Source organism: Haemaphysalis longicornis, unplaced genomic scaffold, assembly GCF_048455015.1.
Source record: "Haemaphysalis longicornis isolate Haplotype H1 unplaced genomic scaffold, Haemaphysalis longicornis Haplotype H1 scaffold_9, whole genome shotgun sequence".
NCBI lineage: Eukaryota > Metazoa > Arthropoda > Arachnida > Ixodida > Ixodidae > Haemaphysalis > Haemaphysalis longicornis.
This window is the reverse complement of record NW_027526460.1, coordinates 74,518,479-74,662,657: the sequence shown is the minus strand read 5'-3', so window position 1 is coordinate 74,662,657 and position 144,179 is coordinate 74,518,479. Positions and strand designations below refer to the sequence as shown.

At 46.4% G+C, this 144,179-nt stretch overlaps 2 protein-coding genes across 7 annotated transcripts in view; one reads left to right on the top strand and one right to left on the bottom strand.

Annotated features, from left to right (window-relative positions):
- The window catches only part of LOC144151479 (uncharacterized), a 248,397-nt gene extending 202,884 nt beyond the window's left edge, over window positions 1-45,513 (top strand). For 4 of the 6 annotated variants that reach the window (XM_077682537.1, XM_077682538.1, XM_077682533.1 and 1 more), the window contains 10 exons: window positions 1,197-1,229; window positions 5,075-5,152; window positions 26,752-26,820; window positions 26,907-26,993; window positions 30,031-30,161; window positions 31,965-31,997; window positions 38,828-38,875; window positions 40,136-40,156; window positions 41,308-41,346; window positions 44,225-45,513. In XM_077682537.1, the coding sequence (XP_077538663.1) occupies window positions 1,197-1,229; window positions 5,075-5,152; window positions 26,752-26,820; window positions 26,907-26,993; window positions 30,031-30,161; window positions 31,965-31,997; window positions 38,828-38,875; window positions 40,136-40,156; window positions 41,308-41,346; window positions 44,225-44,429 (744 nt within the window). In that variant the 3' untranslated portion in view covers window positions 44,430-45,513. The remainder of the gene's footprint in view (window positions 1-1,196; window positions 1,230-5,074; window positions 5,153-26,751; window positions 26,821-26,906; window positions 26,994-30,030; window positions 30,162-31,964; window positions 31,998-38,827; window positions 38,876-40,135; window positions 40,157-41,307; window positions 41,347-44,224) is intronic. The other 2 variants (XM_077682534.1, XM_077682535.1) reach the window with 2 other exon arrangements.
- Window positions 45,514-65,520: 20,007 nt separating this feature from the next.
- LOC144151524 (uncharacterized) lies at window positions 65,521-130,791 on the bottom strand. The gene is made up of 6 exons (XM_077682607.1): window positions 130,539-130,791; window positions 81,488-81,680; window positions 79,094-79,230; window positions 77,176-77,292; window positions 74,032-74,089; window positions 65,521-73,369 (listed from the first exon to the last, which is right to left on the bottom strand). Exons 1-5 carry the CDS (start codon window positions 130,654-130,656, stop codon window positions 74,073-74,075), a joined length of 582 nt encoding a protein of 193 aa, XP_077538733.1. The 5' UTR covers window positions 130,657-130,791; the 3' UTR covers window positions 65,521-73,369; window positions 74,032-74,072.
- Between the last annotated feature and the right edge of the window lie 13,388 nt (window positions 130,792-144,179).

Genomic DNA, 144,179 nt, shown 5'->3' with positions numbered 1-144,179 from the left:
AGACGTGGGATGGCAACCTTGCGAAGGCAGTGCAAACCCTGCAAATCGTGCCCCATAGTTTTCGTGAAGCAACGCTGCCCGACGTACAATAGTAGAGTTATATAGCTCCCCTATGGGATCAGAGTTGCGCGTCTAGCCGCCATCTTGAGTACCAAGTCGTGCGAGAAAGCCACCCCTCCCGTATGTAGGAGTGGCAGCGCCGGTTGTAACGGCGGGGCGAAAACGGCGCGTGCGTGGGCTGCCAGCTGCGCGGTACAGCCGCACAAGTGAAAAAAAGAGTTCGTTGCGCAGCACTGAAAGCGGGCTTTCCTCTGGAAATCGGACGCGCAGCTCCGGCGAAGCTTATACAGAAAACCTGGCAAGTACTCAGGCCGCCGGCAGAACGGGGGAAGGTTAGCGAGCAGGAAGGGCAGGAGAGAGCAACAGGAAAGTTGTTGTTCCGCCATTGTCAGCTGACACGACAGGCAAGCGGCATCAACCCAACGTGATGAATGGGACCAAATGGGACCTCGCCGGTGGAGCATTCACAATCCATGTCCCGTAGGGAACCATGATGCGTGGCACCACTTAGGGGCGCGTTTGAACATACATATACGTCTCATGTCGAATTGCGGTACGTATAAAAAGACCAACAGGACGCTAACAGTACTGGGACGAGGCGCAGTTCCAGTCCTGTTAGCGTCCTATTTGTCTTTGTATACGTAGCGCAATTCAATATGAAACATCGCAAAATAGCCCCATTGTACATCCTTTTGAACATTTATACGTCTCGTTGGGTGCAGTGGTCGGCGGTCATTGGTTTTATGAACGAAACGTGGTTTCCTGCTGGAAAAATGAACATCGCATTTCTAGCAGCAACTATCTACTCAACTTTATTTTGTGTGCGCTGTTGCTTCGTGACAGAATTTTTATCTGCGGTAAAGATATTTCCACGTGTGAAGTGCTCACCGATGGTAGTATTAAGAACATTTATTATTTTTTTATTTTATATACTATACTGCAGCTCATCAGTTTTCTTTTCCTTCAACTCATGGTCGCTATGGACTGAAATATTTATTAAAGCGACGCTAACAAGATACTGTCCCACAGACCTGTCGGTGTTGACCATGTAGTCCTCCGCATTTAAAATAAACCACTGTTCTGTCTTCCATTTTCTAAGTAAATGTTATTCTGACGTTTTTTGTTATTCCTTTCAGGACGACAACAAAGCAGAGTATAAAAAATTAACGGTTAGTGTCCCATTTCACTTTTTTCCGGAGATGCACACCCTTTGTCAAAATTCTGTGAGCCAATTAAGCCTTCTCGACCACACAGAATTGAAATAATCGGCTTTACCTTAAATGTGGCAAAATTATTTTAAGGCAGTAAGAAAGAAAGGTGTTTTTTATAGCTTTCCTGCATAAAAAGCTTCAGCCTCACACAGGAAGAAAGCTTGTACGTTGAATTTTTTGCAGCCTTCGCGTTTCCGGCTTGGCCCACAAAATTTTGACGAAGTCTGTACCTAAAGATTTACCAGTGTTTTCAAAAAGAGAAGGCCTTTTGCCAGCGGTGACATTGACTCGTGAAACGGCTTCAACGCTGGGTGCACTGGCCGTCGTAGGAGGGGAAGGTTGTATTTATTTTGTATTCCTGGTCCTTCAAAGATCCCAAGGAGGTGAAACGAACCCGCAGTCATCCACTACCCGCCACAATATGGCCCAGCTAGAAATTCGACTCAAAAAACCCAAAATGTGGTTTCTTTACGGCGAAGCTAACACATACCTGCACCTGAGCTTTGTGCGTATGGTACACCCCACCACATGAAGCGTGTTTTTTTTTCGAAATGAGCCACATCCACCTAACGCGAATTTGAGAAACAATCGGAAGTTCGTTAGCGTATCTAAATGCAACCCCGTCAAAGCTATTATGATATATGTTACATATTAGCTAAGGGATGTTTATGGCCACAAGAAACTAAAAATTGTGCCGAGAATTTTAGAATTTTGTGCCGACAATTTAGATAATATTGGCGTGATAAGTTAGTATTTGGCTGATATTATATTGAAAAACTCAAGTTGATGCGGCATTCTTGTGAATACTTTATTTCAATTGACATTCAAGCACGGTGCGGTTGAGTTTTGTGGAAAAGCCATTAAAATTATGCAACCCGGCTTCAACAAAACTAGAACTATACATGTAAAGAAGGTGAGTCCTCTTGGCACCATTAGCAGGTTTTTTTCGAATTCTTCCCCGAGATAATTTTTTTCGGCTCGCCTGAAGGCACTCACGAAGTAAAGCGAGCTCTTCATTACTTTGCCATGAATTTCCAAAACGCTTCACACGGGGGCTGCTGATATCTTCTTCACCTTAACGAAGTGGTTCGTACTCTCAGAAGGGGAGGGGGGATTTGCCAGGGCTTGTAAGCGGTCGTTATTTAGTCAAGTACTAAAAAGGTAAGTATGCGAGTAAAAAATTAAATACAAGCAGAGTTATTTCGAAGGGACGGGTGAGACGAAATAAAACCATTGTTTCACATCTCTATTTCATTTCGTTCACTTTGTCGTTCACATTTGGGGTCATATCTTTCGCCAATCTCCTAATTGCCGCCGGAATTCATAATAAGCCGGCTCCGAAAAGAAAAAAAAATGACTTCCTAAAACACCCACGAAACAGTCGGAACAGTCAAGCCAGAAGCAAACTCCCCTTGGTCAAATGGATTTGGCTCAATTTGATCTGTGAAACAGCAGAATCAGGGTCATTTTCGATACAAACGACGATCTGCGTACGCGTTTTCAGGGCGTATCTCAACTATTTTATAGCCGCTTCTTTTTTACGGGAAAGTTACCGAGTTTTTCTCGTCAATGCAGTTTTATCTTTTTAGTTCCGGTTTCTGGATATGGCTCATTTTGATAAATAACGCCTCATATATCCAATAACATTCCCGCACTGCAACGAACGTCCAACACTGTACCACACCAGCTGGGATTGCCAGAACACCAGCAGCCCCCATTATTCGCACGCCAACCGCAATGCAAGCGGAGGCCTCGCTGTGCAGCTCGGACCTTGACGACCAGCGACAGTTGGTGGACCGGGCACGCAGGACAGCAACTGCAGCGGTACCCCTGGAATGAGGGCTTCTACCGCTTCGGAACGCGAATTTCCTCTCATTTGAAATAAATGGAGTTTCAGCGCCACCAGGGCTAGGGTTCGGGGAATTTTTATGTTCGCGAGAAACGTAGCGGAAAAGCCCACTTTATTGCGAATGTCCTGAAAAGAGCGACTGTAACTGTTGCTTTATCAAACTTTCCCACAAGCAATTATATGCACGATCCGCCGTTAAGACGCTATAGCTAGTCCGAGGTTTATTTCTTTGCCACAATCAATTACTTAACGACTTGTAAATGTTACAGAATTCCCGTCTTCTGTCAATACGCAGGCGTTTATGGGAGAAGTATGGTTGCATGGTTACGAAAAACGGCTGTCACCCTTGTTTTGTCACACCTTTACCAACAAACGTTATACTCCAATTGGCTGCTACGGCGACTTTGTCACTACGCCTAGTTTTTTTTTTATTTGTTCCAATTAGTTCGCAATAACTGAGTTGAAACTTTCTTCGGAAATTTGTCACCCCAGCTCCGCTTGTCATCCGCCTTCACAAAGTGGAATGGCTCATCTCTTTTTTTTTTTTTTTTCAGGACCAATCCAATCTTTGGTGCTTACTTTTTCCCTGTCAGCAGGGGAATCGGCTGTTTAATTACTTCCCGTCTCTGTATTTTGCACCATTTTTCTCACCATATTGTACGCCTTATTCCGATCTGCTCAGACCCCATAAATCCGACAAGACGGTGTGAATTTTAAGACAGATGGTTCTAAAAGGATTATGGCTCGCCATTTCAAGGTAACAGAAAGGAAGTAAAAAGGCACTATTACGAACCATGTTTTTTTTTTACATTTGTTACCGTTGTTATGTTACCGTACTTCCTGAAAACCTCTCGGCAGAATGTCGCAAGGTTCACAGTTAGCCCAAAGTCAACCTTTTTTTTATTTGCGCCATTTTGCCACAGGGCATAGGTAACATGAACACAATGGACATTTAGTTTATGAATTTCATATTTTCCATTCCCAAGTTCCCCTCCTTCTGTTCCGAAGGGCGCTCTTCGTAATCCTACATTATGTCTATTTCAAACAGAATTCATCTGTCGTGGGTAGTAGTAAGAAATTATTTTGATCGCCTGTTTCCCTCCTGCTCATTTGCACTCTTTTTCGTTTGTATCGGTCGGCTGTGAGATTTGAGGATTTCCCCATCTTGTGATAACTGGATCGGCATGCTTGCAGAAATGTCTTAAATGGGGGTGTAAAGCAACGAATGTGCAACGGAGCTATGCAGCGAACCGCAGAGGAGGGCTACTGAATAACGTCGGGCACTTCGGGATCTCTAACGTGCGCGAGGCGTGGACACACGGTAGTTTTAGTTTTTGGCCTCCATGATAAAAAAAAAAAAATTCACGTATCTCCACGAAGTGAATCATGACGAGTGGGCGAGGCACTGGGGATCGTTCTTACCGTTAATCACCTGTGGCATTGCCCACACGCGCACTTAAATGAGTGACAACGTGTGTGTACAGTATATACAATTCCAATTCAATCCAATCCAATCCAATCCAATGCTCCTCGCGCATGCGCAACACTGCATACACGGACGCCAAGGGACAAGCCACGCACAAAGCGAGGTGCTAAGGTGCTTCGCCCCTAAAACGGCTGCTATGACTGAGAGCGAACCCGCGTCCTTGGGCACAGCAGCAGAACGCTTCAGCCACTGAGCCCCCGCGGCGCGTCTTTGCAGAAAATTTCTAAAGCTTTGTAATCATGTACAGATCGTATGGAACGAGCTTACGCCTTGTACGCTTCACTTGATCCCAATTAAACTTTATTTCTTACTAAACGTTTCGGTTTGAATTCTCGTATCCGACCATCTCCCGATACTGCAAGTTACTGTGCAGGCGCGTATATGGAGATATTATCGTTCGGTTCGCGAGAGCTGTTTAAGTTTCACGAATGTGCAAGTAACCATGTTTCTTTCTGCTCGCTGTCCCAGGAAACCGTCGCCGAGGACATCAAATTTGGAGAGAAGTTCTCGAACGATACCGTAATGTTTAAATCAATTGCGATAACGGTAAGAACTCATTTTTTTCTATAGAAGACCCGGGGGAAAACACTATATATCTGATCTTTGAAACCAGCTGCGCCCCTCTGGCGCTCCTCGACGTTATGATTGCGTTTACACACTTTTCGCTTTTAATGACGATTGTCTTTCTTGAGCTACTTAAACGAAAAAATTTTGGTTTGTCTGTCTGTCTGTCTGTCTGCCTGTGACTCAATTCAGCCACCTGGCTGAAGTGAAAGAGAAGCTGCCCAGTAGTTTTATATACCCACAGCCAAATCTGAACGTTAAAGTCCGGTGTCATGTAATACTTGTCAACATTGTTGAACAAGAACACGACATTACACAAATATAAAGCAGAAAATCAATAAATAAGTGATATTTGCAGTATTCCTCAATTAAAAAGTTTATGGGTGCTTGGTTTTGGCGATAGCAAATTAAGTACTACATCAACTACAGAAAACCGTCGCCTGCATGCTGTTGCCCGCGCCACTATAGCTTCTGGCGGCATTTAAGAAATCAAACGGCAACGCCAACGAAAGGTGCCAAGTTCCACTCGAAACGCTTGTGGAGTAGGGCAACCTGGTTCTATCAAAGTTGTAGTAGGGTGCCTAGATTCCCGCCCATCCCCGCCGTACAGCAGCGCTGGCATCGAGGCACCCGACTTGGAGCAGGGAAACGTGGTAAATTTAAATTTACTTCAGCATACCTCTAGCGTGTTATTTTGGGAGGAACGGGACGGGAGAGGAACAGCATGAGAGGTGAGCGGAAAGAGAAGGGAGGCTATTACTTGGCAGGAGCGCCAGTCGACTATCGGCTTTCGTCGACATTTATAACGAAAGAAGCACATACGCGGTCATTTTTAGGGCAAACTTCCTATATACCTCATCTCATCAAACGCGAAAAGTGACCGTCGTCGGCGTCAACGCGAGTGGTATAAAATGGCCACCATGGTACCGAAAAACTAAATACATAAAAAACTGTTTGAGCCCAGGTTTCCAGAGCCGAAGCTTAGTGCTTTGCCGCTGCGCTAACTCGGCACCCTGCGAAAAGGGGAACGAGATGGAGCCTGGTGCGTGTCGAGTGTCGTGGGAACGTGACGGCGCGTGAGTAAAACAGGGGCACCCCAACTACGGAGATCTGTGGTTTCGGAGAAGATGTCGAGTGAAGTGCGGCCAGCCTGCCTGTGGAGGGTATTATTCGTCACGAAAGACCTGGGAACGATAGCGAAGAAAGAGACGCAAACCCATTAGCAGCGAAGAAGTCTGATAACCGTGAGAAAAGGACATATAGCTGCCGTGCACGTTCAATTTCAGCAGACAGCGCGCCACAATGGCGTGGCCTGTTCACTTACCCTGCCAAGGCTTGGACTGGTTTGAGGCCAAAGCCAGGCTCTCGTCTGCACCTCCGGGGCCAGAGCCTACGCAGTCAATTGGCAATACTAGTGGCATTTTTTAACTTGCACTGCCTGCACTGTTGCGAGCAGTCCAGCATATGCTCATTGTTTTGTTACAATAATATAGTTCCAGTAGAACTCTGCACTGGTTTGCACTACACTGCACTCATCTGCACCAGCTGAGGTAAAAAAAAAATTCACGCATCTCCACGAAGTGAATCATGACGAGTGGGCGAAGCACAAGGGAGCGTTCTTACCGTAAATCACTCAGGAGAGTGCTTACTGCTGCTAAAACGTTTTCCAACCCAATCCAATACAATTCATTTCAATCCAATTCAATCCAATCCAATCCAAATCCAATTCAATCCAATTCAATCCAATGGTGCTCGCGCATGCGCAGCACGGCTCTCCCGGAGCATCTCTCTCTCTTTCTCTCTCTCTCTATCTCTCTCTCTCTCTCTCTCTCTCTCTCTCTCTCTCTCTCTCTCTCTCTCTCTAACCTTTTTTGAACCTCTTATTTTGTTCTTTTTAACCTTTTGTGAACCTTTTGTTCACAGATGTTTCAATTTATACGGGGCTGTGCCGTGAGCACGGACACCGGACGCCGGACAAGTCTCGGCATTAAAGGGACACTGAAGTGATTTGTAAACGTTGCGGGATTTGTAAACGTTGCGGCCATGTTTCGACCACTCTGAGCGCGTTTACGCGAATTTATTCACTAGAAAAATCAATTCGAAAATGCTGGCCTCCTCTCTGCACCCTCGCCCATTTTCTGTGGCGTTTTCGTGTGACGTCAGGAGGAGATGAGCTGGCAATTGGCTGCGCTGCTGCACGGCTCGCCGACCTTCCGACAGAGTCGGTCTGCCCAGCGTTTAGTCCGCCGGCCGCCGACGGGCGGCCGCCACAACACGTTTGTGAATGGAAGAATGGGCCTTTATTTACTTTGTTGGTTTGTACACTGTATCAAGCTCCGAGTCCGGCTCCACACAAGCGCTGCACAAGTGCGCATGCGACGCTTCGCTGACTGGTACGCTAGTAGGAAAACCTAAGGCCACTTAAAGGCGGGAAAAGAGTCAGCGAAGTCAACATAGGTACTAAGGAAATAAAATTAACTGAAACTTTTACTGTACAGCGCAAAACGATTAAACAGAAACACTTTTTTGCGCTGGGTGAACAAGCACAGCGGTCAGCAGCACGACCACACATCTGCGAACTCTTTCCCGTCTAAGAAATGCAATTGCTAGACGCGAGATATAGTGGACGTTTGGGGGACGCTTACTGCACGAGCGCTATACAACAGTCAGCTAACGAACTTGAAATGCTAAAACTAAATAAATGTGTAAACTGGTTGTACAGTCATGGACAATTCAAATACGAACCGCGGAGCGCACGGCCGAAGATACCGGTGCCGTCACCTGGCAGCGGCCGCGGAAAACACACGAACATGCGCATCGCCTCCGAGATTCCCCCGCGCGTTGCGTGCGGGGGAATCGCGGAGGCCATGACATGCGCATTTAAGATGTCGAGAGCGAGGCCCGGTGTCCCACTGCGATATGTTACGCTCTGCTCGCTCCCATGCTTACCTTGTCCCCATGCCGCAAGAGCGCTGCAAACAATTGTTATCGGTGCGGCGCGAGACAGTATGTGCGGCCACTGTGTGCTCGGCTCGCTCGAGCGCCTGCTGCCCGTGTGTGCCGGCGCCGCCTTGCCGACATAGCTTTGCATGTAAGGTACAGTAACTTGAGCAAAAAACGGAAACTTGGGTCACGCCAAAACCATGCTCAGTGCTGCCCGCTCCACGGATTTCTAGACGCACTGACGTGCCTGGTGAAAAAAATAAAATAAAACCAAAAAATCGGGCCGCCAACATTGTTGTGTAAGGGCAATTGACCTATATAATGTTTGGACCTGCCTATCTTCCTAATTTTTGTTAATATTAGAACTCTGCCAGTAATGTTCCCAGCCCACACAATGCTTGCAGTTAATGTATATTATTGAAGACGAATTCTCGTGGTATATCTATTGTTTGCTACAAGCACCGAACCCGCGAAATGACTCAGCCATGACTCCGGTAAACGAGGGCGCATTCTTGGCGACCAGCTCATTGTTGAATTCCCAAGCCACGGCACCACGAACGCAAAACAATGCAGGACCATCCCAAGTTAGGCGGAATGCATTTATTTTTGTCTCCATTTCTGTCTTCAAGAAAGCGTCATGAGCACAACAATATGCCTTCCCACGCAAGCACTGGCCGCCGCTACAAACAATTACGCGCCGTATTGCTCTCAACGCGACCAACACCTTCAGCTGCAGCGGCAGTAGTACTTTCAGTGCTTGCAGTGCTCTTGCGGCATGGCGACAAGGCAAGCATGCGAGCGAGGAGAGGGCGACATATTGCAGCGGGGCCGCACACCCTGACACCCGACAACACAACTGCGCATGTCCGTGTGTTTTCCACTGCCGCTGCCAGGTGACGGCACCGGTATCTTCGGCCGTGCGCTCTGTGGTTCGTATTCGAATTGTCCATGACTGTACATCATACACCTTATATATCCATGTTCGACAGCGCTGGCTCGTGGCCGAGTGGTCTGAAGCGCTGGGATTATTGCTTTGCAAGTCGCAAGTTCGAATCCCCGAGGGTGCCTGCATTTTTTTGTAAGTTGATTTTTTTCGTTTTTGCGCGATGTTTTCAAAACTGAGTTCACCATTTTTGGGGCGTAACGTTCACTGCTCCACGAGCGAGTTCTCGTTGGCGTGCTGTTGCCACAAGCACCGACTACTTGCGAGAAGTGGGCACAGGCCAGAATCAGCAGACCCTTGGCATGGTGCGAACACGCTTTTTACGATACAGGCATGATGAGTGAGGCAAGCTCCGAATATGCGGGAAAATCGAATGGCATTTGCGCGTCTGCGGTGACGCGGAGGGCGTTCATCCACTGCGTAGGCCTCGGCTAGTGATAGCTACGATTCCAAGCCGTCCTGGAAGGCTTATCTTATGCATTTTACAGCCGACAACGTGGCAGAAGCGCGGTGCGACGATTACTGAGATATCGAGAGTGCCCATCCAACGATGCCGTCGGATGTCAAGCATGTTGTTTTACAGAGCCGAAACCGAAACTTTTTTTAATGCTAACCTTGGACATCGTACAACCACGGCGCGTCTCCTCCCATCGTCACAGCTTTTAGTTGGTGCGGCCGCCACAGACCGCGCATGGTAGTTTTTCTTCTTTCCCGCTTTATAAAATAATTGCCGACTTATCAACCGGATAAACGATGAAAAGTGCGGTAATTTGAGCCAGTATACGCAGTGCAAGCCAACCGGAAGCTCGACAAATTCACTTCATTGTCCCTTTAAAGGGGTCCTGAAATACCTTCCGCCGATGCATGGATGTACATGTAACCAAATAAGACAATGTATTAGCAATCTCCTCCCGCAAGAATTTTGTTAAAGCGATGAGTATTAGCTGAGAAATCGTAAATCAAAAACCGCGCATTATAGTCGCGCCGCGTTTCCTCCTCTTTTCAACTGTTGACGGCGCGCAAGCACTCCCTCCCATGATGCTGCGCTAGTCGGCTGTGACGTACTTCCGCATTACGCTCCTCCGACTGCCGTCTGCTACGGGCAAGTTTTGTTGACACCATGAATTCCGCACTCCGCTCAAGGATGGATAAGCGAACGAAAAATCTGGCCGCATTTGTGCGGCGGCCTGGCCTTGCCCTTTCGCGGTGTGCGTTGCTGCAGTGCAGCACGTGACTTTTAATCGGCGGCGAACTCGCAGCCGCTGGGGAGGATCTTGCGCTCGGTCCCTTTCATGCACCGCGCACTGTTTATCCAAAAAGCGCAGTATCAGATGTGTCCCCGCTGGTGCCGGGTCTTATTTTGCGGTGGTGGTAATTCCTGCCGGCGCCATGTGAAAAATACATTTTAAACCGATACAGAACCCGTGCACAAAACGCTTCAATCATGTGACCAGTTCAGCTTGGGGCGACGCGTGGTGGAGAGCGGCAACGTTGGCAAAACATGCTCCGGCACGGCTCTGAGCTTCTAGCGCTGGAGCGAGCACCTTTATCTCAAACATCGGTTGCATTGGCAACAAGGCACAAACCGCCCCAGAGGTCAGTTACGGTTGCGTGATCCCGGTTCAGCTCGGGGCCCCACCTCGCGACATGTGGGCACTGCAGGCGTACCACTCACTCTCATTAGGAAGTGTGAGATGCGTTTGGCATTACAGGAGGCGATGGTGTGTGTGTTGTGGACGCCTTTGTTTCGCGATGAAATGCGACGTTGTGCTTCTGCGGGTGGATAGTGCTTCCCATGGTCTGGATTATCTTTCTCGAGCGACGTACGACTCAACCTCGCATGGGGTATGTGCAGTGTGCGTGGCTAAAAGCCATCTCGGCTTGCGCGCCAGAGTTAAGTGACATGCTGTTCGTCCCCGCAAACCGCGCGCGAGGTGAGTGCCGAACTTACGACGGGCAGGAGGAGGCAACCCATCGTCTGTCAATCGCGGTTGAGACTTGCAACGCATGTTGTGACGTTGTGTTCGTTCGAAACGTATCTCTGGATTGTTTTGAAGTGGAATAAAATGTATCCGTCAAACCCGGGCATTCGGCTCAGGGCGTTCTCTGCGATTGCACGAAAGAAGTGCCACGGGGCTTCAACGCTTTCTTTATGGAACGTACTCCGGTAAGAGAATATCCATGTCGTGTTATGGCCGTGTTGCATTCAATACGAACGGTTAAGCGTTTGTTTACACTTGTTTCGTTTGTCGTAAAATGTCCAAGCACTCCGGCACTATGCTGGCAGATCATCCGGCGAGTCGACGCTGAGCAGACGACTCATCTCTTTGCCGGAAGTGCGTGAAAAAGCCGCCCAATAGCAGGATGTCTAGCTCATGACGAACACCGGGGAATCGATGATGTAGACATGTGAAGATGGCGGCGTCCAAAAACACGAAGGAAAGGGTGAGAAAAAAGCGACAAACTTTGCAACAAAAGTGTGAGCTTTCCGCTGCGCGTAAAAGAGTAATACTTGGCCCAGATGACCTTGATGACCCAATCTAACGATTGCGCTAGCTACTTCATTTAGTGTACTCAAAATGCCTTTCAGGGCTCCTTTAAGGTACTTCGCCCCTAGTACGGCGCAGATTCAGTAGTGGTGCAAGGCTGGAGAAACAGTAGAGCTGACGGCCCCTCTCCCTTCGTCGGAGACTCAGCTGTTGTACCTCATATGGATTTCTGGTCTTGCCACTGAAAGGTCTCCATCACTGGCAGGCCCGGATCGTTTTGTCCGCAGCCTTTCACATCTATCCCAAAGTGGACCGCGTTAGCACTCGCTAGCAATCGCCGCAACCAGCTTCGCGAACTCGGCGTATGGGCTCCCCACACGCGGCGAGAACGCACGCGAACTGGCGAGGAGAACAGCACGCGAGAAATCACTCCACGAACGCTGCTTGGCAGAGTGTTCTCGAAGGTAGCGCTGGCCGACGCCGGGCACTCCTCACGAGGGGCTCCTCACGAGGCCCACACTCGTGTGAGCTTGGTATTTTTCTTTGTATTTATGCGAGCTCCTCACGTTGCGAAAGCCCACGTGCAAGCCTGGTGAACACCGGGCGCTCCTCACGAGGGGCTCCTCACGAGGTCCACACTCGTGTGAGCTTGGTATTTTTCTTTGTATTTTTGCGAGCTCCTCACGTTGCGAAAGCCCACGTGCAAGCCTGGTGAACACCGGGCGCTCCTCACGAGGGGCTCCTCACGAAGCCCACACTCGTGTGAGCTTGGTATTTTTTCTTGGTATTTTTGTGAGCCCCTTACGTGGCGAAAGCCCGCGTTCAATCCTGGTGAGCGCCGGGCGCTCCTCACGAGGCGCACTCTCACCTGCGCTCGATCTTTTGTCTTGGTATTTTTTTTCTGGTACCGGTAGATGGCTGACGTAAAAGCTTGAACAGCTGTGCTGTTACAGAGTACCTCTACTAACCGACACTCGGTGTAGGATTACTATGGCTGTTAAGGCCCATAAACGGTACCTCCGGCGGGGTCGTTCCGTCCCGTCCAAAATCATTCCGGCGGCCGGAACGCGGTGCATTCCGGCCGAAAATCGCTCTCCGCCAGAAGTTGGTCAACTTCAACTTTTCGCCGGACCGCGATGATGACGCGTTTCGCCAGCCATCATCCAACGCCCTGATTGGTTCCTATCGACCTCCTACTGGCCAATCAGGGCTATCAGAAGGTTTCAGGCTAAACAACATGGCGGCGTTGCTCAAGCGAAGCGATGCGGAGGAAAATAGTCGCACCGGCTTATAGCACGTCGCGACTATTTTGTGACTGCTTGAATCGAGGTATAAATCCACGAAGCATTTGTTTGTGCCGGCGGAAGCATACCTGCACTGCGCTTAGTTTGAGATCCGCAGTGCCGCGATATTATGGCAGCAAGCATACCCCGATGTGTATGTTGGTGACGGCTGGCCTGTCCTTGTTTTTGGGTGTGCGTGAGTGTGCTTGAAGAAGTTGACAGCGTCATTTGTACTCGCCATCGTCCAAAATGGACCAAGGAGTGACAAACCAGCAAGCTGTCAGTTCTGTGTGCGTCCGTGGGAGTTCGCGGTGCGGCAACGACTACGGCCAGGGTCTCGCGCCGATGCTCTGTGTACGGGCGACTGTTGTGTGCCACTGCTTTCTAAAAGTTCCGACCGTGGCCCGTGGGTGTTCGCGGTGCGGCAACGACTACGGCCAGGGTCTCGCGCCGATGCTCTGTGTACGGGCGACTGTTGTGTGCCACTGCTTTCTAAAAGTTCCGACCGTGGCCCGTGGGAGTTCGCGGTGCGGCAACGACTACGGCCAGGGTCTCGCGCCGATGCGCTGTGTACGGGTGACTGTTGTGTGCCACTGGTTGTATGTGATGTGCTGCCGTGATGCTGTTCACCGCAATGACCGCGACAATTCGTGTAAGCGCGCGCACGATTTTAAATTTTATTGCAGTAAGCTAGACATCCACGAAGATTGTTGCAGACAGCAGCCGGCAGCATTTATTTACGCCGACAGCGTCATGTATACACTGCGCAACAGTGCTCAACAGCACGCTCGCGCCGAAGTTTGTTTTGCGTGCGGGCGCTGGTGGTGTAATCCTACGGGCAGTGCTTTTCATAGGCGGGGATATGCTTTGTAGCAACACCATGCAGCTGTATAAGTTCACGCAAAACCTCTCTTAACAGCTGACAATAGGAGTTTCAAGAGCTGTGTATTGAAACATTAGTGAGTGACCCAGTCTACTCATTTGTCTGGGTTGGGTGTGTGCTAGGCTGATTGAGTGTGCTCTTGTTTGTGTCAGGAGTGTTCAAGCAGTCAGAGTGCACGCTCGTTGGGGTAAAGCAGATATACTGTTCTGTGTTGCTTCTGGGGTACACCCACTGTATACAATAGGCTCGTCACCTGCTGAGTATACTGGTGTTTGTGTGAAACTGACTCATTCTTTGAAATCAATCGATAACCATTCCACATGGCCGAATGTGTACTGTCGGGAGCTAAAGTCTGGATTCCACGCAAGCACCAACCAAAACACACTGCAGTGCCACCTTGGGGAAGGGCGACTGCTGCCGAGATAAAGGCTGTGTCGCTTATTTTAACTGCACGCATCATAGTTTGCACCTATGCGTTGATGCAGTGTTGGGGTCTATTCGTTTCACCTGCACCGCGTGAACCAGTTCAGGCGGTGCCGCACTTCGCCGTTCGTTTCAGCGGTGCAGCTCGCCGCACCTGAACCGCGCCGTTCGATTCACCGGTGGTGCCGACGGGTGCAGGACGGGTTCACGGCTTTGCCTGCACTCCCTGCCGAGGAGGTGCAGAAGCAGATGAAAAAAGTGCAGGGCTGGTTCCGCCGATGGCGGAACCCACTTTGCACCGCTGTGAACTGGTTCAAGAGGTGCAGGCTGAATCGAATAGACCCTTGAAACAGAGTGACTGAACAGTGTTGCTTCAGCTGCACATGTTGTGCCTCTTTTCAAAGGTGGCCCCAGTGAGTGGCTGAATTTGCAGTTGCTATATGTGTGCGCATTAATTGTCATCTGTGTTTCTGTTCTTTATTGTTACTCCGTCTTCTTCAGTCATCGTTGCACTTCCTATACAATCTGGGACTCAAGAGTAAAATAATGCATACTCTGGCCTTGTTTGAGTGAAGCATGTTGTGTGCTTGAGTTCGTGATAAGGAGTAACAAGATCGGCCCACTGGTTCAGCATATCATTCTACGCTAATTACATCGTTCATCATTGCTCAGCGAGAACACTTAGGGAAGGTGTGACACATGGGCAACCGAAGCGAAACAGCTCAGTCCTTTTTCGTAATAAAAGCGTATCAACTCAGGCGAGCCAACGAAGGTGCATGCAGTTAAAATGGGACGCACAACCAGTGTGTCGACAGCAGAAGCTCTTTCGCATGATGGCCCTGCAATACATTTTGGCCGCCACTTGTGTGGACTCCATACTTTTGCTCCCGACATTAATGAAATGGAAAAAGTTGGCTTGTTGCCATTTAGGAATCGTCATAGCACAGCTGCAACCTCGTGTAGTCTTCAGTGTTCCAGCTTTGTGTCTGCCTTGGAATTGCTGTGCTTAATTGAAGGAGTGGGCACTTTGGCTTCTTTCTGTGACTTCAAATTAAGGGAACGGCTGTTGTATACACAAAGGAGCCATGAAGACCGAATACAAGTTTGTTTTATTTGAAAGATTTCGCGTTTTATAGTGCCCCCAGTGCTTGTCCGGCATCAAATGATGCCGTATTCACTGAAAAATTGATCACTTTAGATTAAATTTTGAATCTCCATCAAAATCGTAGGTTTTCGTAATTTCAGCAATGATGTCATGAGCGCGTGTATTCAAGCGAAATTCCACTGCGTCATTCGGGTTTGCGGCCTTGCTGTCCATCAGCCCTCCCAGGTGGTACTACTATAGTCATCCACGAACTGTTGTCCGCCGTTGCTTTGTTTTTGAGCGTATTTGCACCTGGCTTGTTTTCGTTACTGTAATAAGTGATCGTCTCGTGAAACCTGGGGTATCCTTGACAAACAGGGTCACGTAAGACAACGCCGCTTACGCCAATCGGCCAGTGTCCTGTAAGACAACTTCAAAGCGGTGGAGTGCTGTGCACCTAAAACAAGCATAGTGCGCCCAGTATCAACAGCTGCGCATCGGTACTTCTATGCTTACGTCTGTTTTCGTAACTTCCATTGTTTACTGCACCATTCTTACTGCTGTAAAATGAATATGCATTACACTTAAGCGCAAATAGTTCGTTCGGAAAGCCTATAAGCCGTGCCTAATTTGCGTTTGCTTTTTCCGTCCTCGGCCAATCGCGCAGCTGGGCTGATATGACATCATAGGTTGTGTTGCGGGAAATGAGCTAGTGAGTCGCATGGCCATTCCGTTTTTTCCTAATTATGTAGCTTATTTAAGCGAAGTGTGCGTTAACAGTGGTGGCATTATGATTCTAACGAGGCAATCTTTCGAATGAATCGAATTTGTGTTTTGTCCTCATGACTCCTTTAACTAGGATCATGATTGCTTGGCTGCCTTCTGGCCGTCATGTCTTAACACACTCCTACTGAGAAACATTTTTCGGCAAAAGTGGTTTCCTCCTCGGTTGCCACCTGGACATTAATGAGCGTTACAAGTGTGTAAGCAGTGCCTACAACCTGATAAAAGCAGACTTGAATTTCGAGTTGTCAACTTTCCATGTGATGTGAGTGGTGGTGGCACAATGCACTTCTGACAGATGTAACAGCAGTAGCTATGCTGATGTAACAGCAATAGCTATACTGTCGCTCATGAATATAAAGCTCTGGTTTGGTTTGCGAATCAAACACTGCTGATTGCACTTGGCAGTTGCATGGTCAATTGCAATAATGCAGCTTTATGCCGTATTTATTGTTTAAACTCGGTGAGTGATATGTTGAGGATGGCCCTCACACCCACTGTTGTACCCAGCTGTTCAAGGTGAAACAATTATCGTTTTCAGCATAACTGTTAAGAGTGGAATGCTGTCTCGGCTAGTGCTTGGTGCGAAGCTGGATCATTCTTGCTTGCCCAAGACCACTTGTCAAAGCTTGCTCCAGCCACCACGATGTCATTACAGTGAAAAACTCATTTATTTACAAAGGGGTGGCGAGCCAAGATGGCGGACTGGGCTACCAGCCAGCTTCATCGTCTTCCTCCTCAGTATTGTAACGTGACATCTTTCTCGCTGGTGTCAAAATTTAAGGCGGCCAATATCGCAAGGCCCTGGAGGCCATAACATTTCCCCCATCAAAGATGCAGCCATCTCTGCAAGTCAGTGAGTGTCACGGGGTTCAAAGCGTTTCAAGCAAGGTACGCGAGCCACTTCAGTTCTGCTACTGCGCCGTCTTCAAGCAGTAAGCTGAACATGACATAGTTCAGACAACTAAGTCAGTCAAGGTCCACAAATGGGCTGTCTTAATGTGACAGCAGTTTCTTGCACAGTCCATGCTGTCGCTGAGGTGTCCAGAGCAAAACCAGGTCCCCCCACGAGTACGAATTTCCTGATGTCAGCTGTTGTAGCGGAGTTTCGAGCGGTCTTGTGACGGCAGTATGTGAAGACTAGTGAGTTTCTGAGCTTCATCAGCAACGCAGAGGGTGTTTGATAGGCTGGCCTCGTCTTGAAAGAAGGGGAAGATGGTGTTGAGGTAGTTGGCGGAACACGTGCGTCAACTGTGTAGAATTGTCTCATTGTCTCATGCTTGGCAGTGTGGTAAGCATGGGTAATAAACGGCAAGATGTCGTCCCAGTTGTGGTCAGAAGCAACAGGCATGGCATTCATGTTAGTGAGTGTCCGGATGGTCCGCTCAGTGAGACCGTTTGTTTGTTTATGATATGGCACTGAATGGCAGAATTGGGAATCGGACAGATGAAGTAGCTCCTTAACGACGTCAGCAGTGAACTGGCGCCCACGGTCACTGATGAGGACACGAGGTGGGCCATGTTGAAGTATACGGCGACTGAGAATGAAGTTCGTCACTTTGGCAGCTGTTGCAGATGACAATGCAGCTGTATCACTATGGCGTGAAAGGTAGTCGATGCACACGATCATCCAATGGTTCCCATTCTTTGACCGAGGTTAAGGGACCATCAAATCTATGCCCACTTTTTAAACTGGTAAAGGGGGGGGAGGGGGATTCGCAGGGTGGAGTCTTCCCGGCTGAGCAGGCGTGGCGCATTTGTTGCGTTGACACTGGGGGCAACTCGCCACGTACAGCTCGGTCGACTGTCACATTTTCAGGCAAAAATTAATGCTGTTGTGTGCGGTGAAGAGTGCATGCACAGTACCGATGCCCAGCTGTGGCGTAGTCGTGCATAGCATGAATTACAGAAGAACAATTTTTCTCCCATTACTAGGAGGTGCCAGGATCCCGTCGGCGAGTAGCTCTTCTTGTGTTGCAGACCATTGTGAACACAGGAGGATTGGGTCTGACCGTACAGCAGTAAACAGTGCTTTCACTGAACCCGAACTGGAACTAAACCAAAAAAAGAGAATAGCATTTACTGGCTCACGACAAAGGAGTTAGAATATTTGTTGTTGGTAATCCGCAGTCAATGTCATTTGGTGCCGTCAATCTGGTAATCACCAATGCACTTTTCCCCCGCAGACCAATCACAACACTACAAGCCCGCTATCTATGGTTGCTAATTGTCACATTTGTGGTCTTAATTCTTGTGTGTCACTTAAACATGAAGCCGAATGAAGTCTTGAATAGCCATACATACATACATTTGCTTCTCCTAAACAAGTGCAGTATATTTTTTCCCCATTGCTTAAATTTTTGTTGTTGATCTGTGGTAAAGAATGTTGTAACAGGTTATCTGCTGTTCCTTTTATTCATTTTGTTCCTTTTGCTGTTATCTGCTGTTACTTTTTTAGCTTGCCTAGATCAGTCCTGAGAATTGGTTACATCTGTGAGAAAAATAAGGCATGTAAAGAAGGTGGCACTAGCAGGAAAATATCCCCGGTTTGCCTGCAGTGTGTACTGCACGTCCCATTCCGACTTTCCTGTTGGCAAAACATCATGTAGAAAGCTTCTACTGTTGACATCACTGTGCGACAGATATAAACACGAAGTTGCCTCCCCATACTGAATTCAGATGTCATTTAAATAGCTTCAACTTCCACAACTGAACTAATTATCAAGTGTTTTCATCATAAGAGATTCTGTCAGAGAAGTACCTATTTGAAAAGAGCTACAGTTATGTCCAGTAATAAGCTAAAACAGCTTCTGCATTGAAATTATTTGCCACAAAAGTGATGAAACATAGGCCATCAGTTTGAATGGTTTGATTGTCAGCTGTACACCACAACATATAGGTCTGTGATTTTCCCCAAAAATAGTACCCCGGGGTAAATTTGTATGTGCACATAGCACTGTTACTAGTAGTGATGCCACAGGTTACCTACACTTTGCCCTGTAAGTGTATGTGAGTGAACAAAAATTTTGTTTCGCTTAAATGTGTTAAAGTGTGCACACCTATATATTGTGTAAGTGACAGGAGAAGAAGTTCGAGGACACCGAAGCATTTCTTATGGGTTTGGAATGCAAAACCATTAGTGTCCCATTGCACGCATAGTTTTCTTCACAAGCAGCTGTTGGAATTTCTTGCCGAGACTGGCCTATACACTATTCTGTAGGTCATGAAGCCGCTTGCATCCCCTCACTTTCCTTTTTTTACCCCTCTGTTACTTTGATGCCCTGTGTCAAAATTGTGCAATAAATAAATAAAAAGAATGCAACAGAGTGTTCCTTCAAGTGGGTATGTTCACATCACAGCCTATAGGAACTGGTGAATTCACCATGAATTTTGAAAGCACCTTTCATTATCAGTCGCCAGTCCCACTCTGTCGGTATGTGAGAATTTAGTTTGTTATGAGAGTAAGGGAATTGGCCATGAGCTTCTAACAGCGGTCATTGTCATTGTCACCTTTTGAGAGAGTAAATGTTTATTGAAAGGGAGAAGAGGCCGGCCTAAGAAACTACTTGGGCCTGCTATTTCTCATTGGGGGAATGGAACTGGGGACAAAAAGAGAACGGAATGAATATGGAAGGTATGAGGAATGACAGTGAAATCGGCAAATGAACTATGTACAAGCAGTACAACCAATAAACGCCCCATGTACAATGGGTCACTGAATCAGATTATTACAGGGCGAGTGTCCAAGTGTAGTATTAATGCTGCCTCAAGGATCTTTCGCTCACTAAAGTACTTTGGACACAAGCGCTAAGCAAATGTTCGATAGTTTCAGGACAACCACACAGAAGGCAGTCCGGGCAGTCCTCGCGTCCGATTGTGTGGAGACTTTTAGGTCAATGCTACTCCAAGACGCAGCCAGTGTAGCAATGTCTCTTCACTTCTGCGAAGCCGAGGAGCGTGAGCGAGCTAGAACTTTTGCTCTGCATCGAGCCGGTGAAGCCGTTCATGTCGTCCGTTCATGTCGATTCTGCGGGCCAAACGAATGCAAGGCTGTAGCTTGTTTACGTGCTCGGTAGAGTATCGTGTTGGCATCTTGCCGTGTGATGGGTATAGCCAAGAGAGTTCCATTGTGTTGTGTCTGCTGGGCTTCTGCATCTGCCAATGGGTTTGTGAGAATTATGGGTGGGTATGTGAAGTTGTAGCCAAATGCGATTTGGTGGAACAGCCAATTGGTTCTGATGGCAGCTGTAGTCGTTGCTGGCTAATCCACCTGAGTTGGTATGTCGTCATGCCAATATTCATTTTACCCTGTCATTACTACCGTAATGTCGACCCTCTTTACGTGCCAAGCAATGTCGAAATCACTGTACATTGAGCTGAATGTACCAGTTGCCCGTGTTTTCTAAGTAGAAAGCCACAACGCATTCACAAGAACCACTTTCACTTGGAACAATAAAACACTGGCGACGGGGATGCGTACTGGGATCACATTTTAGACGTGTATTATTCCCATCCAATCCCGAATTTTAATAAAAAAAATCTGAGAGCTGACACTATAGCTGATTAGCGATCGCAGTGACATATAATTTGCCTTGGGTGATAGATAGAAGTCAATCTGGCATAAAGCATGTACAGACCTACAGATGTGCATTTAATGTTGAGTTTAAGTGCAAGGAAAATCAACCTTTGTCAGCCTGCAACCTTCAGTTGTTAAAAGTTTGGGAAATATGAAAGCCTAAAATTGTTAAGTTGAATGAAAAGCAGTAGAACTTACACTGATTGTTGTCTTGAAAAGTGTTTTTGCTCCTCCTGCTAGTTTCTACCTTTAATTTTATGTGTGGTGAACAAAACTTCATGTAAAGTTCATTTCAATAGCCAACACGCCCCTCCACCATGTGTGTAATCATTTCCTTAGCCGGTGCAGTATTGCATTCTGGGTCAATTTTCCTGCTTGGAACTTCTGATTATGCTAGGTGGCAAGTTGAAGGTGAACTTGAGTGAGTTTGTGTTGTGGGTGCCCAAGAGTTTTTGTGAGGGTGTAAAGGTGGGCAGGTGAAGGGCCGTTTTGTAGGCTTTCCATGGAAACACTGGTTCCAGAAACTTTTTTTTTTCCAACCAATTCTGATGAAACTTCATGGGCTTGTTCAGTTTTTTTAGCTGATTTCAAATATCTAATTAGTTTTGATGTGAGGCAACCTTTTTTCTGTGTTAATTAAAAGAATTCCTTGATTGTTTTTGAGAACAGTATAAAAAAAACTATTCAACAAAAGATTGCCAGCAAGACATGAATTGATACCAGAAGTGGTGGAGAATGAAACGTGAAGCAGTTTTTTTGTTTTGCAATCACATACAAGTTTACACCAACTCTAACTTCTAGGTTTGAACTACTACTGCTAACCAATTAAAAATATTGCTAATTAAACAACTGCTGAAACACGAAATGCAAAATCTGCTTCCCATATCGCATGGCTTACACATTCAGCTTCACAGTGCGAAAGAAACGATCATTTCTAGCTGCACTACATGCTGGGATGTACTATTGGCGTCAAATGAAACGCGAACATTAAAATATGAACCAGAACGTGCAAAATTGAAAAGTACTGTTCGTAGAGTTCATATAATGGCTTGCTATTGTTATGTTTGGAAATCCCCTGTTTCGAACTTTGTTTTTGTAACTAAGCGACGCGTCATTTAACTTGCATGGAAAGAAATAGTGCTATTTGTGTGTTCAGGTTCATATTTTCGTGTTAGCGTTTCATTTGATGCTGATAGTACCTCTCGAGAGTTTTGTATCACTGCGATACCACTCGAGGCGAAAAAGTGTGGAATTATGGGAAAATAATTATTTGTTTATTAAAATTTGGCTTCTATGGCTTTTATAAGTCGGTGGCACTGTTCCACATATGGAATTCTTGGAGGAAAAACTGCAAATCAAGAGAAAAGTGATACCTGAAAAAATGCTTTTTTGGGCAATTTTTTGGTCCCAAAGACCCGTGTTCGACTGGAGTGTAAGTCATCCTGTAGGTGATGCGACTAAGCAGCAGGGCCTGTTTGAGCTTGCTTGCAAGATTCATCCTCTCTGAGTACTGCGTGTTGGTGTCTTAGACGTTGAGTGAGGCATGTAAGTTGCGAACATGCTTTAGTGAGTTGGAGGCTGAGAACAGCACTCGGGCCATCACGATGCAAAGGAACGCCAAGATTACACAGAGCAGAAACTTGGGGGATAGGAGTGTTTTTAATCGCCAGAGTAGAATTTAATGGGGTTTCGGCAGGTCTTTCTCGCGTGCGTAAGCGAAGCATCAGTAGTGCAGACTTCTCGGCTTGGCAGCGTAGCCCTTTTGGTATGAGATACGTGTTGATTGTATCTAGTATAGCTTGCTGTAGGGTGTCGTGTCGGCTCCAACTGACCTTGAATTGTCCACAGTATGATGTTGTCGACATAGAGAGTGTAATGAAGGTCTGAGATTTGGTGAAGGTCTGAGATTTGGTGAAGTCTTATGGGTGAGTGGAGTAATTAGCATTGAAAAAGAGAGGTGATGTAACGGAGCCTCCAGAATTTTTTCTTCGCCTTTTTTGGCTGTAACAGCGCGTGTTGAGCCAACAGTCCGGTACAAAAGCCAAACATGGCATAAGGATACTGTCCGCTTGTTCAAGGTGCGTGGTGATTTTTGTATGTACCAAGTGTTCAAATGTTTTGCCAACAGAAGAGGTACAGGCGTAGTTGGAGGTTTGTGGATCTTCGGTATGAGGGTGATATCTGCTCGTCCACTGTGCAGGCAATTCAAACAGTGCTTGTGCGGGCTGTTGAGTTAGATAACAAAGCTGTTTTTCTTTGTAATGAATTCCTTGCTCTGGCTTGTATTTTTTTTTGTGTGCACTTTCATCCTTTCATGCTCTTTTATTACCTTTTTTGGCCCCAATCCTCCCCGAAATGAAATCCTGGATACGTAACTGGTGGGTGGATGATGTTGCACCAAGAGATGTTTTTTTGCACCCCAACGCTCACGTGTCTTTCCCTTTGTGCTCCCATGCCACTATTAACTTGTAGTCCCTGTTTCGCAAACAATGCTGCGTGCATTTGCAGAATTCCAACCTTCAAAGGTCGTCATCAGTGGTACAACTGACAGCAGGGCATTTGGGCACATGTGGCAATTAAATTTGGGTTTTGTTGAATTTATTTTGAGTGTTTTCTCAAAATAAAGTTTTCTGAAGTTTTCTGAAATATGCCCAATTAGCAATTAGCTCGTGATATTTTGCAGCACTAAATTCACTTCAAGTAAATCCTATGGCTAGTTTAGAAAATGTTGAACTCCGATCGATCCGGAGGAGGAGGAAATAACTTTATGCGGTCGAAAGGGGAGGCCTATTTAGGCCTGTGGCATTCTAGACGACAGCCAAGATGCCTTAACACCTGGCGATGTCTTCCTTTGGATGGCCCACTGTTGGATTTCAGGCTTTTCGCTGTGCGGCACTGTTTCCCATTGCTCCTTACTAGTGATAATAAATGTTCCTTTTGAATTTTCGAACCCATGTCTCTGTATACTGGGGCGTTCCCATAGCATGCGAGCCAAGGTCGCAAGCTTTGGGCAGTGTTTACATCCAGCGTTGTCTATTTCCAAATGGAAGGGCCAGTACAGCCTTGGGTTTGGATAAGTGATCATCTTGAGACGTCTACACGCCACTTCTTGTTTCTTGGTGAGCGAGGGGCCAGCAGCCGGGTAGCTTCGTCTTTCCCCTTTGTAGTGAACAAGCACGTCTCGGCGAGAACAGACGCGATCTTTGGAGTTGTCTGTGGAATGTGTGCTGGGGCTCTTGGTGGGTGAGATCTCGGGCAGCCTCGTTGGCCCGTTCGTTGCCTTGTAGTGCCACATGTGCGGGGGTCTGGTGTTTTGGTTCGTCTCATGGCGGGTAAAGATCCTGCGCCTTCCGCTGGAAATTCTTCCTTTAGCAGATCGCTTGATGGGAATCGCTAATCGTTTTCCGCACTTGGGTAGCTGCTATATAGGGCTAGGGCAAAGGCCAGTTCTTCGTCCTCCTTTAGTTGTTTGGGTGGAGCAGGGTTCAAGAACTTTTCTCGAGCAGTCGGTAGCGGCTGAAACCATAGCTCCGCGTGGCTGTGTCAATACAAACAACGTGCAGATTTCCTCAAGTTCCTGGACTCACAGCTCTCTCCGCAGGGGTGGAGATGTTGTCGCCGACGGTATTCTCGTATAAAATGCGCAGGCTGTCTAATAGGTGTCTGCTCGCGGCTGTCTTGGTGAGGTGCTCTAGGTGCGCATTGTGTTGCACGGCTTGCGCCTTGATTTGTTCTTCGAAAGTGTTGCGCACACCCAACGCGTCATATTTTTCGTTTAGAGCGTACATGGGTATTCCTAGGGCTTAGTCATGCTCATTTCTTGATGAGGCTGCTTAGTTTGCAGTCATTTTAAAATATTTACGGAATTGTGGAGTTGTTAGGGGTTTGTGTGAGGGAGAGGCTGGAAGATGGGTACTTGTTGTTAAGGGGGGGATATGGCGATCCACCCGCCCCAGTTGACTGAACAGTTCGCAAACTGGGGTAACTTAAAATCTAAGCTGAATAAACTTGCGCAAGCGCTGTTGGGTAATGAAATTGTAGGTTTAAAACTATATTATGACCCTTAATCTAAATTCCCGCGGAGGCTAAATAAGTGATGGGAAGCGGCAGCGTCTCGCGGTGTCCTACGGCTACGGGTCGAATATGACAAGCGGGAGGTCGGCGGGGGAGCGGGGGCGATGCTACGATATGAACTAGACACTTCTAGCTTCACTGTACTATCAGATCCGTTCGCCCCTAACGAGATCCGCGGTTTGTTTGGTTTTAATAATCAGTATCCTGGAGTAGCTGCCTAGCGATGATAAATAAGGGTATCTAAACAAATGGCGTAAACATGCACAGCAAACCGCGGTATGTACGTGCGTTGCTTAAAATCAGCTGCCGACAGTTTTTACCTACGATTGCCTTTGTGCAGTCGCGCGGGCGCCGGCTGGCAGCTTGTTATGTAGCTTTGTGCTTTACACAAATATTGACGCCCAGGTGCAACACACGACGCGGGGCGCTGCGAGTTTCTCGCGCAAGCACGACCATTACCCAGGTCAGGTTAGTTTTTCCAGACTGCTCTCACACTACTGAAGTTCGCGTAAATCCATATCGCGGCCTCTCAACGCCGAAAGTACACAACAAACGTCTTCGAATCGAGAACGCATTAATAAAAAAAAGTAAAAGCATTGCACGCACGTCATTGGACTCGCCGGCCAATAAGATGGCTCTAGCGGCGCCGGAGTGCGCGGTGTGACGGAGAGACCGTTTCAACCCCTTCCGCCATCCGCCGGGCGTTCCGGCCGCCGGAATGATTTTGGCCGGAACGGAACGACCTCGCCGGAGGTACCGTTTATAGGCCTTCAACCCCTTCCGCCATCCGCCGGGCGTTCCGGCCGCCGGAATGATTTTGGCCGGAACGGAACGACCTCGCCGGAGGTACCGTTTATAGGCCTTTACCAACAGCGAGTAATCCGGCGCCACCTAAGTGATTTCCCACAAAACATGACCATTTAGAACCTGGTACAACCGTATCGAAAAACTTGAACTTGCTATGCAGCAGGTTTCACTTTGAATACAAACACCGTAAAAAAAAAAGCTTCTCAGACACTGAACCATTTTTATTTTGTATTATCTAGTGAAATTTACAGCCGATAGATGTTACGGCCGATGGCTCGCAAAACCCCTGCAACGAGGCAGCACTGCACCGCAAACTTCGAATTCCGCACAAAGCTGCCTGCCGTCGGAAAATAATTAAGAATTATCGTGCGAAGGTTTTTTGCAATTATTCGGATAAGAACTGTGATGAGTAAAAAAAGCCGCACTCCTTTGAAATAAAAGAAAATCATTTTGAGTCATCGGCAGTTTCTGAAAATTTCCGATTCGTCCGTTTGACGCAAAGCACATTATTTGGCCCATATCTGTGTCCAAATGCAAAGATAATGCAGAATATGTCTCTGCATTTCATTTATAAAAGGCATTTCTGTGCATTTTTTGGATTTGTCTCCTCCCAGCAGTGTTAAAGGGGCCTTGAAGACAAACTGCAACATAATTCATAGTTTTTCACAATTCAGTCGGTTCAATTTTCGCCGCGAAAGACATTTTCTAACAAAAAAGCGCAAAAAATATTTTTAAAAACTTTTATATTTCGCGCCAAAAGTGAGGAAGTATCGGCAGGAGTGACGTGTAATTGCCCAGCACTAAATACGTAGTTAGAAGTGTTAACTACGCCTTAGAATTGAAGTGATATGATGAAGCGCCATTAGACGCCCCGCTACAACCCTCCAGTCATGTTACTTCGAAATAACTGATCCCGGCGGCCGCAAATCGCACAAATACATTCTGTGACGTCATATAGTAATCTTCGGAAAGTTACAACGGGGTCGTCCCTGTTCCACATGTTTGCTTTATTATCTTAATGATTCGTTTGAAGTTTGCGATAAAATTGGTATCATTGTTATCGGCACAAGGTAGTCATTTTGCTGAACGAAACTTGTTTTTGTCTTCGTGGTTCCTTTTACGAATACAGCTTAACCCCTTGTTGTGTACTTAAAACGCATACAAGCAACTGTTTTAGCATTTCGTGAAGATATTTCTGGAAATTTTTTTTCTTTTTTTTTTTTTGCAAAACACTTTAGCTCTTCTGGCCCATTTCTTTGTCGTGCTAGAACATCTTTGCAACCCCATTTCCAGGCCTGTCAGGATTACTCCTTGGAGAAATGCGACGAGGCTAAAACTGACATTCTTTCCTTCTTAGACCAAGTAAGCACTCTCTACGTTCCGCGTTCTAATCGCAGTGCGTCAGCACGCAATTTCTGACCAACTTATGATGAACATCGGTTTTCCAGTTCGAGAGCATCGGAGCATGCAAGAAGATCCAGGGCGTATTTCATGAGTCTTTCCGCATCCTCTGCGACGGAATGCTGGACTACGTGGTACGTACGCTTAACCGAACTTGACTTAATAGCGCTGAATCAGCACATTTTTCTCTCAGTGAGCTTTTGACTCTGAATGGCGGTAGTGGGCACATTTCTTTAGGGAACAATTTCATTGAACACAACGGTAGCAACAACTGCATACAGGGTGCTGCATCAAACACAAATGTCATTCGGCATTGTAACACTAACCCACTTTTTCTTTCTTCGTTCCGAAAACCACCAACGAGCGTCTGCAACGGCTGGTATGGTCGATGTCCCTTCTTTTAGAGCCGCCTTTGACATTCTTTTGTTCATCATGATCGCATTTAAGTCCCCAATGCCGTTTTCCATTAGACACGCATTTTGGTTTCTCGCTACTGTTTTTTACCGCTAATTGGGTATTTTGCACTCAAAACTTTTTGTGCCAGGCTACTCCCTTCTACGCCCTCTTAACTGTGAATGTATTGAAATAAATAAATAAATAAATAAATAAATAAATAAATAAATAAATAAATAAATAAATAAATACATAAATAAATAAAAAAATAAATAAAAAATAAATAAAAAAATAAATAAAAAAATAACCTGGAATCTTGAAATAAATTTCTCGAAGAACCCACGAGTTCACCGGGACTGGAATGTTACACAAAGGGCACAATTTTACGGTATCTGTGCTAGGAAATAGCGCAGGAGTGGCAACGGCGCCATTTTTAATTAGATTTGGCCGTTTAATTAAAATCCTGCTTCGACCTACCAAAGTCACATTTGCCGCCGGAATAAGTTTTTCCTGCGCGGAGATGTGACTAAATTCCTCCAGTGTCTATAGACACTGACAGCAAGCTTTTATGCGATTGCATGAAGGCCAGGGCATTCCTGCGGCATGTATTATCACAGACAAAACACGTCTTCAAATTCGACCTTCATACAAAGTTTGAACACAATTTGAACACAAATAGGTTTTTGATTTCTACGCGCTCATTTGTTATTGCAACAGTCAGTACTTAGACTCGATTAGATTTTTAATGTTTATTTTAGAACTACTATTAGCTTTGGCTTTCTCACACTGGCTGCCCAGATTCCATGACAGAAACAACGCAACAACCCTTGACTTGGAAAACCTGCCACTGTGCACTTATCGTCAATAATTTACTCGATCCCGTGGCCCATTTACTATAGGAGGTATTCATTGGCGTGGAATGCATGCACGCAGCCATGTGAGTGCGTCGCCATATCCGTGGCCAAGTAGCTGTTGCTAAGTCGATGTTGTGCGCACGGCCCACTGATCAGGCACCCCTCTTCTCCTCCATGCCTTCATGGCGATTCGATAGTCAGTTGTACCGCGATAGCGTTGATTCCGCTCACGAGTGTGACAACCTTATCTGCAATTCAACCCCAGCCTCTGCGCACACTTACGAGCGAGTGGGATTTGGTCGTGGCACAAAGGTTGCAACGTGAGCGCAGTGGTCCGTTTGACAGCAGAAACTGCATCATTTCCAAACTGTGGCTTACTGAACGCTAAGTAATACCAGAGTCCTTCAATGCCTTTCTGGTCATGACACCTCGCCGTCACGCTGTGGGAGAGCTTCGTACGCTGCCCCGGGAGGCCGCGCCGCGGCGCTGGTGTTGATCGGAGGGCAGCCGGGGGCGTGGTCAGAGCGCGTTTGGCAGGGAACGGACCACGGAGTAAGATAAAACAGACGCTCGGCGCCTTATCAGCAGTGCGCTTTCGCTTTACGTGTCGTGGGCCGCTAAAATAGACTTATCATTTTGTGAGTGGCGAAAAAATTTGGTGCGAACGGGCATGCTGCTACTGCGTTCCTGAATGCCGGTCTGGCTACAGAGCAGCGGCGGCCGCCTGATGCCCACCGATCTGCGGTGGCGCCCCTCGCGGTCGCCTTTGTCCCCGTACGAAACTTGGCCGGGAGTTTCATGACCAGAGAAGCATTGAAGGACTCTAGTAATACCTCGACGCCAAGTACTGTTGAGTCCAGATCAAAGTAAGAGCGGCGGTTGTCATGTAGCTGTGAATCCTCCCTGCAACGTAACCACCGGAAGTTTAATTCGATTTTCAGCATTGACAGGTGCGTCCTACATTCCTGATTGATTGATTGTAGGGTTTAACGCGCCGACGCAACGCAGGTGATGAGGCGTGCCGTAGTGGAGGGCTCCGGATTAATTTTGACCACCTGGGGATCTTGTAGCGTGCGCTGAAATCTCGAACACTCGGGCGTTTTTGCTTTTCGCCTCCATCAGAAAAGCGGCCGCCGCGGCCGGGAATCGAACCCGCGACCTCGTGCTCAGCAGCGCAACGCCATAGCCACTGAGCCACCGCTGCGGGTACGTCCTACATACCTGATCTAAAAGCTTCGACACTCGCACACACTCGCGAAAACTTGAATACGGGTTAATTAATAACCAGATAATAGTTATTTAATTAGTTAAAACTTCTTGATTTATTGTAAGTTTGCGAGAGATAATTGTAATTGTTTTGATAAAGCTATAATTCGGCTATCCGTCTTATCTAGCCTTGGCCGATCCCTCTGTGCGTGAGGTGTGCTACGTAAGCCTCATTGCCTCACGTCGACTCTTCTGCAAATGTCGACTGAGAAACACATCATGAATGCATATTTCTGGTGCTTACAGTTGACAATGAACGATCACTTCTCTTCATGACGCTCCTAGAGTGGAGCTCACTTTGTGCTTTAGAGCAAAAGCTCCACTACGCCGTGTCTCGAAAGTTAATTCATCTCGTCGCAATGACCTTGAGGCGCCGGCTCGCAAGAAGTGTCGTGGGTGTGTCGTCATGCCACGTGATTCAGTGCAGGCAGGCGTCGCAGCTGCGTTCACTGTGCACTACCACTTGACTAGGCGAAGGTTTAAGAGCTGCTTCGCCGGTGCTTGGTCGCTCAGTCTCCCCACGGATAGCGCTCCGGCCAGGCCTTTTGTGCGGGTGCTTCACTAAGGGTTACTTCTGACCCATTTTTTTAGAATACTGACCGCTTTCCAGCGGTAACGCGACGCAGTTGCTCATTCGTTTCCACGCATCTGTTTGCAGAACGGCTTTTGGTTTGCCATGCTCTTGTTGGTGATCGTGTTTGACTACGCCATCTACATCTCCCTGGTGGGCTCGAAGTACCTCTACACCATGACCACCTACACGTACGAAGGAGAGCCCGTGCCCGAAGGGTGGGTCTTAAAAGCCTCTTTTTTGTGCATTAACAGACAGCTGCGATGACATGAGTGGGCGCTCCAGCCTCCGCAAACCCAGGCAGTCGCGATCGTCAACTGAGCCAACGCAGACACCTGGGACACGCTGTATATGTAACCGTAGACAAAAGGTCAAGTTAAAAAATCATTATTTTTACCTCGTGCCAGGATGAGTGAACGCTTTGCATCAAGAGCCGTGGTTATTAGGTTAAGCCGCACGGAGGAAGCATGCTCGTCATGTATACGGGCTAACGCGTGGGCTAATGAAAGAAGCGTGAGTGCGGGAAACGAAATATCCCATGATGGTGAAACAAAAATCACGATTAATACGACAGCCTCAGATTCGTTACCTGGATGTATTATGCGGAGCACTTTTATTTACTTTAAACTTGGTTCTGCGGCCTCGCAACAAATATCTCTTTGTTGCCAGACAGGATGCGCGTTTTTACTAGGATCGCTGAAGTTTTTAATGAACGCCCGTAGGGCAGAAAAAGAAAGAGACAGAGGGAGGAGAGGGAAGAGGAGAGATAAAGCCTCAAACAGGCAAGGCTCACGTCACTACTGCTATTGTTGCGTCGTCACGCCATTCGACTGTTTCAGTTACTACGGTCGCTTCCCCCGTTTGGTAGATTTATTTTACTATCTTACGCATCCCCATTCGCTTGGACCAAGGGTAGCTCGACGTGACTTACAGCTCATAAAAATGAACTCATAGTATTTATATCATACAGACTTCGTTTATAGAACGACAGGAATGATTAATATTGCCAAGTGTATTTATTTACGCACATAGAATTTCACAGTATTATAATGGAGCTAAATCTGTCGCCGCAATCGGGTGCCGTCGCGGGCGCCGCCGTATCAGCCTGGAAACGCTTCTTTCATATTTGATCTGGCCTGAAAGTTGCCTAACGACAAAGGCAGCAACATGGACGTCATTTCTGTTCTTGTTCCGTGTACAAGAAATTTTTATAACGGTTCCAAAAAACGAGGTTTTTTTGTTAGCTATACTTCTATTACATTAAGGTTGTTGTTAAGGTGACTCGATTAGGTATTTTGAATACAATAATTACGCTTTATGCGGTTAGGCAACTTACGGTTATAATTATGGTTAGACAACTTTTGAACCTGTTTGCCAGCCATGCCAGGCGGCGATGGAGCGCTTCTCCGCGGTACCATGCATGTCACGATCGTTGAAGCGTGGCTCCCGTACGCAGTACAAACAGACTTCCCTCTAGTGTAGGCTATACTTGGGTACTAGTTACGGACGGCAATAGTTCATGTAGTGCATCATTCAGCCGAAGCGACGGACCCGGGTGGCAGAACGCGCGCGCGTTTTGAAACGTGATTTCGCCTAATGCGTGACATCGACTGCTCTTCCTCGCGTACTTTGTTTGTCGTCGTTGGAGTGATTGATAAGCCGATTAAGTACAAAAAATCACGAGAACGACTTGCATCACGTTACAAAAAAGTCGCAGTAACGCACTTTTGGGTCGCGCGGAAGAACATCCGGCTACGGTTATGACGAGCAGGGGAAACTTCCGTTGTCGTTACGTTGTACCAGGGTATACTACGGAACTCTATTTTTACTCTATAAATTTAATTATGGGCTTCGCATTCCTTGAGGAATACTCGGAGAGGCTAATTTTTTTTCCTTCGACATTTCTTCAATTTAGAACCAACTTCGAAGACTTGTAAGTAAATCTGTTGAGTTATTACACATCTCAAACGTCGCGCAAGTGCGTGCTGTCAAAAGGTAACTGCTTATTTTTCGTTCGCCAGGCAAACTCACCGCAAGCAAAAGGCGAGGAGAAGGCAAGTGGACGCCCATTGGATCTTTTTTCCACCCGAGTCCCTTTGCATTTTCCGTGAATATGCCTAACCATTCGGTCCGTAAATATTACAGGAGGCTAGGCGATCAGTAAGTATTGCATAACTTTGAGTCTGAAATATCCAACGGATAACACGTTTGAGTGTTAATAAAGGTGCTATTTTAAAGTTGGAATAATACACGCCAGAGCGATACCAGGTTTTTATCCCAAGAGCTCACAGAGTGACATTCTAGCAGAAAATGAGAAACCTCATTTGCGGAATGTTGCAATGACGGTCCGCGGTTTATGCAATAGTCTGTCCTAAGATATATGACTGATGCCTATAACGCACTACATTTTTTTTGGGGGGGGAGGGGGAGAAGAAACGTTTTCCCAATCTAAAAAATTCCGCATCTAATGCGGTAATAAGAACGGTGCCAGTCTTATTTGGGACGAGCGCTGGTCTATGGTCAATGTTGAGGTCTCCGAATAAATTAGAACAACCTTTGTAGAGGTTTCTTCTAAAAGGCCGTTTAAAATTAATTTATGAACTGCTATCAATAAAGTTGTTTTTATAACGGTTCTACGTAATATATAGCGTGTTGTCCTGGCACTAAGCTATCAGAAAAATGCCTAAAGACCCCTAGGCGCTTGTTATGGTTGATGATTTGGACGCCTTGCTTCCGCCCCGCATTTTCGATAGGCTTGTAATCCTTCCGCTTTGCGACGCTTTGCTTTTCGACTCGCAAGAACGCTTTCGAATTGTTTCGATATGCCTCCTACGAGTAGCGCCGCTGCTCGTTGTTGCTGCCTTGTAATGAGAGAGTGTGCGACGTTGGTGAACTGTGTCCTTCCGCTCCCTTCATCCGTGGTGCACTGGCGTTTACAGACACCTCCCGCTACTGCCTAGTTTAAGCTTACGCTAAGCAACGCTTCGCGCTTTGGAACTCGTCGGCCTATGAAACTCTTTCTTTTTTAGTAGCGGTTTTGTTGTGCCAGACACCGATGGGTTACCAGACGGTTTACCTTTTTAACGCATTCGCATTAAAAGATGCTCTGCGATGTCCTGATGACAGTCAACGAGTGAAGGCATCCGACAAGCTAGACACCCAGCACTTAGTATGAACGGTGGATTAGCAAATATTCAATCCCTGGTTTCTATATTTAAACCTTAAGTATAGCTCCGAGAACCTACTCATGCGCAATGGGGTACGTGCCTTTCATTGCAGGTTGAAAACGCCCCCTGGTCATAAAAATAATCCCCACTATTTCCCTAGACTAGAACATACCTCGGCAAAGTTGGCGCGGCTCACTCAAACGTACTCACAAAAATGTTTTCGAATCACCACTCACTCAAACTCAGTCTCAAAGCTGAACAGCACATCTGCGCTCACTCAAACTCAAACTCACCTTAAGCGCAAAACTCAGAACTCACTCGGACTCAAAAGTCAAAATGTACTCAGAACTCAAAGTGTCCTCAAACTCAAAATGTACTCAGAACTCAGTGTCCTCAAACTCAAAATGTACTGAGTACTCAAAATGTACTCAAAACTCAAAATGTACTCAAACTAAAAATGTATTTAAAACTCACAATGGACTCAAACTCAAAATGTACTCAGTACTCAAAATGTACTCAAACTCAAAATGTACTCAAAACTCAAAATGTACTCAGAACTAACTCGGTCTCAGGCGTACTCAAACTCAGACGGGCCCAAACTCACTCAAGCTCAAACTCACCATGCTACACTAGCCTCACGCTCACTCAAACGCGTGAGTTTGAGTCCAAATGAGTCTGAGTGAGTGGACTCATGAGTGAGTCCGCCGACCTCTGCACTAGAATGACCGGATTACACCAAGCCAATATTTGCAGTGGGTATTTCTGTCTTTTAATTAGTAACAAAAACAAACAAGAGTAGTGAGAGCTGAGGATTAGCTTCATTCCCCGGGATTGTGTTCAGCCTGCGACAAAGTGTCTGATAGGAAGTAGTCGTAGCGCATGAATAGGATATCAGGGGATTATTTTTACGGGAAACTTTTCAACCTGCACCAGTCTCTTACAGGAAGTCGGTTTTAGGCACGCAGTGCATTAAAAAGCGTGACTGAACACCTTCCAGTGAATTCGAGCCTCAATTAATGTGGTTTACTTGTTTAAAACCTGGCTGAAATGTCAGTACAACGTGACAACGCCTGCCTGCTCCTTGTAAAGCTCATCAAAGCAGATTTTTGCCGAAACAGACTTAATGATAGTGACGAGTGGAGTTGCTTCTATACTGCAAGGAACACGTTCCAATGAAACTCCGTGATTTTGCTTACTTTCCGAGGTTTCTTTTTTTTTCTTTGAGCGGAGCTTGCAGTGCACATTAGACGCTGGTAGCATTCACGCGCTGCCCGCACAACTTCTGTTCAACGTTGGAAAAATTAACGGTGCATAAATTTACATTTGTGAATTAAAAACGCCTTGTTTTTGCCGTTTTCAAGCGATAAATGACAGATCTGGCATACCAAATAGGAGCAGTTTGCAGGAGAAACACAAATGTTTGCTGTGTTTTGTCTTTAACAGGGGAAGCTCGTAATCGCCGAAGAAGCGCCTCGGTTATTACATACTACTTTCTGTAACGGGTGCCAGTAGATAGTACCAACGGGCGTTGCTTTCATTGTCATGGCGCCACAGAATGTTTTGTGCAGGCATCCTGCAAACATGCGCCACCAAAATAAAATAGATACAATCCGCACGAAACATAGAATATCTCCAGAAATAGAGGCTGGAAAATACACACCACAAGAGTAGAGCAGTGCACGTTACCTCAGATAGGCCGTCATTGTTTAGCTCTGCCGATTGCATTAGCCCAGGCGCCGCTCCCCTTTTCTTATCTCGGCCATTCATCATCCTACGAGACGGATGCTGGGCTAACCTCATTATTCGCGCTGTAGCGCTCGAGTGGGAGAAACGCCACTTGGCTATGCACGCTGGCAGAAGACCGCTTCGATCACACCCGCTTCGATCCACACGCCGACCATCCTGTGTGTTGCCTACGACCTACCCTAGCCTCCTGTATAACCCCTTAGGCAATGCACATGCCATCATATATACACGGCTTTTTTTTTTCGATAGCTATGCCTGAACGTAAATAAATGCCGCACAAACTACGGGACTCAAATTATCCGGTACTTATTACCTACAATGTAATGCTATTGTTTCCATCAAAAGAAAAGTCCCCGTTTAAACGTTTTTATTCAGATAGTTGCGTGGTATCATTTGCACGCCCAATGCACCGTAATAAGATTGGTTTTCAGGCCGTAGCTGACATTTCCAATTGCTTTGATTTGTATTGAAAACTGCACTACACCTGTTATTCAATCCCTCTCGTCACGCTTCACTTGCTGCTCCACGTGTACAATGGCCAGGGCCCTTTAAGGTGTTCCAACAGCTTTTTAAGTGCAGAACACTTTATGGGCTCACCTTTTCGTCGTAGCCCGCTAACGGTCGATGTCAAGCGACTGCCGGAATCAGGCGGCGCAGCGAGATAACAGACTCAAGTAGAGCCTGGTGTACCATAGAGAGAGAGAGAGATAAACTTTATTTTGAGGCCTGTGTCCAAAGGACTGCTCGGCTTCTTGGTTAGGTTACAGAGACTATAGTCCTGGCTATCTATAGTCCTGGCGTGTTTTTAACGTGGTGCACCAGCGTGGTCCAATAGAGCTCTTCAAGCTCCTTAGGGGTGTGACCCATGCCTCCCAGCAAGTAGGGCGCTTTGTGGCAGGAATTGGTTGCAGGGAAGATCTCAGGGTGCTATATATGTTTGGGCATGTCCAGAGGGTGTGTTCATTGTTGGGGTATTGGTCGCAGTGTGAGCATTTTGGTGGTCCTGGAAGCCCGTCTATGTAGTGTTGTATGTGTTGTGTTGGTAGCGTGCCCGTTTGTGCACGCCGAATGAGAACAGCGTAAGGGCGAGCGAATTTTCTGGGGTAGGGGAGGGTGGTTCTCTGATCTCTGATGTCCCGTAAGTACTTTCTACGAGTCTGATGCATGTCTAGGCGGTGCTCTTTTGGGTCATAGAAGCGAGGCCAGGGTATTGGGGTGCCCGAATCAAAGAGTCACGCTGATGCATCGAAAACCACGCGGTTTAAAAAGTCATAACCGTTCGAACCTCGTATACCACTGGCGCTTGTCATACATCTTCCTGTTGTTTAGCGCAATATAAACTGCAGGTACATTTAAGGCACAATCTGTGTATATAACCGGCAGCCCCCGCGTTCATTCGGTTAGGAACGCTCATTGGGTTGGTTTTTACGATAGTAAGCGAGAAAAGCGACCGCGAAAAAAAAATGGCGTGTTCGAAATGACGCAGAAAGGCTCCAGCCGCGCAAGAAAAAAAATTACGCAATTGAAATGACGCAAAACAGCTCCAGCATACGAAATTAAAGCAAGCACAAAAATAACAGAACTCCCGCTAGCGCAGTTTCAGGCAGGGGTACGCGAGCACTGTGAAGGCGAGAAATTTGAATTGCATATTGTCACGTAGACAAAGAGGACTCAGCTGTCTTAAAGGAAAAACAAGTTTATTGGAGCGAACTTGTGCTCCCCTAACAACTCAAAGAATACACAGGCGGCGAAGCAGCAGTCAACAAAGTGACGTGGGTAGGCGAATCTCGGCGAATCGAATAACGCGGTGTCGGCTCTGCGGGAATTTATCTTTAGGCGCGAGTGTTTCTGGAACCGTCGAATTACGTCCAAAACAAAGAAGATTATGCTAGGCTGTTCACGTTTGTTCGAAACGCTCTCCCTATCAGAAGAGACAACACATGCGGCATAGAAAGAAAGAATGGAACATGCCCTTCCCTTGGCACACAGATAACACAGATAACACAGACCGGCTCAGACGGGCGGTAACAACAAAACATAAATAAACAAACCCAATGCATGGATCGCGGCATTACCCCCCCCCCTCTAAGAGTGCATCGACCTGATGCTAACATAAGCGACAGTACGAACAAATAAAAAAAATAAAGTCCGTCATCGTGCGTAGAAAGGTTTTAAGCGAACCACGTCGACGACTTCGGGCCGCGTGCGTCGTCGTGATGTTCCGGAATCACCATCGGGGATACCCTCGTAGGTAAGTTGGCCAACGCGTTGTAGAATCCGGTAGGGTCTGAAATACATGTCGTAACAGCTTTTCACTGATTCCACGTCGTCGGATGGGAGTCCGAACCCACACGATCCCCTGGGTGGTACTCGGCGTCTCGGCGTTGGAGGTTGTCGCGTCTTGCATCCACCAGCTGCTGGTCCGTTATGCGAACTCGAGCGAGCTGGCGGGCCTCCTCCGCACTTTGAAGGTATCCTTGGACGTCGGCGTTGAGAGCGTCGTCTTCCACGTGGGGAAGCATGGCGTCAAGCATCGTAGTGGGCCGTCTTCCGTAGACAAGCTCGAACGGCGTCATTTGCGTAGTTTCCTGGATAGCCATGTTGCACGCAAACGTGACATACGGTAGCACTTCATCCCAGGTCTTATGTTCAACGTCGACGTACATAGAGAGCATATCCGCGATCATCTTGTTCAGATGTTCTGTTAGTCCGTTCGTTTGGGCATAGAAAGGAAGAATAGAACACGCGCTTCCTTTGGCACTCAGATAACGCAGATAACACAGACCGCCGCAGACGGGCGGTAAAAGCAAAACATAAATAAACAAACCCAATGCATGGTTCGCGGCAACATTCATCAAGAGAAGAGTGAGACAGGGCGGCGAAGAGCGTGAAGGGTGGTAGCAGTGAGCGGATAACAGCGCCACCACGTACTATTTCAAATCACTGCTCTGCACTTCCTACAGCTTTCACAATGAGTGGAACGGCTTTAATTTTTTCTTCGTCTTCGCGCAAAATGGTTGTGAATGAGATTGAATTCAAACAGGAAAGACACGTATAGGGCTTCTACTTAATTTAAGCTTTTCTACCTCATTCGAAATGCCCCAAGACGCCTGCAATTGCCTCACACTAGAAAATGCCAGTTGTTTTGGTTGTTATAGTATCATAACCTTTACCTGCCATTTCTATTTGGGTTCGGTTTGCCTAATATCCTGACATTTAATAAGCGCCTGAGCTCGGGCTGTTTTTAGCCATCAAAGGCGCACCTCTTAATGCGCTCAATGGCCTCGGTCGTTTCTACAGTAACTACGTTGTGAATGAGATTGAATTGAAACAGGAAAGACATGTATAGGGCTTCTACCTAATTTAAGCTTCCCTACATCATTCAAAATCCACCAAGACGCCTGCAATTGCCTCGCACTAAAAAAATGCCAGTTGTTTTGGTTGTTATAGTCTCATAACCTTTACCTGCCATTTCCATTTGGGTTCGGTTTGCTGAATATCCTGACATTTAATAAGCGTCTGAGCTCGGGCTGTTTTTAGCCATCAAAGGCGCACCTCTTAATGCGCTCAATGGCCTCGGTCGTTTCTACAGTAACTACGTCCCGCTGTTTTCGGGGCCTGCAATGGTCTCGACCATAATTTTTAACGATGGCTTTTCCGTACACCCCCTCATTTACTTGAAGGAGTACTCAAAATGTCCCCGAAAAATAATTTTTTGCACTTAGCAGTTTCATAAAGCTCATTACACTTGGTTTAGCAACAAGTTGTATTGCCCATCGTATTTTAATCCCTCCGGGCGCTAAGACTTGAGCCGCATAATTTGAAGAAAGCTATATTTACACGATTATTAGCTGCTTGTACCCCCATTACTAGGAGGAGATATGGAACTATCTCGGAAAGGTAGAAGTTTTTGTACCAGACTGAACTTTGATGTTTGTTTGTTTGTTTGTTTGTTTGTTTGTTTTTTCCAGGGTGGTTGCAGCTACGGAGGACGAAAGGATGAGACAAGAGCAGGCCGAGTGAGTGAAGCCGCCTTATCTACAACAGACAGCGTCGTTGTATGCTCCAATGAAAAAGACCAGCCCTATTCAGGTGCAACAAACAAAACGATCGGTTTGGAACTTCTGCTTGAAGAGCGGGTGGGCTGACGAGTCCACAGAACCACACATGCACGCCAGGCCACGAATTTAAAAAAAAAGAGACTTTCTTGGCTACTCAAACGCAAAAATCTTAGTCTGTCTGTCTGTCTGTCTGTCTGTCTGTCTGTCTGTCTGTCTTCCTGTCTGTCTGTCTGTCTGTCTGTCTGTCTGTCTGTCTGTCTGTCTGTCTGTCTGTCTGTCTGTCTGTCTGTCTGGTGTCTGCCTGTCTGTCTGTCTGTCGATTCAGCCGCCCGTGGCCAAAATTCAAAGAATTTTTGAGCAAGACATTTACATAGACAAAACATTTTCACTGCTACTTAAAAATCTACGAATACTCCCATATTTGTCTACGTTGTTCAGCAAAAAGATATTAGGCTTATTTGATGAACGTCAATAGTACATAACTGATGTTTCCAGTGTTTTTGTAATTAAAATTGGGTGTGTGCTCGATCTTCGCGGGAGAAAAAAAAACGAGTCAAAAACAGTGTTTTAATCACGAAATATGAACAGGGCTAGCGCCCGACGCTCACCCTCGTGGTTAGAGCGCTAAGTACCAACAGTCCCAACAGATGGCGCAGCAGCAGTGCGAACGCGGCAAAATTGAACACCGGAAAACTCCAACGGGTGTACCGAGACAGGAGGGGAACAGCGAGAGAAATGAGCGAATGAGGCAGGAGACGCAGTTACGGGGCAGCGGCGTCAGAAGACCATCGTCGTTTGATGAGATTCGCAGCGACCCGAGCAGATGCGCGGCCAACCTCTTATCCTACTGTCTCCGGTTTTGCTGTTATCCTACAAAAATATGTTCGCGTAGACAGCAGTAGCTGGCATGAAACGACATTTGAGATACGCCAAAACATTTGTTCGCAACATTTTATGCGCACTTTATAACATTAACAAGAACACATTTTCTTGCCCATGCCATGAAGGCCGTCGTCGAAAAAACTGTATATTGAATATACTTACTTTGTTTACATTGATGGAGTAGTCAGCGAGAACTGTACACTGCGTTCAAATAATCCTAATATTAAAATTGACAACTTCTCCGATCCCTGCAACGTTGCCTTAGCTTGCTCGCTTTGGAAGTGGCACGACGCACCTGTTACAATCTTTCTTAGAATACTGTGGTTTGTTTTACAGGAAATACCGGATCATGCGATTGTAAGTATTGTTTTATCATTCCGATAATTCTACCGGGTTTAATTTTTAAACAACACTTTCGCGGGTATCCATGCGCAGCTGGCCCAATCTATTTTACACGAGCGCCGATATTTGTGTACAATAAGTCTACAACGGAGGGGCATGGCTGAACGTCCGATGCGCAGCGCACGCGCACAAGGCGTCCTTCCAGAAGCATCGCCTGTGCTCATTTCCGATGCAGCCCCACTTACGCCATATTACGCATAACTCTGACACAAGTTGCTAAAAATAATCACAGTGAAAAGACAGCAGCTGAGTGTTGCATCAGTAATGAATGTGGCACGTCGGTGAAAATTCGCGCCTTCGATCAGCGGACACGGAGTGACAGAAGGACAGAGAATGATAGAACGCGCACAGAAAGAGTGACACCCTGGAGTTTCATGCTAATATATGCTAAAGGGGAATGCGTCGCTGCAATCTCGCGCCTTCGTGGGCGCCATAGTAGCGAGCGACGTTCATGAGCTACTTGGCTTGGCTAGCCATATGGCTTCTGTTTGATCTTGAAGCCAAAATTAAAAAAAATGGTAATATTTTTTGTTATTCACCTCTCGTGAAGCTTCTAAATAAAACCCTCACGAATTAATATTTTTGGAACTCCACTTTCATAATGATTAAGCAACTTTAATTATTCTTTAACCATAGTATTCTCACTTCTTTGAAGACAAAGACAGCTTTTTCAGCCTGTTATTGAGCCATGTAAATTAACAATATAACGCTTCTCCGCTGTACGTGACGGCACGCTCGCCAAAGCGCAGCTCGCCAAGACACTATTCGTACGTATCAGTATAAGCAATATGGGTGATGTCAACCTATCATTTATTGGCTGTGATGGGCGCTGTGGTTGGAGTTTGAATTTAGGAATTATGAGGTTTAACGCGCTGAAGCTGCACCCGGGGTATGGGGCACGCTGTAGTGAAGGGCTCCGGATTAATTTTGACCACCTGAGGATCTTTAACTTGCACTGAGACCTCGACACACGGAGGTTTTTGCTTTTCTCCTCCGTATGAAAAGCGGTCACAGCGCCCTCGTTCGAACCCCGCCAGAAACCTTTGCTCTGTTCAATTCGGCAAAAAATAAATGCCGACCTTATTATGTGGTTCTCTCTGTTACAGGCGCAGGATGGCCAGGGATCCTGACGGTGTCATTAAAGAGTGAGTGGGACCGACACGCCGCCAAATATTCAGCCCAATTAATTTCATGCAATTACGATCTCCCTGTCGGATTAAGAACAAGCTGGTAGGGTATGAAGCTGTTTAGCTTTCGTTCAAAGCGAACGGCGAGCGTGGACTTACCGGATTCGGTTTTACTGAAGACGATAGAAATGTGGAATGTTAGTTTTTGTGTTTTTTTTTTTGCAATTGGTGCGTCTAAATTTCTTTTACGGATTCCTGCCGTTCGCTTTAACGTGTCTAACTCTATTTTAGAATCAACACACATTAGGAACACGTGACATCGAACAATTTCTATATATAGTGTGACATATATAGTGTCTTGCTAGATATGTGAAAGTGACTTGCTATATACAGTGTCTATATATAGACGAGACATAGTGATACGTCAAACCTCGCCATTGCTTTCTATGAATAAGTGACACTGGGCAGATCTCGCATATTCGCTGCTCATTCAAAGAAAATGTGGAATTTGATCATTCCAAAAAAAAAAAAAAAAACGTTCGGTCGCGCACTAGCCCTATTGTTGCTGTACCCAGTAATAGAACAGCATTCTTATGACGAACTTTTGGAACCCAGTGCATTCTGATGGCTCAGGCAAGGCGATAATTGTTATCGCTGCAACGTCGTCGTAAGTGCTCATGCTCAGTATAGTGACTGCGACTGACTTCATGTACGGAATATGCAAACGTCGCTATAGTCATGGTGGCAACATCACCAGAAGCCGCAGAAGCTTGTTGACATTCACTGCATGACGAACGCATAGCACAGACTTTCTTTTGCAAAGACTGCCTTATATGTTTCCGTACACTATCTCCTGCAATATAACTCACTCCTTGCCCCAGTGTTCAGTTATCCCGCCACAGAGCTGTTCTCGGTCTGTCCTAACATCGCACCCGGTTACGGCCTTTTCATTTTGCGGTCTTAAGAAGATAATATGTATATCTGGCACAACAGGATCGCATTGCTGAAAGTGGCTCGCTCAAGTGACTGTCCGACTCTTCAAGCGCAGTCGTTGCAAGGAAGTACCATCGGCACTGTCGGGCGAAAGGGTTTTCGCGAGCGTAGTTAAATGTAAACGCGAGTAAATTTAAAGCTTACCTTTCAAACGGGGCGTCGCAAAGAGTAACTTTATTCATCTTGACAGAACTAGCCATTGCTAACTCAGTCAGCTGCTCGGAAAGAAGATTTTGAACCGAAAAAAAAACAAGAAAGTATTAAAAAACTTCTAAATTTTGCCCTACAGTGATGTATTATGAGCAGGAGTGACTTGGTGTAAGCCAGCACTACAACAATATCTAGCAGTGTGTTAACGGAAAGTTAGCGTTAAAGTGATGGAATCAAACGAAACTAGAAGCCACATTCTCCCACTCACATCTTTTTGGCGCGGGCATATGTCGGCGACCGCCAATCGCATAAACAAAAATCCGGCTTCACGAAGAAATCGTCAGAAAGGGGCTGGGGAGTCTCCACTGCTTCGTATGTTTTCGTTAATATCTCGATTACTCGATCACTCGGTTACTCGATTACTCGATAACTAAATTAGTCGATTACTCGGTTCGAAGTTTGCGATCAAATTGGTATCTCTGTTACCGGGACCCAGGAGTCTTTGAATGAACAGAACTTGTGTTTCGTCTTATTGGCCCCTTCAGGGAGGCATGTGGCTCCTTGGGACCAAAACTTGCCCAAAAAAGCAATTATTTAGTTATCATTTTTCTCTTGGTTCGCACAGTTTTTTCACCGACAAGTCGGCGCTCGCACAGTACCGGGCACTTATAAAAGCTGTACAGGCCCTTCTTGACGGAAAATGTTTGTCCATTGCAACCAAGAAAACAAATTTTGCATTTAATGTTTCAAGAAACATTTAAGTAGCGTTATGTATAATTGGTTAGCAGAAACTTGTATGTGCCATCAAAAAAGACTTCTCCCAACATTGCAGTCTCCACAACTTCTATGTAGTACTTATTTATTCCTTGGTAGTAATTTCTTGTCGAATAGTTCTCAAGAACGATCGAGAAAGATTCTTAATTATCCCGGAAATTAAATATCCTACATCAAAATTTATTAGAATATTTACAGTACTCTAAAAAACTGAAGAATCGCATGAAGTATCATCAGAATGGGTTGGCAAAAAACAGTTTCTAAGACCAGTGCGCCCCCTTAAGAAGTGACCCATCGACAGTAAAAGAAATGTTTGCTATCAGCACCCTTAATGCATGCTAAACGCAGATGTCTCGTAAGATTCGGCGAGATACTTGCATGCATGTACTTCAACGTTCGATGTCCTATACCGGACAATGTACTGCTCCTCAGGGCTTTGTTCCTTTGGTTTTGTGAAGTGAATTCTTTGTGAACTTCTGAGACTCCCTTCATTGGTTGACAAATTCCTGTGCTACCTTGCGTGTCCACATGTATCATGTGTACGCTTGCTCGTGTAAAATTATTACTTTCGACATGTCTGTTTTCTTACAATACGAGTTTTTGGTTCAAGTGCAGTGACAGTATTTGCTGTTTTATTCTATGAAGTATCATTGTATTTGCCGCCCACATGCCTTGTAACGGCTTCCTAGGCCTTTTCAAACACCATAAACCAGCTTTTAGTCCCGGAAAATTTCATATTCCGACTCCGGAATGAAGGTTTTCGATTGATTGATTGATTGATTGATTGTTTGATTGATTGATTGATTGATTGATTGATTGATTGATTGATTGATTGATTGATTGACTGATTGATTGATTGATTGATTGATTGATTGATTGATTGATTGATTGATTGATTGATTGATTGATTGATTGATTGATTGATTGATTGATTGATTGATTGATTGATTGATTGACTTTTTCCACCCACCGCTTGCAGCATAAGCCCCTCAATACAGTCCCCTCCTACAAGCGAGCCCGAACCTGAGCCGCAGCCACTCACTAGCAATATCAGCGGCTCGTCTCAAGGGGCGCACAGTGGGAGCATGGAACCAATGAAGCCGTCGCAAGCCAAGCCAGTCGCTGTACCGCCGCCTGCTTCACGAGTCCCAAATGACGACCTGGCGACAGAGTTCCGGTTTTAGTGGCTAGCACTTTGGGGCGCAGCCCCCCGCGAAGTGCAGTGCACACGCGACTCCGTGACTCATTCTTTGCTAATTTACGTCGATAACAACTAATTCCTATTCACCTCTTTTTTTTTCTTGTGCGACCCTCCTTAGCGAATTAAAATCATAGTTACAGCTTTCATTTGTTTTTCAGTCACAGAAGAACCAAGGGTAGCAGACGGAAAGATACGCACCAGTACCCGGTTAGGTCTATAAACTTTATACAGTGGTTAGCAGCAGTACTAATCGGCAGCATTTCACAAACAATTGACTGTAACAGCGCATGAATATATCAGCGTATTGAAAAAATAAAACACTGAAGCAGCATCGATTAAACACGTACTCCAATCTACATGGAACGTGAGACCAGAATAACAACAATAGAATTTAGGGAAGAATAGTCATAAATTGCAAATCAGAGCAACGATCTCTCATTGAAGTAACTGGGATAAAATTAAGTCTTGTAGAAAAAAACAATAGGTATATACACAACACTCATGAAGCCTGGATACCAACAGATCACATTATTACAAACATAAAATACAAATTAAAAGCCCACCAAATACCGGGGATTATTCGATGGTAATATTTCTGGTGGTTTCTGAGAGAAGTGCGTGGAGCGTCATTAGGTTGTGTTGGAGTTGTTGGTTGTGTTGTGTTGGCTTGTGTTGTGTTGGCTTGTGTTGGCTCATCTCCGGCTGAACAAACTTTTTCCGCTGTATGTAATTGTGGGAGTATGACAGATGTTTGGGAAGAGAATTGTGCCATATTTTGCGAAGAAGTTAAAAAAAACTCTTTGACGAGCAAACTGTGCGATATTTGGCAATAGAATTAAACATATTTCTCAGAAAAATTAGGATTTTTGGCACAAGATTAAAAGAGCTATTGGCAAGAAACTGGAATTTTTGGCAAGGAAATTAAAAAAAAAACTGTGGTTGATTCCAATGTCATAGGAATCGGTAAAAGCGAAAGTGAAATGTGCAGCGAAATCTGCAGCTGAGCATGATTTGCGGGTCGGCGACTGTCTTGTGGGTGTGCTTGGCGAACGACATCCTGTTGGCGGGTCCCTTCGGCAAATGTGTACTGGCGTCATTTCCGTGACGGATATAACGTCAGTGAAATCTTGGTGTGTCCCGGCATAAAACACTTTCGTGTTGAAATATAAAACCCGAAAACGAATAACCCTAAGTGTAACGTACTCTTTAGTGCTAAAGGTTGCTTCCCGCAAGAAGACACTGTATGCAGGGGTGCACCCTTTACAGGCCGATTGCTTCGTTGAACTGGCGTCACTTCCGTGACGGGTATTACGTATGTGAAATCTTCGTGTATCCCGGAATAAAACACCTTCGTGTTAAAAAATGCGGGTTCTTAAGTGCGAGTCGATATTGAGTCTCTCGTTGCCAAGAAGCCGCTTTTGCTCTGGGCTGTGTTCTGGAGGCCTCGTCCTGAGAAACGATGGAATTTCACGGGCGGAATGCCGTTTAAGACCACCGACTGGCAGCCGAGCGTAAACAATGGCGAGACAACCTTCCGGTTCCGAGTCGCCTACTCCCACGTCAAGAGCAAAGTTCAGCAGTAGCGAACATCGTCCTAGGCCAACAAAATACCCCTGGTCGCCGAAGTCGGTCCGGAAAAGAAAGAAGCCAGTGTCTGCGGCGATGCTCCCGAGAGGCCGCTATCTTGTCTTTGAAGATGCCGCCGGCGTTCCCCCCCCCCCCCCCCCCTCCCGCCTCAAGGGGGTCCTACTACGCTACCCCATATATATACTTGTTCTGTATTTTTGCTTTTGAATACATGCGTGTTGTATCGCGCGTAACGTTTACATTGTTTTTGGCCATGTGTGTGTTTTGTCTGCGTGACGGTCGAGTTTTGATTTCAACCACTCGCTGGGGAATTTGGTTTGCGCGTATTTGTTCGGCCTAAACCGAGCGACATTTTGTATCAATCATGCAGTGCGCGTTTCTTGACACGGACACACGCGTGCATGCGGCCACACGCAGCCGCACGCGCACAGGCACATATATGCACATACGACGAACGGGGAGATGATCAGACAGGCGGACGGACAGACAGACAGACAGAACCCAATCCACTACTAATTTGAGGAAAGGATGGTTGGCCATTGTTTATAGGTGATGGACGACGATGCCGCTTTTAAAGATCAACCTTTTACGCTGTCGTTTCACGCTACGTTTTAGTTTCTAGTCACCATCCTTACGAAAAGTGTGCAACGTGATTCCACTCAGCTTTAACTTTACATTAAAGAGGGGGGGGGGGGCGGAGAACGGGGAGTCAATTTCTCGTTGGAGATGGGTGCGCTGTTATAATGACTGTGAGTGGTCGAAACGTACGTACGTAATTAGGGATTCAAATGGTGCTTGTTGGCCAGGCATGCACCACCCTTATAATAAAATGTAGCCCAAGATACCGTAATTTTGTTCGGCACGGCTTCGTGTTAGCAGTCCTAAGATGGTACGTGCGACTTAAGAGGAGGAGGTGTTCAAGTGTAAGTCTGTCTAGAGAAGCAAGTTTTCATGACTTTTTGTGGGGCGTAAGAAAAAAAAATTTCATGCTTTTTTCACAAAAATATTAAAACTTGCACAACGGCGATTCCGCACAGGCCTATAAAAATTCGACATACTTCTTAAGGTGAAAGCCTTAAATGTCTCATAAAACGCGCAAAGTGACCGCAGTTGCTGGGGGCTACACGAACGAAATCAAATTACGGTGGCTGTAAAAAGAAAACAGGTAAATCAAATTTACAAAATATTATTGTAGCGGAAACCGCACTATGCTAACTCGGGCGCTTTTCACGGGGTGGCCAGTTTTGTCCTTGAAAGCTAGAGGTCAAACCACACCCCCTTCCACAAGCGCCCGGCAGCGAGCGGCAACCCAATGGGTGGGAAAGATAGGCCGCAGGGACGAGATAGGCTTATTCTCGGATGAAACCAGGGCGACCTTAAACAAAGGAGGCGAAACGCAAGGACAGCCTCTGGTCTAAAAACTAAGATTAATACTAAGAAGGGTGAATGTAAACACGTAACACAAAACAATAAAAAACACGGCTCATGAGCAAGACAGCTGACAAAAGCCACAGCGATAACGCAACTAATACCTGTGCTACACGAGCGTTTGAAAGGACATTTGAGTCGAATGGCCTTTGAAATCTCAAATGTAATTCGAACTGGAAGGAGTTCCCCCGATCTACACGACAATTCTCAAAGGCAGTTGAAAGTTTCCGCGTGCGTCCGCCGTGTTTTGGTGCCGCCACTGCTGCCCTATTTTGCTTTTAACCAAAATTTAATTTTAGAGTTACAATCAATAATGATCCAATTGATAACCACCTACAAGCGCGCACAAAAGATGCACTAACATCCAGTTTCTTTTTTTTTTTATTTTTTCGCACCGCTGGTGTGGAGAGTACCAAGTTATCTTGTAATCGTAGATCGAGTGAGAGAAAACAAAAACAAGGGAAAAAGTATATGAAGATCATGCACTTTAAACACGAAGGTTTACTCGTAAATAATTGTTTTGTAATTACGGCGTGCAGGAACTGCACCCGAGAGTACGACCGTTTGCGTTTCAAAGGCCTTTGAGAACCTCAAAGGTCGTTGGTGGTGCTCCTTTGAATCAAATGGCATTTCAACCAAAGGCCTTGAAAAACATCGTTTAGCAATCCAAATGTGTCATTTGAATCAAATGACATTCGACTCAAAGGCCTTCGAAACACTCGTGTAGCACGGGTATTAGAGACGCAGGCTACAGTGAAGGCCCACGCAGATATTCAGCTTCTTGGGGATGAAGACACACGCTTGCTTGGCTGACACACTTGTCCACTCTTTCTATGTGGAACGCTTACATAATTTCGCGGGGCGTTAAATGTCAGTGATAGGCTATAATTAGGTTTACCTACGCGGCACTTGTTACAATGTAAAGAAAGATGAGGTGATGGGGTCCGGATAATGACAATTCACGCTTTCTTAAAAGAACGCTGATACAACTTTTTTTCCACTTCCATTTTCTTTGTTTAGTTCGCGCTGGTTCAATCCAAACTGTCTTTTCAACTAGCCCAGCTTGCAACCGTTCTGGCGAAAGATAGGCGAGGAGGGAACGGAAACGTGCGCGGGACCCGTGGCGCCACCTGGCGGAGGAAGGCGAGAAGGCCACCGCCGCAGCGATAAGCGCGCGCCACAAAGTAAGGCCAGGAGGCCACGTGCGGCGCTGAGTCGTGTGCAATGGAGGAAGAGGAACATCCAGCTCTGGTCACTCGTGCAGCGGTGAGGCTTAAAAGCGCCGTGAGGCGAAAAAAGATGATGAATAAGCAGTGTATTCATGCAAACATGTCTGTCTATCATCGTGGTCGTCACTACGGTCATATTTCCTGAGACTGTCAAGGCGATCATAGACTTTATATTCGGAACTGACACACCCGCTTTGGCTCGCCGCTATAGTAACTGCGTACATGGCGCACTCTTTTGGGAAAGCGGGGATAGCTTGGAGGTGCCAAGCGTTGCTAAAGAGTTCAGCAAATTAGGCAACGGTGTCACAAATGCACGGGGGCAATACCACTGGCCTTGGACGTTCCAGGCAGGCCCTCACAGTAGCCCCAGCTGTGGTCGCTCGTGCAGCGGCGAGGCTTCAAAACGCCGCGATCCGAAAAAAGATGATGAATAAGCAGTGTATTGCAAACATGTCTATCATGGCCAAACCACACCTCGGCCACACCTCGACCATGCCAGGGCAGTGAAGCTTTCACTACCAACTAGGGTTAACCAAAGCTAAGCCACAGTAATTTTCTGGGTTAGAATGGGAGTTGAACACAGGTCGCCCAGAGCCGCGGCCAAGAACGGTAACTACAGCAATAGCCCGGTGCCGTGCCAGGATGGAACAAGAACTATCCAGATGCGTGCCGCGCAGGTGAACGCGACGGCACCGCAAACATGATGCAGCAGTGGAGAAGTCTTCGATAATCGCTGGCTTCGATAATCATGTAAGAGACTTAAGTGCCCGATGAATATTTCCGTTAAAACTGCAAGGAATCGCAAAAGCTTCCACACTCAAATCTGTGCATGATTTCACCTCAAGGCATTGACTTTAGAAAGCGTTTCTCTCACTGCAGATTGGTCGCATCACAACGAATTTCCCCGGAGAAGCTTTGCTTGTTCTTTTTAAATGTTATCCTGGTTAAAAAATGAAAAAAAAAAACTTTTTTTCTAATCCTTTCTTTTCAGCAGCTCACGTCTCACCATCCCGACAAGATATATTCTTTGGGTGTACGACTATCCCTAGATAGCAGAGAGGACATTCGGAAATTTACGGAACACCGCGGAGGGCCGCATCGAGAAACAAAGGCGATCTTGCGAGGCCACAATAGTCTTGTACTAGAAAACATGGCCCCGAACTACATGTTCTCAAGTTTATGAGTTTAATAGATTTGATGAAGTGTACGTATTACCACTAGAGACCGTAGGTGAAACCAGGCGAATACGTAAGTGCTAAGAACAATAGCGTAATCCATCCCAATGGCGCAGAGGGGTTGCACGCAAGCATCATGAGCGAACTGGCGTATTCCCGATCACCACACAGTTGTGCATGCGCCGTAAAGAGAGCTGGAATAGAAGCGGCGTTGCTAGAGGCCTCAAACGCTTTGTGCGTGCTTCCATTTGACTCGAACTAGAATTAGTATCACTGGAACTCGGAAGTAGCCTTTTTCTGCGCAAAGCAGCTGTAGGTGTCTGAAAGCCAGAAGTGTCGCCGAATGTTTTGAAGTAACCTCCGGCTTGAGGTTTGCCTCTAAAGTGCACTTCACAGCAAGCGGACTGACCTTGCGGAGAAGGTTGAAGGTATCTGAGCAGGACCACCACGTAGAGGTGGGCCGATTGCCGACAAAAAATCTCGTGAACTTAGTACAAAAAAATACAGAAAACTAAGTAAGGTTGAATATTTGCTAGAACGAAAGAAAAAAAAAATTTTGCACTTGGGCTTACTTTGCGGGAGTGTCATACTCCGGAATGTTTTACGTACGCTTCTACTGTAGATGGTATAGATACCACACCCTAATAAGCACTGTATCTCTTATCAAGGCGTCTGAATAAATCTCCCTTTACGACCCCTTTGTGTCTGTGATTGCAGTCTTGAGAGCCTCTACTGGCCTTGGCTTTGCGAGGCAGGCGCAGGGAGCTAGGTTGATCGCGTGTGCCACCCTGTGAATATTGATTATAGACGCTTCCATCGCAGATAAAATCAGCTGCAACTAAACGTTCGGACCTTACCTTGCGTGTGGAGACAAGTTTCTAGGCAAATGTTTTCAGCGTATTTCTGGGCACAGGCATGAAGCAGTCGTGGATTGAGCCGCAAGATGGCTTGTATTACAAAATTGCATATTCATATTGCTGCGCATGGTACCAATATCCATACTTGTTTTGGCTATGCGTGGTTCTAGTGCTATTCTTTGGGCGCTTCTTATTGTCAGGACTGAAATAACTGAAAAACTGAAATGGCCTGACTGCGCTAGCCATAAAATATTGCGAAAAGTGAGCATACATTCCTGCTTTCAAAGCACCATTCTATATTCCGCTACGGGTACGTGCTGTTTGGTTGGTACGTGACACTTTGTTGGACTTCAGAATACGCGCGAAGGATTCAAAGTAGGGATACAGATTTGCTGTGGGTGTCCGTCCGAGTGTTTGTGCTGAAATTAATTGGTTGTGCTCCTGGCGCATTCCCCAGCATGCCCCGCGAGCTGTGGAATCCATGCCTGGTTACAAAGCGTTGCCCAGTACAACAATGCGGGCTTGTGCTATACTCTATGATTACGTATCATTTGGATATGTATCCCTTGCAGGAAAACCGCCGAAGCTGCTTATAGGCCTAACGCTTCGCTTTAAGATCTTACAATGCCAACCCGTACCTGCACCTTGGCGTACCGTGCACAACACACTTCCGGGAGTGTCATACTCCGGAATGTTTTACGTACGTTTCTACTGTGGATGGTATAGCTACCACACCCAACAAAGCGTTCGACTGGAACTAGTTACTTGCAAGAACTGCGCACGCCAGCTTTTCACAAATACTTTCAGGACTAAAGTGGTTGGCTTAGACTTACGCCGCAGCTGTTTTCTTCAAATCCCTTTCGGGAGAGACAGGGTAGCGCTGCAGTTACGAAAGCCGTCGTACGGGCAAGTGTGTCGCACTCAATGAGTATAACGAGTACTGTTTTCAATAAATACCATACTGTATTCCCTTTTCATGGCTGTTTGTCTGCCTAAATAATTGGATGCAAAAAAAAACGTTATGCAGCAAGCATCAAAAGATCATTCAGGGTCCAATGACGCTGCCTAAAAAGTTTAGGCCACTTTTGCTTTTATTTAGGGCCCAACGGTTCGCGACATTAGCGACTTCGCAAAACCCTGTTCGTGTCTCCTTGCTTCAGCATGCATACCGGGAGAACACGAAAATAAAATCGAGAACATGATATATTTAGCAGGGAGCCGCGAAGTCTCACTATGCTGCGAAGATCCCGAACCGAAAATAAGAAGCCGGGAAAATACTACAAAATACTCGCAGAAGCAGCTCTCGCGGTGCGAGTCCACGACAATAGCGATGCGACGAAACAAGCGAGGAATTTCCGGCAGCAGCATTAGCGGAAGGCAAAGAGAAATAAGTCGAGCGGTAAAAGGACGCTTGTGTAGCCCGTGCCAAGTGTCGCTAAAAACGAGGCCTGTGTATAGAAAGGCCGAGATGGGGGGAGGAGCACGGGCTTCGTGGTTGGGATTCACAGCGTGCCCGGGGGCCCTTTGAACATCGCCGCCACAGCCGCTGCCGCCAGCGGGTCCCGCTTGTTTCGTTCGTCGTGCCCGCGAGGAATCGCCAGCGTCGACCGCAGGGCCCTCTTCTGCTCCGATTTGCGGCGCCTTTCGGCACTGCGCACGAATTTGTTCCGCGAGCGCGCGTGCGGAAGGACGGCTTTCTTCTTCTCTCCCTGTCTCGCGTTTCGTCATTCTTTTTTCCTTCTTTCGCTTTCTACTATCTCTGTAGTGAGGGCAACTTGTGCTTCGAGTTCCCTTTGTCGAGGGGTTTCAAATGGGGAGGCCAGCATGGCTCAGGGTGGCGTTTTGCTCCGTGTTTAACGTCGATTCGCCAAACCCTTGTTATTACGGCCACTGCTAAAATATTTGTAATCGCATAAGCTAAGTACTTGATTTGTAGAGTGGAGTGAGCGAGTGAGTCAATCAATGAGTGCCTGCGTGCCTTTAGGTAGAGGGGATTCCAGGCCCAGGGCTACCCAGTCAGTAGTGCACCCCTCCCCCACAGAATTGAATTTATTCCAGCTTAAAGAGAAATACACGATAAATACATAAAAGGAGGAGGTCCCAAAGTCAGCGACTATCGGGGGGACCTCCTATATATAATGGGTGGGGTATCGCTGCGATAAAGGGTTCAGTGGTTGACAGTACGAAACGAGTGTAAACAACGTAAGTACAAAAACAAGCAAACTAATACATCATAAGTATTGTCACATGAGCATGACAGGTTACAGAATATACATGTGGGTTTCCAGACATGGTGACAAAGTGCACAATAAAGAAAAACGAAAGCACGTGTACAATAAATAGACAAAATAGACGGCGCATGCTTCGAGGCATGCTCAAATTTTCGAGGTTACATGTCCTCGAGGTTGCATGTCTTCCTAGTATGAATTCGAGCATGCCTAGAAGCACGCAGCGTTCGCTTTCGCGCACTAAACTGAAGGCCGCTCCGTTCGCTCGCATGATCACCTTTCACTTTTGGGTGACTGTACTTGCAATAGCTTATAGGCTCTCAAATCCGATAGGACGGCTGTTTGACGCAATGACAGCCGCCTTAAGCTCTTAAGTCCTCACCAAAGGCACAAAACTTTCACAGTTGCTCAAGGTCCCGCCTTCCTCTAGCTTACATGGCCTGGCAGAATTTTTGGCCTGGAGCATTGTTATCCTATTTCTCAACTCACTGCCATGCCTTTACCGGCTTTTCATCCCGCACTTTGCGAACGCGGATGGAAACTGATCTGTTTGAAGAAATGGAACGGAGGGAGAAGGGAGTTATTCCCAGGGGTATAAACGCGTTATAAGCGAGAGTTACCTATAGGAGCAAAAACGTGCTTCATACCTGAACAGGCTGAAATTTTTTTGTCATGAAAGTAATCTACGTTGTTAATCCACATTGCGATGAAAACGACCAACAATGTACGCATATATGGAATACCGTTAAAGGCCAATTAAACCAAGTCACCTGGAAGCGCCAAATATTTCGTTAAATTGGGAACTTCGTAGTTTGTCATTTTACAAGCAGCTGATTCCATAATTTCGATGTCTAAAGTACGCCGTATCCTAGCAGCTACTTTGAAATCGTATTTGCGGCGGCCGCGGCGCTCGCTTGCCGATAATTGAGCTATGTGCTAAACATGCACGAAGAAAATAATAGCAATAAAACACCGGAATATCTTAGGGAATCTAATTTATTTTCTTGCAAGAAAACTTGTGATTTTCTTATGCGTGCGATTCATTAGCTCTCGGCGAACAGGCTTTTTGTAGCACGCAAGCACGTTCACCGCGTGCTCGGTTCCTTCGTGCGCCTCGGCAAAGCACCTGGGCAAGTCAATAGCGCCCATTACCTGTCCTGGAACGGGCACAAGAGCTTCAGCCATTACTGGGTCGCCAGCATCCTCTGGCACCTCTGGCGCCGGAAACTACCGTATAAACCGGATTATAGGTCGACCCGGTATATAGGTCGACCCCCTACCTTGAGGTGGGAAAAGTTGACAAAAAAAATAATTCGGCACAGAAGCGCACTCACATGTCTATATTTATTTTCGACGCCCGTCCGTCACTGCCACTCACTATGCCTGCCGAAGTCACTCGTCCGAGCTCTCAGAGTCGTCCAAGGATGACTGCTTCGCACTATCATCTTCCGTGCCATCAGGCGCGTTGCTGATGGAGCACTTCCTGAACGCTCGTGTACCCATGTCGTCGGGCAGCGACTGCCCAGAGAAGGACACCCAGCTTGACACGGTCGCAACCGGCCCGTATAGGTCTTTTTGTTGTCGCCGGCTATCCACTCATTGTACAGTTCGCGGAGCCGGTCCGCGCATGGCCTCCGGAGCAATCGTGAGGGAAGTTCCTGAACGAAGTTCCCGGACGAAGTCCGCCACTTTGTTCTCCAACTCGGGGTGCACCGCTTGACGTCCACGGAATTATCGGTTTCGGGGGTTGCACGCGCACAGCTTAGCTTTCTGGCTCCGCCAGTACCGCACACTTTTCTCCGAAACGCCTAACTGGCGTTGCGCCGCCATATTCCCATTCTGCTCGGTGACTCAATCGCCGTCAGCTTAAACGCCGCGGTGAACTGGCGTCGACTGCCGCCACTCATGTCGGAACCGAGACGTACAGAAATTTACGCACGCACGCACAATAAACGAGTAAAAGACGAAAAACTAGAGAAAAGCGAAATCAAATAAAGGCACAGAACAGATAAAGGCCTGATAGCGCGAGAGAGCAGTCCGACACGAATGGCGATGGCGACGGACTGCGCTTGCACATTGTTGCCAGACAACAATTTACATTCTGCCAATGACCGCTATATAAGACGAGGGGTGACTTTTGTGCGGATTTTTTTGGAAAAAAACTCGACCTATATTCCGGTTTATACGGTAAATGTGCAATTTCCGGGACTGTTGAGTCTATCCCGTAGAGCTCCGTAAAAACAAGGCTAGATACCTCCTTTTTTCTCTGACATGGCGCATTATTCTCCGTGGCTTTTTGACAAAACACATTCGAAATTTCTCCCTTCCTAAAGGTGTCTGCTTTTCGAAAAAATCCTGCGTTAGATCAAGAATGGTGCTGAATCTATTTCTTTAGTTCGAGTTCATAAAAGCATTGAGCCGTATAGGCACCTGCGGGGGAGTGCGAACTTGTTCGTTAGATCGGAAAATTCGTAAGAGCGGGTTTCGTTAGATCAAGTTTTGACTGTATACTCATTAACTCTAGTAGCACTATCGACTTGAATACGGCGCTGTGTCACTTTTAGGAGTATGATGAACTCCTTCTGATGAACTGCAATTGTGACGTACCTGAACGTTTTTATGGTTCCCAATTGTCATGAGGACAAGCTACGACTGGCGCACCTGAGAAAAGGAAATTCCTAAATCCTGAGCTCAAGGTAGCAAGTCCAACGCAATAGAAAAGATAGAATAAAATGGCGTCAGGGCATTGTACTCTTTCGAGTGGAAGTGTAATTACTGCCTAATGTTGCGAGCGCAAGAACGTACCTCGAATAGATTTGCGCAGCCGCTTCGAAAAGTTTAGAGAAAGCAAATGGCTTTCCGCCGGGCGGAGGAATTGGAGCGTGCACTTTCAGACGCCGTATAAAGGGACGTGGCAAGAAATAGTAGAAACATCCCGCCTTCCTCGCGTGGGTGGAGGCATTTCGCATTTTCTATCGAGAGAAGAAAAAGAGAATTTCGTCTGCTACTGCATGCCAAGCGGAGCGTCGGCTGCGATGGCTTCTCTGTCGTCTGCAATGATGGCCGAGTAGGCTTCTGTTATGGCGCCTACGTCGTCTGCAGCGTAATAAAAAAACGAAATAAACAAAAAGGTTTGCGAGCCACGCAGAAGTACGTGCAGAATAAGCCCACGCGTTCCAGGCGTTGAGAAACGAAAAGCTGGTGGACTCGGGGAATGAGGCAGTAACTTTTATACAAGATTCAACAACCCGTTTTGTGGATGCTGGGCAATGCCGCGCAGCCGAACTCGAAGTGCCGCGAAATGAATTCAGCTCGCCCGCTCGTGCGTCCTTTTATGACAGCTGCGTAAACATTCTACTGCAGTCTGGCTGGACTTCGCTTGGCGCCTGCCTCGTTTGCTAAAGCGTTTTCGTCCACTGCGCTCAGCCATTGGAGAGCAGCAGTTGGCCGAGGAAAACTCGTGACGAGTTTAGCGACGAAAATGTATTACCGTATTTGTCTAGATTTGGAACTGATATTCCGGCTCTGGGACTTGTGTAAGATAAGGCAGCGACTGACCTCGCATGCTTTTATATATTTGGGTTCGGAATTTTAGCTGCTCAGCGGCGTTTGCGGGCTTTCATAAAAGAATCAAAAGCTCGCTAGCTCTGAATTTTAAGTCTGGCCATGTATGCAAATTACAAGTGGCTGAACGTCTGAGTGTGGCACTAGTACTAGCAATAATCATAACAGTTAACCAAAGAAGTCCAGAACGTTTCTGTAGAAGGTCAACCATGCGCGACCCATATTTTATTCAGGGAAAAACTAATTAAGAAAAAGCGAAGCTGCAGCAATGTTGACATGCACAGACCCTATAGATGCGATGCCAGTCCGAATGGTTATCAAGCTATTAATCATCACTCTAGCCGCAAGGACAGCATGCCTAGCAGCTGCCAAAGCGTTATGCAGCTATTTCCCAGTGACCTTAGAAAGACCCTGAGAAGAACTTGGTTTCATAAAAGTGCAAAAATGCACCAAGGCAATTTTGTGGCGCTGAAAAACTGCGAAAGGCAAATAGAGGAGAGCCTTCGTGCCTGTTGGGAATCCGAGGCTTTAGCGGAAAGCCGAAATAACTGGTCGGAAAGCGTAGAGGAGGCAGGGAGCGAGGGTTGGGGTTGGCGGAATCAGCCTCCCGCGACGTCGCCACTGCATCGCGATCGAAACCCCCGCCGGGCTGGCAGGCAGAGGCGCGCGAGCGAGGGGCGATTTATCTGGATCAACTTGACACCTCGCGATTTCTCACTGGAAATGGCGTTATTCCACAGCCTCCAAGCGGCCGACGCCTGCCGGCGACAACAACGCGTCGACGGGTGCCGAGTGCATCACCTTCGATATCAAAGCAGGGCTCTGTGCCCGCTTAAGCACTATAAACATAGCCATACTTTCTTCGGCCAATATTTTATCCAGGATGTTTACATACTCACGTTTCTCTGTTAAAGTCTGCTACAAAGACGCAGTAGAACTGCACATCCAGTGTTTGTAGAGGAAATTTAGAGCATTTACTCTCCTCGGAGGTGAGAGTGGGAACCCTGTCCAACAGCTTTGGGGACCGTGGAAGCTCGCAGGCGGTTCATTCAAGGCGAGCTGATGTTTTTCGCACAAAGGTGCTGTGGGAATAAAGGCAAAATGGTCTTGAGTCTAACACGAAACAGGCAAAGCTCCGAAATAAAGACAGATGCGAGTTCGCAAGGAATCAGGTCGGTTCTTGGCAAGATGCACTATTTTAATACATCACTGAAGGTGGAAAAACAGTTCCCCAAATCTGCAAACTTTCTTCTCTCCTACTTACAAACGCGTTTCACGCTTTGTGCGTTGTTCTTTTGTGTAGTAGCGAACTCCCTGGCGTAATTATGAGCACAGTTGAAAAAAATTGGCTCCAATCCACGCTGTGAAGATGATTGGAAAGCAAACCTTTAAATAGCGCCCCCACAAATTTCCCGTGCGACGTCACTTGGATTCATACACGTGGCTCTACAAAGAGTGAAACCAGAGATTCTGCCGGCCGTTGCCTGGAATTCGCGGGTACGGCATCCCGAACGCAGCAGCGTCGGCCACGGCCGGGCTAGAGAGGCAGACGGCGCTGCTGTAGCCCGGCCGTGCGTCGGTAGAAAGAAAACGGATAGGAGCGCCTTTCGAAGGGTGAGACAGCGGAACCTAGCCATCCTGATGTGCTAGCTCGGGGCTAGACCACCGCGCGGCACAAGCGAAGACAACGAAACAATTCGGCATGTGAGCTGAGTGATTCCCATCTATGCCGAATAAAACTAGTCAGTTTAGTAAGTTTGAAAATTGCGAGAAAGTTGAGGGAACTTTTATAATCGCTATATATATGAAACCCAGTTGCTCCTATCGCCTTTTGTAATAACTCTTAAAACACAACCGAATCGGTATTCACCAATTTAGAAAACGGAGTCCAATTCGTAACAAGCAGTGCAAAAAAGGTAGCGTTTCTCTAGCGGCGAGATGTCTGTGTGGGGTCTCTACATTCTGTTTTCCCGCCCTGCAAATCAATCCTTAACATATCTTTGCCGTACGACCACTTAATTCCGTCGGGTCCGGGTTACCCAGGAGGTGGTGTCGAACGAGTTAATCAAGCCGTGCAAAGGAAGCGCGCAATGGACACGAAGCTGCGCCAAAACAGGCCCAAAACGACCGTCGCTAAAGCAGACGACAAAGCCGTACCACCGACGCGCCCGCCGACGAGCAGGCACCTCGCACGGAGAACGCTGAATAAATTCGCCACGCCATCTACAGTGTGCTTTGTGAACAAAACCCTCCGACACCCCCCCAGCCACCGCCTCCGCCGCGTTGGGAGTTTATTGTCCCGCACGCCACGAAAGAACCGTTAGCTGGTAGAGGTAGAAAGCTTTGCTTTAAAACAAACCTCTTTCTGAAAGACAAAGATAGCTAAAATCAATGCTTTCTCTATGCAAATTGAGTCAAACTAAAGTCCACAATTCACCCTCATGAAGTCCAAAATACAAACCGCCACAGCTTTTCCCCTCTGTATTCGGCTCCCCCGCCCTGCATTTTATGCAAGTGTAGCTCGTCGCTGGGTAGAAAAATCAAAGCCCCTTTCTGAAGAGAAAGATGATTAAAACGCGAAGCTGCTTCGACAGTGTAGGGATGGTGCAATCGAGCAGACGTCGGCTTCATAACGCGAGGTTCAATTCCGACCACGGGGAGCGTTTCTTTCTTGAAGCGCTCGATGCGCCTTCGCTAATCATCATCATCGTTTCTTAAAAATCTGTTGTGTAAAGTTGGCTTTCCTGCAATACGTTCTGGCGTTACATTGAACGCCATAATTCAGGCATAGAAATCTTCGGTTTAAGTATCCCTCAGTACACCTTCCCCTTCCCATTTCCTTCTGTAGCAACGAACAACGACAACCTTCCTTTCTGCTTGGCCTGGATTGTTAGACACGTCTTTGTTGCCCCTTACGATCTGGACAACAAAAGTAGCCACATTCTTTCTTGTTGCCGCTGCTAAAGCTTTTTACAAATTTCTGACAAAGAAAACTGTTATTAGGCATACTTCTGTATTTGCAAAATGAATCTTCCAGCCTTTTACATCCACAGCCATGCCGCGTACGATTTGAACGCTTATCCGGGGTATGCGACGACATGCTCGTTGAAGCGTGGCTCGCCTAGACACTAGCTATTTCTTTCAGAATATATTAGAACAGAACTGCGTCGGCGCTACGATAAAGGAGGAGAAGTCGGAAACATTGCGTTAGCCGATAAATACAATCCTGGAACTTATTCCGCGATCCAGAAAACCTGGTAATAAGCTTCGCCCCAAGCGTTAACCTGCCTGAAGGGCATCTAACCACCATTACTTACGATAACAATGCGTAGAACTAAAGTCGGCCAACCATTCACAATTAAAAATTATGGCACTTCAGGAAACATTATTGGGCTCGTAGTCTGACCATTATCCCCAAAACCAGCGACCCTACGTCTGAGTCACGGATACCAAAAAGCGGGATCATTTTAACAGTTGTACGATCATAGCGGCAGTGACATTTAGTGTACAAGTGACTGTGCAAGTCGTTTTACTTTGCAGTTTAAGGACGGTTCGAAAGCCGGCAAGAAGAAAGTGAGCATGGGTAGCAGTAGAATGTATGCACTCGGAGACTAGTAAGAAAATATAACAAGAAATACGCAGGATATAGTGAAAATAGCTGAAAATTTTGTGCGAACTTGTGCGCATTCGTCCCTTACAGACGAAACAGTTTTCAACCAGCTAGCCCTCTTGTACAACCTATGAGCACAACTAACGCTGATGTGGGAATCGCGCAGAGTAGTAGTAGTAGTAGTAGTAAACGTTTATTGGAGCAAAAGGGAAAGGGAAAAGGGTGGTGGTGAAGCGTCCCTAGTCCAGGATGCCTCTCGACCGGGCCGACTCAATGGCCCGAGAAACCAAGGCCCTCTGGCGGGCCGGGTCCGGGCTGGTCAGCTCAGTCTCCCACTGCTCCGGGGTGGGGAAGGGGGGTGGGTTAGGGGAGTGGGCACAGGAGTATACGAGGTGGAATGTGGTGAGTGGGGTGTCGCAGTGTTGGCATTGACGGGGGTACATAGTGGGTGCGATCTGGTGGAGGATGACGTGGTTGTAACAGGTACCGGTCTGAAGGAGACGATATATTATGGCTTGCTGGTTGGTTAGGGAGTGGTGTGGAGGGGGGTAGACTCGGCGGGTAAGGGTGTAGTGGGACAGAAGGGCATTGTACGTGTTATCAAGAGGAATTTGGAGGAGGTCGTTGTTCGCGCGGGGTGATGGGATCACTTGACCATCGGTGGAGAATGCCCGGAAGTGCAGAGCTCGGGCGGCGGCGTGGGCCGCTTCATTCCCCGGAAGGCCGGAGTGTCCGGTAGTCCAGACGATCGTAATGGTGGTCTCGTCAGGTAGACGCTGGAGGAGTGGAATGGCCTGGGGTGGGGCTAGACCTGCCTGGTAGAGGCGGCATGCCTGCTGTGAGTCGGAGACTACAGTGATGTGCGGATGCTTGGCATGGGTGGTGGCTGCGAAGGCGATTGCCAGAGCTTCTGCCGTCTGTATTTTGTTGGTGTGCGTGGTGACAGCCGTGGAGATTCGGCCAGCGTGATTTAGGGTGACCAAAGTTGTGCGTCGAGCGCAGGAGTCATAGGCGACGTCAGTGTAACGGACAGAAAAGGATGAAAAAAATGCACAGCTTTAGGTGACGGGGAATATTCTCCACGGTGGAGACATGTTCATAGAAAAGCCGGAAAGGTTTAAGCCTCCCCTATTCGGAAGGCATAAGTACGCAATTTTGCAAAAAAAAAAGCGCCTTTGTTGTTGTTCTTGTCCGGTTGTTGTTGTTCCGCGCAGCAAAGAGCAAATGAACACAAAGCACATGTGCGATCCTGTGTTCCTTACGTACTCTGATTCGTGCTTTTTGTGATAGTTGTGTTGGCTGATTTCTAAAGAAGTTCGCTGTCCCGTCAGGGAAATGGCCGCCGCAGTAATGACAATGCAATAAAAAATAACTTCCGTGTGCCCTGTTTGTTTCCTTTTGCAGGCTGATTCGTACTTTTTGTGAGAGTTTTGTGGGCTGAATATTAAAGAAGTTCACTGTCCACCAACTAGCTCAGATGCTGAGTATTCTCGGTTGCCTAAGGTTTCGTTTTAACAAATCATGAAATAAAAGAGAAATAATAAGAAAACAATTCGGCGGGATTGATGTAGTACATTTCACGGCCAGCGCCCGCGGGAGACCTTAACCGTTGGCCAGAATGTGGTGACGGAGAATGACCAATTCCTTGCCGCCACTTGTCCAATGTCGCCGTTTTGCACTGTGGCAACCAGAAATCGAGCGCGCCTTTTCCCCGTTCTGGTAGCTGCATCCCTTCGTCGTGAAAACTGCGCCAATGGGGGCGCTTTCAGGGCGCTTTCTCCGCCTGCCGTGGTGCCATCTCTGGTCGTCGAAGCGAACTTTCTCCGTACGCCGAGCTCGCTGCTTCAATTTCTGCGTGTGTGCCGCGTAGTAGTTCAGATTATTCAAATACAGGGAAACATTACTCGTGTGTGTATCTCAAGCGGTGGTTGTATTGTTTAGACGTGCCCCTTGTATTTGAATGCATGACCTTGTGCAATGGAGGTGTTCAGGTTAAAGCTGTGTGAGCTTTTCAATTCGAAAATTCGGCGGGGTTCACATCGAATGGCTGAAACAACTCCTTTTCGCGCGCAATTGTCCAGCTGTACAACAGTCGCGTTAACACCAAACGAACGTGCGTCAGCTGTGGATACATAGTGAGAGCCGCGCGACATCATCTCATTCAAAGATATTCCCCGTATCTACTTCGCAAATGACATCAAGAAACGATAGTTCTTTGCCGCCCCTATCAAGTAACTACCGCTCCTCACTCTAATCTCTACTCCTCACGTCTTCTCCTGAGCTGTTGACCAGCCATCGACTGGAGGACCAGACCCTTCTGGTGACCCGGGCGGAGACGGGCTAGGACATCAGATGATTTCCCGGACTGGGGTTTCGTAATCACTATGGTGCTCATAAAATCTCTCTCTCTCTCTCTCTCTCTCTCTCTCTCTCTCTCTCTCTCTCTCTCTCTCTCTCTCTCTCTCTCTCTCTCGGCTCCACGGGTCTTTGTGCGCAGCAAGGCGCGACGCATTCCCATGAGTTCATTTGTCTGTTTCTTGTATTTATTCGTTTGCGTGCTTGCTTGCTTTTACTTGGGTCTGCACTTGCTTTATTTCGAAAGAATGTTCCAAGATTTGCAGTTGTGCGGCCAACATCGATCGTGTGTACACTCCCACAGCCCTCTCGTTCTATTCGTTGCCACCAGTTGCGTATGTATAGTTTATTTTCCATCCGCTCTCCCACGGTGGCGGGCACATCTGAACGCCAGGCGTGTGTAGTTTCCTCCGGCTCCTCGGGGCGGCGGCAGTTGTACACGCGAACTTATATAAAATTACAAAGACAACGCAATAAATGTGTCTGCGCCCCGTTCGTACCGCTGACCCCCAATCAAGGCAATGAATGAGTTCGTGCTATTGTTCAAAATTCTGCGTGTCTTTGTTTGTTCTTCATCCGCCTTCACAGAATGGAATGGCTCGTTATTTTTTATTTGGTTTCAGTGTTCGCGACGTCCTTGAAGGTCAATCAGAAGGGAGGGTGGTGGCTCCCAGGCAGTGAATAAAGGCCCCTGAACGAGGGTCATCAACATGTGGCACTGCATGCGTTAAAATACCCAAACCCTCCCTTCCCCCTTTCTCTGAAAACAGAACACTCTTGTTTGGCATGGCTATAGCTTTTTGTTTGTCGCGACGCTCCGCTAAAACTTTTCACAGCAGACGCCGAATTCAACCCAACGCGCATGCAGCAGGAGTGATTCGTTCAAGCGCTATCTCTGGACCTAAACAAAACAATGAAAAGCAGATCAATTCGGGGGGCCGTTTTCACACGACTTCGCAGATGGGACAAGAATCCTAATTTTTTGGTGTTGCCCGGCTGGTTTATCTCCTTTTTGCGATAGTGTTCCAGCGCGAATATTCGCCGCTCACCGCGAATGTGGACCGAAATGTGGCGAGCATCACATTTTTTTTTAGGCAGCGTGTTCAGCTGCACTGGAGCTCGGGTGGAAAAATGTGCAGTGCCATCTTTGGCAGCTGTAGTGATGTACCAACGTTGCATGCTTCAATGAATGAAACTCACGGGACAGGGATACGAAGAAGCGCTTCTTCAGTTTTCTGAAGACCAACAACTTGCTGCAAGCATGGGTGCATGCCATTCCACGAGAAAAAGCTGGCTTCACCAAGTGCGCCAAGGTAGGAGGATCGTAATTTTGTTCCTTTACTGTAGTTGTCAGAGTATTGTCATTCTACCCAATAAGCGTAAAATGTGTAACTACAGAAGTGTTTAATGGAACAAGGCAAGTTTGTTCCCGTCATTCCTTCTTCGTGCTTTGCCTTAAAAATGCGCTTTACACGCCGTAAAATGTGCTAGAGAACGTCCATTCTTATACCAGTGCTAAAGAGTGTAAAATGCTAAAATACACACAGAATGACCGCTGGATCCGCAGTTGCCTACAACAGTGTTGAAATCTTAGCCAAAAGTGCGAGAAGCGATATAGTGTTCATTAAAGCTTTCTCTCTCTCACTTCAGCAGCGACGCATAATAACTGAAACAGGTGCAATGAGAGACACGTCTAACTGAGCAAACCACAAAAGTAAACTTAAAAATCAATAAGGTAAAAAACAACAAGCGCTATACTATGTTCTTATTACAAGGAGGATTGTCTAATCGAATCAAAATACTTCATTTCCTTTCGCGGAAGCGGTCGTGCATGCTTCTCGATCCACTAAGTAACGCACGGTTCTTGTGCGTACGCTCACTTCCGTGTCCATACAGCGCTATCGCCAGACCGCACCTTCACTAAAATGTGTTTTCAATAGACGCGCGCCTCTATTGAAAACGCGTTTTAGTGAAAGTTCTTTTCGCTCACAATGAGTTATCCACTTTTGAGAATCTTCCATCTATGGCGCCTCACCGGAATCTTTGTTCGGTTCGCTTTGTTTTGTTACCAGCCTCCCGCATTCAGTATCGGCACTAGGACGGTTCAATTTTTGTGTGCATTTTTGTGGCACCAAAAGCGAAAGCGATAGACGCGAGGAATCTTCGTGCTAGACGGCCGTAGAGCCCCGCCTGCTGCTTCCTGTTTGAAAGCGCATGTCTGCAATGTCGGACGACTTTTTTGCCCCTCCTGACATTGGAGGGTTGTTTTTTTTTTCTCGGTTCTTTAAAGATTTCTCGCCCACGTGTTACAAGTTTATGGCCATGCATAATTCATGGCAGCCGCCAGCTGCTGTGCCTCCGCTGGCGCCAGACGCTGTCCTTTGATTCGCTTCATCGACTTAATGCTGGTGATACTTTTTTTGTATCTCAGGCTTTTACTCGCTTCTTGAACTGGAAGCTAAGCTTAGATAGAATTGTTGCGCGACAGGGAATCTTTATTCGAGCTCTCGTTTTCCAATAACACATAGCTCCAGTTGCATTTATCCTGAACTTCGTTTCTGCGCACGCCATTTTTTCCCGGCACGATAGTTGTAAAGGGCATTTTTAAATGCATTTAAATAACCTAGTTTTAACGATAGGATTTAAAAAGGGTAACGATATCCAAAATGACACTTTTGAGCCATTAACTGTCTCAAAGGTTGCGCTAATGGCGTTCAGGCAAAATCATGTGTCTGTTTTGTAATCAAAATTTCAAACTGGCATTATAATTTCTACATAACAAAATGAAAGTGTTTTGGGAAACTTCCATCGTTAGGAACCCTCCAAGTGCTGATGCTACGTTTGGTTAGAATACGCTCATTGAACTTTTTTTGAAACTTGATACAAGGATGGTGACTTTCATGCGCAGTTAGCGTATTATTTTCGCGTAGCGCCTGACCATGGCCAGAGACACGGAAGATTTTTATGAGCAGATACCAATTTTATACGTTTCAAGCACTTGCAATCTCAGAGTGCATACACGAACTTTGAAAACACAGAGCTCCAACTTCCGCAATAGTTTATTCACAAATAAAATTGTACACAACACAGAATGTCGCTAAACACAAATGTCAACTGATTTCTAGCAGGCAGAACCACTTCGCCACCATCCAAACAGATTTACGCGAAGCTCATGTACAATGGTTCCACTCTCAATTTCTCTCCTTCAGACACAAAAGACTGATCCTCCCACAATTTCACGGCGACATAAAATACAGACATCCGGCCGCCTATTATTTTTTTATTTGCAGTAGATCGACGCTTATCCGCTCAACCGACTGAGATCACAATATAATGAAGACAGAAATTCGCTTTTACAATCATCTATTCGCCTTCACAGCGTATACAAGAATGGTAGAGGCATAATTATTTGAACAAGCACCACAACAGCATCGCCGTGCGAATCATAATTACGCGCAAAAAATTACATGGTCCCACCCTCAGGGGGGTGCACATTCAGTTTACCAGTGGCATCAACGGACGGATATGCACGCGCTGAGAAAAGCACCAAAATTTTAGAGAACACATTCTTGTAATTACAAGGGCGCGATACCTGAGTTTTTAACATGTATCGATAATATTTCCAGCAATCAAGACATTCACTCTCTCGAACCTCCCTCGGTGCCACTTGACAAAGGCAGGTACTACTTTCTTGCTGCGGGCGAACTGCCTCATGTGACTAGGCCAGCGATTATACTGAATTCACGCAGCGAAAAAATTTCGCCATGAGGGCCAATTAAAAGGATCTCCTTAGTTCCTCTCAACAACAAGAACATTTGCGTGATAATCACCAAACGAGAATTCAATCACTTTTCCGCAGAGCAATACACATGATGGTACGAGTACACCACGTGGCTTTCAATCACTTTTCCGCAGAGCAATACACGTGATGGCATAGGTACACCACGCGGCTTTGCGTTTGTTTGCCCTCGCGGATCGGCGCCGGTTGTAAACACGGTGAGGATAAAAAAACGGACATCAACCGAGAATAAGTCCTCAACTGAAAGAGGTACCGCGAATAAGTTGGAACCGGAGGTACAACAGCTACCGGAAGTAAGTGGCCACTCCGTTATTGCGGTGACTAGAGACGTGAAGATTCTTTAATGCTTTAGCTGAACTTGCTCTTTAACGAACGAGAACACCTCGCATCGGTATCTTGGTCGTCTAGGGCACCATGAATGCTGCCTTGTGCTGACCGTGGAAAGTGTCTGCAACGTGTGGCGCATTATTACTTTTTTCTTCAGTTGAGACACCAGAATGCTTTGCAGCTTCAAATAATTGTTACCCTCAGCGTAAACAATGTGAAGAAGACGAGATGACGAGGTAAGGAACATGGGGCACACGCTAAATGAGTCCTGCATCAGTTACCTCTTCGTCAATTCGTCACCACACTGGTTGGCACGTGGATTCCGCCTTGAACGCGGGGTTGTAGCAACTCCCACTACGAATCCTCCACAGATCTCTTGAAATTTTTGCATTTCCAACACTATTTGTGCTATCCATAAGTCGCAAAACAAAGAGCGCGTAAAAGGCTGCCCCCTGATTTGGTTGAAAGCTTGACGCGGCTGATGGCGCAAATTTAGAATATCAAGATTAAGGCAATGAAAATGGCACAGTGTGGCAAGTTTAAAAATCAGAAAGTTTAAAGAGGTTAGTCCTTTCACGCTTATCCGTAGTTCTTTCTTAATAGAATTATTAATTTTGTTGAACAACAACACATCTCATAAACGGAACCTCGGTAATGAACAAGGGGCGCGTTTAGGAGAAAAATATGTTCTGGTCGTCAACCAATCAAGCGTGCAGAGACGGTAAGAAAGGCGACCGCACAAACCTCGGCAACTTATGGTGCCTACATCGTTCGCTTTCATGTACGAGAGGTTTGTTGCGCAACCACGGATGTTCTAATATTAACTCAGGTCATTAAATCCCATCTGCCCTGACTAGTAGTTACAACTCTACGGCTATTCAAACGTTCCAGCTCCTTCTGGTCTGAAGTTTGCAATTGACGGTGGTCGCTACAATTACACTAAGAAAAGAACTGGCGATATAACCCTACTTTTTCAAATATTAATCGTCATCTCAAAATATATATAGTTCATCTGTATGGCCATAGATGACTGGTTTCCTGCAATATTTAATGCGCGACTTTGAATTATTCCGGTACCTTATTGACAAAGACCCACATCATTTGCCTCTATGCTAACTAGCCAATAATATAGCTCGCAAAAGCAAAGAAATGATTTGTTTCTATTTGTCGGGTGCACAGAAAATAAATATACGACCTCAAACTAATGCCCCGTCATGCAACGAAAAAGATCGTTACGACGAGAGTAGAGAGCCTTTGAAAAGCTTAAAAAATAGATTTTTAAATAAATGCGCCACTACTTTTTGTTTGCAAAAATACTTTGGCAGCTGAAGCATATTAGGCAGTATGTTTGTACAAGCTTCAAGCGGCTTCTATACCTAAAATACCTACAAAGCGCTATATTCTCTGTTTCAACATAACCGGTAGAATTTTTAGGCACAAAAAGCTGCGCAAGACAGGCAGGTCATTCAGCAGTGAAGAACGGCTAAGGTTACTGGACTTAAACCCTTCACTTTTGAAGGGCATCAACATGTTTACAGACGAAGATAAGTAAAATTGATGTTTTAAGGGTATTTCGTTCGCTGACTCAAGGCAGCCCAATGGCATCATGTCATCTACTTATTTACCAAACTTACAAGAGAAGTGAGAATAAACGGATACGGTTGTTGCACTTTATAATCCAGAAGTCCGCAGTCCTGAACATAACTGATTTTTTGTGTAGTGCCGATGGCAATAACTCTGCCTCCTCCTTTTTATAACTGAAAACGTGGCATCAGGCGGTGAATGTTATTACCACCCTAAAACAAAAATTGCAGATTAGTTAGTACATACTACCATGTTCCTCTGCGTTTTCAGGCCTGGGACAGAGCGGATTACAGATATTGATTCAAAGGATCACGCGCACAATAAATGACTTTTTCCAGGACATGCATCGTAAAATGAATTCCCATATTGAAAATAAAGGGATTAATTTAGCTCACCCTACAGGTCTTCGGTCCTAGATGTCTATTCTTGCTATCTTGCTGTAAACCAGCACCTGCTTGCGCCAGTCCCCATGGCCACAAGTGAGGCTACGCAGCCGTAATGATTTCGTAGCTGCCCCAGCGTAACAAATATAATACCTGATACTTCAAGAACCACACAATTCTGCTGAATAAAAATGCCGGTGTGGTCTTTGGAGCTTCAACATTTCACCTTTATATGCAAATTTTTTTGTTATGGTCAATTTTCAAAGGTTCATGATTTTAGTAGGCGAATGGTCTCGTGTGCTCCGAGGCAATTTCATAACGATGTTCCGTCATTTATTTATGTTCAGGGTTACGTAATATTTAATAGAGCAAACTGTATTCGCAATTGCACTGAACCACATTTTTATAAAATAAAGTGGGAGAAGCCTCCTCAATCGTGCCCGTAAATTCTGGCGATGTTTTGAAACTCGCACGGTAACAATTCTATTATCAACTCTTTTTCTCCTTGTGTTACTTTTAAATTAACTGTTTGTTTGCTGCAGCGATCTGCTTAGCAACGTATAGGCCTTGACAGCTGCGTCTGAATCTTGTTTTTACACATTCTTAGATATCACCCCTACAAGTCCCTGCTCCTATCAACAACTACGCGGACTTCACGTAGAAGATGAAATAATGTTGAACATTCCTTTTATGGGGTCTGCGTATTTATGGCTCTTGGAAGAGAAACGTGTGAGTCCGAGCTATTTGATTATCCGCATTGTACGAATTTAAAGCGCAAAAACTGAGACAGGGGACGAACGGGAACGAGCGCTTGCCCTTGTTCCATTCGTCCCCTGTCTGAATTTTCGCGCTTTAAATTCGTACATTGGAACAGCACAAAGTTTTGATGAAACAAACGCTAGCTGATGTTCATGTCAAAGCGCGTAAAAAGACAAGGTTTGTTTTCCTTTTCAAAGCTCTTATTGTATTTTTGAATTTAGCAATTTTTGAACGCCTTTCGTACCAGCAAAAGTCCCCACACTGATATTTTACTGGCGTTCCATGGTTAACGTTTAGCAATGTCTACTTGAACTATATATAATAAGTAGCACTTTCTTGGCGTATGAGGAATGTGGTTTGCGCATTTCGAACACACATCACAACGAGGACTGCAACATGCCAAAAGAGCGATGTCAGCGTCACAGGCAAATAATTACAAATACAAACGCCGACTGAGGTCACATCATAGCAGTGTATGTACACACAACTTGTAAATAGGTTCCACTCGCGCATCATCTCAAAAAGTGTAAAGTAGCAGGCATATTCCGACAAAAAAATCAGCAAGGGGCGAGTTGTGAGGTGAAAATTACTGCTAAACATTCAATCGAATCATGAACTAGCACCATTCCCTTATACCTTACATATGCGCCACACTTAGAGCCCCGGCACAACAGCTTCGCAGAACAAATTGTTTTCAAATGTTTTATAACCTTTCTTTATGTAAATCGATTATCTTAGTGAAGAGTTCAACACGTTACTTTGTTACTAGGGCCTCCTGTACAATGCAGTAATCGATTTACTCATGACATCAAATGCACCAACTTGACATAGCAATAATACGAACAACCCCGAAAAACACCTCGACTAGAGCCTCAGCACAACACCTTCGCAAGACGTATCGTTTTAAAAGGTTTTATAAGCTTTCTTAATGCAGACCGATAATCGTAGTTGAGTTCAAGACGTTACTTTGTTACTAGGGCCTCCCGCACAATAAAGACAGTAATTGACGGACTCATGACATCAAATGCACCAACCTTGCGTGGCAAAAACGCAAACAACCCGGAGGAACACCTGAAAATTATTGCAACCAAGTGTTTTTATCTACGCGTTTACAAACAGCTCGACGACTCACGAGCACACAAGTATTGTCTATCCATAAAAATAAAGAAGTGTGCTCCCTAGTGCACATTTGTAAGCGCTAAGGCATGCGCAAACTGTTCAATGGTTACATTAGGGTAAACAAGGACTGCTGACATAATAAGTCTTGCATAAAATACATGTCAGCCTTCTTATACAACATGTTATTTACATTTAAAAAGCGAGTGCGTTGCTTTTTTTGCCACCCACGTGCCATATGAAATTTTATATTAGGCAAATCTATTTCAACCTGTACCTAATGGTTTTTGGCCACTTTTGTAGCAAGGCAGCTGTGCTCGGGGGAAGTCAAAATGCAATGCAGAGACGAGTAATGCAAAATATGCAACGAATATTAGCGGAAATGCTTGAACATGAAACCTGTACTGAAACGATCTCTAACCAATCCAAGTAACAAATTAAGCTTAAAACGTATACTCTGTCATCAGTGCTGTGCAGAGCAAAAAAAGAACCCTTGACATAAAGTATGGAACTATTGTGTTGCATTAGTCCCCTAAACATTTAGTAATTACGGCATACGAGTCACAAACTACCCTTCCTTAACTTATTCTAGGAGCACTGGGTAATCTTTTTTTGGTCCCTGGATCCAATATTTGGTTAACTCAACTCAACAGTTAGCACAAAAGTTCTATCGGTACTCGGGTAGACAGCTTTTAGCCACGTGTAACAAAGTAATATTATTTATACGCGTTTAGCGCCTAGCAGTGGTGGGGTGCTTCTGACCCCATCTTGGTTTGTAACCAAGAAACCCCAGAGTTATTCTAGCAATACAAAAATCTTAAGCCAATTAGAAACACAGTTAAAAACAGGGAGTGGTATAATGTGTCACTTTTTACCCGTACCCTAATATTTCTGACTGGTTGTGACGCACCATTTGCTGCGCGATAGACAGCTTAAAACAGAAGGCCTCACCGGAGCTTTTTTTATTGTCTTTTTCATGAATATGTCGGCTTGGTTTTTGTGTGTCCTAAATGAAAAATTTGTGAGCGAACAATATCATTTTTCAACCCAATTTGCGGTGTTGTGACAAAGTGTGGGCAGTCTGATAGATTATTATCTCCACCGTAGTATGTGCCTCTGCGTACTTTTCGTCCCTTCAGGTGTTTTTGTTTGCACATTACATGAACGCTGTGTGATTTACCGCGATTCTATATTACTGCTGTGTATTCGCTACCAGCTCAATTACCTGTGCTTGGGACTGCATTCTGAGCTCCTAATGCTAGCTCCCAATTACAAAGCTTTGGCTTTTTTTTTTTTGGCGAAGCTGCCCCGAGCGGAAGAAGAGCGTAAAATAAAGTAGACCAAAGCCCGTGACACAAAGTATCAATTTATCATCATTTTTTCCCTTCCAGTTATAGTACATGTTTATCCATTGCTGCGTTTGATGGCTGGGAATAGGCGCTAGTTTGTTGGCAGTTAGCAAGAAAATGTTAAATATTGCCTTTCGAAAAAGAATTATAGAGCCATCGAGTCGGCCAGCAAGTCGGATCAAGAGTGGGCCATCTAGCAGATCTTCACCGCACTTGAAAGGCACGCGCTCCGAAATGGAGCTAGTGCTCAGTATGGCTGCGAAAGGAGATGCAATGATAGGCCGCGTTGAGGCGGCGCCGTAAATCGGCTCCCGCCTACTGCAGGATCGTTGTCAATAAAGTCTTTTCCAATCCCCCCCAAAAAATGCACCGCACAAAACACGCACTGTTCTAGCCCTTAAATCTTCTTCAAGCGTTATAGGGGTTCTGAAACTGTCTGGAACGCTACGCAATCTACAGCTGATGTTCATTACGTCCCTGCCACATAATATTCCATTATTACCCGTAACAAATCACACGTGAACAAACGGCATGAATACGGTACCAGTTTTGGAATTGACCATGTAAAAGTGCAAAAAGGCAGTGACTAAAGGAAAACGTAGGAATCGGTTCCTTCTACTGTTAGGTATTACACTGGCTGTGCGAACATTGCAGGGAACCCAAAAGGACGGATTCATTAACAGCATTGAAGCACTTGAGGAAACAAAAACGAAGAACGATGGCTTTGGCTACCAACGGCTTCGTCACTTGCTTGTCGGCCTTTCCAGTGAAATTTGGTCGTGTATGTATAGTTTAGACATTTTTTCAGAAAAATACATATGGATCACATAATGCACACCAGGCAATTGACGGCGACAAAATCAATTGGCAACGTGAATTAAAGCGTTCGTGCATCACCACCGCGCAGTTGTATCTAGACACGCAAAGATCCCATAGCTTCAGAATTTCGTCGGACATTCTCACCGGAAATCCTAGACATATCTACACAAAATGTCACCTCGAGAACTCAATGCGGCCTGTACCGTGCTTCAGCTGCGATAGCAAAGTGCATTGTAAGTCGCACTGTTTACCTTGGGCACGATTTACGTCCTACTGTTCCGGCATCCCAAGGTATTCCGCAATGACGTCGTATCATCACGTCTCACTTTGGTACTTTTTATGTATTCCGCCCACATTTGTTCCAAGGAGAGTGTCATTCCGCGGGACCCTAAATTTTGGTTCACAACTGTCAAGACGGAATTGTCATTCATCAATTTTTATCCACCAACATTCAATCTGCACAGCTTTTGATAGCATGAAAATTATTTCGTGGTGCTGAAAGCCAACAAACATTAGTTTTAAGCGAATGGATGAGCGCAAATGAATCATTCATCACAGCAGCGACAGAGCGTTTGCGCATCATGGATTGTTACCATCGCTGCCCGTGGTAACAGCTTTCTAGAGCTAGCTGGGGCAGTGGTAAGGCAGTCTTCCTGCAGTTCCTTCCTCTCCGTCCGTATAAAGCCCGATGGTCAGCTGGTTTTCATTCACGTTTTCTCGCTGAATCGTCAAAGTTCGGGTCTGCGACAAGCTCCTGCGGGGAAATGCGCTGCATTAGTAACAAAAACAATAAGAAACTAATGTAACGACAGTGAACCTCGACTCGTGACAGGTGATTAGAGTAGCATCGGTGTGGAAAAGCTGCTACCTAGTTTACGAGCAGTCAATGCAGTCTTCTATGTGGTTGCCTATTTATGTCTTCAATCACCTGTTGGGTCTGCAACCGTAAGTAAATTTGTACTCTTTATGAATGTAGACAAGTAATAATGCCTTCTGAAAACTAAATGGCACAGTGAAACCACACGCTTCGCTCCAAACAGCTAGGTATTGCTTAACGATAAAATTACCGAGGCGAAGTTACCTCTTTTCTACACATGACAATTTTCAGTTGAATAATTCTCTGTGCACATAAATCGTTGAAGTAAAGGTGTATATTTCAATAAACAGGATAGTGCGAGCACAAAAAACTAAGCGAGCTACCATAACAAGCGACAGAATTGCAAGAGAGGTAACAAATAAATTCCCCAGAAGAACGAAGCTCCAAGTTTTTACATATTTAAATTGTTGTTAGTAACTTGCATTTACGGAAACCTTAGAGGTTTTGTAAGGTGAGAATGAAAGCTTTACAACATAACACACTAACTACTAGAGCTCAGTCCGGGTGAACACTGATAGTTGAATGCCTAAAGTACTTACAGGTGGGGCGGCCGATTTTTAGCCACTGCACGGCGGGAATGTTAGACTGCAGTCGCTCCTGACAAGAAAGGACAAAAAAAGCAGAGCCATATGTGAATTCACTTTCTATTCGACACAGCTGTGCAAACGAGATTGATTATTCTGAAGCTGCGAAAAATTACCGTAATCTATGAGAACGTCAGTCTGCTTATGCAAAAAATGGGTGAGAACGTTTTCTAAAAAAACTGGCGGTTATATTCTGTTGAATGAATTGTTTTCTGAAATTAAACGGTTTCCACGCACTTTTAAAAACACCTAAATGAAGCTGCCAACACTTCGTCGGCATAAAAACGTGTGCGTCATGCTGATTCTCCTCGGGCCACTTTTTTCTTGATGGTGCATGGAGGGAACCTGAACCGAGCATTCCATACCAGATACCGAACCCGTTATTTAACATTCGCAGTCGGTATTGGTTAACTGTGTCTTTCGGTGGTTTATGTGCTGGTGGCTTCCGCCATCAGAAAGAGTAGAAACTATCATGTTAGTGGAGGGTGTAAAAAAGCGAGGAAACGATGAATTAAGGTAGAACATATTTGGGATGACACAAAATTCGGTAGGTTACCTCTTCAGGTCTAAGCAAGCCGCTGCGGAGCAAGTTCCCATACGAGCAAACACTTGCAACGGCGTGAGTGATGGGTATGCTGTTGCCAAGATGCCAAAAGAAGCCAACGCAGCAGTGAGATGCCAGAATGTCTATCTACCCCAAAGTGAACTCATATTAGGCTTTCTAAAGCCATGCTTTTGCAGCCGATGGAAGCGTTGAGGGGTCGGTCCCCGCTGAAAATCGCTAAAATTCAGTTAGATATTTCATTAAAAAAATCAGGAAAGAAGAAAACAGGGTCATTATAACTGTATCTATTCTGATCACAAAATCGAAAAGAGCATATAAGCCTTGGTCTAAAATGGATGAACAGTAACAGCTAAATAACTTAGGCAGGCAAAATGGGACTGTCTATCACTCCCACTCAGAGGGAATGCCTTTAGCCATCATCAACATCGTAGTAATCGGAGCGAACTCCTAAAATTTACTGGACAAACTCTTTTCCACTATGAACAATGGGCTCCTGGCCGTCCTCTGACGAAACGCCCACCCGGAACCGTCCCTTTCGGGTAGTTGCGTTCCACAAAGATTTCTAATAAAATTTTCCGCCTCTCTATTTCTCACTACCGAGGATAGGTAGCTGCCTCAAGCACACACCAGCATACCGCAGGTTTCGCTTAGGAACGCGTCAGACGGGGTACGCGTGATTGCTTATTCGCCTATTTCCTGCTGGCTGAATATCTAACTGACTTGCTTCGTCGTGTATTCGCGGTCACATTTCATGCACTTGAAGAGTTTCGCAAAGCAAGGGCGGAAGCCGTTTTTCTCCCACGCATATTTTCTTCAAAGCCAGTTCCAATATATCTAAACATTATAAACAATGTCCTGGTTGAAAGCTTTGAATGAGGTAAATTTATCCCTATGCTCAAGCGGTTGTGCCACAGGGGAACCGGACAATATGATCCTGGACAAAATGGTCCCAGACAATTTTGTTCCGGACAATATGGTCAAGGACAATATGTTCCCGCTAAAAATGGTCCCCGACAAAGTGGTCCCAAGTGAAAACTCGGACGAAATGTTCCCAAGACAGCTTGAAGCGTGCAAGGCATTTTGGTGCAAATTATCGCGAATAATCAGTTCTCCTCACATCAGTTGGTAACTGATGGCATGTTATCTGGTACATATTGTTTTTTATTATTGTTGATATTTTATTCTTTCATGCTACCCGCCCTATCCGGGACACCGCGCTTTCGTCGCATGGCATTTCGGCATAAAGCTGTTTGTGTTAAGGGGGAGTTAAAAAATATCGCGCAAGAATGGGTGCGGGAAGCCAGGCAGGTAAGGTAGCGGAAGAGGTCGCTGATATCACGGAGTAAACGTCCTGGAAGTGAAGTGAGGATTAAACCTCCCTGTCCCCTGTTTGGGTCAGCTGATTTCACTTTTGCTCTTATGAAGGAATTCTGAATTTACTTTTGCATGACTAATTTCTGCGACAATTTCTGCGACAAAAAAACGACAATTTTGTGTGTGATGTTACTCTCGATTTTGACTTCGATTTAACAACCACCAACTGAGGTGGGGTTATGCTTTTGCATAACGGCAATTCCTACACTAATGTCAAGGTTGCGGCTGCATTAAGCCTGCAGGCAAAAGGAAGTTCAAAAGACGAAAGGTACAATTCAGACTAATATAATCTTTTTTTGAAGCGCTATCATGGGCTATTCCACGTTCTTTTGCAAGAGTTGTTCATATTAATTACCAAAAGTGCAGTAGCAGTCATTATTACAAAATATTTTCCGCAACAATAGTACATGCCAACACAGCGTAACCAGATATGAGCGACATCAGATAGCGGCTCATTGTACCTGACTAAAGACTATAGCCTGCTGAAAAAAATAAAAATACGAATAAAATAATACTAATTAAAAAACATGTTATAAATATAATATATCATAATCTGATGTAATAAAAATACGAAATAAAAAAGGTGTATGCCCGCATAAAACATCCGGCATTGGCATGGTGAATGCCTTGCTATCTTTCAGCAGCATTGTTTAACACCACGAAACTTCAAAGTTCAACGCTAAAACATTCGCAAGATTTTGCTATTTCCAGCACTCGATTAAAAATCAATCGCTATGGATATCGGCGACTATTTACAGGGTCGATTGCCTTGGGACAATTTTGTCCGCGTTTCCAGTTTGGACCATTTTTTTTCAGGAACATAACATTGTCCAGGAACATATTGTGCGGTACCAAATTGTCCTGAAGTATTTTGGGAAGGACAACATTGTCCTACACCCGTTGCGATGCACTTTGTGTTGCTAGAACGTGAAATGTGAGGTATTACGTGTGAAATAGTACCAGTTGAACCTTCATTATGTCTTTGAAATATTCCACAATTTACTCTGAATTGTGCCCCGCGGCTTTGTTGAAGCACGCGACGCCAGGATGCAGGAAAAAACTGCATGGCTCCAGAAATTTTAGTAATACTCGAAATAAATATATATGTAGCCTTTTTTGGTGGACGGACTGGAGCTCATAAAGGTCTATGAAGCACTAACCTTTGGAATGCACATCAAACGTTGGGCTGCCATTTGTAGATGCCAGGGGCGCGTATTTCTTCTTGTTTCCAGGGGAATCCACGGGCACCGTCTCCATAACGAACTCTTCAGATTTTTCTGGGATACCAAACCAGGCGAAAATTACTTGGGGGTCATCAAAATGTACTTTTTAACATTATCAGCCGAGAAACGAAGAAATATATATTGTCATTATGGGAAAAGGAGTGAAGCGTCTGAAAAACAGATAGACACAACGAAATGTGATTGCAATTTAAAGGACGAAGTAAATCCTGCATTTCAGTTGGGAAAACTGCGGCAATGAATGCGCAGGTAACCTCAGCGAACGTTAGTGAACGTGTATTAATAGTGTTTTATTTGAAAACGTGGGTGTGAAATTCTGGAAGAAACTTACAAGACGTATCGGACACTGGTTAGAATAAAGCTATGCGGACCTCGAAAATTATTCTCAGCTACTTTAAAAATGCGGCATAAGAAAATTCCCCATTGATAGGGTGGTGGTAGTGCCAGTGCGCTGAGGTGAGCGCATTGTGTGCTTCAACGTGATACGAAAAAAACATTTAACAAAACCGAATCCTGCGAGAACATATTTTTTCACTTGAGTAGAAATACTTACCTAGTTCTACACATAACTGGTTTTATTCAGTGCATTCTTCTCTTTAACCTATTCAATAAACACATGTACCACAGAAGCTTCCTGCGTAAACTTCCCTTTTGCTTAAGCTTTATCGGATCACTTAATTGGCACGAACTCTTGCAATACCATCATCACAGATTACAAGCTTCAACTCATCCTATTAAAGATGTTTAGCGGCTTTGCAGGCGCAGTTGCACTGCAGTCTTTAACAACTGTCATGGGCGTCGCCTTCCTGAAAACTACAGCCCCGTAACAAGAATCCTGCACCACCGCTTCATTCGAGTTATTTTTTCGAGTTATCTTTCCCATCTTATCTTATCTTCCCAGTTATCTTATCTTCATTCGAGTTATCTTTCCCATCAACAACAGTCTATTTGTGCCCACTGCGGACAAAGCCCTCTTCCAAAGGTTTACAGCCACACCTTACGTAAATTTGCTCAGTACACTTTTTTGCCTCGAATTTTCTTCATTTTTTTCATAAAGTCCTCGGACTTCCCCTATACTGTTTACCGTGTCTTGGTGGTCATTCGATAAAACAAATGGTCCATTTGTTATTCGTCGTCCGCATTTCATGAGCAGTCCATCCCCACTTTTTTTACTTAATTTGATCTATTACGTATTCCACACGGGTTCTCTAATATACCCTGTTGTTATTCATGCTGGTTAAGGACAGCCAATAGATTAGAAAACAAACTTTCATGCTTGTTTGGTTTCAGTCCGCCGTTTTCCACTCAGCTAATCTGCAACTGGATATAAAAAGGTTGAAACGACACCAGAAGAATCTTCTGAACCAGAATTTACAAACCAGGTGTTTATGCGGGAGCGATGAAGCATGTCAGGTTAGTTTAACGTGGCAGATGTACAGAAATGTTCCATATATACGAAACACCGCCAAATGGCCTTCACTAACAAACTGAGATCCCCAGATTTCTACCGTACTCAAGGCTTTGCCATCATTTCCAGGCATAGCTTTTCAGCTCACTGCTGAAAAACTGTGGCGGTATGTTATTATAATAATGAACTGAGCATAAATTGGGTAAAGTTTCTTGCCGGGCCCGCACATCTGTCATTTTCCTTTCGCCTCACCTTCCACTGCGCCACTGAAGAGTAGTTTGAAATATTCACATATTTTTCTCGTCAGCTTTGTGGAATTTATTTGCTTGCAAAAGCCGTACTTGGCTTCAGGGGTAGCAACTGGACCCTAGATCCAACATCAATGACTTGCGTCCTAAAAAACAAAACACTGAGTGGTAATAAACTTACGATTTGGGATGTCGTGATTGTAGCGCGATCTGCAGGCGTTGTAGAGGGGGCACCGGGACCAGAAGCAGCACACGATCACCAGAATCGTGAGTGCGAAACAGGTGAGCGTCACCGACACTGCGATGGCGGTCGCCAAGCTGAAAACAGGGAAATCAAATTTTGAGTGAGAACTGAGCTAATAAAAAGTTGATGGCCAACAAAAGAGCATTACGTATGGAAGCATTCATCCCTATGATTGAGTGTAAGTGTAAGAATGGTTTTATAATACATGTAAACGGAGTGGACCAGAGTAGGCACGCATAGACCGCTCCACGTTTTCTAGCCACAGGCACGCCCGTAGACTACTTGTCAGGGCGCAGCCACCATAAATGAAAGTAGTTTTGCTGTGGCGTGGTTCATGCTCATAGATTTGGTAAAAAGCGCACTATACGGGGACAGAAGAAAAGACAGTGCCACGGGACAAGCACTCGTCCCGTGTCACTGTCTTTTCCTCTGTCCTCGTCTATTGCGCTTTTTACCATGTCGAAGTCGTACCACAAACTAGCCCAAATTTCTGCGTTGAATCATGCTCATAGAGGTTGCGACGAAGCTGTTCGAAATTAGTTTCAGGGAGTTTGGAGCAAGTGTGTAGCTTTGAAACACGAATTGAAATTTTTGGGGTTGTACACGCCAAAGCTGCACTTAAGAGTGCGGTGTGTGCTGTATTGCACCTAAGTAGGAGCACCTAAGCATCTTCAAGGCCAGCCGGTCTCAACACACAGGAAGTGCTTAGAATCATAATAAGGCAGCTACTTGGTGCCTGGCGGTTTCCCGACTGGTGTAGGTGTCTCTGCAGTCACGCTATAAATGTAAAACGTAAAATCCAAATGATCCTACTTAAGCGTAGGAAGACATGGTGGGGTCAATGTGCCGTTGTTGAAGAATGTCAAATATTTTAAAATAGTATTCATCATGACCTACTAGTGTAATATTTACAGTGCGCTTTTTTTTCTTTTTTGGGGGAGAAGGAGGGGGGGGGGCTGCTACATTGACCTTCAGCGCCCATTCATACATCCCAACTATAATGTTTTTTGCTGGTAAACTCCAAACGCTGCGCAGTGACTACAAGAACATTATGTCATTTTAATTTTCAGCCTTTCCGCGCAGAAGAGCTATTTCAAGTACGATGAAAATTAGAAAAGAAAAATGCAGACAACTTACAATACAAATAGACTCCGCCTTCAGATTTTGCGGATAAAACATTTGATGAACTCCGCTAAAAATTCACTTTTTATCGCTGCTGCGGAAACCTATGCAGCATTTTGTGCGGTTTTGCTAGAATAAACGGCGCCATATTTCAATTGAACCCATACGTTTCAGTTAAGCCAATGTATGTGCTGTAGTGATAGTTATACAAATTGTAGCGACAAAGAATCGCATCCCTAAATGTCTACACTCCTAAAAATTTTTTGACGGTTTTGCGCACCGAAGCAACACATAAGCAGTGAAGGAGGCGCCCTGTAGGGGAGGGTTCGGGATTAATTTCAACCACCTGGGAATTTTCGACATGCGCTGAAATCGCGGCACACCAAAATCGCGACACACAAAAGTTTTTGTTTTTCGCCTTCATCAAAAAGAAAATGGCTGCTGCAGCCAGGATCGAACCCACGTCCTTGGACTCAGAAGCACAGCTCCTTTGTCACTGAGCACCAGCGGTGGGTATTCCCACCATTTTAGCCTGTCTGTCTGTCTGTCTGTCTGTCTGTGTCTGTCTGTCTGTCTGTCTGTCTGTCTGTCTGTCTGTCTGTCTGTCACTCGATGCAGTCACGCAGTCAAATATTCAGATATCTTGAGCAAGAACGTTTATAAACAAAACTTTTTTCCAAATCAGTAAAACTAGAAGCACACTTTACACTTGCCAACATTGTTAAGAAGAAAGACACATCAGGCATATGAGGCAAAACATCAATACACAAGTGGTATTTGCAATGTTCTTTTAAATAAAAAAACAAGGCGGCTTGATTTGGGCGATAGCATATAAACCTTTCCCGTTGCCAGAAATGTTTTGACCCAAAAGTACAAAAAGTCCTCGCACTAGAGCGTAGACTTCGTGGCGGTATGACAAGACCTTCAACATTAACGAACTGTTCCAGTGCATGGCACGCGATCGAGTGGAACGCGAGAACATTCAGTTGACTTGAGCAAACCTCTGCCGTGCTTATCGTGGTCGTAGCGATAGGGGAGAAGAGAGTGTGAAGTGGGCGGGAAAGCAAAATGGGGCGCTTATGAGGCAGGGGCAGCGGACGACTTTCGTCTTTCGTATCGTCTTTCGAATAAATTTTCGGCAAAGTGGGCAGATCCGCGAAAAAATTTTAAGCCCCTTATTGAATTAAGAAACTGCACCGCAGTACTTACGTGTTGTCGATCTCGTAGAACCACCTGTCAGGTGGGCAGCACTTGGAGGCCTCCGGTCCGCAGCACTCGGTGTAGTCGTCCGGGTAGTAGATGCCCGGGCAGTGGTAGTAGTAGCGTTTCCACGTGCCGTTCCGCACGCCACTGCTGTCCGTGACGGTCTCCAGCTCCAAGTGACTCATGCATGTCGTGGCAGCTGCGCATAATCGATGGTAATGAGATGAAAAAAATATAAGCCTGAATTGCTCTTCGAATGAAGCGGTAAATCTACAGTATACAATACGGTGGCGATGATGAATGTATCATGCTGCGCCACCAATTACATGCTACCGCTATTTAAGAGGGAGGAATCAGTCGTGCGTTTCAGCCCGCTGTAGAGCACTCCCGTAGAGCTTTGCAACCATACACAACTCTACAAACACACCCCACAAAGAATGATTCACCGGAAGGAGCCCAATCGAAGAGCACTTGCAAAGAGCACCGCTGATGAAAGCACTGGCCGCGTACGTCATGCAACGGCTTGAAGACGTCACCAGAGGTTCTCTGGATTGTAAGGTCCAACCAGGCCCAAGTGCATGATTAACACAAACTTTGTTCATACCTGCTGGGTTTCCCGAATTGTCCGGGAGACTCCCGAATTTTGATGGTCTTGTACGATTGTACGACCGAAACAAAAAATATCCCGAATACACATCTATGTATGGCCAAACATTTCCCCCTGGCTGGCCACACTGTGCCGGAACTACCTGACAACTTGATCCAATACCACACCAATTGAAATCGTTATGAGTGAAGACCTGAAAAATCATAGTCGGCCATGCGCGCAAGATGAACTGGTCACTACCACAGAAACGGTGAATGCGAGAGGCACTTCAGCATAGTAAAGAAAAATTGCGTCCAGTTGCAATAATCCAGGTCTGACACAATCCTCAGTCGAAATGAAATCAAGGCTTCGGCGGACGCCCATCTGTTTGAGATTGATTTTAAAAGACCTAATAAAGAAGACGCCGACGACAAGAGAAAATAAAACAGTGACGTTTCAGCCCCCCTTTTTCGCACTAAAATAAGTATGAACGCAGTGTGAACAAGGCTCTCGTTTTTGGTCCGAACAAGGCTATCGTTTGGAGGGCCGAAACGTCATTGTTTTGTTTTCTATTGTGGTCGGCGTCTTCTTCATTATGTCTTTTACCAAACCTCAGTCACGTTATTTTGGCGAAGGGTCGCAGGAGCGAACATTGTTACATTGTTACGCTCGACAGCACTTCCAGAACTTCCTGAAAAGGGCGGCGCCAGCCACGTCGAAGATTTAGCAACTGACCAGTGGTTTAGCCTGTTGGTAGTTTGAACGAGACAGTTCAGTTCATCCTCTGTTGTCACTAAATTAATAATTCATGAAAATTATTCCGTTCTTTTGCTACAAATGTTTCGATCCATCCATTTCCTATCCCTGGTCAGATTTCCCTAATGGTATCCCAGCGAACCAGGCAGGTATCTCTCTCTCTCTCTCTCTCTCTCTCTCTCTCTCTCTCTCTCTCTCTCTCTCTCTCTCTCTCTCTCTCTAATGGCGTGTAATTAGAGACTTCATGCCATGTAATGGGGCTGTGACGTGAAAGATGTTTATTTTGAACAAAAAGCGCGTTCGCCAATCTTCTTATAGGTGAGAGGTGTATGCCAGTGTGTAATTAGGCTCATAAGCTTGGCGCTGTGCATGGTGTCCCATCTGGTCGTGGCGAATTTTGTTGCAGTTTCACCGCCACCACCGTATTTGCTGGAAAGATGGCAGAGGGGTTTCTTAGTTTGCACCAAAGTGAAGCGCTTTTTCTCTGTTCGTTAGAGCCTCCTTGCTGAACTGGTGCGAATGAGGCAGTACTGGTTGTACCACCCACTCAAATGGTCAGAAATATGTTTAGTTTAGAAAGTTGACGACCAACACTGCTCTAAGCGAGTAAAGCTAAATCTGTAAGTTGCTGATTAGGGCGAGACAGAACTTTTCATAAGAAATGGTCTTCCTCAAACGTTGTTGTTAGACAGCTTCAGTTTCACGTACGTAGAAATTTCACTTACGCAGAGCTTTCACGCATGACGAGCGCGCATGCGCAGAACGCCAAGGGTCACCGTTAGTCTGGCGGACGCACGTGAGATTCGAATTTTTACGTTGCGGTCCTTACATAGCTTCCGCACGTAGAGTTGAATATCATGGCGGCCCCCTGCCCTCCCGCTTCGCAGCGACAACAGCTTCGTCGCTAATCCCTCGATGCGATATCGCGTTGCAAGCTGTTGATTTTTCCTTCACATTGCCCATTCTTACTCCCACATAAAGTTTAATGCTACAAATACGTTTTAGTTTTTTTTAGATAGAAGGGCGATTTTGCAGCTGTTAAGTTTTATGGTGTAGTGTTCGGCGTCATCATAGCAACGGGCTCGCGAGATAGCGAGTCGCTACAGCAGTGTCTGTGTCTGTTAGTAGATGGCGCTAGTAAAAACGCGCGGTTATGGGCGGCGAGCGCATGCATCCAGGCGCCCTACGCGCGGGTGCGTGCGTACGTGCAACTATGAGGGTTTCAGACTACATACGCGTGGGCTACGTATTCCAGAGTTACTCAATACAGACAGTTGCGAAACTCCGCTTCAGAATCCGGGCGGCGCTAGCCCCCCCACTCCGTGGAAGCTGAGGGGCAAGTCGACGCGCGCGGCACCTAGGAGATGAAAACGGAACTTCACTAAACTATTATTATTCAAAATTCTTCTATAAAATAAAGATTGCTTTTTAAATTAAAACACAATAATTACGTAAAATTTACTTGTGTTTTTGCGGCTTTTCTTTTTGTGACTTACAGCAGCAGCCGCAACCACTTCAGTACTGCTTCAACGTCCTGCCGACAGACGACAGGCTAGTCAACTTGCCCCGTGCTTGCCCCGGCGCAGGGGGACAACCGAAGACCGGCTTTCGATACATGGGGCCTATGGGGAGTTTCGCAACTGTCTATATCCAGTAACTCTGACGTATTCTACGTGGGATACGTATTCTTTTCCCTTTTGCATACGCGAACTCTGTACACACATGAAACTAAAACTTTCTAAACTGTTTCACCGAACGTGCTTATTTATTTCCTTTATAGTGACCTCGAATTTTGAACCAGAAGGTACACGCCATGCTGGATTTCAGGATGTACCTACCAACTGGCGCTGTTATCGCTGTCTCCTCCTTTGGGGGGGAGTAAGGAGGGGGGCTCGCCTTATCACCTTTTTTTGCCTCTTCTCTCACTGGTTTCCAAGTGCGTTCCGTGAAAGACCGAAGTGCCTTTTCTTAGTCTGACGTATTTTTACGCGTACATTAGCGGGTTTCTTCGTCGTTAAGGTACGTCGCATCACGGCTATTTCAACACTTAAGGAAGCGGCTAGTTATGACTGCACAAACCGAACCAACGATTCGATAAAATGCGATTCCCGGCATAATCGTTAATTGTGTCATGCCGGTACAGGGAGTTGCAAAGGGCGCACCCACCTAGGGATAAGCGAAGCGTCTTCATTACAATCCAGCCAGTACTGATACGTTACTAGATATGAACAATATTCGCGTGATTTATTTGATCGATTATAGGGTCTAAGGCGTGGAAAATGTACAGGTTTATTTTGATCACCTGGGGATCGTTAACGTGGGCCTAAATATTGAACAGACGGGTGTTTTTGCTTTTCGCGTCCACAGAAAAGCGGCCCCCGCGGCGGGGTGTCGAACCCGCGTCCCTGTGCTCAGCAGCTCAACGCCTTAGCCACTGAGCCACCGCGGCAGTTAAATATATTTGCTTCCCTTATGGACTGCCAACATTCAATGCCGAACGTTTCTACACACACTGCCGCGAGTGTTTTTGTTGTTGTTGGGCGCGTGCCTTTTATGGCTTTCTGGATTGAGGCCAGAAGTCTCCAAAAACTTCATAAAGCACACAGTTACAGGAACGGAACCGAGGTTTTACGCGTGCTGGATGATTGTTTCTACTCGCTGGCTCATTTCAATATTGCTTTCAACTGTTTAAGAGAAATGCCATATGTTAAAATACTGAAGCAAATAACAAAGGGTGATTGGTCATGAATGAGACGCAGAGCACGTTTTTAGAATTTAAAGTTCAATACAAAAGTTTCATTTAAACGTTTTAATGGCATTACTAAACGTAGAATTAGGAGAAGAAGCCGCTTCAGGCAAAGTGAACAGACATTTGGTAAGAATCAAAGTCGGTCATCAGGAATGGTGTGCTGACGCCCTATCGGTCAGCAGACAAGTTATCGGTATATATAAAACAAACAGTAAAGCCAGCGCAAATGAAAAAAAAAAAGTAGTGAACCAAATCCAAATGCGCATACATTGTGCAAGAAGTCAGTACACCAATATGCAGAAGATAGAGATGATAATTAGCTTTGAATAAATTGAAAACAGTGCTGCCTTAACTTTAGAATTGTAAATAATTTTCAGTCAATCCGGTAATAATTTCTCATATATAAAAGTACAACATTCAAAAGTATTCAAATCAAAGGGACTGAACTTTCATGTGATGATTAAGCGGCGCATTTATTGGTTCCCCGAACATCCCGTAACACTAAAATCAAGAAATAACTTGGAAATATCGCCAGCACCGGCAGAGGGTTCAGTGGAGGCGAAATGAAATACCTACTTCCGTTAACAAATTTCGAGTCTTTGGGTATGAATGTTTTCCCCGAAACTTCATTTAACGCATATCCAAATAAAAACTTGTTGCGCAAGGAATGGCTGATTCGTGCACGCGTGCTGAATGAAACCGCTCAGCGTATATAAGTGCTTCACATTTTCACCAACAAGTCACGTTATTTGGAGAGTTCTTCCTCCATTTCTCCTTTTTGTTCCTGCAGTAATTACTGACATGGGAAGCCTAACCAACTTAGTTTAAAACATGCAAGCAACATCGAAATTCTCATAAAGATTGAGCTTTTGAAATGGGGTTATGAAGAGATTCAAAAACCAGTAAAGCAGTTTCTACGTGAAGCGGGCTTCGTCGCAAGCAGCGCTGTTAAAGCCAGAGCACGCTTTACATAAAGACTCCACAAAATTGGCTGTTTTTGCACGGGTAGGCATTGCTAGAAAAAATTGCTTTCTTTCATCAATGGAAATTGGGACTTGGGCATATTGTTACGCAGAGTCAAACAAAACCGGGCCGTAACTTTATAAGTTATCGTTTAGTGCGTAGAATTCCTACTTGAATCGTCTTCGTCACGCTTTCGTTACCGATGAAGGGGCGTTGTAGATTGTATCTGTGCAGTTTAAACCAGCCGAACGCTGTTGTGGGCTCCCCTGAAGGGCGTCTCTTTTCTGCATTTGTTGTACTTGGTGCTGGTCACAATAGTGCGACGAAAAAATTGTTATTTTTATTTTTTGCTGTGCTTCCATCTCACCTCTTTTGGTTGGTGTTTTTTACCCCTGACAGCATCTTTTCTTTTTGTTATGTTACTGTACTTGACGCTGCTCGCGACAAGGTAAGGCGATTTTCTTTTACCTTTTGTTTTTGTTCAAATTTTGTTTCGTCTCTTCGACTCCCCAATTTGAGCCCGAGCTTTTTAATTCATTTTCAAAGCAATCCCACGTGAATTTTTAATGTAATGCAAGCGCTAATTTTTGTTTACACAGTTGCCTTTCCTCTTGAGAGCGCGAAAGGCTACCTGCGCGCTAAGCATATCTGACAGGTATGAACGATGCAACCAGTGCTAGAAGTTTCAAACGGTATTGCCTAGGCGCACTTCTTTTGAGCCTCGCAGTTATGGGAGGAAAATAGACAATACCCGCTAAATTTGGGGCCCACAATAAATTTGTTCCAAGCAACAATTTATTCCAATTAATCGTAAAAAAAATGCTCCGCCTTAAACTATTGCTCGTAATTTTTTTTTTGCTTTATAGAACAAGTCATCCAATATGTTATTAGAGTGCAATAGCGAGATTCAAGACAACTCTTTATATAAAAGAAACAATGCCTGAAAAAAATGAAGCTGCAAGCAACCGAAGTAGTGGACTAACGCTAAATCATTAGGCTTAGTAACTATTCGACGGCAAATGGGAGCAATTCCAAAAATATCGTTTCAGCCCATCCGGACTAATTTCCTACGCCCTAATAACGTGAGGAACTTCACAACGATACAAACTTACAAAAGTTCAAGTTGTTAGTAACTGTCGTGTCACCTTCTGGTGATACATTATGTCCTAACAACAGGGTGCTCCTAGTTTTTGTTGGAGTTCAGAAGCTGAACGGATAAACAAGAACAAAAAAACGTGAAAAATAGCCACACCTCCGCTACGTTCCTCTTTATTTCTCGCTTCTGCGTCCCATCTATCCGAGCTGTCAACTTAGAAACGTGCAAGTCCACTCCGTCCTCAACTCTACTATTCTAAGCTTTATTTTTTGCACCCCCTACAGAGCTACTCAAGATTCACGCAAGCGCAACGGACAAATGCAAGTACAGCACTCGATGCACAAAGCTTTCAAGCAGCAACGCAGTGCTGACTTGAAAAACTTGCTGCGGCCGCCACCGACATCACGCGTACGCTTTCAAGGAGTCCGCGTAAGTGCTCCGAAACATGCCACATTCGTTCCCGTTGCTTAGTTTCGTTTTTTGATAACCCCGCTGAACGGGCCTCTTCGTCCGCATCGTTGCGTGAGTGACTGGAGCGCAAACGAAAACATTTGGCCGATACTCCGGGCGCTCTCAAGCGGGACGGCCGCTATTGACCGAAGCTGACACGGTGACGCCGCGGCCATCGCGAGGAGCGAAAGCAAACAAACAAAAACGGAGGATCTTTGTCTACAGAACAAGTTGGCAACATTGTTTCCCTCTTTCTGTCTCTCTTTGCTACGATCTTATTTTTCCCGCCAAATGGAAGTGATGTGCGCAAGAGACAGGAACGAATATTTCCTCTGCGCCTGCAAGTTTTCGTTTGCTTTCTTTTTAGGGTGCTTCTGTTTAGTTATCTGCTCAATCACAAGAGAGAGAAGAGCCGGAGACGAAGGGGAAAGAGTTGAACGGAGAGAAAGAGGGCGTTGCCTCTTCCAGCAGTTGACGCAACTGCCACCAGTGGGCGCCAGCGTATAAAATTGGGGCGCCCTCTGGGGAGTGTCGGGTTAGTTGCACTGAGTGGCCCCGCTAGGGACGTTCATGCGTTCATGAGTCACGGGCTCTGTGCCCCCCGGATAGTGTTTGCTTGTGGCCTTGCGCACAAATTGATTTTCGGTCATTTTCTGCCGGATACAAAGACGAAGGGGCTACTTTTAAGCGCTATATTTGCTGCGTGCTAGTACCGGACTCGCTGAGACGCTTTGTGAGAAGGGAATGGTCGGACGCTGGTACGAAAGAAACAGCATGCAACCAAAGTATTTGCTTAGGTGAAACTCAAGTTTAAGGATTACTTTGCACAGTTCACACTTATACCTGCCTCCAAAAATCAGATTAGCCGCAGAATGGGAGGGGGGGGGGGATTTATTATTTTTTGCAGCATACGTGGCCTGTAAGCCGACGACATCAATCGTCATTTCAACGCCACAATAATGCTGCAAAACAAGCAAATTCATAATACATTTATTTGCAATTCGGAGGAGCAGTGGCACTGGGAACTGCCCAGCTAGTTCACCTACCGACTGATTATTTTACGGGACTTCACTGTGGCGGACTTTGCTTTCTTTAAAAACTTTTCAGAGTATGATGGCTCATACCACGTCCCAGACGAGAATCTGGAGAAGAGGTTCTCGGAACGCACCACACTGTCTTCATTGCTGCTGACAAAGAAATTGTCCAAGGTTCCTGCTTCTCAGCAGCGCGGTGCTTGTCGTTGCCAAATGCAGTTGTATATCACTTTTCCCGCCGTGCGCCATGTTCACGTCGCATGCACAAGTCCTGCAAAATCCCAAATGCCTGCCTTTCCATGGACGGTCGAAAACACGGAAATTCTGTAGTATAATACCTTGAGAGGAACTGCAAATACATCTTCTTCGGCAATACCATGTTGCCAACAGAGCCTTCAAGATTACTTAACTCAAGAAAAAGGCCTACACGTCCACTGAACTCAAATGACTTGGATAAGACTTCCGCTAACTTCAGCTGGCTGCCTTACTGATGACGGCAATTACGATGCGGCGGTGCTGCTTTACATGTATTTTTTTCCATCACGGTTGGGGCATTTTTTCGGGATATTTACGACCGTTCGCATACAAATGGGAGGATAGGTTAAAAATCGGGCGTCTCCCGGACAAATCGGGAAAGTTGGCAGGTATGCATGATACTACACTCTCGTTTGTACTCATGCTAAAGAATTAAAATCCGGAATCTGGAGCATTCGCGAAGTCCTTTTATAAAAGGCTCTACGATTTAAGGATCAACGTTCTAATGAAAGGCCTTCCTCTTATCTTCCCACAGTTCTGTTACTGTGGGTTTTCTCGATTTCGTAGAGGGCTGTAGATTGACATTGCGGAACCTTGGGTACGGTGCACTATTAGACATGTTTCACAAATAGCGCCAAATAAAGTAAAGCAAAGTAATTTTCTTGCCCTCGCTGCACCCTTGTCCAAACTGACTGAGCCTTATCCCTGTGTATATTCAGGCTTGTTCCATTTGCTAACTCTCACAGTCTTTTCTTTTTTTATTTAAGTACCTACATTCTTCCGATGTTTACGACATGTATGCAATGTAACCAACCTCTAATCGGCCCTGAAGCGCCTGCAGTATGTTGAAATGAAAACAAATGAGTAAAACGTTCTTAGGCTACTTTTGGTGCGTGCTTTGTTCTTCAGTGGATAAAATTGGGTTGGTTTTATTTAATTAGACTTTTCTTACTATTCACGACAGCGGTGACTTGGGCGCTGTTCATATCACTCCAACCAACTAAACATGTTTTTTTAACTGACGATTTAGCATATTCCACAGTGTATTGTATTTCGAAACCTTGGTACCCCGGTAGGATTACGATGTGTGACAATCAAATATTGGTATTAAAATTTATTCCACGGTGGTTATGTCGGCCTTGCGGTTTTTTATGCGTATGTCCCCTCTCCTGTTCTTGCATCTACTTTTCAACGCTGTAGTAGGAAAGCGGTGGTTTCATGTAATTTGTATTAAAACTGCGACTTCTGATTATTTATAATACAGACGCAGAAAAGTGTTCCCGTGGTTATAGGACTCTATGCCAGAGGATGAGCACGTAAGCTTTCTTGAAAGTAGTTAGATTACATTACAGTAGCAGACTACATGACGTAACGAGAAAACTATAAGTTAACAACGATGTAGGTAGCAAACTAGGGCTATTCTAACACGTTTCTGTTGCGTACGTTTCCCTAATCTCACAAAAGTTCCGAGCAATAATTAGCCCATTTTTAACACGAAAGTGTTTTATCCCGGATACACAAAGATTTCGCTGACGTCATATCCGTCACGGAAGTGACGCTACTATAACCAGGGTGTCGAACCGGAACCGGAACCGAACCGAAAACCGGAACCGAACCCGAATTTTTGCTCGGAACCGGAACTGAACCGGAACCGTATTTTTTCCGCCATTTTGGAACTGAACCCGAACCGGAACGAATTGAAGGAACCGTTCCGAACCGGTTCCGGGGCTCAAAACTGTAATTTCTAGTTTTCCATCCCGGTACCTTACCTTGCATCCGAAGATATTTTTACCATTCGCCAGACGACACCAAGCAATATTTTGCATAGTCTGCAGTTCCCAAGGCCCATAAGGTTCTCATCTTATTATTACCCTAAATTTAATGTAAAGTCCATATCCACTATTAGTTTGCTTTAGGTATTGCCCATCCCCCCAAATTATCTTTCGGCATTTACAATAACCTAAGTTAGAACGCATATTCCGTGGCAACATATCATTGGGTATTCTTTATGATTTCTATCTGCAGTGTGTTTAAAATCGTGTGAAGTTTTCATGTTGTTAATTCGAATGCATCCGTGTCCGCTTGGGAAGGCCTTCAGGGACACCATCAACAATAAATCAGTATCTTCCACTTATTTTAGTTTGAGTGGGCACTTGTATAAAAACAGCACTGAGACACAAACACTCACAGTTCTCTACGTCACCATCACTTTTTCTTGTACAGTGCCATTGTGTCCTTTGGTTACTGCCCTAGAAGAACACGAGAATTGAAAAAAAAAATTGGGGCCTTCTCATTTTCACTTTTAAAATAAATGCGATAGCATTTCGATGCATGGATTTAAGTCGATTAACGCGGATTAGCGGGTAGACTAGGGTGGTTTAGTGAGATGAGTGAATGAACTAATGTGAATTAGTGGGACTGCGGTGTTGATTAATATGGATTAGAGGAATTAGCGGGTCAGTTAAGGCGGATTAGAGGGTTGGACCAAAGATGATAGATTTGGGGTTCTTGGCATTTGTAAATTTTGCAGCGTTCTCTTTCTCGACCAATCAGGAAATTTAGTTACGCACAAAATAGCCGTAAAGTTATGTGTCGACCACCTGAATGCTATAAAAGGCCTTTTTTATGCACGTATTACGCTCTTATGTTATTTCTCGCGTAAGATTTACATCTCGCAATGAAGTTAAAAACTAATTGCCTAATGCCTGTCTTATATTCACCAAAAGGTTCTCAAAATGTGTATATATATGAGGTAAGACTATGAAGCAACTAAACTGAAAGAAACAAAAAGGAACGATCAACTGGTTTGATGCGAAAGACACCCGATACCATTCTCCGATACCTTCTCTTTCTTCATGCTACCGTTCTGCAGCCTTCCACAGGTGTAGCATCTCAACCCCCGAACAGCCCCTTCCAAGCTGAGGAAGAGGCGATAGCACGTGCGCTTAGCCAAAGGGCCGCCAAAAGTCTAATAACAGACTCTTATCAGGCGTGGCGCAACTTTGCCAACAGTGTATTGCATGTTACATCACTTCGAATGAACAAGTAGAGACCACCAACGAGATCAGCCAGGATTGTATGGGCACCAGCTCATACTGGCATCGCCGGCAGACAAGATCACCAACCTCGTGGCTGGACATTTGACCCGCTTAGCCAGCGCTGATGAAGCCGAGCCCGAGCGCATGCATCCTGTATACATTCCAGGAAATTAATTAGCACTATAGGCTCTCCCGTAGAACGTATTCCTTCCCGCACAAATCGCTAGCGAATAGCCAGGAAAGATTATTCCGTGGACTGCGGATTAACACCTTCCCACACATCACCAGTCTTCACCTCTTTGACGGGACACAATTCTCTCCATTTCGTCGCTTCTGTGGGGGGCCTGGGAACCTTATACACACAGTAGGCGGCTGCGACAAGTCCACCCTAGATCCACCCAACCTACACGTTTCCATAGAGATTTGGGAGAAAGCCTTGGCCAGCTCCGGCCTGGAAGATCAGTTTCTCTTGATGGAAACGACTGTCGACTCTACCCCTTGAATGAGGACGCCTCTCTGAAACTTTTCCTTGATTTATTTAAAGTTCATTTTCCCTCTCTCTGCGAGGGATAATTACTGCTGCTTGTGTCTTCACTCAGCTATTATCTTTCGTAGAGCCCAACCGCTCACCTGTCGCTGAAGTGCCATTTAGCAAGTTCCTATCTCCGGTGGTTCCCTATCCAATTCCGTCCTGTACACGGCGTCCAATGAGTCATTGAAGCCGTTCTTTCTTTCTAACTGGTACGTTAGCGTATGACAGATGAGCAGAAGGAAATCGCTTTAAACGCCACCAGCCACGCTTGACAGTCGGCGGCTGTTTTCGACTTCTAGCAGTGCTAATGATTTCGTGTTAAAGCTAAAGCGCCCTTGAAACAAGAGATACATGAAAAGCGTAGCAGACCAACCAATTTATTTGCAATGCAAAATCTTTTGCCTCATTGTGCGAAAACAGGGGTGCATGCGCGCGTGCGTGCCTAGATATTTGGTGGAACCAAAAAAGATGTTGGGCGCTCAGGCTCTCCTGCGCGCCAAAAAGACTTCCCGCTCGCCAGTAAACTACCTGCCTGCCTTGCTGCCGGCCAGGCAGGCGATTCCTGCGAGGATGCGTGATTTCGGGACGAGGGGCGGCCCGCCACGAGACGCCCGGGCGGAGGGTGGACGAGGCGGAGACGCAAAATGCTGTACCATGGCGACACTCCAGGGTACTAAAAAAATTCTGCAGAAATTCAAACAATTATCTACTAATGCGTAGCATTCCTATGCCGCTTGTCCTCAGTGTGAGTTTCTACAGCCAATTTTTTGGTTTTTATAAATCCTGTCCGACCAATTATCTCAATTTACGCTGCTATAATTACAAATGGAATATTCGGGAAATCTCTATTATTGTGGAAATGCAGGCAGTTATATGGTTTCCCATTTTCTTTAATTGCTTAATATATTTTGTAGTTTTTCAAAATTTCGTTCGACCAATTATATCCATTTACGCTATTATAACGATTACATTTGTAACTCGCGAAATCCGCCTTATTGTGGATATGCAGGGTGTTACACAATTCGCCAGTTTCCGCAATTATTTTAGATTTTTTTTATTTTTTACATTTATAAATTTTGTTCGACTAATTATCTCCATTTACCCTATATAACTATTACAGGTGGAAATTTCCCGAAATCCTCATTATTGTGGAAATGCAGGGTGTCACACGGTTTGCCAGTTTCGGTGATTACTTTTTTTTATTTTTTAGTTTTTCAGAAATTTTGTGCGACCAGTTATCTACATTTACGCTATTATAGCGATTACAGGTGAAACTCCCGCGAAATCGGTATTTTTGTGAAAATGAAGGGGGTTACACGGTCCTTGCTGTGGGTAAAGAATGGTACGCATTAAAACGATTGTGGACGGGCGGGTCGTCTGCTTAGTAGGACGGGGCAATAGGCAGTCTGAAGGAAGGCTGCCCATTACCAGAAGATTATGGCGAAGATGCATCGAGGGGGAGGCGTCGGAGGCACCCGTGTGCTACGCACTGGTCAGGAGGCTACCTGTTTGCCTTCCAGAAGACTGTGGCGAGAACGCATTATTTGGAGACGATGTGCGGCCCGTCACTTGTCGGCGAAGGGAGTGGATCACATGGCTGCACAGCGGCTACGTAGAGCCATGCGTTACAGCGCAGCCCTTAAGCACCCGCTCCTGTGGTTTCGCGTAGTCCCTCAGCGTTGGACTCGTTGTAACCGAGAGAACGAAGACGCCACGGAAGATAGAGCTGGCAGGAAAACGGAGGTTGCAAGTATTACGAAAGTGTAAGGGGGAGGGCGTAATTCCGTGACCGTGCGAGACGTGCTTCACAGTGGCGACCCCTTACGAGATAACGACGGAGTATGCCGCACGCCGTCGTGCATTAGCTGATGACGCGATCACTTTCTGAGGCACAGCATCTATGAGCCGTCGCCGAGAAGACTACAGTTCGCGCTGCACTCAAATTTCGCATTAGAGAGTGTCGTAATCGTCCGTCATTTTCTTCCTCAAGAAAACAACTGCGGGGTATAAAACTGCTGTGTTATGATCCAAGAATAAATAAAATTAAATTATAAAAATGAAAGAAACTAAATCAATAAAAATAAACTTGCGGCCATAAAAAGCAGGGCTTTCAAATTCATACAAATACGCAGTCATGTGTCTGAGCGAATTTTTCATTTCGCTTCAGTTAATGTTGTAATCGTGGACCTACTATAGAAGACATTTTGCAGTACATTTCACAGTTAAAGGAACTCTTCAACACTTTAGATCAACGCTCTCACTCTTATCTTCGCATCTGGAAGCACTGCAAAAGTTATAGCTATTGCCAGCACAGAGGAGCAGTGCGGGATTTGCTCGTCCCAGCAGATACGCCTTCCGTTTCTGCTTCGCTGTTGTGGTTTCATTTTAAGTGCGAATGCACTTCTTAAGCGACCCTGAACCTGCGTCCACCGGCGATGTCCGCGCTCGTGCGAATGCATGGCACATACCCACGTGGGGGATTGGCCAGGAATCTCCTCGTCTTCCTTGGCAACGGGTGGAGATGGGCGCGCGCTGCCTAGCCGCTGACATGGCATATACCCACGTGGGGGATTGGCCAAGAATCGGGCGTGAGAAGGGCTAATGAACCTGCTTAAAGGAGTACCGACACGAAATTTCAAAGCTGAGATCCGCTCTAGCAATCAAGTACAACGACAACACAAATAGGTGTCTGTGAATAAATGCATCTTTCTTTCTTTGTAGTTGTGTGTGTGTGTGTGTGTGTGATCTCTCTTTCGCGAACATTACCGAACCGCGCAAATTCAACTCGTGCATTCGCACTTTCACATTCTTCCCCTCGGGGAAATGCGGGGAATTTTTAATGTCGCAACTTAAGGAAAGCCGGCAAATAGCCGCTACATAACTGTAATGACGTCATTCCAGCGGTAGAAGAACGCCAAGACTGGGGAAGAGAGAAAAATATGTTAAGCAAGTTTGTAAGTTATCTGATGGGGACAGAGCAGTACTACTTTTTGTCTGAGGGTCTTTCGGACTCCCTGATCTAAGTACTGGATGTGTTCGTTGACTACTTTCTGCTAGCATTCAAGATTTCGAACAAAGTAGAAAAAAGTGTTGCAGGGTTGCTTATTTGTGCCAAAACAAAACATTTGCACAAAAAAACCTACATTATGGCTTCGTTTTTGACAAGGAAACCTGACAAGGAAACGAAAATCGAGGAGGAGGAGGAGGAGGAAAACGTTTATTCAGAAAAGGGGAGAGGGGAGGGGGAGAGAAAGAGTTAGGGGCGGTGGGTGGCCATCCTATTCCGGTAGGCCGCGCAGGGTCGCCGCCGCCTTCGCCCGAGAACACAAAAAAAATTAACAGAAAAAAAACAGGCTTGCTTTTTTTTCTCCGAACCCGTTCGAACCCGTTTGAACCGGTTCGAACCGGTTCGAACCGGAACGGAATGGTGCGCCGGAACTGAACCCGAACCGAACCCGAAAGGCTTGAACCCGAACCCGAACCGAACCCGAAAAAATTCCGGTTCGACACCCTGACTATAACGAGGCAAGCGGCCTGTAAAGGGTGCACCTCTGCACACGTAGTCTTCTTGTGGGGAAGCAACCTTTAGTACAAAAGAGTACGGTATACTTAGGGTTGTTCGTTTTCGGGTTTTACATTTTAACACGAAAGTGTTTCATGCCGCAATACCCCAAGATTTCACTGACGTCATATCCGTCACGGAAATGACGCCAGTACACCTTTGCCGCAGCGACCCGCCAGCAGGACGTCACTCGCCAAGCACACCCAAACAGAGCCGCCGACCCGCAAATCATGCTCAGCTGTAACTTTGGCTGCACATTTCACTTTCTTGTTTTACTGATTTCTATGATAGAGTAATCAACCACAGTTCTTTTTATTTACGAAGACTTACTGCAAGCCGGCCTATTTGGAACAAATTTATCATGAAAATCTTCGCGAACAGGAAACTGGGAAAGAGACACGCCAACGAGCGTACATGCAGCGAGATCTTCATTTACATGTGAGACGTAAAAGAACCCTCCGGTTCTTCATGCATAATGTTATAGCGTGACGACCGTCTTGCATGATTGATGGACGCGTGCGCTCTGCCGGGCAAGTTCTTTGACCCCAGCAGAGTCCTCCTCCGCCCAATAAGTTATTTACTGGTACCGTAAATTATTCACTGTTTTTGTAGCCTCTCTTGCCCGGCCAAAGGTGGATTCGGGAATAGACGGGTAGTGACTTCAACTAGGAGCGACCCCTTTACGATAACGACCGAAATCTTCGTGTGAAAATTCCTGTGTGAAACCAAGGGATGAAGGCAGCAGTACAGTAAAAAAACGCGGCGCTGCAATGCCAGATACTCGGAAAACCCTTGCACTGATGTCTACAGAATATGCACAGTATATGCGCTAAAAGGACAGTATATACACAGTATAATATTTATTGCCTTTATTCTTGCTTTTCTGATTGGCTGTTCTGTCCGGTTCGTAATTTTTTTTCAAAACATACAAAAATGTTATGGTAGCTGATTTTGTTCTATTTGCGTCCAAGCTGCCCTTCTTTATATTGCATGCGTACCTTATACTGCATAATCAGTGTTATTTGTGTAATATTCAACGAAGTGATGTAGCTTTGTGTCTTCTATAGCGGTTCTAGTTAGGCGGTCATAAATGTCGCCTTTCGCCCCTGAAAAACCGCATCTGTTGTTCTGTTGAATGAATAAATTAATGAATAGTATAATATAACAACGAAGGGGTCCCAGGTGAACACCGTGCTTTGGTGAGGCCCATCGAGCATCATCTAGCAGATATAAATGCGGGATCTATCGCATTTCAGCCGCAAATACAATTCATCTATATTTTTGACCGCTTCGACAAGTGTAGGCAGCCAATCATGTTTAGACGTTTCTGAGGCCTGTTCATAGTTTTGGTTTCTAATTCGCATCGTGGAAACGGTAAATAAGGCTAGAAAGTTGCGAACCATCACGGTCCACCTTGCTTTCGATTCGTTTCGAACGTTTGTTTACTAGCAACGCCTTTTTCCTTGAAGGCTTGAGGCGCTTATTTTTTTCATTTTCCGACTGTTATGATTATATACGCAGGCAAATTTTCAAATAGTTGCGGGAAAGCCGTAAATATTTTTCGGTATGGACACGCAAAAAGTACGAATTAACCGAATGACGGAGTTTGAATTAAGAGGCTTTTGAATACATTGAAAGAATGGAATAGCGGGCCAACCAAAAATTTGAATTTTGTTTGCATTAACCGAAAGTACGAATTATGAGAATTTGAATTATCGCGAATCTACTGTATTTGGTTTGCAACTATACTCGTTTACAACTCAAGAACGGCACCACCTCATGTAGTGTATCACTCCGCCAAAGCGCCGGACCCGTGACGTCAGTGCGCGCGCGTTTTGAAAGGGGTTTGCTATGAATGCGCGATATCGTGTGCCTTGTCTCACGCAGTTTGTTTGTAGTCACTGGAGTCGTTTATAAGCATATTAAGTCCACAAAATCACGGGAACGGCTCACGCCATGTTCAAAATATTCCCAGAAACGCCCTACTTGCGCCGCGCGGAGAAACATCCGGATACGGTGATAAGGCACAGCGGCAACTTCCGGTGCCGTTCTTAAGTTGTCACCGAGTATAGTCAATCAACAGGGAGTAACATGTTCTACCCTCTAATCTTGATTTGAGCGCGAAAACACAGTGCCTTCAGTTGCTGGAAAGGTCATACCTCTTAAGGCTTTTATTGCTGTTTTATGGTATTGCAAACAGGGATCTTACGTAGCTCCACAAAGAATTGGCAACCTATCTGCTCAGTTCGGTGCAAACGTCGTCGAAAGAGGATTCTCTTCTGCCGCCCATGCAACGTAAACGCCTCTTATCTGTTCCCCGCCCGCCTCTCACGCTCTTACCCGCCCCTTTCACTCATGTCACAATAAACATAACACAGGTTTGCTTCACTCAATTTTGCCGCGTTCCACTGCTCCCGCCATCTAGTGAAAGCTTTTATTACTCTGAACTTGGAACACTTCCGCAAGGGGGCAACGCGAGCGCCTTTTGTATTTTGAGGTCAAAACATTTTTAGAGGCACATGTTTTTATTTTCTGTGGCAAAAATCAAGCAGCCATGACATTTTTATTAAGAGAACAATACAGATGTTCCTTATCAATTGATTGCTTCCCACTAATATGCCTAATGTTTTCTTTGTGCTCCATATTGTTGACAAGTATCAACATTGCTACCAGGTTTAGTAGTATTGGAAATTCTGCGTTATAAACCTCTCGTTCAAGAGTTTTTTAACTTTTTGCCGGCTGTCTGAGTCGAGGAACAGACAGACCGAAATTCGCGTCTTTAATCTGCTGAGCTGTTTGCGCTTTAGAACTTGTGTGCTTCAGTGTCCTAAAGCGCATTTTAAACAAACATTTCAAACAGACTCGACGAGGCGCAGCGCACCGCTGTTTCAGTGACGACCACTGCAACACACTCGCACACACCATGAAAAGTGTACGTATCCACTCTCGGCAAAGGAGGTGCTCACAAGTTCGTAAATCCTATTTTTCCGTCATAGAAAGCGATGGCGGCCTGTTCGAGCACGCGTTTTACAAGCGAGCGAGTCGCAGAAACGAAACTTGCGAAATCGGTGACGTGAACGATCTACTTGGGTCGATCTTTTTTGACGATGCAATAAACTATTTGTATCTTCTGCCTCGCTGGTGAATTGCTGCCACGGGCGCTTTTCAATGAGCGTGCGAGCATGCTGAAGCGACCCTCGCGAAAGCGGCTGCCTGCCGCACCGTCGAACCCAATATCGTGCTTCGTTCGTTTAAAACCCGACTTGGGTACGGCAAACATGAGGGCGAGCGCATAGACAGGCCCTTTCTCTTATGTATTTCGTGAATTCTTCTTGGAAACCGTAAGATCACAGACCTCGTGAGATATGACGCAGCAGGGAGCTTAAAGCTCCGTGGCCCAATCGTCCGGTTTTAAATTTATCTTTTCGCGCCAAAACAATAACGAAATGTAGGTTGTTTCTCGCTCGACTAAGACACCCTAACAAAGCTGGTTTTATAGTTTTTGTTAATCCTCCTCCCCCTCTCAACACCATGAAGCTGGTCCGAGAATCGAACCTCGGAGCTGTGTGCCCAGCAGCAGCAATGGCGTGAGTACCAGACAAACACGTCACGGACATGACTGCAAATATCGTTGAACTGCTAATACAATGGAACCATCACAGACAAGAGAAGCTTGATCTTCCGAAGTTGAAAAGTCGGAATTACTTCTACTAATGCGCTTTTAATAAAAATACAGTCGATCCCGGATATATCGAACTCTAAGGGGATAGCAAAAGAGTTTCGATATATCGGTAATTCGATTTATAAAATATTTTCTTTTGCATAAATTTTCCGAGGGGATGTTTGGACTGTTCGATAAATGCAATAATTTGATAAATCTGGGTTCGATATATGCGGGATCGACTGTATCAATTGTAGAGCGGTGTCTCCTATTTTGCAGTGACGGTGCGCGAAGTCGTCGAGCTGACCGTGGGACCACCAAGTGGGGAGAAACAACTGGCCCCACTTTCCGCGTAAAGGCACCGCGGTCGAGACTCCCGCAAGATTAGTCTGAGGCTCCGAACCAATGCCAGGTCTTCCAACGCGGAAGTCGCTTCCTGCATTGCCACTGGGATTGAGTTGTTGTTTATTTTCATGCATAGTTGAGTAGGCGCACCCGTTAACATCTCCGCAACAACCCCGACATCGACAGCACAAGTAAGAAAAGAACGCACACATACACATACACACAAACGAGCACCCACACAAACACGCACGAAGGCAGGCAGACAGGCACGCACACGCGCACACGCCCAAAAAAAAAGCAAACCACCCGCAAGGCCGCGCTTCGACCCGGGGCGTCCCATCCTTGTTGTGCCAGTTTAGTGCAGCGCCGAACACCGTCGAGACAAACCCGTGTCCTACAGGCTTTTATCATACACGAAAGACGTATGACGCGACCCCTACCCAACGTCTTGCTCGCATCACCAAACCCCCAAGTGACAACCCCTAGCTGATCAACAGCTGTGCAAGAAAAGAAACCACGCACGGCCACATGGGAAGCGACTCGCGAGGATCTAATAGTGCCTCGAAGGCGGCTGCTGTGTCCGCCGTCCCGAGAGAAGACCACGCCCCTCGCGACGCTTCCCGAGCCCCGGCGACAGTGCCGCCGCTGCGGCGTCGATGCGGCTGGCGCCAAGTCGGCGCCAGGTGAACCACAGAAGGCCAGCCCCATCGATTCTTGGGGCCGGTCAGCCGCTCTTCCAGACACGAGGAAACCATGCGTCGCGGGTCATCAGCCAAGCTCCGTCTTCCTTCTTCTCGGGTTTTTCGATACCTCTGCTACTCCCCTCACGTCTTTCTATGTTGGTGCATAAAAAATACTGCGAGCCTGTTGCCGCCAGCGCTGTGCAGACCCCATGACCAGGCTTTCTTCTTACGTAGGAGGTGTTCTTGGAATACTCTTTCTGTTTTTTGTTATCTTTCCCTTTCACTTTCCCTCTCGTAGCTTCCCCTTCGTCCCCATTCTATTCTGGGCCGGCCCGCCACCGTTTTCGCTCCTTCCCTCCCGTGTCTTTGTTGTGCCAAGTTAGCGCGCGAGATTTAGAACGGCGAGGAAAGCGTTGTGCGGGCCGCTTTGGATTCCTCGTAAGCGTCGGCACTAGTGAGAAAAGCGAGCATCCCGTTTCGCTTTCATTTCCTGCTCCCGCTTTCGGGATAGTACTTTTGGCGAAATTTCTGATCATTTTGAAATTGGTTTGAAGAGGAGCGAAACTGCCCCACGTGTTGTGTGTTTGCTGGGAACGTTGTTGCGTGTTGGGTTCGCACAAACGTTGATAACGCGTTACGGCAATTGCGGAGTATTTGTTGTTCTGGAACGTCCTTGAATGTAATGTGATGTTAAGATGTAGCGCTACCGGTAAATAAAATAGTACGACGCCGTTAAAAACTAGGACGCACCGTGAATCGTTTTCGTTGGAGCAAGGAAGATTGAATAGTGATAAACGTTTCGTTTGAACTTTTTGTCAAGATTAGAGAAATTATCAGCGATGTCAGTGCTACGGTAACTTTTATTTTCTTGGATAACATTTTGCTTTACGAAAGAGAGTATCTGGCATGTGGCAATGCACGGTAAAGGGCAGATACCTGCATTTGCGGTGTCCCCTGGACGTTATGTACTTTTATTCGGCGGCAAAAACGAATGGTCGATCTACAATGTAAAAGAAGAGGAGTTCATTGGCTTTGTGTTGTTTGTTTACCACTGGGTTTAACCCTTATGCACGATGGCACTTGCTGACACTGTCATTGCATTCGCAGACTTGTACTCAGAGGTACTTTAGGAACCGATTCATGGTTCGTGGAGTAGAAACACCATAGAGTGGGGAACAGTAGAGAGGTAGCAGCCAATATTTATTTATTCATTTAGAACCTACTGCTAGCCTCTTATTGGAGGGTGTTGCAGGATTTGGTGCCACATAAAACAGCAATGTCAAAGACGTCATAACGGAATTACTTGATTAACAGTGCTACTTTAACCTGATTTTGGCGGGAGGCAGTGCACCCTATATCCCACCTTTCTTGTGACTGCCACCCACTACTGGGGCCACAAAAATACGGTGACTTCTTCGAAACATGTATTACGAAGACAGATTGGACCTGAGTACGTTTTTTTTCTTGGCGCAGGAAAAGGAGCGGGGAATAGACATTATGGAGCAAAATGGTATGATGGTCGTAGCTATTTTGCCTGTGGGTGAAGTACCTTATTCTAGGTGCCCGGTCTTTGGGAGGGGGGGGGGGTGAAGGGGGGGTACACATATACTGCTTTGCCGTCAAAATCCATCCGCCGACGGACCCAACGAGACTACACCAGCTGTGGTGCAGTAGTTGGGCGTATGACCCACGGCAGCAGTAGGTGAGAGGACAACCACACGCGGGCCCCTGCGGGGCCTAACGCATAGCTCGTGGTACCCAAGCCACCTCAGAGACGCATGCTTACGTACAGCGTGCTTTTCACCCTCCCGTGTGACGATGGAAGGCAACGCCACGGGATGGTGAACCATGGCCTGTGCCAGACGTCTTCGAAGCAACGAGACGATACAGGATGCCGGCCTAATGGGGCATAAAAAGGGAAAGCCCCAAATTTGGCAGATTGATACCAATCGGCCAAGGAAAACAATTTACGACGAAATGCCGTCTTTTTGCGGGAATTCTTTCGCCTTTGGCGTTATTTTTTGTCTTCAAGACCGCTAATGAGCTGCTTGGGTATTAGTTGGTGCGAGCCTCCAATGTTGTTGTTGTTTTTTTTTTTTTCACGGGAAGCAATCTTACAGCAGCAGACAAAAACTTTCAACCATGGTACTGCAGCCTGAGCAACCCACAGCTACACGCCAAAAATTTTGCGCGTTTTCCACTCGTCAAATCCTCCCAATTTCATGAGTTCCCATCTTCTCCAAAATCCGGCGTTTCATATAGTGCAGTAGCCTCAGGAAATTGCTAAATAAACAGGCGGAAACAATTTAATTTTGCACTAAAATTTAAACACGTAGTGATTGATTGATTGATTGTAGGGTTTAACGCGCCGACGCAACGCAGGCAATGAGGCGCGCCGTAGTGGAGGGCTCCGGATTAATTTTGACCACCTGGGGATCTTTAACGTGCGCCGAAATCTAGAAATTAACGTGCGCCGAAATTTAGACACGTAGTGTCTAAACATCACACTACGTTACTTCTTAAAACAACTCTGTCGATTTCAACGCGTCATTCAAAACCCGCACGAAAAAGTGGGAAAGGTTCCACATTATCGTTGTTTAAGCTGGAGTCAAGTTTTTAAATACCTCTTTTTATCTCACGTGCAGTTAAGTTTGTTGCCGCACGGTTCGCTGTCATCGTCGCCGGCATTCTTTTTGGCGGGACTCGTATGGCTGGTAGATCTAAAGATTCCGATTTCGAAAGTTCTACGGCGCTATCAGCAAAACCGTTTCGGGTTAAGGGGCTTTAAGTGATGCCCTTTCATTTGGATCAAAGAAAAGATACTCGACAAAAATCGGTTGCCTGCCCATTTAAACGTATCTGTCCAACTAACTCCAGATCACTTCTGTTTACGCGAAAACAATGGGATTCGGCACCAATAATAAAAACGTTAGAGGGCAAAAGAACAGAGTCGGCACGCCGCCCGCCGATCTAGGGGAGTACCGCTGCATCTTTTTATTTACAAACCTTTACTTCGACATCGCCCAAGGAAAACCAATTACCCGGAGAGCTGCTCTGAGGAAATCAGCTTTTGATTGCCAAGGCCCGTACAGGCTATAATGCACTCGCGTCGGACGTCGTACCAAATAGCGGGACGGGGCAGCCAGATACCGGCTTCCTGATTGTTAGTTCCATCCACCACCGCCGTAGCATGCACATCTTGCTGAAGTGGTCCCCACCCGCCCAGAATTCGTCACCTGCTGTGGGATTGCGTATGGCCTGAAGGCCATACAGCAGAAACATCCCCAACAGGTGTGACCCCTTAGAGGAATGTAGGGCTTTTATAAAGAAAACAAAAAAGCGACTTTCCGGTAGATGCCTCGGTCCCACATCCTCAGTGCCGGTACATTAAACAAGGAAATGGACAACTATACACTTGCTATTCTTTTACACCCCTATTACCTTACACCCCTCACCCCTATTACACCCCTATTCTATCACACCCCTCGCGGATTTTGGCCGATAAACCCATGTTTTCATCCAATCGTGTATTTTCGTAACTTCATGACAGAGACTTTCAACAGCCGAGCTGTTTAAGCTTGAGCTTGGCGTGGTGTCGTTAGCAAAATAAAATACCCCGAAAAAAAATCGCGCCACCTGTAGAGGGTGCAGCACCCCAATTATGGTATTATAACAGTGAAGCCGGCTTTCGTGCCTGCTCGAGTGTGAGCACAAGTGGCATATGTCTAAACACACCCCTTACTTTAGCATTTCAAAGGTTACAGTTTTTCTTGGGCTACTAAATCGCCAAAAAATGGCCAACTTGCACTGGTGGTTCAAGGCTGGAGAAACAGAGGAACTTGGGGTCGACCTAGCTTCTTCCCCCATGGGATCCGCTGTCAGTGTGGCGGACTGACCGGAACGGCCTTCCAAAATCCGGCTAAACTTGGCCTCATCCCTATGGACTTACCGTGGCCTAGTAAGAACACCGCAGGACCTAACAAATCTTATAAAAGCCTAGCAAAACCTATAAAAACTTAGCAAAACCGGATGACCCTACGACGACCACCAGCTCCGCTGCTTTTACACCTTTCGCAAGCTCCGCCAATTCTTTTTAATCTCATCTCATAGCGAGTGTGAACATATGCCACCTCGGAAGGGAGGCGGTATTGATAGCTCCTTTTTCCAGCCAGGCCCTCACTGCCCGTGTTATAACAAGGGACATGTGCCGAGGATACCCTCGAGCCCATTACGTTTTACCTGTGTCCTTTCCTGCTCTCACTGTGGCTATCTTCATGTTTCAGATCCGAAGCGCTGTACACCCATACATTAACAGTGTTAATGCAGTCCACACTTATCCCATCTCTATTTTTTAAACAGACACTGACAAACCAGACGGAATAGACGTGGCGCTCTTTGGCCACAGACGCCCTTGTGCCACTACAACACACAAAACAACAACAAAAAGTGATTTTGCTTTACGACCATGTTCATAGAACCGTACTATTCACTACGAAGGGAAACTGCCCTTTTCAACTTGCGACACCAGAAAAGCTCAATGAAACTTCGCACATGCTTACATAATGTTTCTGGCGGCAAGCCGTGATGCAATGTGTTTAAGACCCCTGCATTAGAGCGAGAGTGTTACTATAGCCTTTCGCAACCGTCACAGCCCTCAATCATCACAGTCTTCATAGCTGCAAGGCCGCCGACTGTTGCAGTTCCAAGTCTGCGTAAGTGGCTGTCTTAAACTGTATTCCTCCGAGTGCGCACATAACGGTACACAGCTTTCGGCGATTGGCTGCTTGTAAATATCTTAAACAAGACACGCGCAGTTGCTCGAGTTTTGAAATCAACGCTAAGAAACTATCCTCGGCACCACGTGATCACACGTGAGCAGCTTGACTGAAATCTCGCGCGACGTAAATTGAAACGCCGAACGGAAAGCGATCGGTAGGCCGCGGCTTGTGTGAACTATACGCCTCTTTAAATGTAATTTGCATCTTGATTAGCATAACACTGGGAGCTTCCATTCAGCATTTGTTCTCCCTCAAACGTGCTTAATATTTACGGCAAGGAAATGGCATGAATGAATTATTTAACCAATACAGTTAGCAAGAAAACCTCTGTATTTGCCACTTGGTCATGGGCCCTGCATTTCCTGGCGACTTTTTACAACTATCAGATCATTATGAGTTCACGTTGTTCGCTGCAAAAAAAAAAAAAACGTGACGCTAAATACACCTCAGTAAGACACACCAATAAACGATGGCCAAAGGCCTGCCATGGGTTCACCGAGATATGCTTTGCATTTAGAATTATCGACCAACACAACTGTCGTGTAAGATCAGATATAAGCGAAAGCTCAAAAGTACTGCTTTATTTCACATGTTAAATAACAACGATTGCGAAAATGCCTGCCTGGAATATTGCAAATGCCATTAAGGTGGTTTACTCTCAGACGACTATTAGCACTTTTCATGGTCACTGAAAAGGAATGCACTGGTGGCTTCACGCATGGCTTGGCACTAAGCCCGACTTTTCAAAGCCTATTTAATGTGCGCTGGGATTGCGAAACACGTAGCTGGTTATCAGGCGTTGGAATAGACAGCTACCCTTGTATTAAAGCGTGTAGTCGATGCCGAGCCGGCAATGCGCAAAAAGTAATTCCTGGTGAGCGAAATGAGGAGCGATGGCAAGTTGTCTCAGAAGCAGCCACAACGTCAGGGGTAACAATATATATATTTTCTGAGGCCGTAGTTAGGAGGCGACGGGACCGCTGCTTGTTAGCTCCCTTATTTGGAGTCGTCAGGAGGAAAACCCACATGGCTGTCGAGCGTCGTTCCTGATGATGATTACCCGAAGAGGTTGTGCCGGTGATGATAAATGTACAGCTGATGACGCGGTATCCGCAAGCTACTGGTGATGATGGTTGTTACTGATGGTGACAAATAACCTCTGGCCGGAAGGAAGACACCAACTCAGCTCACGATATACATATTTTTTGAATAAGCCCACTGTGAGCACAATATGACACTGGCTAGGCGAAATGAGGTGTGAGCGAGCTCTCCTAGCCAGCTATCGTGTCGTCACAAGCCAAGTGAGCTTTTGACGTGAAACGTATGTTGCAAAACGTGACCTCGTTGGGAAGACGATGACGCAGAAGTAGAGTACAGCCACCACGGCATAGCAGCAGGCTCAGGACATCATCATCATCATCATCATCACCATCATCATCATCATCATCAATTGAATTAGGCTAGCCGCTCGAAGGTCGCCATAGTCGGGTGCTCTTCTAACCCGCGTCTGCTTCCTGGTTTGCAACAAGGTACTTTGGTAGTAGTTTAACCATTCATAGCAGCAGCGGTAATGGCGAAGGCGCACACCCACCAAACAATCTGTGTAGCTCACACTGAGGATTCAAGTGAAACTGCACTTCCCTGGATAAAGTAAGAGGTGGAAGTCGTCACAGATGCTCAGTTCTGATTTGCCAATCCTGCAAACTGTCACCAAACGGAAACGCTCGCTTCTGATTGGGCAGTCAAACATGGAAAGTAAAGGAACACCGCGAGAAAGGAACCCCGCGAGAAAGCGAGGACGGCGACGTCAAATGCTGTATATCGGATGTCTTTATCCAACGTCCGGCTCACGAAGGAGCAACAGCGCCGACGGCGGAAACGACCAAAGATCAATTGAGCTGGACGCACAAGAATAGTGAGAGGGCTCAGGCAGCTAACGGTGATTATAAGAACAATGTTGGGCCACGAGATGATGATGCAAATGCAGTTAGGCGTCGTAGACGCACTCAACACCCTGCAAGACGACCACACTCTTGCCTCCAACATTTGACTTGTACGTTGTCCAACTGGGTCACTTGTATGTTCCGTGTTGGCAACGAACAACGGCCAAGCACTTATCCAGAATTTTTTCACTCTAGCCAGGATTATGCGGCGTAGTTTCGAACAGCTGTTACTGCGAACGTAATTGCTAATTTGAAAAAGAACACGTTATCGTGACATACGTAGGTGGATAAAAAGTTGTGATAAAATTCGAGAATTTGAGATTTGAAAGAGCTTTACAGGAGGCGACGCAGCGAAGAAGTGTGTCTGTTTGCTGCGAACAGTGTACGGAAATGCGTCAGCGTGGCTTCGCAGAGTTTTTGTGGAGGCGAGAGCATCTTCAGGGACAGAGGTTCACAGATGTACAGCTCCGGATCAGAATTTTGGAGGCAAAGATTTCAGTCTGTCAAATGGAAACTTACAACCTGACCGGCAGTGCGGATTACTGAGAACGCAGAGATCTTCGCCGATACAGTTTTGCGATGAAGAGAACAGCCAAGTACACGTATTCATTCTGATTGGTTCGCACAGCAGGAGTTTTGTAGGAACAGGTTACCAGCAGACTTAACATCTTGGTGTTAGGCAAGTTTGAAGAAAACATGAAGCGCAAACTGGGATGGCGCTTAGAAAGAGACACCCTTACGCAAGGCCCCCACGTACCTCAACCGAGTGGTAGTTGGTTGGTTGGTTGGTAAAAACTTTATTGTTGATAAAAACTTCATTGCCGAATGGTAGAGTCATGACGGAAGCGAGAATTTTCAGGCACTCCCCCGCAATCGTTTCATCTTTTTGTTAATTTTTCGGACCCAGCAGTTCAAAATCTTTAAACCTTGCGTGGTAAGGACGAACGCAACGAGACCACCCAGTGCTCCAGATCCCTATGTCAATATTCTCCCCCCTGTAAAAGTGCAAACCCACTCACGTCTACATCTGCACTTTCGGTTATCGTCTATTTCCCCAATCATCCGTCCAAATACTTCCGCCCCAGCATAAAAGCAGCCGAGGTCTCATTAATTTTTTTACCCGTCCGGGTGATGTCAGTTCCCTTAAAAGAAAAGGAAAAGGCGTTCCCAACCCCCGGCCGCGTACAATTTCAACTGATTTTATACTTTAACGTTTACAACAGCACTTTTTTAAAGAAATGTCGTTAAAGTTGCATTGTCCACGCAGTCCGGAAGTTTTTTTGTCTGGTTCCGTTAAAGCTACACGTCGGAGACCACAATGGCGTCTGCTGTTCCGCCATCCGGCAGGCACTGGTCGGATAGACCCGGTGGTGGGCTCTCTGTTTACCTAGCTTTCACCGGCATTATGTTTCCAATCGGAAGCCGGCCAGGGCCTAAGCTAGGGCTTAGAAGCAAGGCCGGGATCGATGCGAAGGGAAAACACGGGGATGAAATCATGAACAAACACTCGCAAGGGCCATTGGATACTTGCAGCGCAGAGATGCAGCGTGGGGAAGTATAATGGGATGTGCACGCACTGAATTTTGAAGAACACGAATAATAATAATAATCCATCATACGTGAGGAAACGTCCATCGGTTAGGAGCCTTTTGCCGTAAACCTGGATTCTATAAAATACTACAATTTGTGTTTTGAATACGATAGTATTTCTACCGCAGTCGGAGGACATATGACTGAGCGGGTAATATGCCGCCCCGATATTTGTAGCTGACGAAAAGAAGAAACAAAACGTACTTCGACGAAGACCACATACGTCAGATACGGGTGCCTGTTTCCGTCCTATCTGTTCTTCGTCCGCGACTGTTTAACGCTACGTTTTCTTTTTTCGTCAAGTATAAATCAACTCGCTCAACAGCAAGTTTTGTTAAACTGCAGCTGACGGTCGGTGCACCGGTTTACCACGAAGGCGACGTTTTCATAGGCACGCTCAAAAAACTTTCCAAACTCTTGAAGCAACTTGTTATACTAAATAATGGTAAAATTGATAAAATAAGAGTCTCTAATGAGTTCCCCCCCCCCAATATTAACATTGTTCGCAACTACCACTTTGGGCATAGAATAGCAGCCACAACACGCTTTACTTCCTTTTTCCTTAGTCTTAAACAACCTGTTAAAAAAAAAAACAGGTTGTTTATGACTAAGGAAAAAGGAAGTAAAGCGTGTTGTAAACTTTACATAATCGCACTTACATAATCGCACACTATTCTTGGCGTTTTTGTGGCACTTTTTTTAAATCTGCCGTCACTAAAACGTTTCAATCAAAGCCAATTATGAAACTAAGGCGAGCGCATGATGTAATGGCGGCCTATGACGACACAGACGGCCTTGATGTGAGCCGCATAGACCTCTAGTGTATATCGTAAGAAAGTCATGGTCTAAGACACTTTTCTGTTTTGTGGAGGGCTACATTCTCTGTATGACCAGCATTTTTTCACAGTCCATATCGGTCGGAACCCCGCTGCTTTTGCACTAACTGCGTTATATCTACAAACCATCAGTACTCAGTACTGACTTCTGCGCAGCCGCGAGGCACCATCGCTCCCCCACCATCGCTCCCCAGCGCCCAGCGGCACTGCAACCATGACGTCAGCAGTCCCGTTCCTACATGAGGCTTTCGAGCCCAACTTCATCTTCAGTGGGTACGGCGGGATCGGCGGCATGTCTGAGCCCCTCTTCTGTTTCGTGCAGGTTAGTTGTGTCCATAGACTTTTTAAAAGCGACTTTCGTTACTAGTGTTTTTGCCATGCCCACGGAAGTGTTGTGAGATTGCCTATGATTGTTTTTGTGTTCTGGAATTCTTATTATTTGGTGACGTGGAGCTGAATCAGGGCCTTACTAACGAGGAACTGTTGACTAAAATTTTGGAAGGGCAAAATCTTCTACGTAGTGAAGTAGCAGACATGAAAAACAATAACTGAAGGAATGATTACTGACATAACAAGTAGGCTTGCTGAAATGGAAAAACATGTGGCGGAAACGCAAAAACTGCTAGGTTGGTTCACCTAGACACCTCGTTAAAATGTACGAAAAATCGATTGATTTTCACGCGAGAAAACTAACCGATCTTGAGGATCAAGTACGGTGTTCCAATTTAATTGTTTTTGCCACCTCCGAAAAAGTTCGCGAACTCGACTCAGAACCTAGAAAAAAGGTTATTTCCAAAATTTTTAAAGACAAAGTCTTCAATGCACATTTGTCACCCGAATTCGCAGACTTGGCAAACCAGTGCCTAAACACCCGGTTATCTTGTATTTTTAAGACTTTGCTGAGAAACCAGCGTAATAAAAAAAATGTAGCAAACTAAAGCGCGCTACGGTTAATTTCCAGAATGATTATTCAAAACAAACAGTAAGGCGGCGAAAGTTACTTTGGATAGCGCGAAAGCCGATAAAGCGGAGAGTGAGAAGGCTTTTTTGGTGCATGACCAGTTACGTGTTGACGATGATCTGTTTTTTTTTTTTTTTTTTCAATGATGCGACGAACAAGCGTAAAATAATGACCAACCATCGAAGTGATCCAGAGCAAGTTAGGGACGGTGGCGATGGCACGGTTACCGAGAGCCAGCAAAGCCAGTAATGAACTGCTACCGAAGAACCGGTTACACTTATCAGCATTAACGCTCGCCACATGGTCAACAAAATCGACCAACTTGAAGCACTTCTCTTAACCCACCATCCGTTACATTGTTGTAATAACAGAAACTTGGCTACATGATAAACTTCGTGATGAAGAATTGGTTCCCCCTGCTTACAAACTTTTTTCAAAAGGACAGCTCAACCAGAGGGGGCGGAGTGTCTATCCTAATAAAAGTGGCCTTCCAGCCACCCGCTTGCCCGAACTGGTGGACGATGAATGAGCATGCCTAAGGCTTTCAATATTTGGTTGTTCTTTTGTTCTGCACGCAGTTTACAGAACACCAAACACTGCACCTGACTGTTTGGTGTATTTACAAGCCCATATGCTGGCATATCTCACTCAAAAAGTAATTATCGCAGGCGACTTTAATTATACCGGCATTAACTGGATCAAATTGAAATTTCACTTCGATCGTGCGAGCTCTAGTGTGCTGCTCGAAATTATTCTTGACCCCAATCTTACCAAAGTTGTTCAGCACCCTACTCGTACAAATACCACCTCATGCTCTTTACTTGATCTTATTTTTGCTCCCCGCACGCTGACTGAGTGCAATGTCTTTTGTAGTCTGGTATTTCTTACCATGAAATGATCCACGCGAAGAAAAGTTTGACATCCACCTAAATGCGGCTCCATTTAGGTGGATGTCAAACTTTCCTTCGCAGAAACTTGCTCCACCTTGCAGATTTCCCCTAAAATCGGTTCGATCGAAATGGTTCACGCTTCTAGATCAGCGAAACCGGCGCATGCTCATCAGACTGTTAAAGATTTTTTTGCGGGCTGACGACACAAGTGTGGTAGATTATCTCGAACATTTTTTTTTTCATTCCCATAGTGATAAGGTTACTCTGTTGGATAAATTTAAGCAACTGTTTTTATTACATTGAGCAATTCACGCTTTCTAAAGAAAAGGACTCCAAAAGGCCCGCCATGGATGACTAGGTCAATTATACACCTGAAACGGAAAGCCAAACGGCCCAAGCAAAAAAGTGCCGCCCCTGGCGCGCGCGTGCGTGTGTGCGTGCGTGTGTGTGCGTGAGAGTATGTGTGTGTGTGTGTGTAAGAGAGAGAGAGAGAGTGTGTGTGTGCGAATGTGTGTGAGTGTGTGCGCGTGTGTGAGTGCGAGTGCGTGTGCGTGTGCGCGTGTGTGAGTGCGTGTGCGTGTACGTGTGTGTCAGTGCGTGTGCATGTGTGTGTGTTTGTGAGTGTGTGTGTGTGTGCGTGCATGCGCGTGTGTGTGTGTGCGTATGTGTACGTGCGTGTGTGTGTGTGAGTGTGTGTGCGTGTGTGTGTGTGTGTGTGTGCGTGTGTGTGTGTGTGTGTGTGTGTGTGCGTGCGCGCGCCCTTTTGCTACGGCTAATGGCCGGTAGTATTTTTTAAATAAACAATACATAAACAAATAAATACTCATTTTCAGTACACAGTATAAAATACAGCTATTATTACTTCATCGTATAGATGTAAGTAAAGAGACTAACAGGCAGAGACAGAACGAGAGAGAGAGAGAGAGAGTCGGTATTCAGCATGATAAAAAACTGTGTCATCAATCAGCAGTGTTCCGCTTCGAAGTAGCTTGTGAGAGAAACACATCTGGTCAGCAAAAAAAAATGCAAAAGTAAAGTACCCCTTGATGGACTCGATCATTTAGTGCTGCCAAAAAGTACAAACGAAATTCGCTTCGGTCAGCACTTGCGGCCCGGAAAGCTATGACTGAATAAAGTGAATACATAAGCCTAATCGATCAGCGAAGCCCTCGCAGCAGGTACGCAGTACAAAGTGGGGACGTTTTCCTCTCCTTTTTTTTCTTTCTGACATAATTAGCGTCCTTGCTCTTTGTACATTAAAATAAAAATAGAGCCGAGCTTACATAGGCCTAGCACGCCATTCGAATGTCAAGAGTGTGCACGACTCACGCTCGGCTGCGATCGATAGCTGACGCTCTCATGCCGAACAAAACACTGTTGCTCCTGGAGTGTTATTTATATGGGGGTGTCTTTATTTGAATATTTTCTTGAAGACGTGTTTTTTTATGCGAAGTATATTGAATTCAACGACATTGAAACCTGCGCCAGAAGTGTCCTAAAGTCGGAGAATGTTCTTTAAGTTTAATGTTTAAGAATGTTGTTGTTTGGAGTAAAAAGTACGGGCCTATAAAATGCAACAAATCTTAAGCAATATCAAAGTCCGACTGTCCAAGTAACTCGTGGAGCTTAGTTCTAATTAGAATTTCAGAGCAAATGCGATAAATAGCCTAAGAGATATTCAGAAGGACGAACTCCTCACCGTCTAGTGGGACTCACTAAAATACACTGCCGCTGCTATCATGTGTCGAATTCTGGAATCCGGTTGCATTCAAAGTATGGAAATGTAATACCACCGCAACCACTTCTAAGTAGACCCAGGCGGGCGAGAAATTGCTTCCTAGCACTATTTAACACGCTTTTATTTTGACGGGATCCTCCCTCCCCGACCCCCCCCCCTCCTCCCCCCCCCGCCCAAACACACACACAAAATCATAAACCAGACTTGGAAGTAGAAATCAGTTTGTTGCCACCCTTTTGTGGCATGCCAAATTGACGACACAGCAAAAAAAAGGCCCAGTGTCGTCAAGCAGAATGCGTGGCTATATACAATTTGCCCGGAAATAAATAACTGCGGGCTGATAAACGAGGAAATGTTCAGTTAAAGCAAACAACATCACTTATCTCCCACGAGGAGTTGTCCTTTGTGTCGTAATTTAGTTATTTACTCCTGACATAAAGTTTACTACGACGCTTTACGCCTTTTGAAAAGAGTCAGCGATAAGGGCCTGGAATTTTTCCGCTAAAGTACTGCTTCAGTCGACCAATAAGCGAGTCCAGTCTTTAGATTACGTGGCTGAGGAATATCCAAGCCGAAGATTACTTCTTTACGCACATTAGATAACTCAAAAACTCAGTCAAGGAATTTTTCCGTGTTCCTCAAAGTCCGGGCATTCGTCGAGTGCATATGTGACGTCACACACACAACATCCAGTTTCCAAGTTATCTGACGCGTGGAAATATTTGGATCGCACATATCGTTATTTTATGATATAAGAACCGGACACATCTATTGGCATCGTTCCAAAAGCGCTTCAGATGTAGAAAATGATTTGAAAAATAGTTTCAGGGGCCCCTCAATTAAACGCCCCCTGGAAACATCTATTCGTTCTTTCATATGCAAATAAATTACTGATGGATTAGAACATAGCACTCAGCCTCGCAGAAAAGGAACGGCAAATATCTGAAAAGAAAAGAAAAAACGTCGCGGCCGCCCATCACGCCACACGGTAAAATAACATTCGCTGAAAGAGATAACGGTCGGGGAAATGTAACGCGGCCGCACATGGGCGGCCCTCGGAAGTCGTCCGCCCGTCCAGAGAACGAGCGCTGCAGCCTGATCACGTCGCAAAGGCCGCGGCCGCAGTCGCACCCGACTCCGCCCCGAGTTCGTTCCTCTTTCCATGCAAATGTCGGACATGCGCCGGCCGTGTCGTGCCAACGCCACCAACATAAAAACTCAAGCTTCCGCGTCACCTCCTCGGATGTGAATATCCCCGTAAAATGATTGGCAGATTTGATCCTACTGCGGTGACGTATTTCGACACCAAAGAGGGAAACTGGCAAAAAACGTACTGTTTTACTGGGGGGAAATGCCGCAGCTCCGATGCTTTCTCTGTATCACGGAGGTGTTTGTCGGGCTCGTTTTCCGTCACTCACCACTGCCATCGAGGAAGGGGCGGAAAGCTGTACTCTATCGAATACGAGCAGAAATACGGCGCCATTTAGCCAGTGGGCGTGGCTGTAATTCAAAGCGATGTCAGCGCCTACTTAGTCTGAAAACATCGAATGCGTTGAACTTTCAAAACAGCCCGACCCGCGCACCGAGGTCTCGTCCCCCCATGGCAAAGACGGCTCGGTCGTTTTGCGTCTCTACCGCGTTCATCCTCGACGGTTTGTACCGCGCACGCTTTTCGCGCTATCGGCCAACGCCACGGTTCGCTTCCGACAGCGGAAGGCAAGGCTAGTCGCGGATTCTATAGATGAATGAATCGTAATCTGAGCGATAATGAATTCTGTTGGTTTTATGATGCAGGCTACTACATGACAACAAAAGAGCCTTTACGACTTCCTTGAATGTGGTTTTAAGTGCGAATGCACTTTATAAGCGACCCCAAACCATCCACCGCCGGCGGCGGCGACGGCGGCGTCCGCAGTGCTCCTCTATATTTAAAAAAGAAACAGCATCCGGCGCCAGGTTTCGATCCGAGGACTTTGCGGCCGCAGCGCGACGCTCTACCGACCAAGCCACGGACGCGACGCTGATATCAGTGTTAGTGACGCGCCTTATATCTTTAACGCATTCAAACTACGTCGTCAGCGGCGTGCGTTGGCGACTCAGCGGCGTTATAGCGGCTTGATAACTGCGTGGTGTACACGTGATACTACAAACCCGATGGAAGAGATGGAAGAGAAGGCGGCGAGGCGGTGGGCTGCGGGGGCCGAGCGCAAGCGCCGCAAGCGGGCCGACAACCGTGCATTCGCACTTTCACATTCTCCCCCTCGGGGAAATGCGGGGGAATTTTAGCAACAGCTCTTTTTTAAACGCGGAGCGTTTCTTAGTCGCACGATGTCCCTCGACCGTCGGCGGCGGTGTCCACACGCTCACTGCGCATGCGCGTCGCGGCGAGGCGCAGGTGCGCGTCTCTCCCCCGTACCCTCCTCACTCTCAACAACAGGTGCAGCGTTGTTGTCCGTCCGCACCCCTCCCCCTACACTATATTAAAAAAAATAATAGTTATCGGTGCCTGGTTTCGACCCCACGACCCTGTGGGCGGAACGCGAGGTACATGGTGCTCTTCCCACTGCGCCACAAAAGCGACACAGAATCAAAGACTACGAACGCGCCTTATATCCTTGACTCATTCAAACTACGTCAAGAAGCTGCTTATAGGAGCCATGAAGAGAAAATGCAAGTTGGTTTTATTCGAAAGATTTCGTGTTTTATAGTGCCCCCAGCGCTTGTCCGGATACAAACGGTGCTTTATTCACTGAGAAATTAAACAATTTAGGTTAAAATTTTGATTTTCCCGCTCAATCGTGCGTTTTCGTGGTCCCAAGTGACATCACTGGAACCGACCGCTCTGCAGCCTAGAATACCTTCATTCACGCATCCGCCGTACAGGGTAGAGACACGTAACGCTGGCGCCGCCATGTTCGGTTGCTCGCTCGCCGCCGAAGCAAGTCATTGTGTCAAAACCGCGCTAAAATTATCGCCGCAACGCGGTTTACTGAAGAAGTTTGAATCATATTGTCTGTTTCGCGTTGCTAGGTCTCGTGGGAAACGAAAAGAATAACGCGTTGAGCCCGTTGGCCCAATTGCGGCGGCACGGGACCGTTCAAAAATTGTCTCCACCCTGTACAGCGGTGTTGGTTTGTTCCCGCGTTTCTTTACGTTCCGTAACCTAGATGGCGCCACCATACCGTGGCAAGCGTTTGGTTTGTTTTTGCCCGCATTTAAACCTGGCTTGTTTTTGTTCTGGGAGAAAATATTCGTTCCCTGAAACAGTGCTCGCTCGACAAATGGGGTCACGTAAGACACCGTTGCTTGCGTCAATCGGCCAGTGTCGTCTGCGACAACCCCAAGCCCTGTAGTGCTGTGCAGCTAAACCAAAGCATGCTGTGCGCAGTACGAACAGCAGAACGCATCAGTACTTCTATGTTTACATGTGCTTTCGTAACTTCCACTGTTTGTCCCATCATTCTTATTGCTTTGTAAAGAATGTGCCCTAAATTTAAGCGCAAATCGCTCGTTCGTCTAGTTTGTAAGCTCTACCTAACTTGCGTCTGCTTCTGCCAGCCTCCGCCAATCGCAGAGCTTAGCCCATGTGACATCACAGGTTCTGTTGCGGGAAATGAGCTGGTGGGTCGCATGACCATTCCCGTTTTTCCTAATTATGTAGCTTATTTGAGCGAAGTTTACGTTAAAAGTGGTGTCAGTATGATTCTAACGAGACAATCTTTTGAATGAACCAAACTTGTGTTTTCTCTTCATGGCTCCTTTATACACGGCAGCAGTTGCATCGATCTCGTCTTCACCAGTTACTGCAACGCACGACCACTGCTTAAAGACCCCTTAACAGTACACTTTAGCGACCACAAAGCCGTCGTTCTCAGCGTCCAATACAACAACAGCAACAAATAAATAAATAACGACTTACAACAACCTACTCCTTGCCTTCACTTCTTGCGTCACAAAAAAAAAGAAAAATTGGGCCCATCTCTCCACGAGGGGGGACTCGAATCGCAAAATCACGAAAGTAGTAATTAATATATGAAAGAAATAATAATAATTAATAGTAATAAGCAATAATAGTTAACACATTCACTACCACCCCACCACCACCCCCCAAACACTAACGTTAACGCAATACACCCACCCCCTACGCGACGCATTTACTCGAGTCCCCCCTCGTGGGGAGATGGGGCCAATTTTTTTTTTACAACCCCCGCTTTCTCGCTCGAAGTTACAAGCTATCAGGAACCTAGGGACACCCACTGCAGGAAATAGACATTTCGTGCAGAGCACTGGTTCCCATATTCGGGTCCGTGGACCCCATGGTCTCTACGAAGGCATTTAAAGTGTGACAGATTACCCCCCAGCCCACTGTTCGCTCTTTTTCGCCAGTGCGCTGACAAGGCAAAAAGGTCGCTTCGCCGCATGAAATGCACTTCTATTTTCTTCGCAGAGCACATGTTTTCATCGGCTTTTTGCACAACACGCCAGTTATGAGAAGAAGCCAGACACGGAAACGGCAGCTTCTAGGTGTTTGGTAGAATTCTGGGAGTGGCATTTACAAATGCTTACTCCTATTTTGTCGTAATGGCAGGCAATGAGGCGTAAGAAGTTTGTGACACAGCGGAGACCATACGCCATGTTCTATGCGAGAGTCCACGTTTTTAATCGGAAAGAAGGAAACTCTCCTCAACTTTACGGAAGAAATCGAGGGTGGATGGAAGCCCGTCTGGTCGGGAAAACGTATGGCAACAATAAAAACTGGCACCAACCAAGAATATTTACAAAATCCAAAAAAGACGCTTCGGCTACCGTATGGGGGTCTAGTTAACAATGAAAAGTCGGTTATGTTTACTTCAAGATGTGACCGTGCGTTCACGTGTGGAAAGTTGCCGTCAAAGCGATTAAGTGTGTGCTCCGTGGTCTGGATTGTCAGGGATTCAAGATAAATTCTTAAGGTCCAATTCTTCTCTTTTCCGGTTATTTTCTCATTGGCCCAGCCTATTTCATGGTGAGGTGCTTCTGCGTGTTCAGCGAGAGCGTTCGGCTATGTTCAGACTACCGACTCAAGCCATATCGTGATCTACAGACGTAAAAAACCGGCATGTCACGCAGTACGGTTGGCTGAGATGTGAAATGGCGTCATTCTTTAAGTTATTACGACAGTTGCGGTGACAGTCTGAACCCGGACAAGACACGTTCTTCTTTCTTACATCGTACATGTGCTGCTTGAGCCTTTGCTGAAGATTGCCTGCCTCGCCGACGTAGCTTCGATCGCAGTCTGCACAGGAAATGCTGTAGATAACGCCTGGAAACTTTCCAACATGACGTGCAAGGCACGCGGTTTGATTCCCCGGTCCCTGTGTCTCAAGAGACCTGTGCCTACCAGCTCCGGGAACGGCGTTGTTTTCAAGGCGGAGCGTCAGCTTCTACAAGCCAGGATTTTGGACTGCAGATGACAGGCATGAACGCTCGAAAACGAGGCCTTCTTTTCCCGTCGTCGACTAAAGCACCAGTTTCCTGGGGATTTCGTGGGTATTCATCTGCATGCCAGCTTTAAGGAAAAACTGCATTGCCGCCATGCCGAACACAGCCAAGAGTGCAAGCTGGAGAGGCTTAACCATGGGAATCCGGCCTTGGGTCGAAGCGTGGTTGCTTCCACTGTTCGCAACTTATCGTCGCACGGCCTGGATCCCACTGGACTATCCGTTCTAAGCCTCGGGCTGAACTTCAAGGATGCCCCTGCGATAGACCCAAACCGGATGATGTGTGCCGTAGAAAACGCAGAGATGCGGGTCGAACCCTCTAGATGCAACGAGGCTCGTACTCAGTTTCGCAGTTTCGGCCGATCGCCCTCACTGCTCTCCTCGGCAGAACATGCAGTGATCAAACACCTCCGAAACAACTCGGAGATAGTGGTACTCCCGGCTGACAAAGGCAACGCCAGAGCACTCCTTGACAGTGCCGAGTATCAGTCCAAAATGATGGCTCTACTTTCAGACAGCAGCACGTACCAACGCCTCGAGAAGGATCCCACACCGAAGCTGCAATGGAACTTCCAAAAGCTCCTCTCTGACATATTAAGTAGGGTACCATCGCACCACAAGTCCCTCCACTACCAGCTGCTGTGTCATAACGGTTCTGCACCGGCCCTTTGCGGATTGCCCAAGGTCCATAAGCCAGAAGTACCAATGCGCTCCATCGTGGATTACACTCGCTGCCCCCTTCACAAGCTGTCCGGGTACCTGCATCGCGTGCTGCAACCACTTGTAGGCAACAGCGCAACGCACGTCCTTTACTCCAGAGACTTCATAGACAAGGTACGGGACATCGCTCTGGAATATGGCGACATTCTGGTGTCTTTTGCAACGTCCTGTCCTTGTTCACGAATATACCAACGGACTTGGCAGTTTACGCATGCGTCGCCACCCTCGAAAGAGATGCAACTTTACCAGAACGCACGCCTATTGAAGTCCCAGATTTGCGGCGCCTCCTGAGATTTTGCCTCGAGACACGGAACAAGATTATGTAGGAGGCGAAACGGCCCATTGCGGCAGGCGCAGGCGAGCGACCAGATAAGGTCACAACGAAAACCAGGACGGACTGCAAAGCTTCGGAGCTGCGGCAGCGAAGGAGAGGGTAGCGGCACGTGATGGACGAAACGATAGCGGCCGCAATTCATTCCGTGGCTGCTCACTGCAATGCCGAAAGCGGCGCCCGCATAGTTTCTTCAACCGCGGCAGATGCCGCTGATTTAACCAATGACGAGCGCTTGTGGCATTATCCGGCCGCGCTAGGAAGCCTAGTTTTACCTCCTATCTTATCCTTGCTCCGTGCCTCGAGAACACGTACTTCACTTTCGAGCGCACGTTTTGCAAGCAAATACACGGGACAGCGATGGGCGCAGCAGTAGAAGTCACAGCAGCAAATCTTACGTGGAGATGCTTGAGTCGCTCTATCATCTAGAGAGTTCTAACGCTGGTCACACCTCTTCGTGCTCTCTCCTTACGTTTCCCCTTGTTTTTCGGTTTCTTCTTTTTTGTGTGTGGTTTCCCTTTCCCGTGTGTAGGACAGAAAACTAAACCACAGCCTAGTTAATATTCCTGCCTATCTTTTACCCTTTTCTTCTTTCTTCCTTTAGGTGCAAGAGCACATTGTTGAACTTCATGGTGTGCAACAGCATAAAAGTCAAAGAAGGCGGGCATTGAATAAGTATGTTGGTGACTTCAGCTGCATGGTCAAATTGTCTGACGTAATGACACGATCAACATAGTTCATCGTAGGGTCCCCCACCACTTTTTCAAGCCCAAAGGAGTCCCCCTAACACACTCGTGGGTGACAACCACTGGCAAAGAGCAAGGAGTCGACTTAGAAATAAAAACACTAAAGCTACTTTCCAAGACTATGAATATGTTTTGTGTAACTCGTCGAAATTTACGCCCCATACATTTCAAAGGGAGATATTTCACGGTCCCGGAGCTCTATCGCGCAACGTGCTAAAACTTGAAACTGGCCACAAAGCAAGCTTTCGCCTCCAATATTCTGTGCGAGGACATTTCGCATCGCTCTGAATAACTGCCGAGTAATCACTACTGAAATAACTGCGATAAGCCGGAAAGCTGAAACTAAAGAGTTTCACTCCTCAATTTCAGATTTTCGAAACTAAAACTTCAGTTCTTCAGTTTCAACTGAAGAACTAAAGAGGTGCGTTTAGGATTTTTTTTTTTTTTTTCTGTGAGATGGCTCATACCACGTCTTGCTTTGATGGTGACTGTACAAGGCGTGACAATACTTCTCCTGCCCTTACCCGCCGCGGTGGCTCAGTGGCTACGGCGTTGCGCTGCTGAGCACGAGGTCGCGGGTTCGATTCCCGGCCGCAGTGGCAGCTTTTCTGAGGGAGGCGAAAAGCAAAAACGCCCGTGTGTACGAGATTTCGCCGCACGTTAAAGATCCCCGGGTGGTCAAAATTAACCCGGAGCCCTCCACTACGGCGCGCCTCATCGCCTTCGTTGCGTCGGCGCGTTAAACCCTTCAATCAATCCCTTCTCCTGCTCTTTACTGTCTTATCGAATGCAGTACACACAGTACACAGGAACTGAAAGGGTGGAACATAGAGGAGACCGACACAGGGAGAGGCAGGATAAAAAAAAATCAAGGTTGATTGATTTTTTATATAAGGGAAATGAACAGTATCACTCTTTTTTTTCTGAAGCTATGTCCGACAAGCGAGATTTCGTCTACAAAAAGCAGAGCGCTTACTGTCCGTAATCTGTGCCATTTAAGTTAATTTAGGAGGCTCCCACTTTTTTTAAACGACGCACCAGAGCAAGGATTGCCCTTAGGAGAGAGAGAGAGAGAGAGAGAGAGAGAGAGAGAGAGAGAGAGAGAGAGAGAGAGAGAGAGAGAGAGAGAGAGAGAGAGAGAGAGAGGGCTCTTTAATGTAAACTGGTGAGGTCAGCCCTGCTAGCGACAAGGCTTGCTACACCAGATGGTGGGTGACTACGTTGATGAGTGGTGAATATTAGACGTTAGGGTTACAGCAGGAAGAAGACAAACAAGAAGCGTTGAAAAAAAGGAAAGTAAAAACAAGAGAAATACTTTTCGTTTTGTGTCAGTGTTTACATTAACGATTCTCTTTTCAATTGCCCTTAGGACGCAAATGTTCTATCTTAGGGGCTTTGTTTAGTGATCTTCCCGCCGTTGCTTCGCATTATGAATGCTTTCATATGGAGTCAAAGTCACTAGCATTTGAGTGCAGAGGAGGCGCAGACTACTCCCACTTATGTTTGCTGCTGGGGACACAGCGTTGTTGCCCTTTAATGTCAGAGCGGCTGCTGAATGTTTCAGGGGCGCAGCCCCTCAGGGGCTGCGGCTGTCGGCGTCTCATGTCGTCGCCGTCTTATGTAGTCGTGGTATCATGTAGTCACGATACAAAAACACCGGGACACTCGTTTTCCAACGCCTCGCGCTAGAACGCTTCGGGCTTCAAAGATACGAGACTTTTACACCAAAGCTGTAAACCCCTACCGCCCGACGGTTTCATCTTCGAGGGAAAAAACGCCTAAGCTCCAAGAATACTTTATACACTGCATACTCCGCAAGTTTCACGTTATTGGAGATGGCCCGGGATTTTTTCTCCCCTATCAGATAAAATTTTCACGAAGTGCATCAAGCAGACCTTCTTGCTCATTCAGTAGTTGAAAGAAACACTTTATATTTGCTCTTCTCTTTCCCCAATACTGTTTTCTGCTCATCATTAAATGACCCGCCCTCAGTAAAAACACGTCTTCCGATCCCTGCCCAGCAGATCTTTGCTACTTGAACGTCATGTTCGAGCTCTGAACCTCAATTATGTACCTCCGCACTATCTGCACGATTTCGCTACCTTGCTATATCATTCCGCCATGACTGTATGTAGAAGGATAAATAAAGGCAGTGGCTATTTTGCCGGCAGCCGGCAGATTAGCCTGGGAGAAAAGTTGCCGGCAGTTCCTTCCCATTGGCTGGCCCAGACCACGTGATTATTCTGCCGGCACTTTTCCGCGGGGGCTATTTTGCCGGCTGCCGGAGATGTTAGCTTTAACGTTGGTGACAAGTTCTCGAGCTTTGCCGAGCTTGAGAAGAGGATAGATTGGTACTTAATCGATCTTGACCCAAATGACTCGGTCATGTGTGATTGGTGCTTGCTGTTGTACCACTTGTCGTGTGTGCGTCTCAGCAAGCAGCCGAGAGCTAAAGTTTCGCAGTGTATTTGTGAGTTGCTGTTTTGAATCTGTCTGATTGCGTTTGGTATATGAACGCAAAATCAGATGTTTTTCGACATCTGCCTCCTTTGCATATTCTATGCAGAAATATTGTTTTTACTGAAGTTCGTGTTTAAAATTTCATCATTGAAATAAACAATGGCGAATTCTAGCCATGCAGTCTTGATTTTTTGACTGATCATTCCTTATTGTGCGACTTTACTTGAGATTCTACAAAGGAAACACCAAGGAACATTCACTGTCTGTAATCAAAGTTTCAAAGTTTGCGGCGGTCTGAGTCAGTTCGACATGCCCTCCGCAATCTTTCCGACTCGTTTTTTCTATAGCATGACGTAATTCAGTACCTCGGCAAAGCTCGAAAACTTGCCCCCAACGTTAAAGTTGACATCTCCGTTGCCGGGGAATTGCCGGCAACTTTTCTCCCGGGCTAATCTGCCGGCATCCGGCAAATATAGTCCCTGCGGAAATTTGCCGGCAGCCAGCAAAATAGCCCGCGCGGAAAAGTGCCGGCAGAATAATCACGTGGTCTGGGCCAGCCAATGGCAAGGAACTGTCGGCAACTTTTCTCCCAGGCTAATCTGCCGGCTGCCGGCAAAATAGCCACTGCCATAAATAAAACCTCCCTCAGGTCGCAGCTTCGGCTGCACAAAAAACTGTTCAAGCAAAGAGACACCCATGACCTCTGAATGAAAGCAAGAAAGTAGCTGTATTTTTCGTCGAATGAGAAATAGCCCCATGTTTCGAAGCAATGGCGCCAGATCATTTTTTTCGCTGCCGATCCTTTTTATCCTGTCGGTCGTCCAGCTGAAAAATACAGTAGGGAGGAATAAGCGGAAAGTAAGAACAGCCGACCAGCATTACTCTGCCGACCGTTCTAGCCGACGCTTAGGTCCCCGCCTCCTCTGCTCTCACGTCACCCGTTGGCGTGGCGGTCGATTGTCCGAATGAACACGCTTTCCCGAGGCCGGTCGTGGGCCGGCGTTCTTTGTCCCCCCTCCGGTGGGCGTTTGTCGAAGCCTGTGAAGCGTGCGCCGTAGATCTGCCGATCTCGAGCGGTAGTGGGGCGGGAAGCGCAGGGGACACTGACCCGAAAGCACGTGCAGTGGGAGTCGCTGACCGCTGCTCCCGGGAATGGTGTATCTTTGTTATGGTCAAGAGTGAAGAATCGCTTCCTCTACTTTCTTTTTTCTCACTGGTATAAATCATAAGAAAACGCGCGTCGTTTAGCGCAGTTGAAGTGGGGGTCGCGCAGTGGCTTAACAAAGCACCTGGAGAAATGGTGCTCGGGGAAGCTGCACTGTGGCAGCTATTTCTCCGCCCGCCTTTTTCACCGCTTTATCAACGTTGGGGCAAATAAAACCTGAATTGTGAATTGTTAATTAAATTATAAATAATTACTTAACTACATGTCTGGTAATTGATTGATTGATTGATTGATTGATTGATTGATTGATTGATTGATTGATTGATTGATTGATTGATTGATTGATTGATTGATTGATTGATTGATTGATTGATTGATTGATTGATTGAAAAAATAAACAAGAGCTTGCCCCACCTTCGCGCCCACAACATAGGCCGGTATGCTTAAATTTCCGCAATTCCAAGGATACCAATCTACTATGGGTGAGTGGGATGCAAACGCAATTTAAAATCACTGGTACATAGTTTGGGGGCATTTCGAAAGGTTGTTCTGTTCTACCTGTTTCCAATGGCTACTCCCGTCGACTATAAAATTCTAGCGCGAGTAGAAGGCGTTTTCAGTTGGTAGAAAATGTTTAAATCCGACTCAGTGAGTTGAAACACCGCGCTTCGATGGAAAGTTCTAAAGGCGGATGTCCGGACGGGGCGCATTGTCGAAGCAAATTCCGCTCCTGCGGCGAAAGTTGTCTGTGCACCATTGTTACGCGGGGCTTTTTTATTGGGCTTTTATTTCAAACCATGGGGCGGCGCAAAAAGAGCACCCTAATAACGCGCGCTATGAGAAGATGCCCGAAGAACGTACATGCCATGCAACAAAGCCAACCTTAGGCGTCACCATAAAATTCTGAGGGAAAAAAAAAAGAAGAAAGGGAAGGTGTATCGCGGATGGCTTTGCTGTTCCTATGAAAAGCCTTCACGGAACCCAGGAGTTCCTACAACAGCTATTCAGTGGACGGCTGCAATTTATGACCATCGCTGGCACCCATACCACTATTTCTGTACTTTTTTTTTTAAATTAAGTTTAGAACTGTCCAGTGATCCTCCCCTTCGCGCACACGTTGGCCAAAGTATTAAAGCTGCACTCTTCATTCTAAACAAAGTGTTGAGGGTTCCCACCCATCACGTCAAGTTCTTTACTTGGTTTGGGTTAGAGCAGTTTTTTTTTTTTTTATTTCACAAGACAGCATGGTGCATCCGTGCCGTGGAAAGAAGGCGTAAAAAAGTAGACTTAGAACTGCTGCAAAACCTTTATAGACAACTGCCGTGAGCACCCGCACAAAAGCACTTGCCGCGAGTGTTTTATAAAGGTTACCATTTGGTTCAGAACGTGCACTGAACTCTGCGCGACTTCCTTTAGCGCTCCCACAGATTTGCGACTACGGAAACGATGCGAAGAAAGTACATTTCTCTGAAGTTCGTCCCCCTAGCATGTCTGGTTTTGTCCCCGTATCCTCCAGCTTCGACTTATACGCCCCACACGAAACACTGCTGTCTGGTTGATTGGGTACATTGGTTACAGCTGCCGTAGGAGACGGCCGGCTGCGCTCTCTCACGAGGTCGGGCGCAAGCTTGCGTAGTCCATTAGAGAACTCACGTCCGTTACGACAGCAGTCCGAAACAGCGTGCCCTAGATTAGGTGTACTTTGAATGCGTACTTCCGGGGCTAACTTACGTGCAGAAGCTTTGCGTCTTGCTGAGCACCCTGAAAGAACAACGGTCAGCTCTTTGAGCTGACCCGTAATCCTCCGTCAGAGGGAGGATGATTGGCGTAGCAACTGTTACACCAAAAAAAGGTTATAGGGGTAACGACTGGAGACAGGAAGCAAAGGTCATGAATAAGAAAACAAGTTCCCGTATAAGGCCTCCTTGCTTACATTAAGAGGAAAAAAATCGGTTTTGGTCGGTCAGGTGATTAGGAAGACAGGCAACGGGTTGATCACCGTAGAAACGAAGTAGCTACGGAAGCACGGGGTGAGGGCTAGAGTGGAAATTTGTAGAACAATTAGAGTGGAACAAAGGAAATTTGTTAGAGGGAGGAGATCAGAAAATTCAGGGCAAAAATATTAGAAGCACTCGGGATAGCAGCTTCTGGGAGCCTATGGGCGATGCCTTAACCGTGCGGTGGACATCTGCAGGCTAATAATTATCGATAGTAGTACATGCGCATTAGTCGCGTAACGGCGTCTAAGGACAAACGTCTGTCAATTTGTGTGTTTAAAATAGCGATGAAGTGGGTGTGAGGCACATTAAAAACAGCTAATCGATAGGTGTAAACGCTTCTCCGTTTAAATTTGAACATTATGGGTGGAAATGAATATGCTAATGCGTACATGTCGCCAGGAGCCTCGAAGTAAGACCCTTGCAGCGGCGAGGGCAGTGAGGGTCCAGACGAATACCAGAGAACCGGTGAACCACCCCCTCTCACGAGTGATCTGAGGTTAACGTTACGCGCAGAATCACTGGACATCGTCACCCGGGAGGGGCGTACGCTATGACTTGTCTTCCTCGTTCCGAGTAGGTGTTGCCACGGTTAGGGCGAACGCTGGAATTTTTTTTTTTTTTTGCCAATTTTGGCTGATCTCCTTACGTGGGTATACTCGGCTTGACAAACGTGCTCTTGGGACGCTGGGCGGTCACCGCGCGGCATGCCCACACGAGCGCACGGCATTTTCTTGACTTTCTAAACTGCCGGGCAGTCGCCGCCATCTTGGCCAGTCTCCCTAAGTGTGTATGCTTGGCTTGACAAACGTGCGCAGAAGACCGCTGGAAGGTCTTCGCGAAGCACGCACACACGAGCGCTAGGCATTTTCTTGGTTTTGTTAACTGCAGGGCGGTCGCCGCGAAGCCCGCGCTCACGTGCTCGCGCTCGGCATTTTCTTCGTATTTTTAACTGCGGACACGAAAAATTACGATTTGCTAAACACCTTCGTTGTTAAAACAAAGCTTAACCCACGGCCCTCCCCTATACAGATAGTTCTATGGCTGTCAAGGTTTAATCCTTGAGAGCTATAGAACTTTCAGAGTAGACATTTGGGGCACTTTTTCTCTCACCCTTTCTCTTTGTGCGTAGTTTAAATGGCTTAAATTTTATCACACCTAAATTTTAATGCTTCGAGCCACCTTTTCCCCCACTATTTAAGCAGGCCCCACACATCAGAAAGGCATACGCAACAACGGTTTCACGAGCCTCGCCATAGGCGCCCTTATCGGCGCGGACTGTCCCCCGCGTGGAGTGCGTGCGAACATAATTAATCCGTTCGCTGGCCCCTTATTTGCACCCCTCGCTCGGTTTCCGTTCGAGTCCGCAACCCACTTCAGCCACGGCTGCACCTCGCGACGGGTGTGCGCGTGTGAGAGGCGAATATTGCGCCCTCCGCGCTTGAGAGAACACATCTGGTGTGACCATCGGCGCACTGTGCTTACCGGTCTGTTAGGTCGCGTGCGTATAGCTCCTTTCTACCCAAAAGGAGGGGCTTGAAAATAACTGTTCTCATTTCGCTTCTTTCACAGCATGCACGTTGCCGCTATTAATGGGCGTTAATTTCTTCCGTTACGAGCTGCGGAAAACCCGGTGCTTTCACAGTGTTAGATACTGGTGTGCCTATAGCAGGCCGGGTAGAATATCGAATCTTTACTTCGTAGACACACCAAAATGGAACACTTTTTTCTTTGGCAAGTTGGCAATGTCTTAAAGACTTGTGTTTAACGACACAGAATAAATATAATAAAAGAAGTAGACACACACAGAGGCGGCCGTCAATGCCGTCTTTTTACTTGCCTTGGCCTTTATTGCGGCTACAATATGTCCCTAAGCGAAATGTTCAGGGCTTTTGATCCAAACTATGATAGATATTAAGGTCTTCATTCAAAGTGCAGCCTTCAGTTATCTCCAAAGCCACGACTACCGTCCACACGAATAAGCATGAAGAGCACTTTTACTTATATCCATTCTTAGACATTGGTCAGTGACGACGCCCAAGAATATTGAATAACTTGCACTTCTTTTTTTCTGGATACACACTTGAATCCCTTGTTACACGCAGCATCACACGTGTAGACATCTTCCTTCTGCTATACTTCAACTGCAGGAGAACTTTGTGAAACACTAAACAACCTCAGTGCAGTTACTGAGCCGTTGGAATATGCTGGAGGAGGCTTCCACGGGGGCCGAAATACGACCCACAAAACTCAAATTTTCTGGATATTGGGAAAACAACGAACAGGTAAAATCGTAGTAAGATGTTGTACATACGGTCAGCCTTTACCGCGAAAACTCAATTTGCGCGAGAGCTTTGTATTAACCCCAAGAAATTTGTGTGCTTAGTCACCGAATGCTGAAGCCCTTGGCGAGCTTCTAATGGCTTGGTTTAATACCGATCACGGTAGAATCACCCTATTGATTTGGTAGTGTAAAGAAAACGAACGCTTCGGTGGCAATGTACCAAAGTAATTACGCAGTACAGTGGGGACATTTAGAAAAACCTGAAATTCCAAGCCAATAAGAAACGTTTAGGAGCTCCCAAATGGACATTATTGGAAAAGCCATTCTGCTATACACCGTGATACTTTGATGTCGACTTCATATACAAATAAATGCAAGACTGAGAAAACATTTTTCTAAGGAGGATATAAGTAGTCTGATAGAAATGTGTGAAGACTTGGCGTCTTTTATTAAATCCCTGCATATGACCCCATGCCTCCCTCTTAAGCGCTCGGTATATACACCGAGCCCTTTTAGAGTGTCTCTCACAGCTGTACACAGTTGCATTACTGGGACAACATTATATTACAGGTAATATGGCCGCTCTAATTCACGTACGGCGTTCACGTATTAATTTTCCCTCGATTTAAAGATGCTTCAAGCTGATATCGTGCTAGTCTACTACACGAACATTTGCTTTAAAATTTTAACCTTGTGCCTTTTTACCTGTAGGGCGTGAGCGGAGTACGCTGTATACAGTAAACCACCAAAATACACCGCAAAATGTTGTGAAACTTGTCGGGATACTCCTTTGAGGTGTAGAGCACTGTATGATGCCTCAACTATCCAGAGGCAGGGTATCCGTGGCGGCGGGCCTCTATGCGCCAATACCATTGACGCAGACTCGTTTAGAAGTGTTGGGACGTTCCCTCCGTGGGCATATCGAACTAATCGAACCCTCAGTCGCACGATTCCCATTCTGAAAGTAATCACAGTTCCTGTCTTCATTCGTTGATCCTCCGTTATATATAACTGAATAAAATTAAGCGGCATAAAATAAAGGGTAGTACACCGCGTGCAACCTCTCATTCATATATCCCACCCTGCCCTGCTTACTCGCAGACAGCGAGGGCGTGGCGTTCTAATTTCATTACCCAACTATTCCCACCGACAAGAAAGCACTGCCGATGACTGCCTTTAAAAGTATGACGCCACAGTTCGCCGCAGCTCCTGATTGGCACGTTGTTCCACACTGTCGCGCCTCATGCGGGCCACCAAAGACCGTTTCCGCTGCGCTCTTTCCGAAACCGTTTGTTTCCCGCGCGCCTTTGCCACTTCGTCTGGATTCGGGACGGCCCGGCGCAAGTTTTCGAACACCGGTTGGGTCAAAACGCGCCGCGTCGGGGGACACGTCAGGGAATTAGTATCGCAATCGTAGCGGGTACTCACCGACAGCGTGCAGGTAGCAGGCGGGTACGACGAGTTGCCTGAGAGCCGAGCTTCCCTGCCGCGCCGCCCGGGCAGACATCTTGAATACACTGGCGGGCGGCGCCACTCGGTCGCACATGTTGAGCCATCTGGTGGGGGGAAAGGGAAACTCCCCGCGCCCTCTCCCTCCAGACGCCGAGTAGCGGGGAGCCGCTTTGGGGGCGCGCCTGCGTCGGCGTGGCCCCGCGCACTACTTTTTCCAATCACTCCCCAAATTCTCTTTCTCCCTTTTCCCGTGTCATTTCTCCCTCCCCGAGCGGCAAGTTGGCGTTTCCCTTCCCTGCCCTTTCGGAGTGCTGTTTTTACTGCGGCGTTCGCTGTGATCGGCGGCGCACGATACATTTTGGGGAAGCTGCGATTTGCATAGCCTGACCCGGCTTGTGAAAATAAACATCAGACATAACGGATGAGGCCGCTGTGTGGGTGGGGAAGTTGCCGCCAGACTAGGGAGCGACGGAGGTCACCGGGTCTGGGGGACTCTGGCGCCCTATGCGATCGGTCAAAGTTTACGCTGTTGGGTAATCGCTGTGAACGAATTCTCCGTGATCAGCATATCTCGTTTTGGTTTTTGAGTCTGCGTGCTTACTATGAACGCTATAATAAATGAAATCAGAGAAACGTACAGCTGTTGCCGCTAGTAGCTGTTGCCGCTTCGAGCCAGTATTTCATGCACATTCCTTATTCTGAGAATTCAAGAGATGAATTAAAAGTACGAGCCAATCGAATTTTATGATCGGATTATTTATTTATTTATTTATTTATTTATTTATTTATTTATTTATTTATTTATTTATTTATTTATACAGGTACCTACATCGGCCTCATGGGCATTATTGTAGGGGGAGAACACGCAAAGGAAAATAGTACAGTTGATGTAACAATGAAAATGTTTGCGCGTAAAAGGCTGTATGGTTGAAACAACAAAGTGTTGATTTACACTTTCATAAATAAGGCATCACATTGTAAATACGAAGCAAAAACGCAAAAAGAGAAGAGTGCTATCGGTTAGACAGGGCAATAAAAAAATACAAGTACGGAACGCATCAAAATAATACAGTAATGATTAGTTCCAAAAAAATGTGCAAATTTCTAACAAAAGATGAGGGATGCGCAGAGACAATTTCCTCTGGCAAGCCGTTCCACTCATGCGTGGTTCTTAGAAAAAAAAGGCGTATTTGAATACGTTCATCCTGGACGGGTATTCACGCAGTTTTGAAGAATGGTCAGGACGGGGTGACACATAGGTAGATTGTCTTATATACTCTTCCTTGTCGATGCCTGTTCTGTTCATGAACGTGCTGTAAAATAGGGACAGTTTTGGGTATTTTCGCCGGTCTACTAGCAGAGGCCATTGTAATCCTGAACGAATGTCGGCTGATCTTACGGTGAAGTTTTAATTGCTTGCCACAAAGCATGCTGCTCGTGTTTGTACAGGCTCTAGGGCTTCTATATTTGCTTTTGTTGAGGAGTCCCAGGCAGTGCAAGCATATTCTAATATGGGACGCACATTGGACACCTATACTGTTTCTTTCCACTTAGTTGGTGCCTGTCTAAAATTGCACCTAAAAAATTAGCACGCGACTAGCCTTTAATGTTAAGTAATGAATATGAGCATTCCAAGACAGGTTGCCAGAAAAAATTATCCCTAGATATTTATATTCTGTCGCAACAGGCAAGGCAGCTCCGGCCATGACCTAATTTGAAATCCGAGGCTGTTTTCTTGTTCGTAAATCTCACCAATTTACACTTCGACAGATTTAATGTCATTCTCCATGAATTACACAAAGAAACTACAGAATTCAGGTCATTGTGAAATTGAACGGTGTCCGCTTCACAGGTAATCTTACCGTAAATGCAGCAATCATCAGCGTACAAACAAACACGGCTAGAGATATTCTCGGAGATATCATTTATAAAAATGAGAATAAGCCGGCGCCCTAAAACAGACCCTTGCGGCACTCTTGACAATACACCGACGCTTGATGAGCACACACCGTCAAGAATCACGCACTGCTGTCTTTCAGAAAGGTACGCTTCGATACACAAGAGAAGGACATTTGGTATGCCAAGACAACGAAAATTTTGCAACAACACATGTGACACGGAATCAAATGCCTTCTGGAAATCCAGAAATATGCAGTCAACCTGAAGGCATAAGTTAATAGAAGCTGCAATGTCGTGCGTAAACTCCACCAGTTGTGTATCGCACGAAAAACCCGCCGTGAAACCGTGTTGCAATGGGGAAAAGAGTTATTATTTTGTAGATGATTCATTAAGTTTGTGCAAATGATATGTTCGAGTGTCTTGCAGCACACGCTTGTCAAAGAAATAGGCCTGTAGTTACACTTCTTTGTTTTATCCCCGCTTTTATGTACTGGAGTTACGTTGGCATTTTCCAGTCAGCTCGTAAAACGCATTGTTCAAGCGACGTTTTGCAAATGAGTGTCAAAAAAGAAGGCGATAGACATTGCGCAGTTTTTCAAGACGAAGTTTTGCAAGATATACAATCAGGACCAGGAGCAGAGTGAATATTTATTTTTTTCAACAAGAGCATGACGCCGCGTTCGGAAATTTATATCTCGTTAATTTGCGGGAGCGCGCCAACATTCTCGCATACACTACGAGTGTTAACTGCCTGCGAGAACACAGGCTGAAAGTATGTAATAAAACCTTCAGCTTTGGCTTCCGTGTTAGACTCGTAAAATTTATCCCGACCATGATGTCAGGAATAGTGGATCTAGAATTATTCCATTTTTCCGTTATTTCAACCCTTTCTCAGGGTTGCTTTTAAGTTTCTCGCCTAGATCGCAAAGGTACATTTCTTGTGCTCTGCGAATAGCTTTTGTCACCATTTTGCCTATCTCCTTAATTTTTGAAAGCACCGCAGGATTAGGCACGCGGCAATACATACTTTCGATACAACGGATTCTTTCTATTTATCTATGATCGGAGTTCCCTACTGAGCCATGGCTGATCATTGCGTGACTTGGCCGAAATGATACGCGAAGGATTGAAAGTTTGGGTCAAGGAAAATATCTTTGTTTTGAAGAAATTCCACTGTGCATTCATGTCTAACGATAAACTATTTGAACTCAGGAAAAAATACATCTAGTTCGCGCGACAGTGATGTGTAGTCGCCTTTTTCATAAAATAACACTTTGCGGGGTGCCTCAGCGCGGCGGTTTTTAGCACTACAAGACATTTTAGTGACAACAACGGCATGGTCGCTGATGGATTGTGACAACAGAGGATACAGGATGCGGTTCACTGCAGAAAAATAAATCAAGTACGTTTTCACTGTCACCACCTATTCCTGTTGGCATTTCCACAAATTGAAATAATGAGGGGGCATTAATCATCTCCCTAAAGACAGGATATAGAAAAGACGTTGTGCTTAACACGGGTTTAAAGGACTTCCATTCTACATTGGGGAAGTTAAAATCACCTCCGAGAATTAAGTGCGTTGTTGGCCAACCTAATAAAACAATGCTCAACTTTAAGAGATGGTGGGCCGTTCTTAAACAGGGTGGCCTATAAAAGGAGCCAATGGCAACGGGAGAACCATTTTGTAGCAACATTTTCACCAGACAGTTTCGCACGAGTCGGTTTCGACGCTTATAGAATTGCTAGCTATGCTATCATGAACGAGAACAAATACACCACCACCATGGCAATTACGGTCTTTCCTATATACGGTATAGCCAGAGGGAAACATTTCACTGCCGCTGATTGTGTTTTCGAGCCATGATTCTGTACCAGTGACTACGTGCGGATTTGTTAATTCTGTCAACGAAGTGAATGCTGTAGTTTTATTTTTGAGGCTTTTGCAGTTTACTGCAATACAGACGTGTTTGCTGGATGATGTCTTTTTATGGTAAGCTGCATTCGGTAGTGGCTATGGAGTATTCCTGGTCACGGTGTCGGTTTCAGCGTTATATACAAAGGTTTGGTTGCCTATTTTTAGTTCATTAAATCGCAACTTGTAGTCTGCTCCACGGTCTTTGGCGTGCTGAATCAGCTTCTTCCTTCCCAGTCGAACTTTACTGGAATAATCCTCCCTTAACGCAAACTCAGTTCCTTTCAGCTTTGCGGCAACAGAAAGTACGCGTTCTCTTATGTTTTCCTTGCTGACAGGAAGCTACTGCGTGACGTAAATCTCGAGATGACACATCATGAATAAGTCTATGGGTATCGGTTTCTTTGAGGACTCACTTCTTGGCGGCAACTCGTCTGCTCGTGCGCATATTTTGGTCGGGTGTGTTTGCGGCGCTGCAGGGATATGTCACTCCTGGTGTTGACCTGCGCATGTAGGCCCAGGATCTTTATTCTAAGGCTTGTAGTTATGGCCTGGCTGTCGGGGACAATTGGAATGTTGCCCTTGATGGATCGTTTCGCCCGAGGGCAGACGACAAGACGCCGCAAATTGTAGTCGCACGCTGTAGGCCACAGTATTGAGAATAACGGTGTATCCCATCCGTTGCTGTCGGAGCGTCTCGGATTTCTCCAAGAGAATCCGTCCCCATCTATAAGGTGTGCAATGGTGTGCAGAGCGTAGCCAGATTAAGTATGTCGGCCAACCTTTCAGGGACGTTCAGGAAGGGCAGGTTGAATAGTAACGGAGAGAGCACCAACCCCTAAGAAACATTTTCTAAGAAAACTGCGCGCAAACTACACGCAGCTTTTCTTCTTAAATAAGCAACATCACCAAGCCGCAACAAAATGCTGTACGGAACCTTTAGGGGTGCCGCCGACACGAAGTCGGGTGCCATCGGTTGTAATTGTGCCTGTCTTGTGTGCGGCCGTACGATCGGATATGCAGACTCGGATGTATGCATAAGGCATTATCCCGCAGTTAGTAAGGATAACGGAACCTGAATACTATTTTGAGTAACGTTGTCAAAGGCCCCCTTGAGGTCGAAGGCCAAAATGTCTATTGGAGTACTTTGGGTGGCCTGTTTAAGGACCAGTTCTTTAAGCAGCAGGAGTATGTACTCTGTGCTGAGGTGAGGCCTAGCTGAAGCCTAACGTGGACGTGGGCATGAATTCAGTGCCATCTATATGTTTCCATAACAACCCAATGACAATTGATTCAATCACCTTTTCCACGCAAGACGTAAGATTTGCCCCGTTTGTGAATAAATCACATCTCTGCTGCTTTCTATAAGTGCGGCACGGTTAGTGTTAAGGTGTTTCAAGAGAGGGGCAGAGAATCGTCCCCCGTATTATTCAAAAGTTCATATATTTATCCTTTTACGTGCACAAAGCTAGCTCTTGCCCCCTCCCCATGCAAAGGTGCCACATTAGAGCTGTACTACCGCACTCGGATACTGCTTTGGCGACCCGGTTTAACATCCCATATAAATCCAAATGTGTTCGCTATTTTCTCTTTATAGCGGCGGCCATTTTGCTTCCATTCGTGTTGACGACGACGGCTACCACTTTTCGCGTTTCGTGAGACATATAGGGCCTCAATAAATAGACACAGTCTCAATATATTAACGCAGCCAACTTCCACGTAGGCCACCTGCACTCACATCCCGGAATGTAGATGTATGACAGTGACGAAGATGTGATGCAATACTGCATTGCTTTGAGTGAGGCGTTTCGAGCATGGTCATTCTTGTGCTTAGAAACTTGAGAAAATCTGCCTCCACAGCCTCCCATAAATACCTGAAACTAGGCGAAATCGGAAGCTAAACGCTTAAGGCGTCACTTGATGTACGGAGAGCCTCCTTTGCCGACCGGTCTCTATCGCTCCAGACCACAGGGTAACCACATATGAAACCGCATGGCCGTATATCAAGCGACGCCTTCGAGTATTCGTTTTCTGGGTGCTTGAAAAATATTGCTGATGTTTCACGCAGCGAGCATCCTAACGAGAAAGGCTAAGATCAGGGAAAGTTTATTGCAGAGCTCTTGCATAGCGTAGAACCGCCCCTGAACGGTACCCGGTATAAAACCAGCACCACGGCGCATGCGTGGAGGGGTAGACCTGGCTGCGCGCATGCGTGGTTCTCCCGACTGTGTACCCAGAGTGATACCATGACCATTTCTGCGCTATGCTATAACTGTTTATTCTATAGCACGGCTACGGAACCAAGCGCAAATGGTTAATCTGCAGAATGGCCGAATGCATGCGGACGGAAGCACTTGGGGCTCCTGCGCAAGCGGTCTAGCTGACACGGTGACTAAACGCTAGACGTGCAGTTAGAACCCCTCACCAAAACTTATTAGCAAAGTGTGTCAGGTTCTATAGCTCGGTTACAAGCAGTTACTGCGGCTATTATTGGCTCCACAAAAACATTTTTCCCTTGTCAATAATTTATTGTGCAGCAGAGTTAACCATAAATTAGGCTATTTAAACTACAGCCACCTAAAATATTATTCCGAAGAATGTAACCAAGTTTTTATAGCTTCAGCCTGGTATGCGGAACACCACGCACACGCTAAGCGTCCTCTCATCCTGCAAGCTTTCCATTGCCTTTTCACCGGACGCTCCGTCCATATAATTGACGAATGCACCGTGCCTGTCGTGCGGGAACTGAAGAACGAGACCGCACAAAGACGGATAGTGGCATAAATCGGTAGGGGTGGCCCGTCGGTGACCTTGGCTCCAAGCTGATGGCGATGCTGGTGTCTTCAAAGACGCGTTTGTACTCTCTGATGTGTACCAGTGGGACCGGTTGCCGAAATCTCGGTTAATAAGACCAGGGGAGGAATCCAGGGCCCGGCTGTTGGGCTTGACGAGGTCCATTCCAAAGCATTGGCGAGATGTTATGTTGATCCAGGGAGTAACGTCAGGGGGGCCCACCCGTGATGTTTGGTGTAGCGTCCTCGCTGCAAGTATCGTTTTCTTCGGCCAAGTGAACTGATGTTGACGAGACGACTGCGGAACGAAGTTGATGGAAGCAAGCACTGGGTTGGTTCTGGTGATTATGATGATACTGCGTTCTGGCTCGTGCAACTTCTTTATCATTCGCATTCAGCAAATATGATAATCCATTCTTTCATAAATGCGAGCCTGGAGCCAATTACAGCAGAAGATTGAATGTCTTCACGCTGACCAATTACGCTGAGTTTGAAACTTGGACGATGTTATTCTCCCTCCTTTCAACGGAAAGTCCTGGACGCGTTACATGACTATCTTCTGAAAGATTACAGCCCCCCTTATGCGTACAGTCCTCGCTACATCCAATGCCCCTATATATGACGCTATCTGTTTTTTTCTCCTTCCCTCTGCTACCCTTTTTACTAATCATCTATCTTGTCCCCATTACCCTTCCTGCAGAGTAGCATGTCGACGTACGCATGATGGCAAACCCCTCTGCATTTCCTTTTTCAATAAAGAACTTCTTCCTCACAAGCCTGAAACTTTCGATCCAGCTATGCAGAACGTTGATTAAAGCGAGGTGACAGGTTGTACCTGGCATTTAAATAAACCCAAATGATACCAAATCACCCATATTCGCACAAAATGCTTTCACGTGATTATAGAGAACATTTTTATGTTAACAAAGTGCCAGTGACGTTTCACCGTCTGAACGCAGGGCAGGTTACGCGCACGCGTGCCGAAAGCGTTGTGTATGACTTGATTACACGTTTTTAATGCACTTTTGCAACCATGAAATATCGTTAAAAAGCACTATACATTTGTAGGCAGGGCCGGCCGTCGCAAAACAAGGCGGGCCGCCAGCGCCAACAAATGCTGCACGGCGCCTGTGGCCAACAGGCCAAGGCCGCGGAGAAAGGAGACGCAGACACCATGCTGTAGTTCGAGCCTGGAAGACAATTTCGTTCTCTTCTTCCTCTAACCACGTAACAGCATGCCGATAACGATGTTGCTGTTTCGGATGCTGCTACAGATGGCAGCTCCCTTCTAGAGCACAGGTTGAAGTGAGAGATCAAAAGTGTTGAAAATCGACATCAGCTATATACACAACTGCATAAATACGTTAACTATGTGCAAGTGAGATGAAAGAAGAAAGTGCTATAAATCTGCACAAATATGTACAAACGATGTCCTTGTCAGTGGAGATCGGTATGTCCAATGCTCATGCCCAGTCGGGGTCTTTGCAGCACCGGTAGCCACAGGGCGAGTTCCGGAAGTCTGGGCTGGGAGTGCGGCAGAAGTCGGGTTGCTTGACGGATTATGCTGTTACGCGAATTCCGGAGGCCGTAGTGCATAAGTGTGAACAGGGACTCTCACATGAGTTGGAGGGAAAATGATGATGCGGGTACGCACTCGAGAGTCGGCACGTGGATGGAGAAGACTGGGTTTGAGATGGTGCCGATGTCGAACGTGGATTCGTTTTGAAGCAGATAGGGACATGGTGATTGAGTGACGGCACGGTGGTCGACCATGGTGTCGACACCACGCACGGCGCTTGGTACGTCGTGCCATCTCAGAGCCAAAGCGAATGCCTTCTTCGTGCCACAGGGCTCAAGGATTTCGGCGAACCTCGCATGGGCAACGTGTGGCTGAGACGCTGGGCATTGGAGACCACGCTGGCCGATGCGAAAAAAAATGGCGCAATCTCTACGCTGGCTTCTAGCAGTTGAAGAGGAATTGGGGTCAGGATCGCCAGAGGCACACGAAAGTGCTTCAGGTAAGGGAACTGGAGCTGAGCAATGCAAATGTGTTGGTTCGTTTGGCGGTTCAAGGAGTCCGGGAATTGTCAGAGACACTGTGGAGTCCACAGCAAAAGTGGACAAGGGCTGTGCAGTTTCAGGAGCAGAAGCTGAAGATGGGTGAGCGCGAAATGAATGATGCATGGTTGTGTCAAGGAGACGCTCGTGGGAGTATCACTTCCGTGCAGTGGAATAGGCGTCTCTATTTTGGCCTGGACAGAAGGAGTCTCGAGGTTCTTACAAGTCATGGTGATTGGCAGCGACTGAGAGGACGCGAGAGCAGGCGTCTTTAAGGACGCTGCAGGAATTTGGTCCCAATGGTGCCGCGCGGGGTTGGGTAAATACCTCGCACGGGAGAGCCTGGCACGTGATGCTGTGCCGTGTGGCTTGGCTAAAGAAGCCGCGGATGTAAAAATGGCTCTCCATGAGCGCGAACCACAGCTCCGGGTCCTTGGGGTTGAAAGGCGGCATGGGAGGAAATGCAGAACATGGCGGCTCGATAGAGAAACCGTGCTGATAGCCCGGCAGCGAAGTCATGATGATTGCGTTGAGTTCGGCGTCTCCCGGTCTCCAATTTTGTAGGCAGGGCCGGCCGTCGCGTAACGAGGAGGGCCACTCACGCCCACAAATGCTGCACAGCACCTACGGCCGACGGGTCAGGGACGCGGAGAAAGGAGACGCAGACACAGGGCTGGAGTCCGAGCCTGGAAGACTACTTCGTTTTCTTCTTCCTCCAACCACAAAACAGCATACCGATAATGATGGTGCTGTCGCGGATGCTGTTACACATTCCTCCTTAGAAAGCGTTGTTCAATACCCCTCCGCGGGTATATTCCTCTCTCTTTGTGTAACACTTTCTTAGGCTTAGAAGAACGCATACGGGATACAGAGTACAGTCCGAGATTTCTTGTCGTCGAGCCTCGTAATGCTTACGATGTAATTGGTTCGCTCATTAATGGGTTGCATAGTATGTGCTGCAGCAGCGTCTCGAGTAACCAGCTCTGCAGCCGCATACCTTCCTGTTTATGAAGCGTTGCTTAACACTCCTATAGGAGGGTACGGACGTCAGTACGTATTATCAGGATAGGTTGTAGCTGGGTTATTTATCGGTACGTTCATAGATTGACCAGCACTAAGATTGTACAGAGTGGAACGTTCAAACAGGGCGCCCGTTTTGGTTACGCGAGACTGTATCCTGTCTTAGCGCTGTTCAGTTTATGCAGTGTTATGCATGTGTCAATTTCGTAAAGAACAGCATCGACATTCGGGCATGCACCGGAGCTTCGGAGCTTACGCCTAATGTATTGCTTCTTAATCCCGCACATATGCATATTCCAAGAGCCCAATTACACTCTATGGAAAGCGTACGGACCGTCTCCTATACGCATCCTAATACCTTCCCTTACGGGCAGCACAAAGAGTCATCACCAAGACCACCCTCGTCATTTCTGGAACAATCAAGACTTGGTCAACATGGATTGCCGAAAATTTCGCCGTTGCATTCGCCCTCATTCACACGAAGAACCCCATCATCATCATAGATTCTCAAGCTGCCTGCAGAAGCTTTTTAGCGGGAAGGGTGACCCACTCCGCTTTGAAGCTACTTTTTCAACATCAACCCTGCCGGAAAGTCAATCTCATCTGGACTCCTGGCCATTCCTCACTGATTGGCAATAACTTTGCTCACCAGCAAGTCTGCGCCCTGTCCATCGAGGATACTGAAGAGACCGCATCGTCCTTTCCTTTTGTTACTTTCTAAGATCCTACTAAATACCTTGGAAAGCCACGACAGCACTTCCCTCCCCCCCATCCTAAACGCTAAAAAATTACCCCACCTTCCCGCGAGGGGAACCCTGTGGAGATGCGACGCATCTTGGGGGTTCACTTGGTGTTTCCGTTGGGTTGATTCTCTACTTGCGTGAAACGTGTGAGGAACGCGTATGAGGTATTCTTTATTTAACACGCGGCGTAATGTTAACGATGACGGCCTTGTGGTCGCTGAAGTGTACGGGTAGCGGATGGTGACGTAACGGGACCACCGTGCAATTTGCAGCGATCACTGTTATCACAGTGATCGGTGCTTGTTACGGTTGCGCGGGCGATAGCAGAATTGATTGATTGATTGATTGGTTGTAGGGTTTAACGCGCCAACGCAACGCACGCGATGAGGCGCGCCGTAGTGGAGGGCTCCGGATTAATTTCGACCACCTGGGGATCTTTAACGTGCGCCGAAATCTCGTACACACGGGCGTTTTTGCTTTTCGCCTCCATCAGAAAAGCGGCCGCCGCGGCCGGGAATCGAACCCGCGACCTCGTGCTCAGCAGCGCAACGCCTTAGCCACTGAGCCACCGCGGCGGGTCGATAGCAGAATTGTTAGGCTTCATTCAACGCATCGATGGAAATCGGAACGCCGGTGCTGGAACGACCGCGGCTATGACGCAACGTGGCGCGGCTATGACGCAACACAATCCAACACAATCCACTTTAATCCAATCCAAATCCGATCCAATCCAAGCCAAGCCAAGCCAAGCCAAGCGAAGCCAAGCCAACGCAATCGAATCCAATCCAATGCCCCTCGCGAGAGAGTGTTCGCTATCGGAGAGGAGAGGGGGTGAGCGGCGGAGAGCACAGCTCGCGCGGCGAGGAGAATGGGGGAGGGGTGTGGACGGACAACAACAACGCCGTATGGAGGGACAAGGCGAGTGAATGAGATGCAGTCGCATCTAAAAGGAGAAGAATCACTACTTCTCCGACTGCGAAGCAATACCTTCCCTCACCCATGGTCCACCTCCATTGTATGTTCCCAATATAATCTCCTGCCGAATGCAAGTTCTGTTTACAACCAGAGACTCTTCCTCATATCATAATAAAGTGCAAAAACACCCCTACCTCCCCCCTCTTCCATCCCCCTCTCCACCCTGAGCGGTGGGAGAACGTGGTGACCAACAGAGATATGGCAGCCCAGACACTTTTTGCCTCCAGAGCGAAGACTGCCCGCTCATCATGTGGCTTCTTGGAATAGGGAACATTCCCACTTCACCGGCCCAATAAAACGTTTTTTGCTACTTTACTACTACTTTCCGTATTGGATCATAGGTCTCGCAAAAAAACTACTCTGAAGCGTGGGGCGTAAAGAATAACATATGTGGACATGTAAACTACGAAAGCTTGTACTAGCGGAAGCATGTCAGGGACAAGCTTCTTCAGCTGGACTACATAACAAGTCTGAAAAGCTTATAGAGGACTATTTCGCAAAGCGCAGACATCGACTGGCCACACCGCTGTTTTCAACGACCTCCGAAGCAGGTTGTGCCTGTCCATCCAGGGAGTCTGCAGGATCAGGGAATGGCCGATTTCTCTACAGTGCTAAGTCTGTGTAGAATAAGCACCAGTGCAGCGCACGTGCCAAAAAATGCGCATCGGCACTTCAGTCAGGGAAGACGGAGTACTATAGCCCTAATCCTTGAGAAAATGCACAGAAAAACAAATAAGACTGCTTTCACAGACGCGGCGGATTATGCCTAAATGGGAGACATGACGCCTGTGTTAACGACTACTTCCAAACGCCCAACGATATCGCTCTTTCCAGACCAATCACTCCCCAGGAGGAGGAAGAGGCGAATCCTTGTAGCTGTCTAAATGGTCAAATATTAAAAACGACTTTGAAGATGTTTTTTCAGTGGCCACGGGAAATGAGATGAACTTGGGGTGGAAGCCAGCCCACACGTCGCTCAGCGGCACCGTCATGACCCATGCTACGACCCGATTTCTGGCCGACCAAAACCGGCAAAACGACTGGGTGTGGATGACGCTTCCTCTAATTACGTATTATGGCGTCACACAGCACTATAAGTTGGAAAGACGTATGTACCTTATTTCCCACGCCCCGCTAAGTGAGGTGCACGTGCGCGTGCTTAGGCTCCAGCAGACTAATACGTACCACATCCTACTAAACTTCGCACAACCTTGCCCATGCATCCTTCGCACAACCTTTCCGTAATGCCATCCCCTTTGTTGGCATTACGGACCACCATGTACCTTCTTTCGCATAATGAGGTGGCAGCAAGATCCAACGAAGCCCTGGAATAGGGCTCCGTCTACCTAATTGCTTCTACGCCCATCTAATTTTGTTCTCTGTCTCCTTCGGTGTGGTACCCGTAGATCCACGTCCAGTGAATAGAGTTGGTATACTTCACGTTGGTATCTTCACGTTGGGTACGGGTGGACGACGTTAAACCTCAAAGCTTGTCGGTAGGCCTAATCTTGGGCCGTCGCATAAGCACGCCGCCCCATCCCTCAACTGCGTATCAACTTTTGTGCAAGAGACTTGTGAAGGGAAAAATCGGGAAATCGACAACGGGAGTGTTGAGAGAGAAAGGGGGGGAAACACTTTATTCGTATCGGACCCTGTTAGGCGGGGCGGGTGGCCAGCAGCCGCAGCTGCTCAGCGACCTTATGTACCCAGCACCACCTAGGAATTACAGACTGCCCTGTAGTATACGAAACGCAACACGGTACCCGGACCGGGTAGAATTCAGTACAAGTTCAGAAATATCTCGGATGAGGACTACGCCTGCCTTGCAGTATTCATGAATGAAGTCTGGGAGCAAAGACAGATCCAGATTGTGTGAAACCCGGCTCGGGTCATGCTCATGCCTAAACCAGAAAGAATTCGATCTACACAATTTGAGACACACATTCTTGACATCCTGTCTAAGCAAGCTAATGGAAGAGGTCATCCTAATTAAGCTCACCAATTACGCCGAGGACGCAGACGCACTTCCACACACACTCATATGCTAAAGAGAGAGGATCTCGGCGCAGGACTGCCTTCTCCAGCTCAAGAAGGATACACTGGACTGCCCAGCGCTGCTCAAATCCGAGCGGTCCTGGCCTTAGACCATTCGAATGCCTTTGATAATGTCTCGCATGACTTAATACTGGCCAACTTGCAAAAAGCAAGCTCCGGTCCG

Excerpts from the sequence above, each read along its gene's own strand:
- LOC144151524 (XM_077682607.1), bottom strand. The coding sequence starts at position 130,656 with ATGTGCGACCGAGTGGCGCCGCCCGCCAGTGTATTCAAGATGTCTGCC. Across the intron at positions 81,681-130,538 it reads CTGCTACCTGCACGCTGTCG|CTGCCACGACATGCATGAGT; the intron begins GTGAGTACCCGC and ends GATTATGCGCAG. Across the intron at positions 79,231-81,487 it reads TTCTACGAGATCGACAACAC|CTTGGCGACCGCCATCGCAG; the intron begins GTAAGTACTGCG and ends CCCTGTTTTCAG.